At 46.4% G+C, this 120,932-nt stretch overlaps 1 protein-coding gene and 1 pseudogene across 4 annotated transcripts; both read right to left on the bottom strand.

Moving 5' to 3' along the window:
• Positions 1 to 17,357: 17,357 nt before the first annotated feature.
• Positions 17,358 to 103,296, bottom strand: ANKRD33B (ankyrin repeat domain 33B). Of its 3 annotated transcripts, XM_081231734.1 has the most exons (4): positions 102,822 to 103,296; positions 58,997 to 59,126; positions 34,820 to 34,960; positions 17,358 to 18,962 (listed from the first exon to the last, which is right to left on the bottom strand). In XM_081231734.1, the coding sequence occupies exons 1-4, from the start codon at positions 103,173 to 103,175 to the stop codon at positions 18,130 to 18,132; spliced, it is 1,458 nt and encodes a 485-aa protein (XP_081087860.1). In that variant the 5' UTR covers positions 103,176 to 103,296; the 3' UTR covers positions 17,358 to 18,129. The 3 variants fall into 3 exon arrangements, with proteins under 3 accessions (XP_081087860.1, XP_081087861.1, XP_081087862.1); XM_081231735.1 differs by lacking the exons at positions 58,997 to 59,126; positions 102,822 to 103,296 and adding an exon at positions 57,977 to 58,015; XM_081231736.1 differs by lacking the exons at positions 58,997 to 59,126; positions 102,822 to 103,296 and adding an exon at positions 40,386 to 40,437.
• On the bottom strand, positions 29,470 to 33,880 carry LOC308616580 (son of sevenless homolog 2-like; annotated as a pseudogene). Its single transcript, XR_014017876.1, has 2 exons — positions 33,388 to 33,880; positions 29,470 to 33,166 (listed from the first exon to the last, which is right to left on the bottom strand). The product of XR_014017876.1 is annotated as a son of sevenless homolog 2-like (transcript).
• Positions 103,297 to 120,932: the final 17,636 nt, after the last annotated feature.

Genomic DNA, 120,932 nt, shown 5'->3' with positions numbered 1-120,932 from the left:
CACCCGATTAAAGCACATGCCAGGAGGCTGAGGGGCAGGTGCAAAGGAAACGTGGCCCTGAGATGAGCGTTTTGCACACACCAACAGGTTATGCTGACTCAAGCATGCACCAGCGCATGCCAGCCAAAACGAACCTGCTCCCGGACCTGGTCCTGGCTCTTCCACAAGCCGGGTGTGGATGCAGTGAGCCCGTGTGTGCTCAGGAGCAAGGCTGCAGGTGTGACAGGCCCACGTGATGTAGAGGGACTGCCCGACCCCAATGGGCAGAGGGCTTGGGCGCCCCGAGAAAGGGCAGGGCAGCAGGGAGGGCCTGGGCAGGGGGAGATACTGCCAGACCCAGAGGGTTTTTAATCAATGAATTCTTTTGAAACTGCCTGTTGCCTCTGCGGTCTGTGGGGTTCTTCTGTGGTCCTGCAGCTTTTTCTAACTTCACAGCTGCCATGCTGGTTAAATGCTGCCCTCTACAAACCCCAAAGTAAACTTTTCTTCCCCAAGACTTGGCATCCTGCTGCCTCTGCAGTATAAAAACAAAAACAAAACAAAAAACCAAGCATTTCATAACCCTCCCAGGAGGCGTCTACAGCCTTATGCTCCTGAAGAACAGTGAGAAGGTGAGGGGATGGTGGCAGTTAACAGGAAATGCTGGGCACTGGAAATAGCCTCAGCAGTTGTATTAGCCGGGGTTCTCCAGAGAGACAGAGCAACAGGGGATGGGTGATAGATGGATGGATAGATGGATAGATGATAGATGGACAGATAGATAGATGTATAGATAGATGGATAGATGGATAGATGATAGGTAGATAGATAGATGGATAGATGATAGGTAGATAGGTGAAGGATGGATAGATGGATAGATGATAGATGGACAGATAGATAGATGGATAGATAGATGGATAGATGGATGGATAGATGGATAGACAGATGGATAGATGATAGGTAGATAGATAGATGGATAGATGATACGTAGATAGATAGGTGATAGATGGATAGATAGATGGATAGATGATAGATGGATAATAGATAGATGGATAGATAAATGGATAGATGGATAGATAGATGGATAGATGATAGATAGATACATAGATAGATAGATGATAGATGGATAGATGGACAGATGATAGATGATAGATATAGATAGATATAAAATACTAGGTAGATGATAGATAGATGGATAGATAGAATAGATATAAAGAAACGGGTAGATGATAGATGGATAGATAGAATAGATATAAAGAAACAGGTAGATAATAGATAGATGGATAGATAGATAAAGAGATTAAAGAATTGGTTCATGTGATTATGGAGGCTCACAAGTCCAAAATCTTCAGGGTGGACCAGCGGGGAGAAGAGCCAGTGCAGCTCAAATCCAAAGACATTCTGCTGGCAGCATTCACTCTTCTCTGAGGAAGACAGTCTTGTGTTCTCTTCAGGCCTTCAAGTGATTGGATGAGGTCCACCTACATTATGGAAGGTAAACTGCTTCACTCAGAGTTCACTGATTTAAATGTGAATCTCAACCAAAAACACCCTCACAGAAACATCCAGAATAGTGTTTGACCAAATATCTAGGCATCATGGCCCAGCCAAGTTGACACATAAAATGAACCATCACAGGAGTTCACTGTAGCTCATTTTTCTTGGGATCCTTGAGCATCTTGGATCTGTTTTTACTTTGACCATGTGGAAACACCTGCACATGTTCACTACACTCTTTTTTAAAATCTTTTTAAATTTTTGGCTGTGTTGGGTCTTCGTTGCTGCACGCGGGCTTTCTCTAGTTGTGGTGAGCGGGGGCTACTCTTCATTGCAGTTCACAGGCTTCTCATTGTGGTGGCTTCTCTTGTTGCGAAGCATGGGCTCTAGGTGCACGGGCTTCAGTAGTTGTGGCGCACGGGCTCTAGAGTGCAGGCTCAGTAGTTGTGGTGCACGGGCTTGGTTGCTCTGCGGCATGTGGAATCTTCCCAGACCAGGGCTCAAACCCATGTCCCCAGCATTGGCAGGTGGGTTCTTAACCACTGCACCACCGGGGAAGTCCCCATCTTTACTACATTCTGTCTGAGCAACATTTAACTTGCTCTTCCAAACAGACATTCTAAAATTCGATTAAGGGCATTCATGACAGAGAGAAAATAATTTTTCCCTCATCCTCCCTTTTAATCCTAAATATTATTATAAGTCCAAGTGCCATGCTTTTAAAAAAAATCCAATTTGACCACTAGAAAAGACCCAACATGATCTAATATAATGAACTCATATAATCTGGAGGATTTGGGACTCTACACAGGAGCCTTGAACGAGCTTTTTGATTACATTTCAGCTTTGTCATTCTGTGCTGCTGAGGATCACCTAAAAAAGAGAGTTCAACATGTTATAACACAAGGGCTCAGCTCCTGTGCAAATTAACCAGAAAACCATTTGTGTCATTCTTTCAATAGAGATGCATTGAGAGCATATGATGTGCTTGGAGTAATAGTAAGAATCTTCATTATCTCGAGGGCAGTGATTTCCACCGGAAGGGTGGGGTGCGTGGGCAATGTTAGCCCCAGAGAACACCGGGTGATGTCTGAAGACATCTTTGATTGTCACAACTGGGGATTAGAGAGGAAGGGGATGCTAGCAGGTAGCATCTAGTGAGTGGAGGCCAGGGCTGCTCATAAAAATCCTACCATGTGCATGTTGCCCCTGCAACAAAGAAGTGTCCAGACCAAAACGTCAGCGTACCGAAGTTGAGGAACTCTATTGGTCCTGTTCTTATAGTAATGCAATTAAACAATTAATCACAAATTCCCCTCATCCTTGAATCTTGAAAAAAGTTTTACATGTGTGTCAGTGACAAGGGCACATTTCGTGGAAGCAGCTAAAGTAGCTCAAGCTTGTGTATGCTTTTCAGTCCCTGGAGCAGAAAACAACAAATTGCTATGGTGCAGGTTTGCTCCTGGATGCAATGGAAAATTCTAGATAAAGCAAGCCTTTTCCTCCAGGGAAAGCGTGCAACAGCTCTACAGCATAATGATTGTTTTCTCAGACACCGATACAAAGAGGAGCAGAGATGAGTTTCCCTGGGTGGCTTCACTCACCCAGGACAGGTGGGACAGACGCTCAGCCTTTGGCTCAGCTACTTTAATGTTCTCCAGAGAAGATCTATATAGAAACTCCACTCCAAACAATTGCAGCCTATTTTCCAAAATGGACCGAGTGTGTCTCAAGCTGATTAACCTCAGAGCTATCAGTAAGCACGGCGGAGCAGGAAGCAGAAGAGGAAAATGAGTCTCTGCAGAGCGAGCAGCTAAGCCTGACTGGGAGGAGGGGAACCTTGCGTGGGTGAAGCTTGCCTTCAGCCCGGGTCTGTGTCCTCATCCTGTGTCCCTGTCTCCTAGCATAACTCCCACTCCCACCCCTCTGCTGCCCCTCCTCAAATCCTTGTTTCTATCTCAGAAGGACTGAGGCCAGCTGTGAACTCGGGAATATGGCCATTTCTTACCCCTGGAACTTACCCATAACTCCACACTACCTAGATTGTAGACCTGGGAGGCTGACATCCCTCGGTACTGAAAATGTTCAATGACTTGGTTCTACTTTTAGCTGCACCATGTACCACTAGATTACATCACAAGGCATATAAAAAACAAATTTCATGGAACAAAAGTTTGCAAAAGTCACATGCTTTGTCACAAAATTCTCTACCTTGGGTGCCAAGGATGCTGACGCCTCTGTACGTCAGTTGGCTAGCAACTGTCAGGTTCAGTCACTTCCCAAAAGCATGATTTGTCAGGGTGCCATTACTAGTGGGGGAAGCCGTGTGGAACTACCCAAGTCATTTAGTGTAAATGAGCAGTACTGTCAGTTAGGGGAAGACTCATCTCAATCATTTCAGAACCAGAAAGGCTATTAAAGTGTTTGTGGTTCCCGGACCTTCTCAGTCTATCTGAAAACTGGAAACCAGAGTGCTGTGGGTGAACATCCATCCTCACCTAATGGAACCAGTGTGAGAAACCCACATCCTGACAAGTGCCATCTCTCAGCCAAATACACACTAGACCTAAGAAGGGAGATTTTAAGAGTAGAAAGGATCTCTGAACAAAAACAACAATAACCAAAAAAAACCCTCCAAAACCATAAACAAAACCTAAGAAACAGTGTTTGGGGTAACCATAGTGAGGTTTCCATACAGCATAATAAGGAAACCCCCTCAAATGACATATAATGTCACATCATGTGTACTTAACAGCCCTTAGCCCACCATGCCAGTTAAAATAAGTAATAAAGTCCCTCATATATTTATTGTTTGGGTTTCACAGCTAAAGCTTTTTCTGACTTAATACTAATTTTTTTCAACTTAATAGGGTAAGTCATTTAACTATCCTCATAAAGGCTCTTAACATATCAAAAGGATCTCCCAAAAAATGTTTTCCTACGAAACAATAACAAAACCAAAGATTATTAATTTGCAGGCATAAAACTGCAACATCTAAGAATGAGAACTGGCATTAGTTTGATAAACAAGTAGTTTTCAAGGACAATTAGATAACCTGAACATAAGAAGACATGATAAATGGGCATTACTAATTAACACTTTGTTTAAACTATATAAACTTAACCAGAGTGACTATTTTCATGAATCACAAAAGCATCCAAGTAGACAGATTACCCACAGGAAGAGATTCTGAGCCTAAATCACCATCATCACCACCACCATCACCATCATCCTCATCCTCATCACCTTCACTACCCCCCCCACCACCATCATCATGACCACCATCATCATCACTATCACCACCACCATCATCATCATCACCGTCATCATCATAATCCTCATCGCTTTCACCACCTCCACCGTCATCACCACCACCATCACCATCATCCTCATCCTCATCACTATCTCTACTACCACCACCACCATCATCATGACCACTGTCATCATCACTATCACCACCACCATCATCATCACCGTCATCATCATAATCCTTATCACTTTCACCACCTCCACCATCATCACCACCACCACTATCACCATCATCATGACCACCAACGTCATCATATCACCACCATCATCATCATCACCACCACTGCCATCCTCCTCACCTTATTGAGCATTTACTATGTACCAGGAACTCATAGCAACTCTACTTAGTAGACATTGTTATTATTGCTATTATACAGATGAGGAAACTAAGGCCCAGTGTGGTAAAAATAATTTATATAAGTAGTAGATGGCAAAGCTAAGATCAATCTGGCACCAACTCCTATGCTTTCCACCACCAATCTTTAAAGACCAGAACACTCCACTGTCATTTCCACACTTAATCCACGCCCCACCCATCTGATTTCCATCGCCACCCTCTGAGCACCAGGCCATCTCTGGTGTCCCCTGTCTCCTTACAGAAGAGTTCAGATGTCCCTCTGCTTACACAGTTCCCATCAACCAGCAAATGTCACCCCAGGTGACTGTAGGGCCCCCAGAGTTGGAGGAACAGTAAGGCGCTCTGGTTGTCAAACCCTGATCGGCACCTCAGAGACGTCTAGGGGTTGCTCTCAGGATGGGTAACCCTGGGAGAAATGTGAAACCCATTCCTCTTGAAGGTCTGCACTGGGCCAGATTAGGAAAGGGTAAATAGCTTGCAAGACTAGCTTTCACTTTCACTGCATGGAAATCCAGCTCTAAGTTCTCCTGCTGAGGATGGACCTCTTAGCCAGGCTTCACTTATGCTCTGGGGAGAAATCCACTATATATCCTTGGGGCTACCCTTCATCCTTCTCACCGTGGTTGGAAAGATCTTGACCCAGACAGTCTGGGACACTGTTCTGGGCACTGAGGACACCACAGCAACTAAGTCAAGCACAAGCCATAGAGTCCACTAGACCACGATTGCAGTCTGAGCTGAGATCACCTCTCCACCTGCTTGGAGACCATGTGTGGTCTGAGGCACCTCACCAGGATTGGGGCTCACACAGGGCCTGGGGCTGAAGGGCTCTGGCCTGATTCTCCCTGGGGAGGATACTAGCGTTCAGAAGGCCTTTCAAACACGCATCTCGCCTCATCGACACTGCAGGCCATATTATGCAGATCTACCTTCCATAGGGAGTCACTGGGGTTCTTGAGAGACATTCCTGATCACCTGCTGGGCATGGAGACAGAGAAGAGATGGAGAACCCTTGAGCACTGTCAATCAAGGTCGTGAGCACGGAGTCTGTGCTCAGAATGGCCCCCAGCATCCCTCTGCCCAGGACAGGCACCAGGCAGGGTGTGTAGCATTCACACAGAGAACCATTCTTCTGTAAGGAAATGACTACCCTGCCAGGATCGCAAAGAAAACATGTAGCAAAGCCAGGACCAGACCTTTGTCTGTCTGTCTCCAGAGACCCTTCCCCACACTGCTTTGAATATGCCTCCTGTCATTTGGTTTAATTAAGCAAGCCGAGCATCTTCTTCCCCGTATGCTTTTCTGGGAGGAGAGACAGGCTGAGTCTGATAAAGCAGAGTATTTTCCACATTGCTGCTTCTACCGAGCCGATTTAGCTTGTTTCCGCTGTCATTTAACGTTCTCCTAGTTAAACACCAGTGCCCTCATCAACAGGATCTAAGCAGCAATGTCCCAAGAGGCATCTGGTAGCAGAACAGCCACCATCGCCCCCCGCAGCCAGTGGGAAGCAGCTGATGGCCGGTCAGTTCCGTGACTCCCCGGCAGATGAAGTGAGGGCCGGACAGCTGCCCCAGGTGTGTTTCAAGCTTCCTCCAGCCCCTGCTCATCTCCCAGGAACAGAGCTCGGGCCCGGGAATGACCTCCAGAGACACACAGAGAGCAGCTCAGAAGGCAGCACAGCCCCAGTGGGGAGGCCCTTGATACCCTGGATGACCCATGGATGGAGGCTCATCCTCAGCCCTCAAGGCTGTTCCGGGGCAGAAACGGAGAGTGAAGGGAGGCTCTTCTCTCTCTGGTCCTGCCTCCGTGGGGTGCAGGGGCTTTGGTCTGGAGGACACTAAGTACAGTTGATGCAGGAACCAGCTGTAACCATACTTTCAGTCTCAGGATGAAAAGGTCTGGCAGGTCATGAGTGTGGCCTCTGTAAAGTTAAGGAGATTTCAGAGCTGACGGGAAGCAACTGGGTGGGTGCGGAGATGGGGCGGGGAAAGGGGCAGTGTTCAGAGCTCCACTCGCCTACTTGGGAATTCCACCCATTACGCTAAATGAAGTAAGTCAGAGAAAAACCAATACTGTATCATCTCACTTGTATGAGGACTCTAAGAAAACCAATGAAGAGCAAAAAACCCAGCTCACAGGTACAGAGAACAGCCAGGTGGTTACCAGAGGCAAGACGTGGAGCGGGCTGTGAAACAGGTGAAGGGGTCCAAAGCCACAAACTTCCCGTTATAAAATAATAAGTCATGGGGTGTAATGGACAGCATGGGGACTTAATAATCCTGTGCTGCATATTTGAAAGTTGCTAAGGAGAGTAGATCTTAAAAATTCTCATCACAAGAGAAAACATTATAACTATGTGTAGTGATGGATGTGAACTAGACATTGTGGACATTGTTTTGCAATACCTACAAACAGCAAATCATTATGTTGTACACCTGAAACCAATATAATGTTTTATGTCTATTATATCTCAATTATTAAAAAAGAAAAAAAAAGAGCTGTCTGGGCACATTAGGTCTTCAGTGCCTATTCCACACCAGATGGAAACATCCACCACCTGTGGGACTGTCTGGACAGGTGTCAGCAAGCTTTCTCTGTAAAGGTTCAGACAGTCAGTACTTGAGGCTTTGTGAGCATACAGCCTCTGTTACAGCTACTCCACTGTGCCCTGGAGAGTGAAAACCACCATAGACAGTATGTCATTGAGTGAGCAGGGCTGTGTTTCAATACAGTTGCATTGACAGAAAGCGGCAGTGGCTGGATTTGAACTGTGGGCTGTGGGCCCCTGGTCTAGAGGTGGTGGTCAAGGGCACAGCTGAAGGTCGGCAGCCTCTAGCTGGCATTTAAAGCCGTGAGCTGTAGAGATGGCCCAGGCAGGGAGGCAGAGAAGGGTCCCCAGGATGGAACCAGCTTCTAGCCTTCAGGGGTAGGGTGGGGCCTGGGTGAGGGGGAGGGATGGTAATGACATGACCCCCATGGTCAGCAAGGTGGGAGCCTGGCGGGCGTGCAGAGTTAGGGAGGGCGCACTCCCAGACTCGCAGCGTCTCTGGCTCAGTAGCTTGGCGTGGTGTTGTAGGTGGAATTGTGTGCCCCAAAAGGTTTTACTCTAAGTCCCTGTGAATGTGACCTGATTTGGAAACAGGGTCTTTGCAGATGTAATTAAGTTAAAACAAGGCCAGACTCGGTTAGGGTGGGCAGGTGCTGATCCAGTGACGGGTGGGCGCTAATCCAATGACTGGTGGCCTTATAAAAAGTGGGAAGTGTGGACACAGACACACAGAAGGAAGCCGGCCATGTGGTGACAGAGGCAGACGGAGGGAGGCTGCCACAAGCCAAGGAACGCCAAGGATTGCTGGCAACCACCAGGAGCTGGGAGAGGTGAGGAAGCACCCTCCCCTGGAGGCTTCAGAGGGGGCGTGGCCCTGCACCCTCCCCTGGAGGCTTCGGAGGGGGCGTGGCCCTGCTGACACAGCGATTTCAAAGGTCTGGCCACCGGAACTGCGAGGGAATACATGTCAGTTGCTTGAAGCCATCCAGGCAATTTGTTACAGCAGTCATACGAAACTGATACAGGTTCGGCCTGAGAAGGTGTATTTCTGAAAATTTTCCAAGTGCTGCTGATGCTGCCTGTCCCGGGAACCCAGGCCCTTCAAGCACCATTGCTTTATGCAACCGCAGAGGGCCATCTGCCAGCTCAGGGAGGACACGAGGGTTGCCCAAATCTCTCTCGAGTCACCTGGCCGGAGTCCAGGACTAGGAATGTATAGAGTTAGAGAACCACAGGCTGGGGCTCAGGACGGGCCCAGCGCCTGCACAGCAGTGGGAGGGAAGGCAGGCAGGGGTGGCTTTTTCGACCCCCAACCTATGACCTTTCACCCTACAGAGGGCATCAGGCACTTCAACCAGGGGAGGCCCATTCCAATGGAGTTTGGTCAGGAAGGACATCGAGTCTGCACCTTTCAATGATCACTCAGGTTAGAAGGTAAAAACTGGTGCCCCAACCCCCAGGGGCAGGGCGTGAAAGGGCCATGGGATGGCTAAGGGACTCCTTTGCTGGGGAACGGGGACATTCTGCAACCTTTCTCACTGTAGGGTGACAGCTTCCCCATCACAACCCATGTGCCCGAACCCTCTTGTCTCTGATGGCCCAGAGAGGGGCCTTCCTGGTCCAGCTTCTCCACTCAGCTCTTGGCCCTAATAAAGCTTCTAAGAGCTCATGAAAAATTGATGTCATGCCCTTGCAGCTACCTGACTTCTTGATTTTGTGTCATGCTTTTGAAATAGCAAGGTGGATTTGAGTTTCATTTATATACTTACAATTTCTTTTATCCAGGAAAATGTATTAACATCTTGTTAGGTTTGGGGGTTGAGAGAGAGCAGTAATGAGCTTGGGCAGGATGACCAGGCAGATGACGTCGAGTGGGCGGGGGGGCTGCCCCACACTTGTGATCGGCTGCCCCTGGCACTGGGAGCTGCGGTTGAGCTAACAATTTACCTGAGCGATCTGCACATCAAAGTTGGTTTTGCCGGCAGACTGGGGGTTTTCGGACCACCTTTCACGTCCCTGGCTGGAAACCAGCTAGGTTATCATCAAGGGAGACAGCCGGAGTGACCTGTTGCGAGCCAGTGACCACGTGAAGGGCTGCTTGCAGAAGCCCTCGAGGTCCTCAAGGGCAACGCTCTTGACCACACGACTGCCCAGTGCAGATGCACTGCTCTTGGGGCTGGGCCGCCGGACGGGAAGAGCATCCGTCCATCTGCGCTCCTCAGAGTCTCAGGGCTCTCCATGCAGGTCCAGTCGGGGGAATAAAGACCACCTCCCTCACTTTTCATGTCAATGCTCAGATTTTCTTTCTTTTTTTTTGGCCGTGCCTCTTGGACTGCAGGATCTTAGCTCCCCAACCAGGGATCGAACCTGGGCCTACTGCTGTGGAAGCGCGGAGTCCTAACCACTGGACCGACAGGGACGTCCCTAGTTCTCCGATTTTCTAATAAGGACAGCTCCTTGTATATCACCTTCACATCATTTGTCTTTCACAACAATAAATACAAATAATCTCCAATCTTGGCCTAGAACAAAACTTTATTTAAAATTTGACATCCTATGTAGGTCCTTAATAATTATGATTCTAGATGAGTAGAATTTAATGACTAAAATTATGGTTTTTAACGTGTCAGACTTCAGATTTTTCAAATGCTGAACAAAACTTCCCATATAAATAGGAGCTGTTTGTCTTCAGTCCCATCAAAAATTACTGAAAAGATGAATTGTGTATGAATGTCTTTTTAAAAAGTAGCTACAAATCATTAGATAAAACTATAGAAGAAAAACGTTGATTTGGGGTAGGAAAGGCCTTCTTAAATAAGAAATGCAAATATAAACTAAAAAGTTTGGCAAGTTTGACTAAATCAAAATTTAAGACTTTTACACACGATACCTTAAAGATAAGTGATAAAATGGGAGAAAAAAAATGCAGTATGTGTCAAAGAACTGACTCAAAATTTATAGCAAACTCCTGTAAATCAGCAAAAATGACACCAAAGGGTAATTTTTTAAAATGAGAAACAGATATATATAGCAAATTTTTAAAACAGGAAATAAAAATGGTCACTTCACCAGTAACTCAGGCAATTAAAACGAGATACAATTTCTTAACCATCAGACTGGCAAACAGCAAGTGCTGCTGCAGGGGGAAAGGGGCCTCTTTTGTCCATTGCCGACAGGTGAATATTCAGCAGGCTTTGAAAAGGGCAACACAGCAGTGACTACTGAAATAAAATTCGTCTTCCCTTCTAGCGGCAAGCCCCACTTCTACACGCTTGTCTTAGAGAAACATTCACTTGTGTATACAAATAGGTAAGTCAGATGAAGGCTCTTCATTACGTACAAGTGGTGAGAACTGAAAATACTGTCATAGTCCGTCATGAGGTCATGGTTAAATGTACCACAGTGCAGCTCTCCTGAGGAACACTACACAGCAATCAACAAGAACACTGGGTGAGACTGTATATACCACTGTACCTCACACGAAGAGGAGAAAACATTAACAATATATTTCATCACACAAAGGGAGAAAACATTAACAATATATTTCTATGTCAAACAGAGAAAAGACAAATATCATGATATCACTTATATATGGAGCCTAAAATAAATGATACAAATGAACTTATTTACAGAACAGAAATGGACCCACAGACATGGAAGACAAACATATGGTTACTAAAGGGGAAGGAGGCAGAGGGAGAAGTTAGGAGCTTGGGATTAACAGATACAAACTGCTACATATAAAACAGATGAACAACCAGGACCTACTGTAGAGCCCAGGGAACTGTACTCAGTTATCCTGTAATAACCTATAAGGGAAAAGAATCTGAAAAAGTATATGTATACATATATATACTTTATACTGAAAAAGTATATCTATATCTGAATCACTTTGCTGTACACCTGAAACTAATACAACATTGTAAATCAACTAATAAAAGATAAATGAACAAAAAAATTATATTATATTATATAATGTATATTATATTATAGATTATATAACATTATATATTATATAACATATTATATAATATATATAATAATAATAAATAAATAACAAAACTAAATTTGTTTCTATGTACACACGTAAATAAATCCACAAAAACACAGCTGAAGGATGCCTCCCTACCAGTGGGTACTTCTGAGAAGAGGTCGAATGTAAAGAGACTATTTTAACACATGCAGAGGTATTCACAGATAGCTCATGAGTTTAAAAGTCTTACTTCTGAAATGTGAAAAATAAAAGTGTGTCAGATGAAGGAAGTGCACACCTATTTCGATCAAAATAAGTAACATTAAAAACACTGGTATCATTGTATCATTTTCTAATTTACACACACTTAGGTTTATCCAAGTATCACACCGTTGTACCATAAGACTTTATTGCACAAGTGATTTTAAATTCCGTAGCCACAACTTCCCCACATTTTTACATGACCCACATCCTTTTTGCTATGTTTTAAACTTTAGATACAGAGTTTGTTAAAAGAGAAGCTAAGAGGGAAAGACACATTCTTTCTGCTGAATAATAAATCCTATTCAACTTAAAGATGATTATTAGCCTTTTGGATATCAAGAATTGAAACTGCTGGGGTCACATTTATTTGTAGGTCCCCAAATAGCCCTGAGGTCTAAATAGAAAAATATCTTTTATAAACTGTAACAAAACTCTCACCTCAAAATAAGACACTATGAAATTTACACAACTATATCCTTATTCAATATTTTTACAATATCCGGAAATCTATGGGATTTTTAGAAATGACAATGAAAATAGTTTTACATTCAGAAAACAAAGCTTATACCAACATGACATAACCTAAAACCTGGCACCTGTGCAGAGTCCATACAGTTCTTAAGTCACCCTTGTTAAAAACACACATTCTCAGACACCCAATACATGTGAGTCAGAACAAGGATTTGAATGAAGAGAATTCCAATGAGATTAGCTTTGCCTGTTTGTCTGAATGGGGTCTATTATGCAAATTCCTTAGGATGGCGGAGAGGCTCACAGGGCTGCTGGTTACATGGCCAGGTTTATAGCATCCTTTTCTGGTTTTCATCCCGTTTGACAGAGCTGTAAGGTTCCAAACCAGCTTCTAGAACTTCTGCTCAAAAACTGGTGTTAAAGTGCTTCAATGCGACCTCCCAACATTTCACAAAGCATCAAATCTACACAGGCCACTGCCGTGCCTGCAACCGCTGGCTTCATTTTGTTTCTCGTCTTCATTTTCTTCAAAAACAATATAAAGGTGTCCCATTATGATGAAATGATTCTCTCAAAAACCAAACCATGTTAGCGTTGATTAATTAGAGCACTGATGCTTGGGCAGACTTGGGAACACCTCAGTGCCTCCGCAGGGTAAGATGCTGATTCTGTGGTTAGCCTGGTGCCATGGGGTGAATGCCTGGTGGAGCTCCCCAAGCATCCCCTCTGGATTCTGCCCTTCCATGCCAAGGATGCAGCCAACAGCAGAGCGACGGCCCAGGCCCAGCTACACAGCCTCGCCCAGGAGCTCCTATATGAGCTGCCCAGGCCAACACCACCTTTCGACAAGAAGACCTGCTTTATGACACACTGGCTGTGTTCTGTGCCACAGTGGACACACTGGAGAGCTCCCAGTGGGGGTCTTGGGCTGTCCCATCCTCCGCTACATGCCATCAAATCAGGTCACACCAGACATTACCTGGGAGCCACAAGGGCAGTCCCCTTTGTGAGCACAAAACCCGGACCCTTCCTGTGTGTGTGTGTGTGTGTGTGCACGCACTCACCTCACATCACATCACATCACATCACACACCTCCACTTGCAGCTGAGGGCCATCAGAGCACTGCAGGGCTGTGCCTTTCACATGAGCCTTATTTCAGGCTGGGTCAGGGCTAAGGAGAGATTTTGCACGCAGCCCTGGCATTCAACTGAGTCCCTAAAAAATGAGCTAAATCAAACCAGGCAGCGGTGGTTTTTTGTTTTTTTCTATTTCTTTAAAAGAAAACAAAAAAACCTCCAGAGGAATTGTTTTAGCCGCTTATTTTAAATGTTAATGAAGTAACGTGTGAATTCAAGGGCACAGCATGAGTAGCTGATTCAAGAGTTACACAGACGTTTGAAACAAAGTCTAAATGCATGGAGAGGACAGCAACCAGAGTTTTCAGGAAGGGCTGTTTTGTTGTAAGTTCTCCATGGCAACAGCCCTCCCTCCCGCTGCCGTGATTATGTACCCAATGCCAGTTGTTGTCGCAAAGGGGACTCTGTTTTATAAGGATCAGTCGTGATGGGTCTTCTGCCATTCCTTCCCTAGAAGACCACTGTCCACCAGGCCCAGCTAAAAGGGACCCCCCGTGAGCCTGCTGCCAAGGAGACGGAGGACCAGACACAGACCAGGGCCCTGAGGGATCCTGCGAGCCGGGCACCCACAGCCAAATGCAGAATCCAAACAGTTACCCACGTGGAACGAAAAGGCTCGCAAGGGAATACTTGGGTAGCGCGTTAGGATTTCGCCAAATACTGTGAAAAAGAAAACGTGTCAGCACTTCATCCTAGAAAAAAGAGGGATTGTGACTAGCAGCTTACAATAGTTCCTGATAAATCTTAGCACTGCAGGGAATCCCTGCATTGTATCAGGATGGGAAATGACTGAGCACAGGTCTCCAAGTGAACCTGGGGGTAAGCACTGCAGCTGACATCCGTTGGGGCTAGAACTCATTTCGCGGAGCAAGCTCAAGTGAATGATGAAAAGACAGTCTTCCGCCTTAATGCAGCGTGGATAAGGGGGGAATACAGTGATCCTGCCAGAGGCTGCAAGAGCCAAATCGTCCCTACTTCTTAGCCTTAGCTCATTTATTGACCCCTCAGGGGTGCTTTTCTTCATCGGTACCCATGATTCTTCCCTGGACACAGCAGGCTTTGCATCCACTTCAGGACTGGGGTGTGGCCCACCTCACGGGATTGTTTCCCAGCCTCATCTCCACTCAGTGGACTTCCAGAGACCTGGTCGCCCACAGCACGGAAGGAAGCAGACAGAGGCAGCCTGGACTGGCCACCCTGCATCCACGAATCCCACTTTCCAACTGACATCACGAACTCTATCCTCCAGTGCAGGACGAGCGAGTAGCAGTGGTGCCCGAAGTTGAGATGTAATTTCCGATCCTATTTCTGAGGCATCTAGTGCCACCAGGAGCTCGTGGGGAGGTGCTGCAGAAAAAGTCACGAAGGTCCATAATGTCACGTGTTGCATTTCTCAAAGGTAGCCAAAGACATGCAAAGTCTCTGAACGCCGTGGTCATTCCAGCTTTTCCCTCCCCACTCCCAGCGGTGAGCCTGGCGCTCGGCTGACTGTAGAACACGATTCACATAAGCAGAGAGAAAACACTGTCACTGTCACACCACACACCCCTGGATCAGATGGGGAGGAAACAGTTGTAGAGGTAAACGCGATGAATGGTCCATCTGTGTTGTCACAGTCATCTCTGCGTACATAAAGGCTGAATTTTTTTTTTTAATACAAGGGTTCACATCCACAAGAGGCACCTGAGAGGCACTGAAGTGACCTCACATCCACTCCAAAGCCATTTCAGCTGCCAGAGTCCCGAGTTTCTAATAATCAAGAAATCTCAACACGAGGGGTGATTCCCAGGCATCTCCCCAGAAAACAGCAGCACTGACATTGTCTTAGGAATATTTCTTCTATCTAGTTTAATCATAACTCACTCAAATATTAAAAAGTATTAAAATATACTTCAACTTTTCCCCTAACTGTATTTATATATAAATCCCTGAGAGGGTACCTGTCAAGTTGAAATTCACTATTTACAGTTAATAGACATGAGGAGTGCGAGCGGACAGAGGACCTACGGCAGGGCAGTGCTATCACCTGCCAGGAGAGCAAACCAAGCCTCTCTCCTTAAAGAAAAAAAAAGGGGGAAGGTGCGGGGTGGAGGTGGGAGAATTGTGCCAACATTCTGCACAGAAGCAGCTGGCGGAATGTGCCGTTCATTCACACTTGGGTGTTTGGAGGGCACGACATGATAATTCCACAGGGACACTGTTGATCTCTCAGCATTGCCTTGCTTTTCCGCCCTTTTTAGATCTCAGAGTAGTGGTGCCAGGGATGATCAAGGCATTTAGCTAAATCTGGAGCAGAAAACAGGCAAAACAAAGAAAAAGCAAATAAGGAAAAAAGGAGGCAAAGGGGTCAGCAGGGAATGTATGTGGTGACAGAGCTGGTGGGGGGGGACACTGCTCATCAGTGCCCCACCCCTGACCGACACTGGAGGGGAGGGAGGAGGGCTGACCCCTTGGTGAGAAAAATGCAGCCAACCATTCAAAGCAACGAAAATACGTAAACACGAAAATGATCTCAAAGGATATGGACTGGACTGTCAGGGAAACGGCTGTTTCTCTCCACGTCGGGGACCAGCCTCCATCTCATCCAAGGGGACTTGGCCAACCTCAGCTCTTAGGTACAAAAGTGACCCAACAGCCAACTATATCAGTGATGCTCAAAGTGGGTCCAGACCTCTGTGCCATTCTTCTTGTGCCCTTCTGGGATGAGGGAGGAACTCACTAAAATCTGACTTTAAGAGCTGGATTACCGTCACGCCTGTCTCCCACCAGTCTGGGTGCAGCCTGATGGTCTGTTTATTGAGATTTGGGGGAAGGTGAGTGTGAGATGCTCAACTCTGAAGGATGGGGGAGAAGAGGGGGAGCTGGCGCTACCCCACCCACATAATGAGACAGACAGGTGCTCATTACCGCACAGCCAGGGAGCACGATTTCCCCTGCGAATCTAGAGTTATAATAAAGAGCTTCCAAACTGGTCTGTAATAGTTTAAATCTATGGCTTCTGAGCAGAATAATATTTAAATAAAGTGCTGTTGGTAGTGCATATGTGACAGAGACTCTGCAACCCAGATGGCCAGAGATTCATTAGAATTTCTCAGTGCTTTGGAGATAACTCCCTCGGAGAGCTCAGGGCCCGGGGCAAATCACATACATGCTCTGCCAAAGTCCCAACATCTTGGAAATTCTACAAAGTCGGCATAAGGGTAAACTGAAGATCAGGCGCAGTCATCAAAGAAAAAATGAAAGTAATTCCATTCCAGGGATTCCTTGGAATTGAGTCAGGAGGAGGAAGCAACCCAGCTCACTCCAGGCAAATTTGCCTAAAACACGTTTGCCTAAGTATTCAATTGTAATCCCTATTTCTCTAAAAATTTACGCCTGCCCCCATTTCAGCAGTCTGCAGAACTCTGGGTGCCTTAGGCTTTTTGCATCTTTTTTACATTTTAAGGAGAACTGAATTCAATGTATCTAAGAGCACATAACTTACTTTTGTATTTCTAGTAATAATTTATTAGATTTGCCCCTATTTTCTTAAATACTTTTTTCTTATGTCAATATCTATTTTTGAATATGTTCAAGACCTTGTATACATTTTATCTAAAATTCCTTGCTTAAAATGAGTTTAGGGCTTCCCTGGTGGCGCAGTGGTTGAGAGTCCGCCTGCCGATGCAGGGGACACGGGTTCGTGCCCCTATCCCGGAAGATCCCACATGCCGCGGAGCGGCTGGGCCCGCGAGCCATGGCCGCGGAGCCTGTGTGTCCGGAGCCTGTGCTCCGCAACGGGAGAGGCCACAGCAGTGAGAGGCCCGCGTACAGCAAAAAAAAAAAAAAAAATGAGTTTAGTTCTAGCAATAAATACGTGCTTCTCTACGCAGTCTTATTCTTTGACAACTGGGTTTTCATCATTTTTTAGCACTGGATGGACAAGTGAGCTTAAAAAGTAAGATACAAGGAAATCTGATTCCTCTGTCTTACTTGATCATTTTGCTGTAAAGTAAATGCCTCCATCAAATGGAAAGAAATATTCTGCATCACTTAATCCAATTAAGAACATGCAGTGCTCATGGGCACCCACATGAGATGGAAAGGCAAAGACCCAAACAAACAGCAAAAGGGGGGAGAATGCCATAAATTCTGTGTGAAATCATAGAGATATCACAAGTAATCATTGCTAGAAACGGTACTTTAAACAAAGGGTCTTCAGACAAATGCATTAAAAACATTCTAACTACAAAGAGCCCCATCTTTGTATGGGGCTGGTAAAGTGCTGCACATTTGATTGTGATTAAAAAGACAGAATTATACAGAAAACGCCCTTCTGATAAATTGGTCTTAAAAATTTCCTAACTGAGGTTCTAAAGATAAACTTGTAGGTAAAACGCCCACTAAGTGTACTGACTGCTAGGGGAACTGGTTTTAGGCAAATCGATTAGTGCTATGCCCAGTTCACTCTTGGGTGCAGCCTGAACAAACACAAACGTTTTCTAGGGCCAAGGAGCCTGCGGGCACGGGGACGTGGTGCGTAAAAGGCAAGGGCCAGGCGGAGGCGCTTCCTTCCCAGGGAGGAGCCCCCGCAGCCTCCCCGCCACGCCCCCTCACGTCCTTTTCCTCCAGGACGGCGCCCGCTTCTCCTTGCGCGCCCGAGCCAGCCGCTGCTTCTCCGCCTCTTCCGCCTTCCTTCTTTCCTCCTTGGCCTCCTTGTACCGCCACTTGGGGAGCTGCAGGTGGGTGCTGTCCTTGGCGCTACCCTTCGCCGCCCGCTCGGGCTGGAAGGTGGGCGCGGGCGCCTTGCTGATGCGCACCTTGGGGATGACCACGCCCGGCCGCACGCTGCTCCGCCGCAGCAGCTGCAGGGACAGGAGGCTGGCCTTCCGCGGGGCGGCTGGCAGCTGGGAAGAAGACGTGCAGCTGGCTCTGGGGGCCCCCTCTCTGGAGACCCCCGCGGCCTGGCAGGTCCAGAATCGCCGCTCGGTGCCCTCCGCTTTGTCCCTCTCTTGGGCTTGCGTGTCCGGGTGCCCCCGTGCCGCCAGGATTTCCTGCACCGCCAGCCGCCTCTTCCCCACACAGGGGGGGTTCTCGGGGCACATGGTCTGGCAGACGACGGCCACAGCGGGGCTGTAGAGGCTCGTGGTCATCCTGACCATGTGGTCCAGGACGCCCCCATCCTCCAGGCCTTGGCGCAAGCGGGAGGCCAGCATGGACCGCACAAACTCGGTGAGCCTCTGCAAGCAGTTCTTGGAGCCCGCAGTCTTCGGACCCCCCTCGGAGGCCAGCGGCAGCTCTGGCTTGTACTTTTCCCCAAACTGCTCTGGGCAGGGTCGCTCCAGCAGCCTTTGGATGGCGTGGACCGCTTCAAACCGTCCCGTGTAAGTAGCCCACTCCTGAGACGACATCCCGCGGTGAGGGTCCCTGGCGTGGACATCTGCCCCTGAAAACCGCAAAGTAGAAACAGGAATGGGTGGATGCCATAAGACCTCCCTTCCACAGGCAGAAAACGGAAAGACAGTGAAATGGATCAAAGGCGAAACTTCCAAAACCTTCTAACAGACTCTACCCTGGAGCTGGGCCACCGGGATGAACCCACACCTGACCGTCACCTCTTGCGTTTACTATTGTAACACAACCGACCTTTAAGTGCTCCACTTAATGGTCTATCTTTCCTAAATAAAACCCCCTAAACTCAGCACCTAAATCGTGGAATTTTTTTATAGAAATAAGATTTCATGGCTTTCCAGCAATGGACACACAATCAGACCACAAAGGTGCTTTGTAACACTTGGCAGATGATACTAGAATGTTCTAAAAATACTAACAGTAACTCACGGGCAAAGCATTCAGTGTCCTATTTATTTATCATCTCCCTTTTTCCTCCAAGATCTTTTGTGGGGACGATTATGGTTCTTATCTTACAGGAAACGTGTGGTCCTTCACTTTTTGTGCCGGTGGTTAGTTGGTTGTGGGTCGTGGGCTTCTCCAGGACAGAGGCAGTTTAAGCAAAAGCGTAGTCATTTTTGCTTCCTTAACACATATAGTTCTGGCTGGTAGGAGGCATGCATTTAATAAACGTTTCTTACAGAATGGATGGTGGTCCCAGTGGCTGAGGGCACTGCTGGTGACCTCGAAGCTGGTAAGAGAGAAGTGCTCAGACCTGGGTCCTGACCCTCAGCTGCCTGCACTTCCCACCACCCTGCTGGGGGGCTCTTCCTCTGTGACACTTTTCTGTGTCAACAGGGCCAGGGTCTAGTACTCAGGGACTTAATCCAACACTAATCTAGGTGCGCTGTGAAGGTGTTTTGTAGGCGCGGTTAGCATCCACAACTGGTTGACTTTAAGTCCAGATTACCACCCAAAATGTGGGTGAGCCTCGTCCAAGGTCTTAGGAGCAAAAGCTGAAGTTTCCTGGAGAAGAAAGAATTCAGCCTGAAGACTGCAGCATCCACTCCTGCCCAAGTCTCCAGCCCGCTGGCCTGTCCTACAGATTCCAGGCTTACCAACCCCCCAGATCGCGTGAGCCAATTCCCTAAAATAAATCTCTTAATATATATCTCCCATCGGTTCTGTCTTTCTGCAGGACAGAGGCTGCACCTCCTACATCCTCACGGTCTCCCTTACACTGGTCACTTCCTTAATAAGTCTCCTCCATACCAGCCACTGCCCCCTCAATATTGCAAAGTTAAACTTCAGCTCAACTTGATAAAATGTTCATAAGTTTCAGCTTGGTAGTAAAATAGAAATTAATCAGGGATTGCTGTTCAATTAATCTTGGTCCAATCCCAGCCAAACATACAGTTAAAAATCATTCAGGATTTCAAGTCCCATTAGTCATATTTCCACTGGCAAAGCAATGTGGGAACAGGGCAATTATCTAGTCTACCCAGGGACCAGGCCCGGCAGAAGCTTCTGCATTTACATCCCACAGAGACCGGGGTGTCCGACATGCGATGGCTGGTGAATACGAACGAGAGCAGCAGGGGGTCTCAGCGACTTCCCCACCCCATAGCCCTCAGTGGCCCCATGGCTGAGGCAGACCCAGCTCACCTGAGCTCGCCCGGTAATGCTCTTAATTCTGTGACACGTTAAAGAACATATCAGAAGAGTGGTAATTACTGGGAACTGGAAATCAGGATGGAACTCATTAGCTACAGTACAATTTATAAACGGACTCAAATGAAAAGGGTGCAGTAAAAATGTCATTGCAAAAAACAGATGACATATTAAACCTTAATTCGTTGCACGTTACTTAAAAAAGGAGCAAACTGAAAAATTAAAATCTTAATGAACGCTGCTTGAAAGAGACATTTTTCAAATGCTAATGGAAAACGAAAGGAACAGCTGTCAAAAGTTGAGTGCACCTCTTCCTTTTCAAAATCATCTTGGAAAATACAAACACTGTAAAGAACAGAGGCCATTCTGACTGTAATGCAGCTCAAGAATCTGCGTCATGCTATAAATGAGGGATTCACTTCCTTAAGAAAGTACTATTAAGGGTAATATTAAAGGCCTGGGCATAGTCATTAAATCATGAAAGGCAAGTACTGACGATTAGCACGTTATATCTTTCAGAGAATACGGAGCACCTCTGAAAGGCCAAAGTACCCATCGCCTGTCCAAGAGGCGATCGGCATCCTCATCCCCCACCCCATGTTGTTTCGCCCAGGGCTCCAGCCGTGTAAAGGCTGGCCTCCTGCCAATGAGTCCATTTGCTGCCACGTTGAGTGCTGTGAGCTGTCTATACAGAATCCTCTATTTTATTAAAGGCAGCAACTACTCAGTTCTAGACAATGCATCATGACTGGTCTATCTCTGAGTTTCAAAATTTGGCAATACTGACATTTGGGGCCAGATGACTATTTGTTTTGGGGACTGTAGGGCTTTTAACAGCATCCCTGTTCTCTGTGCACTAGATGCCAGTAGCACTCCACCAGTTGTGACAACCAAAAATGTCCCCTGGGGGATCACTCACATCCCCACCCCACTGAGGATTATAGTTCTAACCTCGATGACCTGCCATCTTGTTCCCCATTCTCCCAGTCTCCCTTACAGCTGGTCAGTGAGCCCCAAAGAGAAGGCTGTTGCACCCTGATCAAAGGGACTGATGAATCTGAGGCCTGGAGCTCTGGTGACCATCGTGCAATCATGAGGTGACCAGTCGACACACTGGCAGGTGGCTGGGGGGCCGTGTGGAGCTGAGTGGACAAGAGGAAGAAAACTGGGTCTGTGATGCCCTCACGAAGTCCAGGGCCATGCTCTGCATGGTGACTTCCAGTAGGTGAGACAGACAGACACTTGCTTTCTTTAAGCCACTGTCAAGTCAGGATTTCTGTTACTGGAAGCAGAAAGCATTGTAAAAGGGACTAAAGGAAAACAATCTACCTTCCGTTGCTCATTCTTAGGATACTTTCCCCCAACAGTCAAGGCCAGGTACATGGGACCAGCAGGAGGCAGGCAGAGCCCAGGGTGCGTCACTTCCTTTCCTATTTATCTATAAGCCCCCATCACCATGTTATCTATAAGCCCCCATCCCCATGTTTTCTTATCTATAAGCCCCTATCCCCATGTTTTCTTATCTATAAGCCCCCATCCCCATGTTTTCTTATCTATAAGCCCCCATCCCCATGTTATCTTATCTATAAGCCCCCATCCCCATGTTATCTACCCTTCAGAGCCCCAATCTGGTCCCCCTCCTGCCGAGAGACCCTTCTGGTCATGTTAGATAGTTAGAGGTGAGCAGGTCCCTGCCCCATCCTGGACGGGGTCATCTTTCCCTCCCCCACCTGGACACCAGTGATTAGAACATGCCCAGAGAGCCTCCCTTTTGTGGTCAAGGACCGTTAAGTCTCCAGCCTTATCAAGACCAAACAAGATAAAACCGCCAGCACAGGTTGGTGCAGGCATACCAAGACCTAAAAGGTGACTCAGAGTACCCCGGGGTTCATTACGCTGTGTTTGTAATAAATTAGCATTGCTGTTTCTGCACCCATCACCCTTCTGTGGGTTTTGCTCGGGTGCCTGTGGGTAAGCACCTGCGCAGAAGGAAGAAGTTATATAACCTAAAGCTGTCAATCAGCTCAGCGGTCAAATGATCCAGGACCTGAGGGGCTTTCCACTGCTCTGAAAAACCAACCCCAGCCCTACCACGGGGCTGCTTCCAGTTTCCAAACAACCCCGCGTCCCTTCTCTCTCTCCAGTGTACTTTTGCTTTGCTTAATAAAAAACTCTTGCTACTTAAAACTGCTCTATGTCTCTGGACTGAATTCTTTCTCTTCGAGAGGACGAGAACCAAGGGAATCGCCATTTTCCGCCGGTGACAGCCACACAAGACCACTGTGGACCAGTCTTTACAGGCCTCCTCCTGTGCTATCTGTGGCCTGTATCTTGGGCACTTGGGGTATACTCAGGATGCAGGGTCACAGGGAAGAGCCCTTGAAGGGGGTGGGGCAGGTGATCCCACCCTACCCTCAGGCATTTCAGTCTTTCAGAGGGTCTCAGCAGGGCTCAAGCCCACAGCCTGCAGGGTAGCCAGCTAACGAGCTCACACTGGTACGTTTTCCAGTCTTCCCAATCTGGCTTCCTTAAGCCTGACCGGCTTCCAAGGGTGACTTTCCAGAACAACCACTTGCCCCCTTGTCTCACGGTTGGCTCTCATGGGTGCCCAGGCTAAAACAGCGCCCTTGGTGACATGAAATGCCTGATTTTTAGCCCTTTCTCTGCCCAAGAACTTGACACTATTCCAACTTAGTCACAGAAAATGCATGTTTTCCTCTGTAAACAGAAAGAAACCTCTCTGGTGATGTCATATCCTTCGGCTTTCCAGACACACATAGTCAGGTCTTGCCTAAGACAAGGATGAGCACACGAAGTACAGCGGGAGTGCCTCTGCTCTCTGTTCATTAAACGAGCCTCCTACACGTTCCTTTCCGTCTGCTTTGCTGCCCGGAATCCCAGAGAGATTCAAGGCTTCTGTTTGCTTGTTTTTGCTACCCAAGTGCCGCAGCAATGACACCAACACCTCAGGTATGAAAGCCAGCTCTCTTAAGCCAGTCTGGAACCTGCCAACCTCCACCGGCTTCTGCTTCTCTTCAGAGACAATCAGGGCTTCCCTCATATGGCTTCTAAGAGCCATTTATTAAATACACCTGTCTCTTGGGGGCATTAATATTCCACTGAATTAACAAGGCTCTGCAGCCCTATCCCCAACCCCTGGGATCTCAACAGCAGAGCTGACGTTACTCCTTGGGACGCCAAAAACCAAAGAGCCAATATATCAGCTGTTCAGAACTTGGTTATATATATATTTTTTAATTTATTTATTTTATTTATTTATTCTTGGCTGCGTTGGGTCTTCATTGCTGCGCGCGGGCTTTCTCTAGTTGCGGCGAGTGGGGGCTACTCTTCCTTGCGGTGTGCGGGCTGCTCGTTGCAATGGCTTCTCTTGTTGCGGAGCACGGGCTCTAGGCGCGTGGGCTTCAGTAGTTGTGGCACGTGGGCTCAGTAGTTGTGGCTTGTGGGCTCTAGAGCACAGGCTCAGTAGTTGTGGCCCACAGGCTTAGTTGCTCCGCAGCATGTGGGATCCTCCAGGACCAGGGCTCGAACCCGTGTCCCCTGCATTGGCAGGTGGATTCTTAACCACTGCGCCACCAGGGAAGCCCGAGAACTTGGTTATATTTTTATCAAAAGCCTGAGTTCTGGTAATTCTGACACTATTTCGTTCGGCCCAACGAGGTAAGATAAGAGCTGATATGCACCTATAGTTTATGAACTATTGGAAAATCTAAACAGTCTAGGGGGGCACTCAATTCAATAATTCATTATTTCCAAAAGGAAATAGTTCTTATTGAATATTATGAAACTGCAACTCGGAAATTCAACCTAGGTGCAGAAAGACACTCAGGTTCAGAAGAACACGGCACTTGAAAAAATGAGAATGAGATACACAGTTTTATCCTAACTATTAACATGTAGTAATGCTCATGGCCTTTTGCTTTTAAAATGATCACAGGATGACCTGATTCTGTAAACATCAATCCAAAAGAAATACCCAGATTTTAGGATCTTTACAGCCTTAGTTTTTCTTAGTATTGATGAATTCAAACGGAAATAAGAAGACTTTAAAATACTGTTGCAAAGTGTTTAAACATTTCAACAAGTATTCTATCACTATGTACCAAACCCAGGAAAGGCATTCAATCACGTATTGTTTTTTCTTTTAAAACATACACACTCATCTGTAAGAAGAAAATGTGACCCACTATCCTGGGAAAAAGTATAAGGTAACTTAGTGGCAATAGTAAAAAATGAAAATATTCTGTAAGTTAAACAATAAAAGCCTTAGAGGGCAGCTCAAAAGCTCCCTGAAAAAGGTGTCAGATTTTCTTTTCACCTTTCCCTTCATTTCCCATTTACATTAGTTATATCAGTGGTTTTCAACAAGAGGCCACTTTCCCACTAGGGGACGTTTGGCAATGTCTAGAGATATTTTTGGTCATCAAAACTGGGGGGTGCTACAGTCATCTAGTGGGCACAGGCCAGGGATGCTGCTAAACATCCTACAACCCACAGGACAGCCCGACCACGAAGAATTATCTGGCCCCAAACATCAACAGTGCCAAGATTAAGAAACCTGAGTTACCCTCCATAAGAAAGTTTAAGTGTCTGATCACAAGGATATTTTCAAAGGGAAAAATATACCATAGTTTTTCATTCATTTAACACATAATAGTGAACACATAAAGTCACCAATAACCATGACAGCCAACAATAACGGACAGCTTCCTCCATGCCAGGCGAGCCCCCGAGAGCTGTCAAGTGTGAACTCACTCAATCCACACCATGACCTCCTGCAGTAACTACTGACATTCACTGAAATTTATAGACGAAACAGGCCCATAGCAGGAGGTGACTGGCCCTGGGTATAGAGGGGCTGAATGGTGGGGCTGGAATTTGAAACCAGGGGTCCTGATTTCCAAGTTGGTTCTATTGGCCATTCTGCTCTGACCAGGTACAGTTCAGGAACAGAGGCACTAGAGGTCTGCACTCGTGTGGATTATTCTAGACTTTGATGGGGTTGTGCTCACGTTGACAGGAACAGAAAAGGTAGGGTATATAAAACTCAATGCCAAATTTATTATCCAAATAACTAAGGGAAAAGAAAAAAACACATTAGCATTGAACACACTGCCCTTAAGCAGGCCCATCTCTCGCGAGATCTGAAAGGTTCTGTGATCTGTAAATGCCTGAAACCTCTACCAGACTCAGGGGAAAAAATGACAGCAAATTCCATGCACGGTCCAGACTGATTAGAAGGCAATTAATCTGAAAACAAGAGGGTTTGTAATTCAAATTAATTCATTGGGGAAAATGCCTGGATTGACATCGAAAGTTTTTGGTTGTAAAAGTGAATTGCTAATTTACACTCAATTATAACTAGATCCAGAAGCAGTAAAAGCAGATGAAGCTCCCCCCAAAACACAAAAGTACCCTAATCACCATTAAATTAGGAGGAACCATCCCTCCCTGATGTCATTGATAAACCTTGTGGAAACGGCTATCTCACTTTAAAAAAATGAAACTGTCACTGAGTCAAAAGCACAACCAATGAGATTAATTTTAATTAGGATATTTTTTAATTCCAAGAAGGTTTTCATCTTCGAAGCCTCTGTCTTTGCTTACTGAATTTATTTTTCTTACAGCATCCCCTAAAACACTTCAGTCAAAGCAGGAGAAAAAAACAATCCAAAGTAGGTTTGTAACAAATCCTGTAACCCCAATCTAATCACAAGGAAAAAGACAGATGGGCTCAGGTTGGGGGACCAGTGTTCATTGGCCAGTGTCAAGACCAAGTCATGGACAAGGCATGAAGACTGAGCAACTTCCGGGGACCAGAACAGACTGGGGACATGTGACAACTCAGTGTGGGAGCCTGGCTGGGATGCTGGAACAGACAGGGGCCATCTGTGGAAGAACTGGTGACATCTGGATAAAGTCTGGACTTTAGTGACTTGTATTGTGCAGTTTCTGCCTCTCGGTAAGATGCTAACATGGTCGGGGGGGGGCGGTGCTGAGTCGAGGCTCTGTGGGTGCTCTCTCTACTATCTCTGTCGCTTTTCCATACACCTAAAATTATCCCCAGATGAAGGTTTATTTACAAAAAGAAGCAAGTTGTCTAAACAGAGCCACTAGCCCAGGCTGATGCCTGGAAGAATTTTAACGTGGTCCTCAAGATACTGAGACTGGAGGGGATGCCACCTCTCTGGGAGCTCGTAGAGCCAAGCAAGACCGGCTGAACCCAGTGCCAAGAACAAAAACAAAATAAACTAAGATAATGAAATTAAATAACGGCGACAACAGCATCTCCCACTGTTTGAGATGCTCCCTCTGCGCCTGACCCTGGGTGTGTGCTTCACATACATTTTCTCATTTTATTGTCAGAATAACCCAATGAGGTTGTGCCCTAACAATGATCATTAATTCCATTTTAGAGTGAGGGGGAAAACAACTAGAGATTAGTCACAAGGAATTCAGCTCAGTAGTTCCTTAAATATGTATAGCCCCAGAGAATTTACAAAGTGATGTATTTCATCCTCAGGGAGGTGGGGAAGAAGTCATTACTCCCATTTCACAGATGAGGACAGAGAGGCTCAGAGGAGGGGCTTCCCTCAAGATGATGAGGCCAAAAGGGCAAAGGGGGGCCTGCCGTGCTGGCCCAGCCTGAGAACATTCCAGTGTGATGCCAGGTAGAAAGAAACTGCCCCACACGGAGACCAAGACCCCTAAAACCAACTCCCACTCCCGCAATGTATGATGAACCTCTCTACCCAAAACTTTAATCCCTTTCTTGTCCCACTCCTATTCTTCTCAGGATCGATGCACATCAAAGAAAAGGGGGGATTGAAACCGAGCAGGACCCTGTGAGGCCTTCCCGGGTGCAAAAGCCCATCCATGTCCCCTGTTTCTTATTTGTAGAAAAAAAGCTTTAGTCTCCTAGGCCTTCCTCAAGTTCCAAAGAGCAGACTTAAGCAGTTAATGACCAGGACAACAGAGTCACAGGACTCCTAGTTCCTCCTGAAGGGATATAGGTGACAATCTGGTGCATATCTTTGAGTTGTTCTGCAGAAACTAAGACCCCCTCCCAGCGGAGGACGGTGACTCTATACTGACCACAAGCACTAGATCCCAGACCGGCTGGAACCCTAAGGTTGATGATTGAGACTCCTGAAGCGTCACCCTGTTACCTCACCACCAGCTGATCAGAAGGTCAACAAGCTGGTCAGGCAACCTACAACCCTCTCCCCTAACACTGTCTTTAAAAACCATTGCCTAAAAGCCATCAGGAGGTTCAGGTCTTCTGAGCATAAGCTGCCAGTACTCCTTGCTTGGTGCCCTGCAAATAAACCCTAACTTTGCTGTGAACACCCACCGTCAGAGTATGGCTTTCTGCACTGCAGGAACACAAGCCCTTGCTCAGTTACAACATCATATGACCACGTGACTCCACCCACCAGCAAGCAGACACCCGGGAAGGCTCCTGGGTAGACCCTGCCATCCCTTTGCCCACCTTCAATAGGACCATCTTGCCGGTGTCAAGACCAGAGCACACGTTTGTGAAGAAAAATGCAGGCAGGAGGAGGCTAGGGGGTGAAGAAACAGGAGGGCTGGCCTACGGGGTGACCAGTGCTGTGACCTCCCACCCACCCTGAAAGCAGGAGCTTTTTTTTTTCTTTCTTTTAAAAATTAAGACTGGGGTGATTTATTAATCTTGTTAGGAACTCTGATACAAAGCACAGTAAAAGGCCACAGACCAGTAAATAAACAATGTGGCTTTTGGCTACTTTACAACTGCTTCTACAGCACTAAGAGGAAAACACGCTTTTTCATCACTTAGAATGAAGGAATACAAATGGCAAATAAATGTTTTAATCACATCTCTGATTAAAAAGTTTAATAAAGCTTTAAGTGTCTGCTGGTTTAAATATTACCAACCTAAAAAAATACTTTAAAAATTTTTAGTTATCATGAGGTTTATAGAGAAAGTTACTTGGTTTTGAAGGCAATGCAGTTGGTTCCTATGTCATAAGAAACGTATCCTCCGGCTTTATGAATTAGTAAAGTAGCAGACTGTACTACAGGCCTTGAGTCACATAAATTTATATAGGTTATTAGCATTATCTTTAAATGTACAATATAAACAAAACTGTACATGTATGGCATATCAACTTTGTTTTCCAAAACAATAGGCAACTCATTAGCTAAAGACACCATAGTCTGCAAAAACAAAAAGGCACATCTGTATAAGATATATGCCCTTTTTTCCTCTATGATTGGGTTAGGTAGTCTGTTTACACTTCGACAAAACAATAAACATAGTGCATTCTATTATTTTCGTTCTATTTTTCACTTTTGTCTTCAGCAGCAAATTCTGGCTTTAAAGACATGGCATTAAGGAGTTTAAGAACAGTGGGTGTTATTCACGATCTTCCTAAATGTAAAAACTAGACGTAAAAACTGGAAGATGGTCAAAGAGGCTTAAAAATCAGTATCACCACACACCCCCTATATGTGTATAAATTCACTGCCTTAAAAAGTCATGTTACTCAAATTTGAAAAATTCCACAAATGCACTATCCACTTTCAATGCAATCAAGGTCACTTTAAACCATATTTTAGCAGAGTCTACAGTGCAATATAAATTCTTTATACTGGCCTTTGGGCAGCACTGAGGATCCAAGACAAGGCAATGCTACTGATCACCTGAGGATAATGGTAAAGGACTTCTGTATTTTTATTTTTCCAATTTTTAAAAGCTTATTTGATCAGTAGCATTTTTGTAAGAACATTATTTTTAAAAAGTACTAAAATACTATGACTTTTTTGAATAAAATTTTAAAAAACTGTACAAATACCATTCCAGTGTCAATGACTACTACATATGGCTAGGGTCATTGAGGAGTTTCTGCATTTTCTAGCAAAGGTCTCTACAATGGGGGGTACGAAAGCTCCCGTTTGTAAGTGTTTGGTGGCAGTTTTGGTAGGTGAGGGCTTGAATTCTGCCTTGGTGGAACAGGGGGAGCTTGAGGATGAGCAAGATTATTTTGACTAGAATTGAGCACATAGCATCGACGTGGTACCCTTGGAGATGGTGTGCTAGGAGGAGTGTTTGGAGAATTTGGACATGTACTAACGTCTCTGAACCAGTCTGGGTCTCTGTGAAGATGTCCCAGTGGAGGTGGCTGAAGAATAAATGGACAGTTTATAAAGTGTTCTGGAGGCCAAAGGGGAACTGGTAGAGGGGTATCAGGAAGAGGATCTCTCAGCGGCAGCGGTGGTGGACAATGCAGAGGCCTGTCAAATGCACCAGTAGGAGCAGGAACTCTGGGTTTTACCTTTGGAGGAGGAGGCTGTCTTGGCAGAATAGCAGGGGGTCATCATCAGATTTCATAGTTCCCTTGGAATTTGAAGCATCATGATCAAATTTTTTTCGAGGAGGAATCAGTGGCTCTTCACTTAGTTTATGTAAACTACCACACGAACTAAAGAAAGACTTTGAATGAGGCAAGAAGACTGGAGCAAAGATGCTATTGCTTCCACAGGAACCGTTGAGATCCACATCTAAAAACACACTAAGGTCTGAAGAAGCAGATACTGGTGGAGCAGATGGTGTATTTGGAGAGGTTGGTGCTGACACTGTTGATTCAAGCTCTGTTTCAGCAATCCGACTAAAGCTTATTTTACATGGTTCTCTTTCTAATGGTGTTGGATGACCTCATAAAGTACCTGAGGGAGAGCCATGTCGGCCTGTATTAGGCCTTATTCCAGGAGAATTTAAAGAGAAAGTTGATTTCCTAGGAAATCGAGGTGGCTGTTTGCAGTTTCAGGGTTCAAGTTCTAGTGACTTGTTGAACAAATAATCTGTAAACTCTTTTTCAGAAGCATTTCCTGTGGGGTTAAGGTTTTCAAAGAACCTCCTCATTTCCGGTTCTATCCAGAAACAGTAAGGTTGATTCTGATATTGCTGAATTTCTCCAGTAATTTCAGCTATTTTCCTCCTCTTACTGAAATTGATTAAATCTTTCCCTTTCTTTTTTAAAAAATTATTCCCTTCTTCAGTCTTCAGAATATTTGTTAAATATATTCCAAAAAAAGGCACACAAGGTGGATTGATTAAGTTTCACTAGATATTTTTTTAATGATCTTGACTTAATTCCGTAGCTTCATCCAAAATTTTCCTTTTTCTTTCCTCAAAGGTATGATCTAGTCTATAGACTGATACTGAATTTACTGCACTGACGATCTCTAATACACCACTGAAATTAATCAAATCTTGAAAAACTTGCAGAATTTCTATAATTCTACTTAGTACTGCCACCCATTCCTCAAAATTTTCTGCTTCCACAATGCACTTTTCAAACCAGAGAGTGAGATTTGTGGTGTGGCGAATCATTTTTAATAAATTTGGAGAATTTATTTCTTTATCTTCTTTGGTCCATACACTCCCTACAAGTTCAGAAGGTTGAACTTTCCTGTAGAGATCAGATTCCAAAAGTGTCAGCTGATGTGCAGTTTCTATTGGATGAAGTGTCATGAGATCAAACGTTTCAAACTGTCCTGGTCTGCTGACATGCCATTCAATTGGTGGAGGTGGACTTTCAAAAGTAATATTATGGCTTATTCCATTTGCCTGAGCTTGTTTCTTCCTCTTGATTATCTTAGCAATTGACTCTACCCATTTCTTCATAGCTTTCCCTCTTACACTAGAAATGAAGGATTCTAGTCTTTCAAGCAACTCCAAGTCCCTTTCAAAGTCATAAAAATGGTGTTCAACCCAGTGCCGAAACACATTTAAGATCCTAAATTGTACTGGCTAGACGTATTCCTTGCGAAACACTTTAAGGTCTGCACTGACTGGCTGCTTGCCTTTCTCTACTGCCAATTTATCTGCTTCAGTAGGTTCTGGCTCTGGAATTTCAAATCGTTCAATCAGTAAGCTTAGCAATTCTTGTGGTTTACAAAATGAATGATATGTAGTAAGAAAGTGTGAACAAAACTGGGATCTGCATACATGTGACATGTTAACCTTTCAATTAATTTCACCACAGCTCCTCCTTTAATAATGGGGATTCCACTTCTACTTTGCAAGTTGTCTTCAAAAACAATGTTTTCCTCAGAGTCTTTTACCACAAAACGATACACTTCAGGACTCGGTAATCTAAGTGGTTGCTCATTTTCTTCCTTCAATAATACTGAATCTAGCATTCGATCTAGAGTACTATGATAATGAAGAGAAATAAGTGCTGCCGTCCAATTCTTTTTCTCTTCATCAGACTTAGCAGCAAATATTATGCTGTTTTCATCTTTGGATACTAATTCAAAAGCATGTTTGCACTCACAAGTATCTTCTTTATCACAGATTTGTATTTTCCTCATGACAAATTTTTCTTTTAATCTGTATTCTGTACTACTGTATCCTGGAAGGTGTGACTGGCTATGATTGGGTTTGCAGCTAATCACTAAGCCATCAAAGAGAAAAATATGCCATTCGTGTTTAGCACCAATTCTTGTCAATGGGCCTTCCATAATAAATTCATTACAACACTGTCCAATATTTTTGCCTTCCCATTCATCTATGTTTTTCTGAATTTCATTCATTTTTTTTAATAGCCAGGTGCTTGCTTCTTAATTGACGATTATAAAAAAGGGCAAACAGGATCCCCAGGTCAGCATCTAGGTGAATACTGCTTGTAAATTCAGTCCACACTACCTTGGAGATTCATGAGAGCAGTAATAGCTTGGTTCAAACATTCTCTGTCTTCATGCTCTTCACTACATGCTTTCAATTGCTTTAATAATTCAAATTAGTGCCAACAATGATATACTGGCACCAGCATAAGGCGTGGAAGGACATAACGAACTGCCTCTTTAAAACCATCAGCAGGGCCTCCCTGGTGGCGCAGTGGTTGAGAGTCCGCCTGCCGATGCAGGGGACACGGGTTCGTGCCCCGGTCTGGGAGGATCCCATATGCCGCGGAGCGGCTGGGCCCGTGAGCCATGGCCGCTGGGCCTGCGCGTCCGGAGCCTGTGCTCCGCAACGGGAGAGGCCACGGCAGTGAGAGGCCCGCATACCGCAAAAAGAAAAAAAAAAAAAAAAAAAAAACATCAGCAATGGACTGAAAGTGTAGAGCCACTGCAGGTCTGGCCATCAACTTACTGAAACGTTCATTAAATTTTGGTGAAAGAATATCCTGTGATAATGTTTCATAAGGATCAAATGCTTGTTCCTCAGCCAAATCTTCAAAACAGCTTCCAGCTAACGGATGAGGGCTGCTTTCATCAGTCATTTCAACTGTGTCTTCAATTAAACCTAAAAGTTTCACGGTCAATTCATGTACATCTAAAATGTTACTGAAAATCTTTTCAATATCAGAAGGTTTAAACAGCTTTCTGTCAGAAAGAAAAGCTTCTCAAAACACTTTTATGATCATATTTAGTTCCTGTAGATACTGTCTTTCTTCTGCAATTTCAGTTCTGACAAGGTCATAGTAGTTTAATTCACCTGAAGAACTAGGTTCATCTTCACAAAGAGAAACCAAGCCTATAGCATCCTGATCAAACATGTCCATCAAAACCTTATCTGCAGGGCTTCCCTGGTGGCGCAGTGGTTGAGAGTCCGCCTGCCGATGCAGGGAACACGGGTTCGTGCCCCAGTCCGCGAAGATCCCACATGCCGTGGAGCGGCTGGGCCCGTGAGCCATGGCCGCTGAGCCTGCGCATCCGGAGCCTGTGCTCCGCAACGGGAGAGGCCACAACAGTGAGAGGCCCGTGTACCGCAAAAAAAAAAAAAAAAAAAATTATCTGCATACATTGACACTTTAATGTCCTGTTGGGATATTTCATAATGTCGGATATTAAATACATAATTACCAGCCAATTTCAAAATATCAGCTGAGATATACTCTAGTACAGCCACAATATATAGGGACACATGGTAGTCCACTTTGTACCCTAAAACTTCCTTCAATGAAAGATGGATTTTGTCCACAGGCAGTAAGAGAGGATTCCTTCATTTTCGTTTCTCTACGGCAGACTGTGCATCAGCAACAGCCCATTTATCCACTGGATGAGGAAAGGTCTTTTGAACTCGTTCCTCCACATCTTGAACAGTCCTTGGTTGGGCCATGCATAATTTATTAAGCAGCTGAAAAATCAGCTCTTCAGCATAATAGACTCTTCATTGGCTGAGAGATTGGGATGTACTTGCTCCTGAACCTTCCGCACAGCCGAGACCAACAGTCCCCGCCATTTCGGACTGTTCTCTTCGCTGACGAACTCGTAGGGCTGCGGCGCCTGCGGCATGGCCCTGGCGGCAGCGCCTCCGCATCGGGGGCGGTCCGCGGGCCGAAAACGGCCGGGCCGGTGGCCTGACAGGCAGGGCGCGGGCCGCCTCGCCTCGCCGGCCGCCGCCGCCTCCTGCCCGGGCCGCGGCTACGGCCGAGGCGGCTCGGAGGCGGCGCCGGCGGGCGGGGGCTCCGGGGGCGGCTTCCTCGGCCCCGCGGCCTCGCCTAGTGCAGCGTCCGCAGAGGAAGCGCGGCGGCCCGTGAACCCGGACGGCCCCCGGCTGCGACCGAAGCGGCGGCCTCCTTTCCCCGCGGCGCTGGCCTGCTTCTCGGGCGGCTCCTCCTCCTCTGTCTGGGTTCGCAACCCGGCGGGGGTACAGCTGGCCTCTCCCCTGCTCGGACTCCCGCTACGGCCGGGGCAGGAAGGGAGCGGCGGCGGCGGCAGCGGCGGCGGCTTGTCTCCTCATCGCCTCATCTCCGCCCTCCCAACCGGCAACGCCGCCCTGCCCGGCCCACCCGAGTCACCTCCAGAGGGCCCTGGAGACAGGCCGGGAGCGCGCGTCGGGCGAGAGAGCCACACTGGCGTGCACAGTGCTGGCCGCCGCCGCCGCCGCCGCCCCTTCAGCAGCCGCGCACAGCGCCCCCGGGCCGCCGCCAAGCGCCAGGCCCCAGCCAGCGCGGCTCGCCCAGCCCCCCCGCCCCGCGCTCATTATCCCGTGTAGCTGGAGCAGCCCCGCACGGAGCATGCGCGCCGCGGAGCGGGCCGGAGCTTTTGTTTTTGTTTCAACTCGGATTATGACAGCCATACCTCTCAACAAAGAAACGTTACTTTGCTGCATCCACTAGGCTTGGTTTCTATGGGGGGGGGGAATTCATCCCTTCAACACATATTCTTTAAAGGAGCCAACTCAGCATTTCCCGGGACCCTGGGACTGCATGGGCACAGGTGGGGACGTACCTGCTAGCATCAGGGCTCGGATGCACTCCGTTCGGCCCTGCATGGCGGCTTTCATCAGGGCCGTGAACCCAAACACGTTCCTCCTTTCAAGGTCAAGGCCGGGGAAATAGTTCAACAAGTAGTTGGTGATGGTGGCGTGCCCTGCAAAGAGAAATACACACATGTATGGACCACACGCCACAAAGAGCGGGCATTCCAGCGGCCTTCCTACACAGAGGGAAACGTGGCATGGTCCACCGCTCTGGGGTGTGTGTGTGTGTGTGTGTGTGTGTGTGTGTGTGTGTGTGCGCGCGCCTCTCAGGCCGCAAAAAATAATTCTCAGGAGTCCAGGAAACGAGAAGACAGCGGGCCCTGCTCCGGCCATGCCGTTGCTGCTCTGGTGCATTACGCCCTCCTGCCACGCCACTTGGAAGCCCAGCTGTCCCATCAACCTGTTGAGGAGGGAATGTGGGGAGCAGGGACACTGCGGGGGTGGCGTGGGCAAACCCGAGCTGGCCTGACGCAGACGCCGGCTGGTCAGCGGGGAGGCCCTGCACGCTGTCGGCGCCCGGCAGGAGACGCCGAGGTAAAACAGAAGATGAACCTCGGAGCCATTTCCCAGAACTCCAGAGCCTCAGGGAGGAGAAAGTCTTCATCTCATCATCAGAACAACAGGATATGCCAGTGCACACTGCCACCCTATCACCGCTCAGAGGGCTGTCTCTCTCTCTCTCTCTCACACACACACACACACACACAGAGGCAGGGAACCCAGGGAGTATTGCTAACCAGACCCTTATCCATAAACCCAAGCAGGTAAAAATATTCATTTCAGAATATAGATTTCTCCCCTTTATCGTCTCGCACTTCCAAAAAAGGGCCTGATTTTCTGCTCACTCCCAGAGGGTTTTCAAAAAGCCCACGCACTCTTGGATAGCGGTGAATAAGGAGAACATCACGTAACAAGCAGTGTTCCCAGGATGCTCCTGGCTCACCCAGAGAAAGATCCTCAAACGACTCTTGTGCCACATAAAGAGGCTCTGGAGTCAAATGCCCATGCTGCCCGAAGCCCACTGACCACATTTATTAAGTCCTCGAGTGAAATGACACGCCACCCTCCCCCCCAGAAAACTCTTTAGTCCCTTAGAACAGGGTGTCAACCTTGGCACTATTGACCCCTGGGGCCGGATTATTCTTTGTTGTAAGGCTCTTCTGTGCAGTGTGGGATGGGTAGCAGCATCCCTGGGCTCCACCCACTAGACGCCAGTAGCTACCATACCCCTCCTCCCTCCCAGGTAGGACAACCAAAAATGTGTCCAGACGTTGTCAGATATCCCCTATGGGGGCAAAATCACCCCTGTTGAGGGCCACTGTCCTAGAGGCTCAGATTTCAGGACCAAGGTGGGAGATGGCTTCCTCTCCTGTTCACCTTCTCCCTGACCCCTGACCCGCCAGCCTGCCCCTTGGTTGCCATTTCCATCCTGGCCCTAATCGTGACGGCTAACACACCTCGGGAGGGTGGGCAGTCTGCAGAAGCTCTCACCTGAGCCTGGATGGAGGGCCTGGGGACCCAGCCTCCGTCCTTACACGCCGAGGACTGGCTCAGAAATCCCGCCATCATCCCCACCCCACACATGCCCCCCGGAAGCCCCACTGTCGGGGCTGCAGGTGTGACGCCTGGTGGACACTGCACTGCGACTTCTGCTGCTAACTGGGCACCACTAGCTCCTCGCAGGGAGGCCTCTGCACCACGGAGAAGCCAGGACCCCTGAGGCTCCGCCCCGGGCTGCTATCAGGAAGCGCAATTGGTGAGACTGGACACATGGCAGAGGAGGTGAGGCCTCCTCCGGAGGGCGGGCAGCCATGGGACACAAGGTGCTCCCGAGATGCAGCCCCCCTTGCCCTGCAGACTGGGAGGCCGAGGGAGCGGAGGAGGCCCCCAGCACAGCAGCGTGGAGACCCCACCCCTCGCCTGCCACAGCGACTGTCTCCTGTGTCTCCTGGGCCTCCATCCGGGTCCTGCCAGTGCTGTGCACGCCCACCAGTAACTCCTCCCACGGCGGGAGCTCCGTCACCCCATCGCACGCCGACTGAGACAGACAGAGTGCAGGCGGGGACCCAGTTACCCTCCTTGAATGGCACCCAGACACTGCAGGCTGCTGGCCAAGCAACAGTACATCCTTCTCCTCAACTTCCAAGTTAAAAACGAAACGAGCAACAGAAACTAGAGTGTGGGCTCCTCCAGAAGCAGTGTCGTCCCCTCACCATGGACCTCAGCCCACCTCCTGAACTCATGGCAAAAATTATGTAGCTTTGTGACTTTCTGAGATAAGCACTGACTAATGTGATCGCGTCAGGGGGTTAACAAGCCAGAAGCAAATGGGTGGGACCTTCCCGCTCTGTGATTCACAGGTTCCAACCAGCAGCTGACACTTTTTGAGTCATTCACACCACTTTGCTTTCTGCTCTCCTTCACAGAGCACACCCCCGCCAGGGGACGATGCTGGCTGTCAGGTGCCCAAAGCAGCTTAACTGCTCTCAACTGTTGGAGCAGGGGCGGGGGAGGGGAGTCCTTTGATCTCAGTTGGGTTTGTCGTCCAGCTAAACACTTTGCAGCACCTGTCAGTTAGATTTAGCCAGGGTCATAGCGAAACGAATTGCAATTCGTTTGGAAACGTTTCTTTAAAAACGTGAAAGAGCGTGGCCACCGTATTTTCAGCACGATGTCCTTTGCACCGATATATCCTAAACACTCTGAACAGGTGGGGAGAGAAAAAACTGACAATCCACAAAACAAACGACCCATTATACAGGTCTGTTCTGCATGTTATGTAGAGATCAGAAAAACCAACGTGCAGTCCACTCGTTCTGACTACTGACTACAGGCTCGAGCTGTCAGTGAAATCACTCTCAGCTCCCCACTGGCTTTCCCAGGATGCCAGAACAATACCTGTTATCACAAGACAACCTCGCTCAACTGAAATCAAGAATGGACCCAGTGCTGCTAAGAATGAATAGATATTAACCTGAATAGATATTAACCTTTCTTCTTTAAATCATGACAATTAACCAAAAGGAGCTTTTTTCTTTGTCTTCAGTAAGATAGATAGATAGATGATAGATAGATAGATGATAGGAAGAACACAGCCTTCCTTGCATAACAGAATGTGCCCCATATGGAAATCTAGTTTGAGCCTAGTCCAACTTTGACCGTATGGAATAGGATTTGGTTCCTGAAGTCCTCAGACTGGACTTAACGAGTGGGCTGACCACACAGAGCTAAAGAACATCCTCCACTGACCCCATGAGCCCTACCCTGCCTAAGAGAAGGGCTTAAGCGGCCCAGGGAATAAGTTAATTCTTGATGACATAGCTTCAGTGGAGTAACTAAATGGCCATGCAGACAGAGAACAGAGTACTTAAGAGAGCTGGCTCTGAGAACATTCCAATTCAAGCTCCCAGCCTGCCACTTAAAATCTGGGTGAGCCTGAGGAGGTAGGTCAACTTCGCTGAGTCTCTGTTTCCACATCTGGAAAATGGGAGATAATATCAACCTCACAATTGTGAAAATGACAGGAGATAAGGTGTTGTATAAGAAGGGCCTAACAGACAAATTTCTGGGCAGAAAAACTCCAAAAACCTTATGCATTTGCTCCACTCCCAAGGAGGTGATACATAAGCACCCACTCGTTCTCTTGTGGGCTGTGCACAGAGACTCCCCTCCAAAGAGTAGACTATGTTGGGGATGGCGGTGGAGCGGTAATCTCACAAGAGAGAAGTGTGGCCAACATGACCTCAGCCCAGTGATCAGGGTCAACGGTCATGTCCAGAGCCTGTGCCGACAAAGATTCTTTGCCTGATCAAACTTCACTCAGGCCCCTGAAACTTCTCCCCAGGCCCATCTGTGCCCTTCCTTGTAAAATCTCATTTTAGCAATAACCCTGCTAATAAGTCAGTTTAACGAGAACCACCCTCACCCCCACCGTGCTATCTGGTCATTCCTCATCGTCCACCAGCCCCCAGGGGATATCCGATCACCCTGGCCTGTCTTCAGCAAGGATCTTGTTAGGTAGGTTTGGCCGGAATCTCCCTGATGTTTCCTGTTAGTCATTTCCCGTCCCCAAACCCCGACCCCTGCTCCTTGGCTATAAACACCCACATATCCATGCTGCAATCGGAGTTGAGCCTACCCTCTCCCCTGGTGCAAAATGCCATTGTGATGGTCCTCATACCTATTGAGATGATTTTTTTTTTTTTTTTTTTTTTGCGGTACGCAGGCTTCTCACTGTTGCGGCCCCTTCCCTTTGCGGAGCACAGGCTCCGGACGTGCAGGCTCAGCGGCCGTGGCCCACGGGCCCAGCCACTACGCGGCATGTGGGATCTTCCCGGACCGGGGCACGAACCCGTGTCCCCCGCATCGGCAGGCGGACGCTCAACCACTGCGCCACCAGGGAAGCCCTTGAGATGATTTTTGAATAAAGTCTGCCTGACCATCTCTAACAGGTGTCATTGAACATTTCTTTTTCTTTAACAAACCCCTTCATATGATGTCATGCAAATGGCACTTTCCTCTGTAGTCCTCCTTTGAAAAACCCGCAACTCCACTCTAATCACGCAGAAAACACCAGACACTTGGGGCTTCCCTGGTGGCGCAGTGGTTGAGAGTCCGCCTGCCGATGCAGGGGACACGGGTTCGTGCCCTGGTCTGGGAGGATCCCACATGCCGCAGAGCAGCTAGGCCCGTGAGCCGTGGCTGCTGGGCCTGCGCATCTGGAGCCTGTGCTCCACAACGGGAGAGGCCACAACAGTGAGAGGCCCGCCTACCGCAAAACAAACAAACAAACAAACAAACAAAAAAACACTAGACACATACAAACTGAGGGACACTCTACCTGACAAGTACCTGACAAGCACTCCCCAGACTGTCAAAGTCATAAAGTCTGAGAAACTGTCACAACCAAGAGGAGCACGAGGGGACATGACAAAAAAATGTCACATGCGATCCTAGCTGGGATCTTGGAACAGAAAAAGGACATTAGGGGGAAACTGAGGAAGTCTGAATAAAAAAATGGACTTGAGTTAATAACAAAAATGCATTGAGGAGATTGGTTCAAGATGGCAGAGTACAAGGACATGCACTCACTCCCTCTTGCGAGAGCACTGGAATCACAACTGCTCAACAATCATCGACAGGGAGACACTGGAACTCACCAAAAAAGATAACCCACATCCAAAGACAAAGGAGAAGCCACAATGAGATGGCAGGAGGGGCACAATCACAATAAAATCAAATCCCGTAACCACTGGGTGGGTGACTCACAGACTGGAGAACACTTATACCACAGAAGCCCACCCACTGGAGTGAAGGTTCTGAGCCCCACAGCAGGCTTCCCAACCTGGGGGTCCAGCAACAGGAGGAGGAATACCTAGAGAATCAGACTTTGAAGGCTAGTGGGATTTGATTGCAGGACTTCGACAGGACTGGGGGAAACAGAGACTCCACTCTTGGAGGGCACACACAAAGTAGTGTGCGCATCACGATGCAGGGGAAGGAGAGTGACCCCATAGGAGACTGAACCAGACCTACCTGCTAGTGTTGGAGGGTCTCCTGAAGAGGCAAGGGGTGGCTGTGGGGACAAGGACACTGGCAGCAGAAGTTCTGGGAATTACTCCTTGGTGTGAGCTCTCCCAAAGTCCACGATTAGCCCCACCAAAGAGCCGGGTAGGCTCCAGTGCTGGGTCACCTCAGGCCAAACAACCAACAGGGAGGGAACTCAGCCCCACGAATCAGCAGACAAGCAGATTAAAGTTTTACTGAGCCCTGCCCACCAGAGCAACACTCAGCTCTACCCACCACCAGTCCCTCCCATCAGGAAGTTTGCACAAGCCTCTTAGATAGCCTCATCCACCAGAGGGCAGACAGCAGAAGCAAGACCTACAATCCTGCAGCCTGTGGAATGAAAACCACATTCACAGAAAGACAGACAAAATGAAAAGGCAGAGGGCTATGTACCAGATGAAGGAACAAGATAAAACCCCATAAAAACAGCTAAATGAAGTGGAGATAGGCAACCTTCCAGAAAAAGAAGTCAGAATAATGATAGTGAAAATGATCCAGGACCTCAGAAAAACAATGGAGACAAAGATTGAGAAGATGCAAGAAATGTTGAACAAAGATCTACAAGAATTAAAGAACAAACACCTAGAAGAATTAAAGGACAAACAAACACAGATGAACAATACAGTAACTGAAATCAAAAATACACTAGAAGGAATCAATAGCAGAATAACTGAGGCAGAAGAACGGATAAGTGACCTGGAAGACAGAATGGTGGAATTCACTGCCACAGAACAGAATAAAGAAAAAAGAATGAAAAGAAATGAAGACAGCCTAAGAGACCTCTAGGATAACATTAAACACAGCGACATTTGCATTATAGGGGTCCCAGAAGGAGAAGAGAGAGAGAAAGGCCCCAAGAAAATATTTAGAGATTATAGTCGAAAATTTCCCTAGCATGGGAAAAGAAATAGCCACTCAAGTACAGGAAGCACAGAGTCCCAGGCAGGATAAACCCAAGGAGAAACATGCCAAGACACATAGTAGCAAAATTGACAAAAATTAAAAGCAAAGAAAAATTATTAAAAGCAACAAGGGAAAAACAACAAATAACATGCAAGGGAACTCCCATAAGGTTAACAGCTGATTGATTTCTCAACAGAAACTCTACAAGCCAGAAGGGACTGGCACAATATATTTAAAGTAATGAAAGGGAAGAACCTACAACCAAGATCACTCTACCCAGCAAGGATCTCATTCAGATTTGACGGAGAAATCAAAAGCTTTACAGACAAGCAAAAGCTAAGAGAATTCAGCACCACCAAACCAGCTCTACAGCAAATGCTAAAGGAACTTCTCTAGGCAGGATACACAAGAAAAGAAAAAGACCTACAAAAACAAACCCAAAATAATTAAGAAAATGGTAATAGGAACATACATATCGATAATTACCTTAAACATGAACAGATTAAATGCTTCAACCAAAAGACACAGGCTTGCTGAATGGATACAAAAACAAGACCCATATATATGCTGTCTACAAGACACCCACTTCAAACCTAGGGACACATACAGACTGAAAGTGAGGGGATGGAAAAACATATTCCATGCAAATGGAAATCAAAAGAAAGCTGGAGCAGCAATTCGCATATCAGATAAAATGGACATTAAAATAAAGAATGTTACAAGAGACAAGGAAGGACACTACGTAATGATCAAGGGATCACTCCAAGAAGATATAACAGTAATAAATACATATGCACCCAACATAGGAGGACCTCAGTACATAAGGCAAATGCTAACAGCTATGAAGGAGGAAATGGACAGTGACACAATAGTGGGGAACTTTAATACCTCACTTGCACCAATGCACAGATCATCCAGACAGAAAATTAATAAGGAAACACAGGCTTTAAATGACACAACAGACCAGACAGATTTAATTGATATTTATAGGACATTCCATCTGAAAACAACAGATTACATTTTCTTCTCAAATGCACATGGAACATTCTCCAGAATAGATCACATCTTGGGTCACAAATCAAGCCTCAGTAAATTTAAGAAAATTGAAATCATATCAAGCATCTTTTCCGACCACAATGCTATGAGATTAGAAATCAATTACAGGGGGAAAAAAAGTAAAAAAAACCACGAACACATGGAGGCTAAACAACACATTACTAAATAACCAAGAGATCACTGAAGAAATCAAAGAGGAAAGCAAAAAATACCTAGAGACAAATGACAATGAAAACACGACAATCCAAAACCTATGGGATGCAGCAAAAGCCGTTCTAAGAAGGAAGTTTATAGCAATACAATCCTATCTGAAGAAACAAGAAAAATTTCAAATAAACAATCTAACCTTACACCTAATGGAACTAGAGAAGGTAGAACAAACAAAACCCAAAGTTAGTAGAAGGAAAGAAATCATAAAGATCAGAGCAGAAGTAAATGAAATAGAAACAAAGAAAATAGCAAAGATCAATAAAACTAAAACCTGGTTCCTTGAGAAGATAAACAAAATTGATAAACCATTAGCCACACTCATCAAGAAAAAGAGGGAGAAGACTCAAATCAATAAAATTAGAAATGAAACAGGAGAAGTTACAACAGACACCGCACAAATACAAAGCATCCTAAGAGACTACTAAAAGCAACTCTATGCCAATAAAGTGGACAACCTGGAAGAAATGGACAAATTCTTAGAAAGCTATAACCTGCCAAGACTGAACCAGGATGAAATAGAAAACATGAACAGACCAATCACAAGTAATAAGATTGAACCTGTGGTTAAAAACCTTCCAGCAAACAAAAGTCCAGGACCAGATGGCTTCGCAGGTGAATTCTATGAAACATTTAGAGAAGAGCTAACACCCATCCTTCTCAAACTCTTCCAAAAAATTGCAGAGGAAGGAACACTCCCAAACTCATTCTACAAGGCCACCATCACCCTGATACCAAAACCAGACAAAGATACTACAAAAGAAGAAAATTACAGACCAATATCACTGATGAACATAGAAGCAAAAATCCTCAACAAAATACTAGCAAGCAGAATCCAACAACACATTAAAAGGATCATACACCATGATCAAGTGGGGTTTATCCCAGGGATACAAGGATTCTTCAATAAATGCAAATCAATCAATGTGATACACCATATTAACAAATTGAAGAAGAAAACCATATGATCATCTCAGTAGATGGAGAAAAAGCTTTTGACAAAATTCAACACCCATTTATGATCAAAACTCTCCAGAAAGTGGGCATAGAGGGAACCTAACTCAGCATAATAAAGGCTATATATGACAAACCCACAGCAAACATCATTCTCAAGGGTGAAAAACTGAAAGCATTTCCTCTAAGACCAGGAACAAGACAAGGATGTCCACTATCACCACTATTATTCAACATAGTTTTGGAAGTCCTAGCCATGGCAATCAGAGAAGAAAACGAAATAAAAGGAATACAAATTGGAAAAGAAGAATTAAAGCTGTTACTGTTTGACATGGTACTATACATAGAGAATCCTAAAGATGCCACCAGAAAGCTACTAGAGCTAATCAATGAATTTGGTAAAGTTGCAGGATACAAAATTAATGCACAGAAATCTCTTGCATTCCTATACACTAACAACAAAAGATCAGAAAGAGAAATTAGGGAAAGAATCCCATTCACCATTGCAACAAAAAGAATAAAATACCTAGGAATAAACCTACCTAAGGAGGTAAAAGACCTGCTCTCAGAAAACTATAAGATAATGATGAAAGAAATCAAAGATGACACAAACAGATGGAGAGATATATCACATTCTTGGATTGGAATAATCAATATTGTGAAAATGACTATACTACCCAAAGCAATCTACAGATTCAATGCAATCACTATCAAATTACCAATGGCATTTTTCACAGAACTAGAACAAAAAATTTTACAATTTGTGTAGAAACACAAAAGACCCCGAATAGCCAAAGCAATCTTGAGAAAGAAAAACAGAGCTGGAGGAATCAGGCTCCCTGACTTCAGACTATACTACAAAGTTACAGTAATCAAGACAGTATGGTACTGGCACAAAAACAGAAATATAGATCAATGGAACAGGATAGAAAGCCCAGAGGTAAACCCACACACCTATGGTCAACTAATCTGACAAAGGAGGCAAGAATATACAATGGAGAAAAGACAGCCTCTTCAATAAGTGGTGCTGGGAAAACTGGAGAGCTACATGTAAAAGAATGAAATTAGAACACTCCCTAACACCATACAAAAAAAAAACAAACTCAAAATGGATTAGAGACCTAAATTTAAGACCAGACACTATAAAACTCTTAGAGGAAAACATAGGAGGAACACTCTTTGACATAAATCACAGCAAGATCTTTTTCGATCCACCTCCTAGAATAATGGAAATAAAAGCAAAAACAAACAAATGGGACCTAATGAAACTTAAAAGCTTTTGCACAGCAAAGGAAACTATAAACAAGATGAAAAGACAACCTTCAGAATGGGAGAAAATATTTGCAAACCAATCAATGGACAAAGGATTAATCTCCAAAAAATATAAACAGCCCATGCAACTCAATATTAAAAAAACAAACAACCCAATCCAAAAATGGGCAGAAGACCTAAATAGACATTTCTCCAAAGAAGACCTACAGATGGCCAGGAGGCACATGAAAAGCTGCTCAACATCACTAATTATTAGAAAAATGCAAATCAAAACTACAATGAGGTATCACCTCACACCAGTTAGAATGGGCATCACCAGAAAATCTACAAACAACAGATGCTGGAGAGGGTGTGGAGAAAAGGGAACCCTCTTGCACTGTTGGTGGGAATGTAAATTGATACAGCCACTATGCAGAACAGTATGGAGGTTCCTTAAAAATCTAAAAACAGAACTACCATATGACTCAGCAATCCCACTACTAGGCATAGACCCAGAGAAAACCATAATTCCAGATGACACATGCACCCCAATGTTTGTTGCAGCACTATTTACAATAGCCAGGTCATGGAAGCCACCTAAATGCCCATCAACAGACGAATGGGCAAAGAAGATGTGGTACATATATACAATGGAATATTACTCAGCCATAAAAAGGAACGAAATTGGGTCATTTGTAGAGACGTGGATGGACCTAGAGACTGTCATACAGAATGAAGTCAGAAAGAGAAAAACAAATATCGTATATTAACACATATATGTGGAATCTAGAAAAAAGGTACAGATGAACTGGTTTGCAAGGCAGAAATAGAGACACAGATGTAGAGAACAAATGTATGGACACCAAGGCGGGAAGCAGGGGTGGGGGTGGTGGTGTGATGAATTGGGAGATTGGGATTGACATGTATATGCTAATATGTATAAAACAGATAACTAATTAGAACCTGCTGTATAAAAAAATAAAATAAAATTCAAAAAAAATGCATCGACATGGGCTTATTTGCTTTGTGCAAGGTATCATCCTAGTGTAAGAGCCTAACGACAGGGGAAACCAGATGTGGGGTATACGGGAATTCTCTGCACAATCTTTACAGTTTTTCTGTAAGTCTGAACTATTCTAAAATCAAAAGTTCATCTTATGAAAGGGAGATCTAGGCTAGGGCCACTCGGTAAGACTGCAAGGTAGGGACGATGGTTCTTGACTGGCTGCCGGGTGTGGATCCCGTCCACACCGTCCACAAGCGTCACCAGTGGTGGGGGAGGTGGGGTGATCACCGAGTGGGTGTGCAATGGACAGAGGAGATGGTGGCCAGCCCCCGGGGAGAGCCGGAGGGTAGAGAGGAGTTGTTGACTCAGAGTGAAGTGAATGGACAGGTCTTGGTGATTATTGGGCTGAGCCAAGTAACAGAAAGAGAAAAGTCAAAGATGATTCCTGGTACCACCCCAGCCCCAGGGTTCTGGCTTCGCTTTGGATGGCCAATGGCATTTTCTCTGAAAGTGTACGGGGGATAGAAGTCCATGGTAGCCAAGCTGGACTATCTTTCAAGCTATCTATGTTACCAAAGAAAAGGAAAGCTCCCCTCGGTTCATTGTCATGGTTTTAAAGAAAAAAGGTTAATATTTACGTGTTCTTAGAAGCGTCATATCCACTTTTGATTTCCACTGAGCAACAATCCCCCAAACCCCAAAGGGGGAATTTTAAACTTTCCCACTCTTAAGTCACCTACCTCACAGAAAACCCCTCTCCCAGGAGATGACACACCTACTTCATAGAGGGAACGGAAACCACAAGGGAACCCCCTCAACTTTCCCCCACCACCCCCAGAACTTCCCCACATCCCTCTTAGTGGAAAGGAGGGTGTTTCTTCTCCTATTTAAAGATGCCAATCTCTCCTCCCCTTGCAGTGCTTTAAAGATTCCCCATCTACTTCTGGGGAATATATTTGTGCTACAAACTACTTCCTCTTTCTCTTCAACCCCTCCCGCCTTGCAAATTCATTCCCACCAGATTGTATTAACGGCCTAAATTCCTCACCTTGCCTTCTGCCACGTGGCTTCAAAGTTCTTCTGTCAAGAAGAACGTTGGCTCACAGGACATCTACAGGCATGATGCCCACAGAAGCTTGACACACACTCACTGATGGGACTCCTTCTACACTTGTGCCTCAGCTATCTCCCTAAGAAGAACGTGCCAGGCTGATACAATGGTCCCAGGTAGAGGATGAGAAATGCACGGAGCAGAGTGGACCCGGCTGAATGGTCCAGCTCACCCACAGACACACAGCAAAGGCAGTCTAGATCAGCTGACCCTCAGCCCATCCGCAGATGCATCAACTCTAAACATATTTTAAACTAGAGTCTGGGGGTTGTCATGCAGCAGTAAGCTGGTATACATGCTCAAGGATCTCCTATCTTAAAATATATATGACTGTCTTAGTCCATTCAAGCTGCTGTAAGAAACTGCCATTGGCTGAGTGGCTTAAACAACAAACATTTATTTCTCACAGTTCTGGAGGCTGGGAAGTTCAAGGTCAAGATGCCAGCAGATGCAGTGTCTGGTGAGAGCCCGCTTCCTGGTTCATAGGGTGTCTTCTCGCTGTGTCCTCATATGGCAGAAGGGGTGAGGGAGCTCTCTGGAGTCTCTTGTATTAAAGCACTAACTCTGTTCATGAGGGCTCCACCCTCAGGACCTAATTACCTCCCCAAAGCCCCACCTCCTATTACCATCACTTGGGGATTAGGATTCAACATATTAATTTGGAGGGAAGACATAAACATCCAGTTCATTGCCATGACCAGCAATAATCCCCATGGACCTGGCTTTGTATTCCCGCCACCCACCACCAATCATCTGACTCCTTTTCAGTCTAACTTCCAGAGACCTCTACTCTCACTCTTGCTACTTATACCCCCCACCAATTCTCCTGAAACCGTCTTCCATCATTCCCCAATGACTGTCTTGTAGCAATATCCAATGGTTACTAGTCAGTTCCCATCTTACTAGGCATCTCTGTAGCATTTACCACTTGCTGGTTCCATCCTTTTGAAACACTTTCTGCAAATGTCCTGATAGCTCACCCTTCTGCTTTTCTTCCTGTCTCTCCAGCCACTCAATTTTCTTTGTGAATTCTTCTGCTCTCTGCTTTCTGAAATGCCACTGTTCCTCAGATGTATGACTAAGCCCTCTTCTCATCCCCTACACTCTCCCTTGGTGATCCTATCCCCTCCCATGGATCAAGTTATCATCCTAAAACTTCCGGATCACTTATTGCTAGCTAATCTTTCTTTCTGAGTTTCTTACCTAAATATCTGTCTACTGGATATTTCAGCTTGGGTATCCCACCAACAAAGCAAACTCGACACATCAAACCCAAAACATGTTCCTTCCAAACCCGCTCCTCCCACCCACATTCCTTAGTCAATGATGAATACCACCAGTAACTGGCAGAGGTGCCCAAGACAGAAACCTGGGCTTTCTCTTCAGCCCTCCCCTACCCCTTCCCCATCCAAGTATCATGGAATCCTGCCAATGCCACCTCTTAAACATCTTCCAAACCTGTCCGTGTTTCTCCATCCCCACTTCTAACCTGGATGAGGGCCACCACATCCTTCCTGGGGTCCACCCCTCTCCTACCTGGACCTCCTGGTCCGATTTCTGCCCCATTCTCCACACTATCAGCAAGAAACTCTTCTGACCAACACAACTACTACTTAAAACCCTTCATGGTTTCTACTCTTTAGATGAAGTCTCAACTCTTTAACCAGCTAGCTCCTTTTTTATCTGACCCTGCTCTCTGAAGGGTAGCAGAATATGCCACCTCAAAACATGCAACTTTGACATTTATTTTGAGCTGGAGGCAACAGAGAAGAAGCAATTACAAGAAAAGTTCCCTGCCCTCCCCCATTTGCCTAAAAGCAGGACATAACTTTTCTTATTTTATTCCTTTATGTTTCCCCAGTTTTACTGAGATATAATTAACATATATCACTGTGTTAAATTAAGGTGTACAGCATAATGATTTGATTTACATATATTGTGAAACATTACCATAGTAAGTTTAGTTAACATCCATCATCTCATATAGGTACCAAAAAGGGGGGATGGTTTTTCTTCTTTGTGATGAGAACTCTTCAAAAACTGCTTTCCCTTGTCCTGTCATTTCTCCACAAACGTATTGCTCTTTATGGAAGATGACATATAAGCCAGCGTTCTAAGCCACTTCCTTGAGTCATTCATTTTTCCCTGGGTGTCCCCCATTTATACATGTGTGTTTATAGATGTCTGGTCCTCTCTTGTTAGTCTTTTATTACAGGGGTCTCAGGTGGGAACCCAGAAGGGTAGAGAGAAGGTTATTTTTCCTCCCCTATCCCCTCTTCATCCTCAGCTCTTGCACCAATGCCCTTCTCCTCAACACTTTAATCATAACTCTCTTTTTAATTCAGCCGTGTACCACACTTTCTCTAATCTGGTGGCCTTTGCACCAGGCTAGCTCCCCCCGCCCAGTATACTCTTTCTTTGCTTTCTACCCAATTACCTGATGAGCCTTCCCTTCCACTGGAAGCCCTGCCCTGGTCCCCCAAGCCTGGATTAGGCACCTGAACCATGATGCCTCATGGTCCACATCTCCATGTGGCCGTGGATTCCCACAGCCACCGCTCTTGCTCATAAGTTCAAAACTTCCAACTGACTGCAAGCTCAATCAATACTTAGTACGTAAAAAGGCGGAAGGATTCCTACTTCTCCCTTGAAAAAATTCACTTATCAAAAAGGTTGCTAATTTTCAAGCCATAACCCACATTAACTAAGATTTCATGGCCATCACAATTATTAATTCAACATGCAATTGGGTACCAATGATGGGCTAAACGTCTTGTTTATTCCTTTATTCAAGGAAAGGAAACAGACAATAAACCTGTGCAGACCTAAAAATGGAATTAGGGTTGTCTAAATATTGATTGGTCTGACACCAGGTACTCAAAATATACTTTTCCAAACCGGGCCAGTAGAGGGAACTGTTGATTGGAAATATCAGGTCCCAGCAGCACTGAGGAAGAGAACAGATTTCTCGTCCCCATCCAGAGGAGGGGAAAATGCACAAGGGGAGCAGGGGGGCGGGCAGCACAGACAGGCTTTCCTCTTGTCTGACTGAGGAGCAGGGCCAGCTGCTGCGAAGGAGGTGGCGTTGCTGTGCTCAATCAGAAAGGCTCCAAAAAACGGAGTTTATGGGAAAAGGCGAGGCGATGCTAGGAAACCTCAGAGACGTGCCAACTTCTAATGTACTTAAAACAGTAGAAACCGAGTAAAAGGAAAACATTTCAAAAATCCATAAAAATCACAAGGAAGTCAGACTAGACATCGTGATCGGCTGTAGTGATAATAAGATAAATACAATGAAGAGGCGTTGGCCTGCCTCAGGCCAAGTCATACATTCTCCTCTGAAGTGGGACACTCCCCAAATCCAGTTCACAAGTCAGAACACACACAGGCAGCCTGAGCCTGCCAGCCTGTCCTCAGCAAACAAGTGACATGAATAATGCCAGGCTGGCTCTCAGTGCCTTTCCTCCAAAATCTTAAAGATAAGTTCAAGGAATAACAAGTTCTAAGGATGCACCAGAGGTTACTTGTACTGAACCAGCTTGATATCACCAGTTCAGAAGGACCCCTGCAGTTTTCTCACTTCATCTTACTCCTGCTCTTCTGTTCAAGGGGAATAAGAAAGGGAGATAGTAAACACCTAACGCCATCCCCCCGGCGTGTAATTCATTTCTTTGGTTATATCCTACTTTATACTTTTGTTAGGGGAAGTAAGGTAGAAGTTGAAATCACTGGCTGAATGAGATTTAGGGATTATTTGAGGCTTTATTTTCATAGATATATTAGGTAAAGGCCTAATTTAGATTCAGCTGTATCTTTATTCTGCATAAGGACCTGAGGAGGCGAGACTTCGCAGGGAACACGGCCAGGCAGACCCAGGCATTCGCACCCTCATTTACACTCCCGACTCTCAGACGAGCTACACAGCTGCGATATCAAATAATAGAAACATGTGGTCGCTTTACAGTTTTCCTTAACCACACAGATTCTGCGGGGGCCAAAGTTGACTGAGGTCACTCCACCGCCCTGGCCAGCGATTTGTTCTGCCTGGGGCAGGGTGTGTGATGCAACCCTGGCAGATGTAACTGAAGCTGTGCTGGCGGCTTCTGGAGATGTTTTCCTGTCTTAGAGAACAGAACATGGACAGGGATTTGTTCCTCCTTCCTGAAGCCTCCTGTGTTGTAACGTGAAGCCACGCTGCTTGGAGCTGCCAGGCCATCTTGGGACCATGAGACAAAAGGTCAAGAGCGTTTCTGAGAAGGTCCTGATATCAGGAAGCCATGCAATGAAGCAACCCCCCAACTGTTGACTTCAAACACATCATGTTGCAAGAGAAGACTGTTTCCTCATCGTTGAAGTTTGTTTTGTTGGGTATTCAGTAGATTGCACCCAAAAGCACCATAGCAGATCCTAGGCTCCAATAGGAATCAAGGAAACACAAACAGCAAGCGAAGTCCATTTTGAGTTGACAAACTCTCGATCCTTGGGAATGTGGTGGGAAATATAAATTGGTACAGCTTTTCCTAAAGGCCACTCGGCAGGGGCAACATAAATGTGCACATTTAAAAGGTGTGCGTCCTTTGATGAAGAGGTTGGGTTCTAAGAATCTATCCGTGCATTTCTTCTCTTTCCTTCTCTGCCCTGCTCTGACCGCCACAGACCACAACTGCCAGGTTTCTTAACCCTGAAGTCTCAGTGACTGAGCAGGGGCCCGGTGGAAGGAGGGCGGGTATGAGCCCCTGTCCCCTGCCCACCTCCCTCCTCGAGGGGCTCAGGTGTCCCAGGTCCCAGCTCCTGGGGGCAGCCCGCCCGGGCTCTCTCTGTCTCCAGGGCCTGCCCCTGAGCTCTGCCGCCACCTCTACTCACAGTTCCCTTACCCATTCCTCAGCTTAGACTCTGAGCACACCTGCCGCTCCACCTGTTTCCGGCCGGGATGCTGACAGGTACGCCCTCCTCAGAGATGCGCCCCTCCTCCCCACCCCGTCAACACAAAGGGCTCCACTCCAGCGTGGTCTGAAACAGCCTCATTCAGAAACCCGTGCACACTAGACTTTAAATTTGGGAGATGGGGTTACGTGTGCCCTTGCCCGCCCTGTAGACCCAGCACTTAGCACAGCCCTTGGACATGAAGTGACTGCTGAATAAATATTTGTTTTAAAAGAGGATCTTGTATAGAATGGATGACCCATGGCTTACTGAACTGGCTCAGTTACTGGACTCGGGGGACACGGCCCCGAACACACCATCACTCGGGTGTGCTGCTGTAAGAGGCAGGGAAATCTCGTGTGCACAAGTCTACACGGAAAGATCTCCTAGATAGATGGAGTGAAAAAAATTAAAATCACAGTCTCTACAGAATTACCCCATTCACGTGAATAAAAGGTGCGTGCACACCCTTTGTGTTTAAAGGGAGAGAGAGTGAGTTCTGGAAATGTAACCAGCTGGAACGTGGTCAGTCAATGAGAGAATTGGGGAGAGTGAAAACGGACTTCTTTTTTTTATATAATAATACTTCTGTGGTGATTTTTCACTGTAAGCATGTATTACTAGACATCTTTTGGAATTAAGACATCATCAAATAAATAAAGCTGGTTATGGAATTGGATTAAAACGGGACATCATTTGATTCTATCAGCTGAAAGCCCAAACAGCCTCTCTTTGGTCAAACAGTACATGAAAGTCATGAGCAGATAGATGCTCAGTTGCTTTCCTTTATTCTCCCTTTGATTTAGTGACAGCTCTGTGTCCCTCCGACATCTCACCCGGGTCCATGAACTACCCCACCCCACCCCCAGCTCTTATACCCACTGACAGGCACCCTGGGTCACCATTTGGTATAGGAACATTTAAAGCCCCAGTTCTCAGAGTGAGGTCCTCAGACCAGCGGCATCAGCATCACCGGGGAACTCACTGAAAGGCACAGTCTCGAGCCCCACCCCAGACCTACACAATCCAGAACTCCAGAAGCGGGGCCCAGAAATCTGTGTTTTAACCAGATCTGGGTTAAAACATAGATTACCCACCTGTGGGTGACAGCGATCCCGCTTGTAACCGAGCAGGACCCTATGAGGCCTTCACAGGACAGGACCACCACCCCCCGTGTCCTCTGCCTGCCTCTTGTTGGTAGAAAAACTTTAGCCTCGTAGGCTTCCCCCAAGTTCCAAAGAACAAATTTAATCAGAGAAGTGAGAAAATGCAGAAACAAAGCAAACAGGCAAGCAAGACAAATTAATAATGGTTTAGCCATTAAACAAACTCAAGGCCCTTCAGTTCCTCCTCAAGGGCTATAGATGATAGAATCTGATCCATGTCCTTTAAGCTGTTTTGCAGATACCGAAGTCCCCCACCAGGTGGGAGAAGTTAACTGTATGCTACCCACAGGCATGTAGACCCCCAGACGGGTCGGAACCAGAAGGTTGATGATGCTGACTCCCAGTTACTTCCCACCAGCCAATCAGAAGAGCGTCCACGAGCTGATCACACACCCCACAGCCCCTTCCCTCACCCTGCCTTTAAAAACCTCTCCCTGAAGGCCTCTGGGGAGTTCGGGCCTTTTAAACACTAGCTGCCCGGACTCCTTGCTTGGTGCCTGCAATAAACACTGCCCGCTCCTCCACCACACCTGGTGTCAGGACACTGGCTTTACTGCCTGCGGGCGAGTGGACCCATGTTTGGTTCAGTAACAAGCTCAAGGCTGAGGACCAGGCTGTGTTCTAAGGTCATGGTGCTCTCAGAGAGGGAAGCAGCCCCGTGCGGTCATGACCTCCACCTGCGGCAATAAATTAGGGAAAAATCGCTTCCTTACATGGAAGCAATTAAGAGAAAGAAGGAAATGCTTTTTAATTGGACTTCTTTTAAAGTAGCACAAGAACCATACTCTCCCTCCTTCCCCTCCCCCTAAACAATTCAATCCTAAAGCTTTGGTGGGCAGAACCAGGAAGCCTCCCCCACCACCGAAGGCCTGGGTGGGTGTCCCAGGGCTCAGAGGCCCCGTGGGGGGAGCGGAGGCCACGCAGAGGTGAGAGTGGTTAAGAAACAGACACTACAGACAGAACTTGGACGAATCAGTCAATAGGCCGAGGATCATGGAAGCCAGGAAAAAGAGAAAATACGTTACAATATTTTGTTTCTATAAAAGAAGATGGAAAAGAACTTATCTACGCATCCAGTCATTAACAATGGTTACTACCTCTAGAAAGTAAAATGGGAAAGAACTAAGAGCGTGGAGCTAAGAGATCTTCACCCTTAAGTTTAATTGCTTTATGTGTTTAATTGCTTATGTGTTGTTTTTCTCCAAACATTGTGTATCGTTTTTTACAATCAGCTTATAAGAACATCAGCAAGGCTGAGTGGAGAAAGCACCCAGGACGGCCACCACGTTGCCAGCCTCCTGCACGACCCGGTCTGGGTCACCTCCCCGCCCCCCTGCCACACCCTCACCGCTGGTACCCATATACTTAAACACACCCCAGCCACGTGAGTCCTGCCAACTGCCCTCCAGTCTAACTCTGTCTGGAGGGGAGGCTCCACCGGGGACCACCAGTGCTCTTGAGGTCACAGCAGGAGGGCCATGAACACAGGAGTCTTGTCCCCTGTCCCAGTTTCCTGCCCATGACCAAAGCAATAGGGAGAAGCCTTATCGGTACTAGAAACCACAGAAGGACACCATCCACTGGCCAGAATTCCAGAAAGGAATTTCTGTCAGAGGCAGTGGAGACAGGAGCCAGCTGTAGGGAAGGATGGGGCATTACAGGGTTTTGTTTTTGTTTTTAAATTTTAATTTTATATTAGGGTATAGCTGATTAACAATGTTGTGAGAGTTTCAGGTGACTCAGCCATACATATACATGTATCCATTCTCTCCCAAACTCCCCTCCCACCCAAGCTACCACATAGCATTGAGCAGAGCTCCCTGTGCTGTACAGTAGGTCCTTGTTGGTTATCCATCTTAAATATAGCAGTGTGTACGTGTCAATCCCAAACTCCCTAACTATCCCTTCTCCCCACCCTTCCCCCCTGGTAGCTGTAAATTCGTTCTCTAAGTCTATGAGTCTGTGCATTACATGTGTTTGAGTAGACCTGGGGCAACTCCAGCGGTGCCCCAGGGAAAAAGGGGGGCTGCGGGGATGCACGGCGACCCACTGATGCCATTTCCCACGCCCAGGCACACGAGCCAAGCAGGAGACCTGAGGTGCTCCCATGCCCAGCTCCTGCGGCCAACAGAAACGACACCAGGTAGGGGTGTGTGGGGCTCAACTTGGCCGGCACAGACCGCTGCCCTACCGCATGCCTGCAGTCCAGGGACGGGAGCCGCTGCTGTGACTGCCCTCAGCCCCGCCTGGATTTCTCCCTCTGCACCCGAGGCCTCAGACCCGGAGCCTGGAAAGCACATGGAGCCCTTTCCTTCTCCCTTTGCTGGGCCTCTTTCTAACCTTGAAAGGACCTGTGTCATCCTTGACTTAAATAAACCAGTTCAGGGAAGCACAGGCTCTGCTTAAAGATAAGCATTATGGACTAACCGTTGTATTCCTCCAAGTTCCTATGTTGAAGCCCCGAGCCCCCAACGTGACTGTACTTGGAGATGGAGCCTTTGTGCGGGTAACTTAAGGTTAAATGAGGTCAAAAGAGTGGTGCCTGATCCAACAGGACTGGTGTCCTTATAAGAGGAGACACGAGAGACCTGGATCTTGCTCTCTCCACCGTACAAGGACACAGCAGGAAGATGCCACATGCATGCCAGGAACCAAATGGCCCAGCACCTTGACCTTGGACTTCCAGCCTCCAAAACTGTAAGAAATAAATTTCTGTTGTTTAAGCTCCCAATTTATGGTATTTTGGTAATAGCAGCCCAAACGGGCTAAGACGTCAGTATGCTCATGAAGAAAAAAATAAATTTAACCCAATGAATAGCATAAAAACAAACTAATGAAGAAATATGAAGCATTTCCACAGATCCTGGAGTAAAAGATAGAAAAGAAAAAAACAATGATGAGAGAAAGCTGTGACGTGAGGACCTAACTTACACCTAAGAGGGAACCCCAGAAAGCAAAAACAAAGCAAGGTAGATGCAGTGTTCAAAGAGATAACAGAAAAGTGTTGCCTAAAGTAAAAATATGCCTAATATAAGTCAAACACAGAGAGCAGGAATGGAAATATACGATAGTGACAGTTGGGGTTTCTTTTTGTGGGTGGTGGTTGGTTGGGTTCTTCTCAAGGATGGGGGGCAGGAGATCTTTATAGGCTGAGAAACAGGGTATCAACAAAGACAAAAATCAGGCTGGATTCAGACTATTCCTCTGCAACACACAAAAATTTTTTTTTAAAAGCAAAAGACAAGTTGTTATTTTCTGAGTGAAAACAAAATAAAAACATTTTCAAATAGGCAAGAATTCAGAAAGTGCCTCATGGGTATTAAACCACCACTAATATCCCTACACACATAAAGAGCTCTCGCAAATCAATAAGTAACCTTGCCTTCCTGTACTTTCTCATACTCTGAGATGAGACTCGTGCTCTCGTCCATGCCTTGGCCCTACTGCTCAGGAACGCCTGGCCAACCTTCTGTGTTCCGGCAGGGACTGGAGTCTGGCGCTCCACACTTTCCTCCTGCCATGAAGACCTCTTACTTAGATGGCTCAGCATTTCAAAGGCCTGGGGACCGAGTGGAGGCAACGTTTCTCCGACCACCACTCCTTTCATGTACACCCCTCTGAGTTGGCGTTCCGAAGGCTGAAAGCCAGCCCAGACCCACCTCTCCCCTATGGCCCACCATCACAACCACCAGGGCCTGAGCCTTCTGCCACTCGGCTGTGCTCCTTCTCTGCTCTCTGAAACAGCCTCTGTGCCCACCAGGATCATCTTGCCCCGTCACCACGCACCCAGCCTCATGCCACTCAAATGCATTCCCTTGCATTGTATCTAGACCCTAGATGACCTGGTCCCCTGCCTCCTCATGGGGCCACCCCTCCCCCATCCTAGACGCACATGGTCCTTGGCTATTCCTAAGACATGCCTGGCTCCCTATTGGTCCTGAGGCTCTGTGGTGCATTGGCTGGCATGGCCTCCCTCTGACCTCTGCAATGCCCAGCTCAATGCCCACCCCCTCCACGACCCCTGTCCCAAACCACCAGGCTAGACAGGGTGTTCTCATGCCAAGGCTCTCAGCGCACCCGTTCATCAGAGCCCCATCAGATGGCTATTTAGCTGGACAATTACTCAAGGGCAGAAGTGCCCTTCACTTCACCACCTGGTCCCTGCCCAGGTTCTTGGCCAGTGGGGGTAATGAGTGATAAGGTCATGGTCACTGACCGCCTCTCACAATATCCTTTTACTCTTTTGCTGTTCAGGACGTTGTGTACCTGGGCTTTCAAAGTCTGGAGAGCCTCTGTGGAGGGAAAGCTTCACGCCCTGACACCTGATGAGGTGGACGTGTGTGAGCACAGCCCTGACACCTGGCTAAGTTTAGGGGGTTTTCTGCCTTAGGCTTCTCGATTGAAAAGCAGGTGAGCACAGACTACTTCCCGTTATGGGGACAAAACTGCAAGATGCTGAGTCTCTGCTTCCCCTGGGCTCCGCAATCAGTCACCCACGCTGGATTAGACACAGGGGCCTATGATGCAAGACAGGACAGGGAAGTCCCCCTTGGGTGGTAGTGGCAGACATTCCCCTTCCAGAATCAACATGCTGTGTGGTTTGGGGCATTTTCTGCAGCGTCCCGGGCCTGAGTCCAGTTCTCAACAACTCTCAGCAACGGTGACCCACCTTCTTTAATAAACAAACGCCTTTTCTTCCTAACTCAGCCAGAAGTAGCTTCTCTGCTGGAAACTGAGAACCTGAGTGATGCAATAGACGTAATCTTGATGGCCAAGAATTTTGAAAGTGGTCTATTACAAACCCGGTTAGTACCACGGTTACAAAGGAAGTGCAGTTCTGAAGGGAGAAGCACAGTTTCATGTTTGTCCCCAAAATGTCCGAGTACAATTCCAGAAGGGGTGAGCTGTGCACAGGGCACTTGTCAATGCTGGCATAAAGACCCCCTCTGGAGATGAACATCCCAGGACGAAGTTCACTTACCCTTTACAAGGCGCTCTCACCACCAGCCTCACCTTGTTACACTGATACACTCTCCGCCAGAAGCCCCTGGTTTCCTTTACATCCCCAGGCCGAGTGCAAGGTTACCTCATAAACATGTCCACTTTTATACATTCACTGTCACCAGTGCCTCTTCCACTCATGAGTTCACCAGCATCTCCCGGATCCCGGGAGCACAGGGTGGGGTGCAGTGCTCTGGGGTAGGGGACGTGGAGCTGGCTTTCTGGTGCAGCTTCACGTTCAAAGACTTCGGGCAGTTTCAGAGCTAGCTCTGCGCCACACTGAGTCCTGCACTAGTGCGTAAACTGCACTTGGAACAGACAGCAGACCTGATGCCCTACGAGGTCTGTTCCTTTTGTTCTCACCTCTGTGCTCTGTCGCCTGTGCTGAGTCATGCTGGCTCGGCACCTTTTGTCAAAGAAGGTTGCCTACAGCCTGAAATATACAGGAGAGCTCATTCTCCAGACCCTGACCTTTACAGGTGTAACACCTTTCCATCCACATAGAGATAAAAAGTTGCAAAACAGAAAACAACAACTGTGTTGTTGGAGGTTTATAGGAACACTGTGACCAGACCTGCTCAGACAGCTGCAAGAACAAAAGATTCTGGCAGGAAGAAGTTTCCAACAACCAGCCACACTCCCTCCCCTTTTAGTATAAAAGAAGCCTGAATTCTTACTCGAGGTTCTTTGGGACGGGAGTCCACCTCCACCATCCTCTTGGTTTGCTGGTTTTCTGAATAAAGTCACTGTTCCTCACCCTAACACCTCACCTCTGGGTTGACCGGCCTGTCATGCAGAGGGCAGTATGAGCTTGGACTCAGCAGCACACTGTCCCAAACACACAAAGAGAATGTCACCCACCTTCAGCCCTTTCCTTGTCCCTCTTAGCAGTAAAGCACGACCTCTGATCAACGACATCCATCTGCCGTCAATCTCGGGAGCGAGGTCAAGTGCAGCCCCCAGCACCACTGCCTGGGAGGGGAGGGAAGCTGGGTCTTACCCGCCTGTGCAGCCGTGATGAGGGCCGTGTTGCCTTCGCTGTCCTGCCAGTTGACGTCCACGTGGGGGCAGTCTGCTAGGACCACCACAGTATCCACAAAGCCGTGGTAGCAGGCGACAATGAGGCCGGTCTAGAAATGAAGAGGGAAGCAGGTCAGAGAGCAAGAGCAAGCATCACCACCCCACACCAGCGTGCGTCCCCTGCCCTGCTGGGCACAACAGGCAGGAGGGAGGTGAGGACCCAGTGCCGGTTCTCAGCACCAGCTGGCCATGGTCCATTCACAGGTGTGTGCTGAGCGCTGAGAAGGGCGAGAGGTGCTGTGCTTGGAAACTTCAGGGACAAAGACCCCGCCCTCGGGGTGTTCGCATTCCATTCTAAGGGGGGGAAGAGGCATCAACTACAGACCTAAGATGTAAATGTGTTATGAAGTAGACTGGGTCAGGGCAGTTGTGAGCCCCGCGGCCACACAGCTCAGTCTGGAACAGGTGCTGGGGCGGGCTCACTGAGATGGGGCGCTGGGCACAGACCGAGGAGCTGGGGGAAGACGCCAAGGGGACCTGGAGGGGGAGGGGCGGGCAGAAGGCCACGGCTGGCTGCCCAGGGACCAGCCTGGAGGCTGGTGCCCACAGGTGGCCTCAGTGGCCAGGGCAGGACTGGAGTTTGCTCTGAGCGAGATGGGGAACATGTGGAGCGGTCCGCTGTCAACAGTCTGCATCAATTCTGGCTGCTGGGTGGAAAACAGACTCTAAGAGTGGGAGCAGGGAGACCAGGTGGGGCTGTGGTGACCCTCTTTCCTGGCACACAGCCCCTAAAACCCTCAGAGTTTGCTTTTTGGGTGCTCACGAGATGACTCTTGGTGAGGGTGGGTGCTGGGTGGCTTCAGGATGGGGGCTGGTCTCTAGGAGAGCTTATTAGAAGGTTAGATCTTTCAGCTCCACTGCCCCTCCCACCCCTACTCCTACCTCTGGGGTGGGGAGGAGAGGGTGAAAAACTGAGTCCAAGGACTAATGGCCAATGATTTAATAGCTGAGCAAATCATGCCTACTTAATGAAACCCCCATAACATCCTAAACAATGGGGTTCAGAAAGCTGCTGGGTTGGTGAACACACAGAGGTGCCAGGAGAGAGCGTGGAAGCCCCGCACCCCTCCCCCATGCCTGGTCCCGTGCCTCTCTTCCATCTGGCTGTTCCTGAGTTACAGACTTTATAATAAAGCAGCAGCAGGATGTAAAGCACTTTCCCAAGTTCCGTGAGTCGTTCTAACAAACTACTGAACCCTAGGAGGGGCTGCGGGAAACCCCAAACTTATAGCCAGTCAGGCAGAAGGTGGCCCGTGGGTCCTGCGACTGGCATCTGAGCTGGGGGCAGTCTTGGGTGACTGAGCCCTTAACCCATGGGGTCCTTGCTGACTCTAGATAGTGTCAGAATTGAATTGAATTGTTAGACACCCTGCTGGTGTCGGAGAACTGGAGAACTGGTGTGGAAAAACGACATGGATTTGGTGTCAGAGAAAACCCCAACGCTTGACATCAGGGAAAAAAAAAACACCACAGGGTGTTTTTTTCTGCAGATGCTGGACAGGTGATGACAGTGGTCATCATGCACCAGGAAGCAGGACGAGAACCCGACGTGCTGGCACCCTGACCACAGATTTCTAGCCTCCAGAACTGTGAGAAATAAATTTCTGTTGTTAAGCTACCCATTTTACGGTATTTTCTTATAGCATCCCAAGCTGATTAAGTCACCTTGTAAAAAGGATTCAGTGAGATCCTAAAATTCAACCCAGAGTAAGAATTCAAGATCCAGAGTTAATCAAGTGACTCTGAGCCCTGCCAGCTGCACCCAACAGCGCTTGGGGACGCAAACCTTAAGTTTAGGGCAATCCCACAGTGGCCCAGCTCTATTTTTACCAGATTTTTAATCAGAATGTAATTGTTCATGGAATGAGGAGAGGGCATGGGCAACCCCTCACGTTTATCTCAGTAAGGCTCCTAGTTGCCCGCCCTATATATTAAATGTCAAATATTAGAATTTTTAAAGTTTTAGAGAATACCATTCATTTTTTAACACTGACATGCATACTTCCGCAAAATGAACTCTATAATTCTGTGACTATAGTAAAGGCTATCTAATACCTTCCTGCTTGTGCATTCTTTGAAATAGGTCATTCTATCTACAGAATGAAATGTTTCACAATAATTTAATTTTAAGGTGAAACAAGCATGGAGTCAGCCCAGGCAGGCTCTACTTCTAAGCTTTCAGTGTCTCTGGTAACCAGAGGTCACTGCCACCGACACCTGCATCCTCCCAGCTAACTTGTCAGCTCACTGCTTCATAAATGGTCCAGAAAACTTGGGATTCCCCACATCGTCAATGCTGCAATCTTACTTTGAGTTTCTTTGGATGACAGTATTTCTCAAATATTCTACAATCATTTCCTGACTTACAAACGAGGCATGTTGTACAAAATATAGCCACTTCCTTTTTATATAATTCCACAAGGAGCTCATATTTACTACAGAAAAAAACTCCAGAAACATAGATTAGAAAAAAAATTTTCAGTCCAGACACACAATCACACACACACACACACACACACGCTCACACTTTAAAAAAAATTTTTAAACCAAAACACAGGATTATTTCCTATATGTTTGTCAGGAATATACAGCAACATCTACCAATAAAAGTAATTCTGTGTCAACATTTCCAGAGGCTGGGGGGTATCATACATATTGCAGAATCTTAGTTATTTAATGGATCCGTATTCTTGGACTCTGAGTTTTTTTTTACTGTTTTTCTCTATTATGAGTCAAACCTGCAATGAAAATTCCTAGAGCTGAGACTGTGTGCATATCATTTCTTATTTTCTCAGAGGACATTCTTAGAAGCTGTATTTCTGGATTAAAGGAAAGAGTTATTCTGAAAGTTTTTTAACACATATTTCAAACCCGCCCTTCAGAAACGTCTCAAAGGAAAACCATAATTCAAAAAGAGTCATGTACCAAAATGTTCATTGCAGCTCTATTTACAATAGCCCGGAGATGGAAACAACCTAAGTGTCCATCATCGGATGAATGGATAAAGAAGATGTGGCACATATATACAATGGAATATTACTCAGCCATAAAAAGAAACGAAATTGAGCTATTTGTAATGAGGTGGATAGACTTAGAGTCTGTCATACAGAGTGAAGTAAGTCAGAAAGAGAAAGACAAATACCGTATGCTAACACATATATATGGAATTTAAGAAAAAAAATGTCATGAAGAACCTAGGAGTAAGAGAGGAATAAAGACACAGACCTACTAGAGAATGGACTTGAGGATATGGGGAGGGGGAAGGGTAAGCTGTGACAAAGCGAGAGAGAGGCATGGACATATATACAGTACCAAACGTAAGGTAGATAGATAGTGGGAAGCAGCCGCATAGCACAGGGAGATCAGTTCCGTGCTTTGTGACCACCTGGAGGGGTGGGATAGGGAGGGTGGGAGGGAGGGAGACGCAAGAGGGAAGAGATATGGGAACATATGTATATGTATAACTGATTCACTTCCTTATAAAGCAGAAACTAACACACCATTGTAAAGCAATTATACTCCAATAAAGATGTAAAAAAAAAAAAGAAACATCTCAAAGGACATCTACTTTCACCAATCCTGCCAACCCAACCATTAGTTACGGATTCCAGGGAATTCTCTGGCAGTCCAGTGGTTAGGACTCTGCACTTTCACTGCTGAGGGCCCAGGTTCAATGCCTGGTCAGAGAACTAAGGTTCTGCAAGCTACGTGGTGTAGCCAAAAAAAAAAAGGATTCTGGTTGAAAGGAAGACTTCCCTTTGGCAGGTAATAAATAAAGGGATGCTCTCCAGGGCTCCTGAAGTTCCTGGTTCTTTTGGAATCAGCTTCTCCTCCACTTCTTCCTACCCCAATCAAAAGTGGGTCCGTTCTAGAACCACAGCCCCTTCCAGCCCCTAAGGTAAGCCTTCCCTAAATGTGAAGTAAGCCCCTTCTGATGGTGGCCTTGGAAATCTTAGCATAACCTTAGGTCAGAAATGAAGATTATCAGGAAAAAAAAATAGATAATGAAATTTAAGGGCTCAGGATAAAATGGTATTGAACACAGAAGGAGTAGCTCTAGTCTCCACAGAGACTTCCATTACTACTAAATATCATTACCTTTATCACCTATTTTCTGGGAATCTGTTCCAAACGGCTGACATTTCCATTTTTAAAACTAGTGTTTAGCTATAACTTAAACTCTGTTTTGGCTGGGTCATCTTGGTGCCCCCAACAGGAAGCTGGGAGGGGAGCTACAATCTTTAGCAGCCCCTGACCATGGCCTCCCAAGACCATTCAACAAAGGACCTGTCACAAAGGAAAGTACTGTCCACCACCGAATCGTCAGAAGGCCACTGGCACGTGGTTCCCTGAAGCCACAGACAGCTTATTTTTTAAATTACAAACAAAGCATTCATGAGAATAAAATATTATTATTAAGGGGAAAAAAAGTAAGCTACCTACAAGTGGAAGCCCCCATTTAGAGGTCAGCTAGAAACTCTAGTCCCTCGAAATACAGCCTTAATTTTCAAAGCCTACATACAGTGGAAAAGTCAGAGCAATGATAACAGAATAAAGTTGAGATGTTTCTGCTTAAAAATTGTAAGCATTTGTACATGAAAAACTAAAGATAAACAAACTGAAACCCCATTCCTTGTAGGAAGAAAGGATGATATAACAATAGGGTTCTAACAACATCATTTATTACATTAACAGATTAAAGGAGAGGGGGAAGAAAGAAGATCATCCTCTAAGTGTGTTAAACCTCTCAATATACACTCACACAGACACACACACTAGCAAATGCACAGAAAACATCTGGAAGGATTGCACCAAAATACTGAATTAGCATCCTCTGTAGAAGAAAGGGGAATAGAGGTCTGTTAGTTTTATGTATACCCAGATATTTGGTCAAACGTTACTCTAGGTGTTTCTGTGACACTATTTTTTGGATGATATTAACATTTATATCAGTCGATGCTGACTAAAGCAGATTACCCTCCATGACGTGGGTGGGCCTCATCCACTCAGTTGAAGGTCTGAACTGAAAAAGAATGACCCCCCCGCCCCCGCAAGCAGGAAGGAATTCTCCTGGCAGACTGCCCTTGGACTCAAGGGTCTCCAGCCTGCCAGCCACCCTGCCTGGACTTTGGACTCACCCAAGCTTCCACAATTGTGTGAACCAATTCCTTAAAATAAATGTCTCTATCCCCCCCATATACAGAGATACAGATATAAATGGACAGCTATGGATAAATCTAACTATATAGCTGTGTCTCTCTAAAAATCAATATATGTATATATGTATCTATCTAACCATGTATCTCTCTATATGTCTATAGATACACACACACCACACACACACTCTCTACTGGTTCTAGCTCTCTGGAGAACCTTGATTAATACAGGGTAGTTGGGGAAGGAACACTTCAGAGAACTAATTTCACTTTTCACTCCATTTCGGTAGCATTAGAATTCTTTACAGTACGCGGGCCTCTCACTGCTGTGGCCTCTCCCGTCGCGGAGCACAGGCTCCGGACACGCAGGCTCGGTGGCCACAGCTCATGGGCCCAGCCGCTCCGCGGCATGTGGGATCCTCCCGGACCGGGGCACGAACCCGTGTCCCCTGCATCGGCAGGCGGACTCTCAACCACTGCGCCACCAGGGAAGCCCTGTTATTGTGTTTTTAACTTGCATTCTCCTGACTGGCAGTCAGATTGCAGATCTAATCAATATGTGTATTGGCCATCCTCACTTCCTCTTCAGTGAATAATTTATGTCCTCTGCCCAGTTCCTATTGGCTTCTTTTCCTTATTGATCAGCCTGAGTTCTTTATATATTCGCAGTCAGCACTATCCAACAGAAATATAACGGGAGCCACAAATGTAAGCCACGTATTTAAAATTTTCTGGTGGCCATGTTAAGAAAAGCAAAAAGAAATGGGTGAAATTTATTTTAATAATGTAATATTTCATTTAACCCAACATGGCCAAAATATTATGATTTTAACATGTAATCGACATTAAAATTTTTCATGAGACATTAATGAAACAATAGGTCCTAAGAAGATGCCCTAAGACATGCTTAAATTGCCAGGAATAGGCTTTTGTCGCCTAGAAAGGGGCAAAGGGAACTGCTGTGGAGAGTTGTGGCCTCAATAATGTCAAGCTATAAATAATAAATGAACTCAGAGTCTAGCAGAAAAATAAATAGTTGGAAGCTCACCACCTAGTGTGTTTTGCTGTCCTGAGTAAGCCTTAGGATTCTTCCAAAATGTCGTTATGGACATTCTCCATTCTCTTTCATTTATGCTATTGTTGGCATGTAGAGGGTGCATACTCACCCAAGTATGTGCTGGGCCAGGAAGGAGCTGGTGAAGGCACACAACAAAAACTAGATACACAACAAAAACACAAGGACAATTGGTTGTGGTCATCGCTAACTGTTCCCACGTTATCTACGCCTCCCGCCACGTGGTAGAATTGCGTTTATCACTCATTTTTGACCTCCGACTGAACTCTCTGATTGGCTGGTGAAATGCAAGCAAAATGGCATGTGTCAGTTCCAGGCAGAAGTTTTAAGGGACAGTGCAGGACCTGCCACATTCCCTTTTCTTTTTCTGCCTTGACTCTCCCTGAAGCTGAGAGCCGGAATGTCTCTCTCTGAGCCTGGGTGTGTGCAGGCACGGAGCCCAGAGCCCCACCATCACCTCCAGCCAACCCGCAAGAGCGTGAATGAACAAGAAGCAGGACTTGGTTATTTTAAACGCCAGAGATTTGGGGCTGTATGTTATCACAGTAAACATACCCTATCCAAACACAACTTATTATATCATATGCATAGTAGTGTATATTTATAAATGTGTCAATAGTTACTCTTTATTTTTTCCTTGGAAAGAACTGTTTTTTAAGATTATGTCTTTGCTACTTGATTGGGCATAAAACTTACTTTACTTTATAAAAATGACAGGGATAGGAAGTTTAGGGTTATCTTTTTAATTTCTTTCTTAGCCTGAAAAATAAAAATTTGGTAACCATGTCATGCCACATATTCCAAAAACATCTTACATGAGGCCAGTCTACCAACCGGGGAACCACTGTTCCGTGGGTACCATTTAGTGCCTGAGCGTGGTGCCACCCAGGGCTTCTGAACTAAGTCCCCATGGTTGGGTTCTCCCCAGAGCCATCCCTTGTCCCTACCCCTACCCTCAGTTTCCTTGCCTCCGAGCCTCTGCAGGTCGTGCAGGCACCTCTGCCTGGGGCGCCCTTCCTCCCACCCTCCAGCCCCCATCCCCCAGCCTGCCTGGCGCACGTCCGATTCTCCTCCACATCTTGGTTCAGCCCTTTTCTACCCATCTTCTGATGCTCTCATTGGGCTGCCATGCACATTCCACTCCTCACTGGGAGGTAAGCTCCACATGGAGAAAGACCACATCCTTTTAACTTTTCCCCAGCGCCCCATGTCTGCAAGACACTCAATAAGCATTTACTGAATGAATGAAATGCCCCTGAGATGTGTCAGAACCTCCCACCTCGAGCAAGTATTCGACTTACTCTGAACTGAGGTGCTGACACACGATGACATGAGCTCCGGGCTTTTTATCTTACTTCCACCTTCAAGTAAGGAAATGACCTGAGGTCCCAAGAAAACCTCAAAGAAGACACTTGCCTTTAGTGTGGTAAGTATCGCTCTAAGCTGGTGCTTTTGATTCGGGACTGGATAATATAGGCATGAAAACAACAGCCACATTCAAAGAAAACGAAAGCGGTCGGAAGGATTCATTGTAGGGACATCAAAAGTACGTCAAGGGATCTGTACCTGCAAAAGCCTGAAAGCAACCCAAATATATTATACATGGAGATGACGGGCTAATGAAACACACACTCTATGTGGCACTATGTCACCCCCAATAGAAATGAGGCTAAAATGAATGAGCTGATGTGGAAAGATCTTCACAGGGTAGCATTAAGTAAAAATAATAATAACCACAGGTCAGAACAGTGTACATTCAGCCCTTCATATCCACGGGTTCCACATCCTTGGATTCAACCAACTGCAGATGGAAAATATTTGGGAAAAAATTCCAGAAAGTTCCAAAAGGAAAACTTGAATTGCTGTGTTCTGGCAACTATTTACATAGCATTTATGTTGAATTAGATATTATACATAATCTAGAGATGATTTAAAGTATATAGGCGGGGGACTTCCCTGGTGGGACAGTGATTAAGAATCCGCCTGCCAACGCAGGGGACACAGGTTGGAGCCCTGGTCCAGGAAGTTCCCACATGCCGTGGAGCAACTAAGCCCATGCACCACAATTACTGAGCCTGTGCTCTAGAGCCCGCGAGCCACAACTACAGAGCCCGCATACCACAACTACTGAAGCCCACGTGCCTAGAGCCCGTGCTCCACAAGAGAAGCCACCACAATGAGAAGCCCGCATGCCGCAATGAAGAGTAGCCCCCTCTTGCCGCAACTAAAGAAAGCCCGCGCTCAGCAACGATGACCCGACGCAGCCATAAGTAAATTAATTAATTAATTAATTTTTAAAAATAATAAAGTATATAGGAGGATTGTGTAGGTTCTATGCAAATACTACATGATTTCATATAAGGGACTTGAGCATCCATGGATTTTGGTATGGCGGGGCAGCCCTGGAACCAATACCCCTTGGATACCAAGGGACAACTGTGTATGATATGACCTCTTTTTGTGTGAACTTCTAAAATGTGTGCATGGCTCCTGCAATGGCACTGTTCATAAAAGATCTTTTATTTTTCTGAAAGAGGATACAAGAAATATAACTGGCCACCTTCAATCCACAAACTGTGAGACAGGAGCCTTCAAAGCTGTATTATGTATTTGGGATCTGTTTCAATGTCCTTTCAAGGCACTTACTTTTTTTCATTATATAAATAAAGTAATATTGGCAGTGAGGTTACAGGGGATATTTAATTTTTATTCATGCTTTCCTGCTTTAAATAAAGAGATGCCTAATAAACTTTTAGAAATAACAAACATTACTAAAGATAAAACATATACAATTATATCAGCAGAATTCTTTCAGCAGCAGGGCTTATCTTTAGATTAGAAGTGGATACATTCAAGGTTGTCATAATTCAAAATAATTTCCCTATGGATTAAATTGTGCATAAAATGTGAATTTTACTATCACTGGATTTATAATCTTAGATTGCTGGTGATTTCAGGAAACTACTTTGATGAACTATAGTCTCTTTTCAAACCCAGTTTTTTATACACACACACACACATATCTCCAAATACTTCTAATTCTAATTCATTTATATACTCCTAAGGCAAAGGGTATATATCTCAGAAGATTGTCTAATTTTCCCAATAATGACTGTGAGTTTCAGATAGTCCCCTTACAAGTATTCAGTGCTGGAAAACCATACCTGTTGACTAACAGCTGACCTGAAGGCAGGTCAATTGTCATCAATAATAACATGTTCCTCTCACCATTTATTTACTTAATCTTTTTGAAGTTAGCCTTGGAATTTTTACAATGGATACACAAAGCTCAACAGAGACCTTTAAAGAGAGAGAACAGTTGGAAGAGCAAAATATAGAAAACCAAATGGAGCAGAAACCGCCCTCCCCAATGAGAACGAGCTCCCACGGGGTGTGCTGCCCTAGCACCTATCCACACATCAGGGGCCTGGTCTTCCAACCCTAGTCAAGCCTTCAGCACATACAGCCCCAGCCAACATCTGACAGCAACCTCACATAGAGACCTTGGGTCAAAACTGCCCAGCCGAGCTGCCCCTGAATTCCTGAGCCTCGGGAACTGTGAGTGAAAATAAATGCTAATTGTTCTTTTAAGCCACTATATTTGGGGGTGATGCCATGCCGCATTAGATAAGTTAATACAAACACCAGCAAGTCCTAAGGATAGACTATCCAAAATCCAATCACAGTCTTCTGAAGCCCACAGGTTCTAAGACAATTTTTTTAACACCTTTATTGGAGTATACTTGCTTTACAGTGGTGTGTTAGTTTCTGCTTTATAACAAAGTGAATCAGCTATACATATACGTATGTACTCATATCTCTTCCCTCTTGCAACTCCCTCCCTATTCCACCCCTCCAGGTGGTCACAAAGCACCGATCTGATCTCCCTGTGCTATGTGGCTACTTCCCACTAGCTATCTATTTTACATTTGGTAGTGTATATATGTCCATAACACTCCCTCACTTTGTCCCAGCTTACCCTTCCCCCTCCCCATATCCTCAAGTCCATTCTCTAGTAGGTCTGTGACAATTTATGTTAATAAATTCATCCTGAGAACTGGATCCTTGGATTCAGGTTGAATATATGCTTATATAAAGAAATACATAATTAAATAAAATGTACTAGTATTTCATTAATAATCAGCCATTGAAGAGCTACTACTAGATATTATGCTAGTTACAAGAGAGATATAATTAATGCTACAAACCAGCCAAGAAAATTTTCCTTTTGGGCTTAAATCAAGACTCATTACATTCTCAGAAGACATGAGAACAATGTTATTTTTTCCTTCTTTCAAAAATGTTCTCCTTTTGAAATTTAAAACAGTTAAAGAACATGTTTTTATTATATAATCTTATATGTTATCAAACATTAGTAAAAATGAGGTATATAAAGAATTTCAGTCATGAGGAAAGGCTTAACTTAAAAAATGAAAAATATATATACTTAAATAAACTAGGCTGCAAAATTCTGCATCAACAATGCATGAAAAAAAAAAAACCTAGTAAGAAATGCACCAAGATTTCAGTAGTGATTGATTCTGGCTGATGACATATAGGTGACATCTTTTTCTTTATACTTTTCTGTAGTAAAAAGTCCCATTTTTCCTATCATGAACTTACTTCTGTTTAATAATCAGAAAATTTTAAAGTTTTAAGGAAGGAAAGTTCTGATAAAGCTTCCCAATCTCCTGCTTGCAGTAAATGGCAAGTTCATAGGCTGGGAGGAAACAGTACAAACAAGAGAAAGCTGCTGCTTAATCTCTTCCGGAAAGAACCGGGGAGGGTTTAAATAAATTGACTGTCCAGCAAGCAGTCAATAAATGAAAAACAAATTGGACCTTTCAGGATCTGTAGGTTATGATCCGCTTTATGAATTTCTTACAAAAACCCTCCATAAAGTTTCAAGAAAGAAATCCAAGTTGTCTATTACGTTGGCCTCAAAGAATTGAAACCCTTGTTGATGTTTAACTTACTCCAAGTGCTTCTCAGACAACGGTCCGTTCTACTCATGATAATAAAACTCTACAACTGTTTTTCAAGGCCATTTCTTCCTCAAATATTAGGTCTGCAATGCACAGATACTGGGTTGGGTCACATAGAAGGTGGCATCACTTAGTACAATCCAATCCAATCGATGGAAGATAAACAACCTGGGTAATTATTCCCCCAAACAATCTACCTACTGTGTTCTGACTGGTTCAGGGTCGACCCTGGCCACTCAAATTGGGGGTCGCTGGACCAGCAGTAGCAGCATCGCCTGGGAGCTTGTTAGGAATGCAGACCCTTGGGCCCCAGCCCAGACCTAGTGAATCAGAGCCTACATTTTCACAAGCCCATGGCTGGTCTATAGGACATAAAGTAGGAGGGCCCCTGGGGCACAGGCTGGGGCTCTCAGATGGACAGTGATGGTTGCTATCACTACACCGGGGAGCCTAGGGTACAGACTTCTCGGTCACATCTTCCGGGATCTCAGAAACAGAGCTCAGCTTGCTTTTCCTGTTAATTTTAATTTTGATTGGTTTTGCTTTTCATGGGGAGGTGTGTCCACTTTTTGTCATGCCCAGTCCCTGTCATACATGTATCAAATGCTCACCTGGTCCTGGCCCAGGTGCCAACAGTACCCTCTCAGATGCCCCCTGAGTGGTCCTGTCTGCCACCTGCTCCCTGATCCCTCACCCTAAGTCATACCTGGTCTCACCAGGGCGAATCGCATCCTCTTGTCTGGGCTGGGATGGAGAAGTCACAGAGAGAATGTGAGAGAGCAAGATTTTGTGGTTTGTAACTTGCCTTATAGATTGACTCTTAGCCCTACAATGTATGTCATAGAACGAACGCAATGGAAAGCAGGTTCCCAGGGGAGGGTGGTGGCACTGCTTCCGGAACTCCCTCTCCCCCAACCAGGAGCATTTGGTCCCCATCCAACAAGCTAGTACTGATGGTCTACAGGTACCTGGGCTGGGTGTTGAGAAGACAAAGATGAACTTTGGAATCAGACAGTCCTACCCCTTAGGAAATTCAGCTTGAGGAGACAGGAAAGTCAACAGTGATGACAAGCTTTGCCCCAGGGGACAGAGGACAGAGAACTGGAAACAGTTCCAGGCTGGGGGAAGGCACCCACCCAGCTGGGCCTGGTTAGCCAAACAAAGGCAGGAATCCCAGGGTGCCAGGGAGGACGGCGACGGTGGTCCAAGTGTCAGACAAGCAAAGGCTGGGAGCTAACAGCTCGTGGGGAATTGGGGAAGTTACAAGTAGATTCACCTGGCTGCCCACACAGGAGGGAAAGGTAGCTCATGAAGTCCCAAGGGTTGGCATGGGCTAAGGAGTCTGAATTGCACCTGAAGCTAATGGAGAACCACTCAAGGTCTTAAGCAAGATGTGTCATGAGCAGACTTTCCTTCTAAAATCCTGCTTCTCAGGTGAGAGGAGAGGTGGAAGGGGGAGCCTCCCCATTTTCTTCTTTCTACTTCCAAAAGAGTCATTAAATATGTGCCCCCCCACTCGCCTTTTTAAACTGATTTGGCAACTCCTTTGTGATTTAAGGTGTAATTGAAACTGACTTCTGTCTGTCTGACTCATGGCTGTCAGGGCGGACAGCTTCAACAGAACATTCTGGGCTTAGGGATGTCTGTGCTCCAGGTGTTCCTTAATGTCTTGCAACTTGATTTTCTTTTTAATGTAAAAATTTAACTTACAACCTTTCCAAATGTGAAGGTTCTTGATATCATTAGTCATCAGGGAGATGCAAGTTAAACCCACACTGAGATACATCCACCAAAATGACTAAAATTAAAAAGACTGACAATACCCAATGCTAGTGATGGTTCAGGGCTTCCCGCAGGTGGGAGTGTAAAATGGAACAACCATATTGGAAAACTGGCAGTTTCTAATAAAACGTACCACACGCCTACCTTACGATCCAGCAATTCCACTCACAGGTATATTCCCAAGACAGAAAAAGTCTATATCCACATAAAGGTGTGTACAAGAATGTTTAGGGAAGCTTTAAATTGCAAACAACCCAAATACTTGTCATCAAGAGATCGGATAAGCAAACTCTGCTATATTCAAACTTAGAAATACCACTCAGCAACCAAAAAGAACAAAATCCTGATACAGGCAACAATACAAACAGATCTCAAACTCATTACATGGAACAAAATAAGCCAGACACAAAAAAGTATATGCTATTTGATTCCATTTAATGAAATCCAATGACAGACAAAATTGATCTATGGCAATAAAAAAAAAAACAGTGAGGGGGATTACTATAGGTGAGAAATTTCTAGGGTAATGGAAACATCATATATATTGATCTGGGTGATATTTATATGTTTATATTCACCTGTCAAAATTCATTGAGCCGTACCCTTAAGAGTTATGCATTTCTCCGTGTGTAAACTGTATCTCATAAAACACAACGTAGCCAAAGATATGCAAATGGCCAAAACCACCACGAGATACCACTTTACATCCTAGAAGCCTACTAGGATGGCTACAGTTAAAAATAAAACAACAACAAACAGTAAATAACAAGTGTTATTTCTCCACAGGGAAAGCCGTGGAGAAAGTGGAACCCTTGGGCACTGCTGATAGGAATGTAAAACAGTGCAGTCACTATGGAAAGCAGTTTGGTCATTACTCAGAGAGCTAAACATAGAATTATCATATGATCCAGCAATTCCACTCCTAGGTGTACACCCAAAGGAATTTAAAGCAGGGGCTCAAACAGATATTTGTACACCTGTGTTTGTGGCAACATTATTCACAATAGCCAAAAGTCAGAAACAACCCAAGTGTCCACTAACAGATGAATGGATAAACAACATGTGGCACATCCATATAATGGACTATTATTCCTTTAAATTAAGTAATGAAATTCTGAAACATGCTACAACACAGATGAACCTTGAAGACATTATGCTAAGTGAAAGAAGCCAGATATGAAAGGACAAATATTGTATAAGTCCATTTGTGTGAAATATCTAGATTAGGCAAATTCATAAAGACAGAAAGTAGATTAGAGGCTACCAAAACTAGGGGGAGGAGGGCATGGGGAGTTCCTGCTTAATGGTTATAGAGTTTCTGCTTGGGGTGATGACCAAGCTTTGGAAATAGATAGCAGTGACGATTGCACAAGATCATGAATGTAATTCATGCCACTGAATTGTAAGCGGGTTACAATGGTTAAAACAGGGATTTTACGTTGTATATTTTACACATTATACTAGTTCATGGTGATAGAAATCTGAAGGGTGGGGCCTGGGGAGAAAGGACTAAGAGGAAATTTAACCATGGTGATACAGATGCTTTTTATCTTGAGCTGGGGGATGATTGCACAAGTGCATGAATTTGTCAAAAATCATCCAGGGGTCCATTTAGAATCTATTATGCGCTTTACTGTATGCAAATTGTACGTCACTAAACAGCTATGACCACAAAACATGGTTAAAAAGCAATAAGGCATTGGTAGCACTGGGAAGGGTGTGGCAAAGGAAAAGCAGGGCCAGAGGTGGGAAACCAATTACAAACATCCTCTCAGTCCCCCAGGTAGACATGGCTCCACTGATTAAGGTGAGGGCCTCGGGAGGCTGAGAGGGAAGCCAACCCCGAACTCATGAGGCAGAACAGACGCGTGGATGTGGGAGGGGACGAAAGGACAGGGGAATGGCTTCTGACTTGGGGCCCTAAGAAAAGGTCAGTCATATGCCAAGAAAAGAAACACTGCAAGAAAATCCAGGACTCTTGGTAAACAAATGAAGGCCCAGAAATCTGCAGCCAACTAAAAGAAGCATCACAGGGACACACAAGATACATTGAACTTGAATCAGAGGTTCCTAGTAGAAAGTATAATTTCCAAGGGTACTGGTGCCTATGAAGTCGTTTTGTTGGCGTGTTTCAATTTGTTTTTCTCTGCCCAGGAACAAGTGGCCTGACTTATGCCAAAAACAATGTGTTCCCCAGGTACATGCGAAATAGGATCACCGCAAACTCTCCCATGAGTCAGTGAACACAGTTTCTTCTATACCAAGGAACAGATCTCGGGACCCTCGTCCCTGCTCTGGCATCCTCCACCGCCTCCGTCCTTGTTCCATACCTCATACCTGCGCGTCCAGTAAGAAGGGGAAAAAATGAACAATGGGCAGATTTCCAGCGTCCTAATCATCCGGATGGTGGCAGCTCGAAAAACTGGGACAAAATATCCACTGGGGGTACAGGGATGAGCCCAGAAGGGCGGCATCGCAGGCAATGATGAAGCTCTGAGGATCCCTTTCACCTGCGGAGGGGCCCGTCAGGACGCCCCCGCCCTTGGTGCATCCTGCCTCCCAGAGCCCTCTTCTGAGACGCCTCCCTCCCCTCAGGTGTCTGAGCCATGACCTCTCTCCCTCACCTACTCACTAACCGCCTGCCCTGGGTTGAATTGTGTCCCCCCGAAAAGATATACCCAAGATATACCAAGTATATCACAGGTCCCAAGTATATCCCCTGGGACCTGTGAATGTGACCTCATTTGGAAATAGAGTCTTTGTAGATGGAATTAGATTACGAATCTTGAGATGAGATCATTCTGGAGATTTGAGACACAGACACAAAGAAGAGAGAGGCCATGTGAAGATGGCCAGAGATAGGAGTGATGCAGCTACAGGCCAAGAATGCCTGGGGCCATCAGAGGCTGGAAGAGGCGAGGAAGGATCCTCCCCTGGAGCCTTCGGAGGGAGCACAGACCTGCTGGCACCTTGATTCCGGATTTCTAGCCTTCGGATCTGGGAGAGGATGAATTTCTGTTGTTTAAAGCACCCAATTTGTGGTAAGTTGTTACGACAGCCCTAGGAAACTGACACATCGATGCTCAGCACCACAATCACCCTGCATCCTCGGAGCATCTCTTCCACCTGATCTTCCCCCTCCTCTCCCGCTCAGGATGACACCCGTGGGTCCAGCCTCATCCACCTGCAATGGCAGCAAGAAGCCCCCATCAGACCATCTGCCTCACTCTCCTCCACCCTCTACAATCCTGTGTTCTCCCAGCTCAAAAAAGTCAATTCCTGGGCTTCCCTGGTGGCGCAGTGGTTGAGAGTCCGCCTGCCAATGCAGGGGACACGGGTTCATGCCCCGGTCCGGGAAGATCCCACATGCTGCGGAGTGGCTGGGCCCGTGAGCCTGCGCGTCCGGAGACTGTGCTCCGCAACGGGAGAAGCCACAGCAGTGAGAGGCCTGCCTACCGCAAAAAAAAAAAAAGTCAATTCTTGCAAATCCCTGGTTACCCTCAGGAAGAAAAGCCCAGGTTGGCCCCTGCCCCCGTCCCCAGCCTGAACGGGCACCATGAATGTGGGAGACACCTTTGTGGTAGAGGCAAGTATTGTTTGGTGCATTTGCAAAAAATAAAATCCAACCATGCTGTGCAGTAAAATACTCAAAATGCCTGGTAATTTGCTCAGTTTTTTTATTCCTCCAGCCACTGGTAACCTCAACTTTTAATAAACGGAAAAATATGGCTGATTAGGGAAATGAACGAACGAATACTCTGTAAATAGAGTCCTGTGATATGAATGCTGTTCCTTCGAAGTCGCTGAATGCAAAGAAAACAAACCACCTGGGCCACTGGCACCATCAAAGCGCATCATCCCACATCGACAGCAGGGAGACCCCAGGCCTCGCCTGAGCTTACGGTTCTCTGGAACACGAGTTGTGAGCAGAGCCCGTCAGCTTTCAGCCCACTTACTACACCAAGTTCCTAATTCCCAAGTAAGGAGAATTTTACATTCACAAGAATTATTTATCCACGGGAAGATGGTGCCCTGGCATGGAACACACCTGTAAGTCACAGACTAATGAACAGCTAACACTGATGCTCCCCTGCCGCCTCTAATTCATTCTGGTTTCCAGTCTCTTACTTAGAGTGACATGTGCGTTGGGTCCTTCCAAAATCAGCATGTAAGTTGATCAAATGCTCCAAACACACACCCTCAACATTTTGTCGCTGTCGTTGCAACAGACTTTATTTTTTAGAGCAGTTTTAGGGAATTCCCTGGCGGTCAAATGGTTAGGACTCCATGATCTCACTGCCAAGGGACCGGGTTCCATCTCTGGTCAGGGAACTAAAATCCCACAGGCCATGCCGCACGGCCAAAGAAATAAAAATAGAGCAGTTTTAGGTTCACAGCAAAACCGGATGGAAGGTGCAAAGATTTCCCTGTCTATAATGTTTGTTTTTTGTTTGGTTGGTTTTTTAAATAAATTTATTTATTTTATTATTCATTCTTAAATGCATTGGGTCTTCACTGCTGCACGCGGGCTCCCTCCAGTTTCAGAGAGCAGGGGCTACTCTTCATTGTGGTGCGTGGGCCTCCTGTTGCGGTAGCTTCTCCTGCTGCAGAGCACGGGCTCTAGGTGCGCAGGCTCAGTAGTTGTGGCTCACGGGCCCAGCTGCGCCAAGGCATGTGGGATCCTCCCAGACCAGGGCTCGAACCCGTGTCCCCTGCATTGGCAGGCAGACTCTCAACCACTGCGCCACCAGGGAAGCCCTCCCTGGCTATAAAGTTTTGATACCTGAAATGATGTTCAGAGCAAAGGAAGTCCTATGCTACATTCAAATTTCAACAGTGCAGCTATAAAAGCTAAGACTGGCCTTTTATTTATATTATTATTATTTTTCTAAGAGCGTAACAGGTTAACACTAAAGCTTTACAAAAAAAGAAATGAAAAAGAAATATAGAGTAAATACATGCCGTAGTTTAAAATGGGTGATTGCATAGACAAGGAAAGGTGGTCTGAGCACACTCAATTCTTCAATTAACACGTGTTTCATTGTTATAATAATAATATAAAAGTTACTTGTTTCCAACTGTTAGAATCAATCAACAGATAAAATCGAGGTGTACATAGCTTAATTACAGATTAAAGGAAAAAAATGTTATTAATCTCGTCAGTAGAAAGATAAGGAGGGCACAACAAGAGGTGATGGGAACAGAGGAGGTAGGGAAAGGCCAGGAATGTCCTTCCCTAAAGGAGAAATCCGGAAACACTGACTAGAGCTGATGGAAGGGAAATCAAGGGTGAAATAAAATACATGTGTAGGTGCCTGCCGATTAGCTTTTGTGATGTGTAATGTAAGTGCCTGACATTAAGCTTTTGATTGCTGAGGCATCCACTTCAAAGGCACCCATCTCCACTAGCTATCTACCTTACGTTTGGTAGTGTATATATGTCCATGCCTCTCTCTCACTTTATCACAGCGGGAAGCAGCCACATAGCACAGGGAGATCAGATCGGTGCTTTGTGACCACCTAGAGGGGTGGGATAGGGAGGGTTGGAGGGAGGGAGATGCAAGAGGGAAGGGATATGGGAACATATATATATGTATAACTGATTCACTTTGTCATAAAGCAGAAACTAACACACCATTGTGAAGCAATTATACTCCAATAAAGTTGTAAAAAAACAATAAATAAAATAAAGGCAACTCCAATCTACCTCTTAAAAAAAAAAAAAAGATACCCATCTCGAACAAACACATCGCCAGCTATTAGACTACAAAGAGGCAGGTGGCCCCGCACATAATGTTCCTCTTTTTAGAAACCTCCAGGTGATCTAGATAGCTGTGGACAGACAGCTTCCCTTCCTGCCCTTTAGCTCCCACTTTTTTGTTTTAAATTCACCCATAAAGAGTGAACCCTAGGCCCTCACCAGGCAGAACCCCAGGTGTTCGTTTTCCCTCTCTCTCTCTCCGCCCCCCGGAAGACCCTCACCCCCTCTACTGTGTGGTCCCAAGCATGCCATGTGCCCTATAGGTCCTGGAAGTAATAAAACTTGTTCTTTCCAAGTTTGCTGCTGGTTGTGGCTGACGTGTGTGTCTTGCAGTCCTATTAAGAACCACAAGGGCTGGTCCAGGCATGACCCTGGCTCTGGTGGGGAAATGTCTGTGGAGGATGCCACAGGTAGAGTGGGCCCAGGCGAGTGCCCCAGGTGGGCCTAGCCTACAGCAACACTGTCAATAGGCTGAGAACACACAAAACAACAAGGCATTAGAACCATAGATATGAAGAATTCTGGGTGGGTGGGTCTGATTAGAGAGAGGGGGAGGTAGGAGTGCAGTTCAGCAAAAACTCCATCTGTCACTGCAGGGAGTCAGTAGTATTCTCCCAAATGGATAAGTCAATATGCCCATTATGAGCAAGCTGTACATCAGCAGGGAGTGGCTGCCAAAAGAAATGGAAGTGGGGATGGTTATCAGTTCTGGGAAGCAGACAGGAGAGGGAACGGTCTGGGGTGAGTAGCTGCGGCTGTTCATACAAGCCCATCTGTAAGAGCCTCTTTTCTACCATGTATGTGCATGACTTTAACTGAAAAGGAGGAAGATGTTCAAAGGTACAAACGTCCGGTTATGAAATAAATGAGCTGCGAGGATGTAATGTACAGCACGGTTACTATAGTTAACAATACTGTATTTTATATTTGAAAGTTGCTAAGAGAGAAGATCTTAAACATTATCATCAGAAGGAAAAAAAATGTGCTAATGTGTGGTGATGGATGTTAACTGGACTTGTTGTGGTGGTCATTTCACAAGACAGTCGGCCCTTGGTATCCCCAGGGAATCGGTTCCAAGACACCCACGGATACTAAAATCAGCAGACTCTCAAGTCCCTTATATAAAATGGCATGGTATTTGCACATAACCCACACACGTTGTCCTATATACTTTAAATCATCTCTAGATTCCTTATAATATCTAATACAACGTAAATGCTATGTTAATAGCTATAAATACAATGTAAATGCTATGGAAATAGCTATAAATACAGTGTAAATGCTATGGAAATAGTTGCCAGCTGGCAACAAGTTCAAGTTTTGCTTTTGGGAACTTTCTGGAATTTTTTTTCCAAATATTTTTGATCTATGGATGCAGATCTGCAGGTGCTGAACCCGTGGATACAGAAGGGTGACTGTATATACAAATATTTAATCATTATCTTGTACACCTGAAACTAATAAAATATGTCAATTATACCTCAGTTTTTTAAAAATGGGAAGAGGAGAGCAAAATACTAAGAAGGATAAAAAAGTATATTAAATGGGAAAAAATTAAGCAAATGGCCCAAAATAAGACCCTTGTCATTAAAGGTCAAGGTGTGTTTAAGGAAGAAACTGGAAAACGGATGGGTTACTTAACCAACCTTGTTGAAAAGTTGACAATTATGCAGGAAAAATACACACACACACACATTCCATGTATCAAAATACAGATCAAAGAAAATTAAGAGCAAAAATAAATATATACATACATATTTACATCCTAAAACAGTTAACTGATCATGAGACAAGGAAGGGTTTCAATAGTGTAATAACAATGAATAAAATAACAAATAAAAATTTCACTGTACATGAAAACATAATTTCTATTTATATAAAAAATCATAAGAAAAATTAAAAGGAAATTTAAAAGCAGCAACCAAAATTAATGACATATACAGGATCATTTAAGTAATCACAGAAATATATTAAATATCAGCATAAATATACTAAGAGTACAATATTTTAAATGGATAAATAACAGAAAAGTCACTAGTAAACAAATTAAAATAGTAATGAGACACCACATACTTAACAAAAAAGATTGTATTTCAGATATTCACAGAAGATGGATTACTCAGTTAACGGTGTTGGACAAATGCTCTAGCCATTTGGGAAACAATAAGGTTGGATCTTTACCTCACGTGTTATGCCAAAATGAATAATTAAATAACATACAACCATAAAAATGCTGCAAGAAAATTTAGATAACTATTAAATTTGCTTTAAAAAAGCATTTCGAAGCATGATGGCAAAGCCAGAAACCATAAAGAAAAAGACAGATAAATCTGACTAAACAAAAATCTATTCCTTCTCAGCAAAATAGTATAAAGAAAGTAAAATGGGAAATGATAAGAACTTCCACGTTCAGCCATGAAAAAACAGCTTTGATTGATCCATTCTCCCACTGAGAACAGTGAGTAAGACTGAACCATTTGTTTTTAAAACTATTTGGAGGCATCAGACTTCCCAGACAACCAGGACTTGAGTGCCCAATGTCCAAGAAAGAAGGTGAACGCCCTGAGATAAGCTTCCACTCTCATCTCTTTTCCCATCATGGTATTTGCTGATTCATAAAGGCTGAGACTGAGAAACCAAGCAGAGAGCAGCATCAATGATCAGAGGCCTCAGGCAGAGTCTATCACAGTCTCAAGGGTTAAGGAGACAGCATGGGAGTTCATGCCCTGCCAAGGATGACAGGCCTGTTGAACACCCGTTCTCTGTGGGAAGCCCAAAGGGCTAGGCCCACAAGTAAGGCAAGCCAGAGACAGGACAGGCCTTACAAAGATCTATGTAGTCTACTATCATCTGCCCCACTCTGGCTGCCAAAAGCAAATTAAATCTTCTCTGGCGAAAGGTAACACTATCTAGAACTACTTCAATTTTTCATATACAGTGTCTATCATTAAAAAGAAAAACAAATTATCAGAGATATCAGGAGAAAAGACCAAGAGAAAAACAGACAATAGAAAACATCTCCAAGAGACACAGATACTGAAGGTATGAGACTATAATTCACATGTAATGACAAAAGGAGAATTTTAGCAGAGAACTGAAATCTAAAGAAGAATCAAATAAAAGTTTTAGAAATAAAGTATATAATAACTAAAACTAAGAATTTTAAAAGGAATTAAGAAGCAGATTAAGCTAACGAGAGAATTAGTAAACTGAAAGATGAGTTAACCAAAAATGCCCAGACAGGGAAAAAAAGGATGGAAAAGATAGGGGGAAAAAAAACCCGTAAGAGATACATGGAGCATGGTTAGAAAGGTCTAATGTATGGGAATGTGGTGTCATAGAATGGGGGGGGGGGCAGAAAGAATGAGACAAAACAATATTTGACAACATTATAGCAAAGAATCTTCCCAAACTGACAAAAGATATCAAGCCAAAAATTCAAGAAATTCTACAAACCCCAAATAAGATTTAAAAAATACATGCCAACTGGAAAAACAATGTGGAACATGTGCTAGACAAAGAATAATATCTTAAGCATATTTTTTTAAGTTCTTAGAACTCAGGAAGAAAAGACAGATTAACCCCCCCCCATATAAAGAGAGCAAGGGATATGAAGAAGTAAATCAAAGAAAGAAGAAAGCTAAACGGCTAGTAAACATGTTATAGGAAATATGTTTTAACCTCACTAGTCATCAAAGACACACATGTTAAAGTGAGTTATCATTTTTTGACCATGAGTTAGAAAAGATTAAAAAGAGTTAAAATAACTAGCTTTGGCAAAGTGGAAGGAAAGGCACTCTCTTATCTTGCTGGTGGTGAGCACAAGCAGGTTCACTCTTCCTAAAGGGCAATTTGTTACCATGTATTATAGTCAGTCAGGATAAGCAGGTCATGTGGCAGTAACAAGCAACCCCCAAATTTCAATGGCTTATGACAGAAGTCTACTTTCCCCACATGACATGTCCACTATAAGTGGGCTGCAGCTCTTTCCCATGTTGTTTTCCCTCTACCTGGAATATCACGAGTTTCATCATTGAGGGAAAAGAGGGTATGGCAGATCATATGCTGGGTCTTAAAAATCATGAGCAAAGTTACTCAAGTCACTTCTCACACTGAATCTGCCAGAGCAAGAGGCCCAGCCAAACATGACGCTACAGAGAGAGAAGTCTACTGCTCCAGGGAGAGGCAGAAGTCTTTGTGAAAATAATAGGACCCACCACATGGATCCACACTCAAGACCCAACAATTCCTTAAAAATAATTAGATCAATGTGCAAAGGTATATGCAAATTGCTGTAGTGCTCATAAATGACAAACTCGAAATAACCTCAGTGTCCATCAGGAAGTCAAAAGTTCAAAAAATGAAAATATCCAAAATGCAGAATGTATTGCAGTAATTAAAAATAATGATGTGTATGTGCAGAAATGGAAACATTGCCTCAATAAGTTGCTAAGGAAAAAAGTAGATTACATGTAGCATAAGAAATGACTCAACTTTTATCGAAAAAATTTAATTATCTCTAGATCAGTGATTTTCATATTTGGCATTTTACCTATCTATGTTATCTGAATATTTAAAATAAGCATGTATGAACTTTAATGTTGCAAAGACCAATAAGCCATTTCAACATTTTTAATAATTAATGTGCTTGCTACATGATGAGGATACAGCAAAACAGGCAGTTTTATTGCCTGCTGGTGGAAGGAGAAATTAGTACAATCTTCCTAGAAAGTAAAATGGCCTTTAAAAGGCTCATACTCGGGCTTCCCTGGTGGCGCAGTGGTTGAGAGTCCGCCTGCCGATGCAGGGGACACGGGTTCGTGCCCCTATCCCGGAAGATCCCACATGCCGCGCAGCGGCTGGGCCCGCGAGCCATGGCCGCGGAGCCTGTGTGTCCGGAGCCTGTGCTCCGCAGCGGGAGAGGCCACAGCAGTGAGAGGCCCGCGTACAGCAAAAAAAAAAAAAAAAAAAAAAAAAAAAAAGGCTCATACTCGTAAAGCTAATAATATACGTTCTAAGAATTGATCTGAAAAGGAATGCTCCAAGTGCCAGCAAAAGATATACTAAGACAGCCATTCATCAGAGCATTATTCACAGAGCAAAATCTCAGAAGCAACCAAAATGCCCAAAAATGATTAACTAAACTATGATGTGTACAGAAATGGGTTTTGAAAAAATCAAGATTCTAAAGCACTTTTAATATAGAAATGAGCTCAGAGTATGCTTATAAGTGAAAAAAGCAGGATCCAAAATTATATTTATAAGATAAACTTTAGAGACAGATAAAGAGATGAACAGATCATATCAAATGTTAACTTCATTATCTCCAGGTACTGGTTACTTGTTTTTATTGTCTCCTTTGTACTTTTTTTTTCCATTTTCCATACCTAAATATTTCTATTGGAAGCAGAAATATCTAATAAATATTACTGTTAAATGTCAGAGTAAAGGAGCAAGGATCAGAGGGTGGTGTGATCATTCATTCACAGCAAAAAATCAAGCTCTAACCAGAAGAGTTTCACAAATCACTAACATCAGAAATGTCTGCCCAATGAAACCTTCATGTACCCCAACTTCATTGCCCCTTGAAATTCAGCAAGCAAAAGAGTCTCCCAACCTCTTAGCCAAGAACATACTGCTGTTGAGAGCCAGAAAACACATGATAATGACCAGAGAAATGTAAATGTAGTGGAAAAGGCTCACATTTGCACTTGAAAAATCTTTTTCCGTTTGAATCAGCTCTGACTACAGGAGACCAACAGTAATTTCCTCAATTACGCATTAAGAGAGCACAGACACACACGCACACAAAAGAGAGCACACCAAAAAATTAAGCATGAAAAGACCAGACAAGAACCATTATGTTGGTCTAATGTTGTAATGAACTAGATGGAAAATAGAGATAAGAAAACATTATACACATATGTAAACACACAAACACAGTGAATTACAGGAACCCATACACATGGTGTTTTCACAGTGTATCAGATTCAAACAATGACTTCCACCCAGGTAAAGACCCTCTGGCTCTTTCTCCTTCCTGTAGAGTTGCATGATTTCCTATTATCACATAACGGAAAAAAGAAATACAGCCGACCCTCTAACACCATGGGTCTGAACTGTACAGGTCCACTTACACATGTACTTTTTTCAATAAATATAGTATGTATTTTCATTTTACAGATCTTGAAATCAACTAAGTGTGAGGGAAAGTTTCTGTCCGATTAGAGATCACAACATATGAAAGCAAAACAACTAGGGTTTGAGTCCAGACTGTCCAAACTGTTTCCGCTTCCTGCCCCTGGGTGAGTCACTTATCAATTCCTTTGTTTTTCAGGCAGAGATGGCAGTTGTGTGGGTTTTCCACTGCACAGGAGGGTGGAGCCGCTAATCCCCCATTGTTCAACGGTCAGCTGTACTACTCAGCGTGGCACTGAGCTCATGGAGAAACTCTCAAGACCATGTTGCCGTTTGTCGGCTCCTTGCGGACGGGGCCCCAGGACTTGTAGCTCTCTGGGCCTCCAGGCTCCTGCCCAGGGCCTGGCATGCAGAAGGCATCATCCCTGGGCACTGAGAAGGCATCAGGGAAGACCTGGAAAGGGTGGAGGATGGATGGGTGCCTCCATGCAGGTGAGGAAGGAGGTGGGAGGGGCCTAGCAGATGAGCAGATCATATCAAATGTTAACTTCATTATCTCCAGGTACTGGTCATTTGTTTTTATTTTCTCCTTTGTACTTTTTTTTTTTCCATTTTCCACACCTAAATATTTCTATTGGAAGCAGAAAGAAATATCTAATAAATATTACTGTTAAATATCAGAGTAAAGGAGCAAGGGTCAGAGGGTGGTGTGATCATTCAGAGGTGCCGTCCTGAATCTCTGACCCCAGAACCTCGCATCTCTCTGTTTGATGCATGCCCCATGTGGTGTTCTCAAACCGGGGTGGAAACCCGACATACCTCACGGCCCAACACCTCCTCTTCCGACTGGGCACCCAGCACACCTCTCAGACAGACAGGCCTCTGGGAAGCCAGGCCAGAGACCAACAGGGGAAGCCACAAGCCCCCAGGAAGTGTTTTTTAGTTTTAGGGGTTTTTCTCGGGGTTTCCTTTTGTAAGAGGGAAGCCTCGTGCTCCACAGACTCACATAATCACATTCTTACATTTCCTGTTCAAGAAATGATCCCCCAGGGCTTCCCTGGTGGCGCAGTGGTTGAGAGTCCGCCTGCCGATGCAGGGGACACGGGTTCGTGCCCCAGTCCGCGCAACGGGAGAGGCCACAACAGTGAGAGGTCCGGCATACCGGAAAAAAAAAAAAAAAGAAAGAAAGAAATGATCCCCCAGACTTGAAGTCAGATCTAAAAAGCCAAAGCTTGGGACTTTGCTGGCAGTCCAGTGGTTAAGACACTGCACTTCCACTGTAAGGAACACAGGTTCAATCCCTGGTCTGGGAACTAAGATCCTGCATGCTGCGCGGCACGGCCAAAAAATATAAATAAATAAACAAACAAACAAATAATAAAAAGCGAAGCTTAAGGACACCGGATGACAAGCCCAAAAACAGATCTGTCCATCTAAGGACAGTGTTTGGGGAGCTCAGTTTCAAATGCCATGTGCATCCGTGAAATAGTTGATGATCTAATTATATGAATATTGAAAAGGCATCAGTCCAGTTAGCTATGAGGCAAGAGGCAAGCTCACCACACAGTCCTAAAAAACCTCTGGCCTGGAACACTGTCCTCCTGAAAGAGCACCAAATCTCAGTGAGACATTACTAAAACGTTCACGTCTGAGTGGAAGTGGGTCTTTTTTCTTCTGCTCTAACTAGTTGCCCAAGTCTGTCTCTGAGTAGTATCACTAGACCACTGCTCCTGCCGGCTCCCCCACTTCATTCTACACTAGTCCCTCTGGCCTCCTGGCTGCTCCAGAACATTCCACCTCACAGCCTTTGTTCTTGCTGCTCCATCTGCCTGGACCAATCTTCCTCTACAACCATGCAGGGAGACTCTCCCCTCCACAGTGTCTTTACTCGAAGGTTCTCTCCTCAGGGAGAATTTCAGCATCCACCCAACACTGCATAACCCGTGCCCTGCCTGGTCTACCTCTCCTCCTCCCCAAAAGCACGTGAGTCCCATTTGAATGGGAATTTCCCCCTTTGCTCAGAGCTCTCTTCCCTAGAACAGTGCCTGGTGCAGGGTACACACTTTTTTGTGATATTTCTTTTTAAAGGAGGAACTGCTGCACAGTGTTTGATAGTTTTCCTGGTAGAATGCACCGCACACCATCTTGCTAGGCATGAAATGGTCATCTCTGGCTCCTCATAAGCTTCATGATCAATTAAATGTCCACTGAGCATGTGGTGGCCGCCTCCCAGGTCCTCCTGGGTCTGGATAAAGATGGAGTGATCATCGTGAAAGGCAGACTCAATGAAATCTGGAGTGGATGTGTCATGCCTCCTGGGGCTAATCTCCTCGTATTACATTTTTAAAAGCACAACTTGTCCAATTATGAGTATTTTTCAAAAGGAAAAAACGGTCAAATGTTAAGATTCTAACCAGAAATACTCCAAATAAGAAACTGAGGAGTGTTGACAAGTGCTGGAAATTCTAATCATAGGTTTCTCTCATTTTGTGGACTCGGAGGAGCTGGTGGATATAATTTTCCCGCTAAAGCCATGTAAATTCTTTCACTTGAAACAACACCTGACCAAACTTTCACTGAGAAGAGGGAGGAGAGAGCAACCAGGCTTGACAAATACTCTAGATTCTTCTACAAACTCGGGAATTTCTCCATGTAAAAGGCACTCTTGTCCACAACTCAAACAGTTTTGCTGCCTTTATTCTCTCTTTCAGTAATTTTCAAGCAGGGAGTGGTTTTGCTACCCCCACCCACTCAGGGACATTTGGCAATGTCTGGGGACATTTTTGGTTGTCACACTGGGGCAGGGCGGGTGTGCTACTGGCATGTAGTGGGTGGAGGCCAGGGCAGCTGCTCAACATCCTACAATGCATGGGACAGCTCCCACAACAAAGAATTATTCAGCCCCAAATGTCAGCAGTGCCAAGGTTGAGAAGTCTCAACACAATAAAGGCCAGTTATAGCAAGCCCACCGCTAACATCATAATCAATGGGGTAAAACTGAAAGTCTTTCCTCTAACTTCTGATACAAGGCAAGGATGACCACTCTCACATCTATTCAACACAGTACTGGAAGTACTAGCCAGAGCTATCAGACAAGAAAAAGAAATAAAAGGCATCCAAATAAGAAAGGAAGAAGTTAAATTACCTGTTTGCAAATGGTATGATGCTATATAGAGAAAACCCTAAAGACACCACCAAAAAAAAACTGTTAGAATAAACAAGTCCAGTAAAGTTGCAGGATACAAAATCTACACGCAAAAATCAATTGCATTTCTTTACACCAACCAAGATCTATCCAAAAAAGGACATCAAGAAAACAACCCCATTTACAATGGCATCAAAAAGAATACCTAGGAATAAATTTAACCAAGGGGGTGAAGATCTTTACACTGAAAACTATAAAACATTGGTGAAAGAAATTGAAGAAGACACAAATAAATGGAAAGATATAGAAGAATTAATATTATTAAAATGTCCATGCTATCCAAAGAGGTATACAGATTCAACACAATCCCCATCAAAATTCTAATGGCATTTTTCACAGAAATAGGAAAAAGAATCCTAAAATCCATATGGAACCACAAAAGACCCCAACTAGCCAAAGCAATCTTGAGAAAGAAGAACAAAGTTGAAAGCATCACACTTCCTGATTTCAAATTATATTACAAAGCTATAGTAACCAAAACAGTATAGTATTGGGACAAAAACAGACACATAGATGAATGGAACAGAAGACAGAGCCCAGAAATAAACCCAACCATGTATGGTCAACTAATTTTAGACAAAGACACCAAGAACACACAATGGAAAAAGGATAATCTCTTCAGTAAATGGTGTTGGAAAAACTGTATCCATTTGCAAAAGAATGAAATTGGACCCTTATCTTACACCAACCAAAAAAATCGACTCAAAATGATTAATGGCTTAAATGTAAGACCTGAAACTATCTTTTTAAGTATTTTCAAATCAAGGTTATATAACTGGCAGCAAGACACAGTAGCCCAATTTTATCCAATAAGCAGATACAAATCACCTACTATGTGCAACAAACTCTGTTTGACTGAAGAGAACACAAGCTGAATGAATGATGCTGAGGACTTTCCCTCATGGAGTTCATCAAGCTCAGAGACAGCAATTATCAACCAACAGTTATAAAACAAAGCAGAAAGAAAGGAGTTTCATAAACAAATTGCAAATTGTGATGAGATTCCAAAGTCAGAGAGAAACCATCCAGCAAGGGGCACGGGAGTTCACGGGGAAGGTGACACTGCCTTGCAGTAGAGAGAAGGGAACGATGTGTGTCCCAGGGAGAATAAGGATCTACCATGGCTGTGGGGACAGAAAGTCACCCGCTTCTGTGACACAAAAGGAAACCGTGGAAAATCAGGCAGGCATTTGAAACACTATTGTCAGGGGCCTTCAAGGAAGGGCTTCTGAAGAGGATGCTGTTGTAACACGAGCCATACAAATGAAAATAAAACCAGTAGTCGCAGAACAGACCAGAAAGTGGTGAGATGCAGTGGGGAGACTGGAGAGGAAGTCCCACATTTGTTAAAGTGAGATGTCTCAAAGCCTCAAGTTAGAGAGGAGGTGAGACTCCAGTGAAAAGTGGGGACCATCACTGGAAACTGTGCAGTGCTTAGAACACGACTGGAAATGGGAGCAGGGCAAGGCTGGGTCACCTCCAGGGTTGCAAATAGGAGCAACCAGCAACATGGGGCAATCAGAGTCAGCTACGTAATTTGTAGCCCCAGTGCAAAGTGAAAACAAGGGACCCCAGGTTCAAAATCAGTAAGAATTTCAAGACAGCAACAGCAGAGCAGCACACCAAACACAGGCCCTCTCAAACACAGGGCGCTGGAGCTGCACAGGTTACATCCCCACAAAGTCTTGGCGACAGAAATGGTGCCTAAAAGTTGGGGCTGGGGCATTGGGATGAGTTCACAGAAAAGTACAAGATGCTGGGAGGTTGGCGGGAGAAACCCTGCAGTTGATCTTGAATGCAAGTGTGGCTCTTGGGAGAGCAGTCGAGGGCTGAGAGCTGGCATCAGCTGTACAAGCCCGGGGGGCTCTGCCAAGCAGGTGAGATTCCCAAGGAATATGCAAGTCAGCGTTCTGCAGACACAGAGCCAACAGCGGATACAGACACTTAAGGAACTGGCTCACACGATGGTGGGGTTGGCAGGCTAGAAACTCAGGCAGAAGCTGATGCCGCTGTCTGGAGGCAGAATTCCTTCTTCCCAAGAAACCTGCTTTTGCTCTTAAGGCCTTCAACTGATTGGATGAGGCCCACCCAGACTGTCTGTGGTCATCTTAAGTTCAAGTCAACTGATTATGGCTGTTAACCACATGCACAGAATACTTTCATGGCACTAGTCTGGTTGAATAACTAGGTGTTATAGCTTAACCAAGCTGACACTTAAAAATAACCACCACAGGGAGTAAAGAGAGAAGCGGGTTAAGAGAGCCTCAGGGCAAAGAAGTGGCAACTAGAAGGCCCAGGGGAAACCGGAAGTGGGCAATGTGTGGAAGACCTAAGGAGTCCCAGCAAGTGGCTTCTGGAGGCGTGATCCCAGCTGCGGGGAACGGATGCTTTCACCCCCAGTCAGGCCACGGTCAAGAGCATGCAGACAACAGTGCCCAAAATGCTGGGGGGCAGGGGAGGCAGGCAGCCCTGCCATGGCCATGAGCAGTTGCAGGGGGTGGGTTGGGAGGGAAGAAATCAGAGCTCAAGAGGGTGAGGCTGGGACCCAGGAAGGGACGCTTGCACAACACCCAACAATGAAGCTGAAGACTGAGCTTCAGGGGCTGCCAGAGGAGGTGTCAGAACAGAGCAAGCTGGGGCAGGAGAGCCCCCCCAGCCCCCGGGTCCAGGCTGGGCACCGGGCAGGCACCCGCCAGCCCCGCACACCCTTGGCCTTGGGAAGCACAGGACTTCAGGAGCCTGCAGGCAAGTGAGGCTTGGGCTTGTTTGATGTGGAGTTTGTGCGTGTGTGTTCTTTTTTATGACACAAGAGATCCGAAAATGTAAGAAGGGAAAGAGATGGAAGAGGCCATGAGAGGCGGCGGTGGACAGTGGCCGGGTTGGGGGCAAGTGGGGACCAAGCCCACTGGGGGAGGGGTTTGCACTCAGAGGGGCAGGGATGGCGGTGACAGTCAATCCACGGCCTTCACTGGGCACTTCCCAAGTCCCCTGCCCCGGAAACCCCATCAAGGGCAAAGCCAGGCTGGCCCTCCATCCTCTCATCAAACTAGATAGACAGCCAGGCCGTGCCCAGGTGGAGAGAGAGCCTCCTAGGCAGCGCTGGCAGACACATTAAACAGAAGATGGAAACGCAGTCGACCAGTGGTACCCAAAGTGCACATCAGAATCCCCTGGGAGGTTGCTGAACAGAGTGCTGACGCCACCCCAGTTCCTGAGTCACGAGGCCCCAGCTGCTACCGACACTGCTGAACGGAGGCCACACTGAGGACCTCAGCGACAGGTCAGCAAGCCCAAGTAGAGGTGAACAAAAGGACAGCTCGGCCCAAGGCTCACCGTGAAATGGTTCAAGTTTGGGGCTTTGCATACTTTGTAAAAAACGTAATTTTTTATCATACACCGTAATTTATAGGAAACTTACAGTTAAGACCCTGAAGGCAGAACCCACACACGTCACCCTGTCTGGCAGGCACCTCTTGTGGTGAAGTGCGTTGTATTCCTTTGCTGAGAAAACTGTCAAGATACGTTGGCATATAGTTCATCTTTCATAAAAACCCTTTTATAAGTAATGTAAACAAAGAAAGGAGCTAGTGGTTGCTTAGGGCTGGAGGGAATTTGGAATAGAGGAGTGACTGCCGAAGGGTACAAGGTTTCTTTTTGAAGTGATGAAAATGTCCTAAAATGGACTGCAGTGATACCTGCCCGTATCTGTGAATATACTAAAAAAAATCACTGCATTGTACGGTTTTAAATGGGTGAATTGTAGAGTATGTGAATTATATATCAATACTGCTTTTTTAAAAAACAATCCATTTTCTTCACTTTCCTTTTTAGATTACTTCCTTTTATTTTGCATTTTGGGGATTTCCCATCACTTAGAACTTCAAAGGCTCTGTTTTCTTTGAGAATTTTTTTTTCTATTTCTAAGCATCTTGTGACTACTTAATTTTCAATGATTTCATTTTATTCATCTGAACTCTTGTTTTAAATCACAGAATAGCAGGATTCCCTATTTTTAGATATGGAGATTCTCTATATGTAAACCCATCCAATTTTCCACATGGAGACTCTGGAATTTTCCGAACAAAAGTCATACACATAGCAAATTTTGAAAAATTATGTACCTCTTCTGCAAGTGGAAAGACACTTTAAATGCTTTTTTTTTTTTTTTTACTGATTCCTTCAGTATTTGATGTGTTTTGCTATTGACTGAATGTTTGTGTCCCCCCAAAATTCATATGCTGAAATCCTAACCCCCAGATGTGATGGTCCTAGGAGATGGGGCCTTTGGGAGGTGATTAGGTCATGAGGGTGGATGACTGTCCCTCCAGAGACCCCACAGACCTCCTTCCCCTGCTCTGTCCGGTGAGGACACAGAGAGAAGATGGCCGTCTACGAACCAGGAATCGGGCCCTCACCAGACACTGAATCCGCAGGGCCCTGATCTTTGACTTCGGCCTCCAGAACTGTGAGAAATACATGTCTGATTTTCATAAGCCCCCTTGTCTGTGGTATTCTGTGACAGCAGCCCAAATGGACTAAAACCTGTTTTAATGCTCAACATTCAGGAATATCCACTTCTTTGAAGAACAAGTCTTTTTTCTTCTTTCTTTGACTTTTTTCTAAAGTATGCATGCTATTGATAAGGAAAGACAGACTCCACGCATTTGCTAAAACACTTATGCTGAAATCAAGCCATTTGCAGATTGATAGATGGAACTTGCCAGATGCAGACAGAATGTTGATGAGTTTTCAGTTATTTTCAAGGGCCCCTCAACTATTTAAAAAAAACAATGTAACTGTATCTTAAGTATTCTTGGACCCAATGGTATTATTAGCAGAATCACTGTAAGTCACTGCCTTTCACAAATGAAATGAGTTAACTCTATACACTTGTACCTCATTCTAAACAAACCCAAAGGATTTAGATTTGCTTACACCAAACTTTTTATTTATTTATTTATTTTTTTTTTGCGGTACGCGGGCCTCTCACTGCTGTGGCCTCGCCCATTGCGGAGCACAGGCTCCGGACACACAGGCTCAGCGGCCATGGCTCATGGGCCTCATGTGGGATCTTCCCAGACTGGGGCACGAACCCGTGTCCCCTGCATCGGCAGGCAGACTCTCAACCACTGCGCCACCAGGGAAGCCCTACACCAAACATTTTTAAATAATTATTTCTATTAAAAACAAATTCACCAGACATTCCCTGGTGCATTTTAAGTAGCTGAATTTCTTAGAAAAATGTATTTATTCTACTTTTCATGTATGGCAGTGGAGACTTAACCCTGCTCCAGGCCCTCCCGCCATGGCCCCCCCGCCATGGGCCCCCCCACCATGGGCCCCCCCGATCAAGGGTTGTGCTGTCTCCCAAAAGCCTCCCAAGATAATGTCCCCATTGGGAGACAGCTCTGTCCTGTGATCAAAGAACCCAGTCTAAGCGACTGCATTTAGGCAAAAGCTTCCCTCCCAGTGGGCGTGCCCCAGATACCATAACTTAATGCAGCAGCTTTCCTCCAAAGTAGGGTTTGCAGATTCCGCTAAAGGAGGAATTCTGCAGTCGATGGGCCTTTCAGCTTCTCTGAGGTGACACTGTGTGTGGCCCCAACACGGGAGTGGCTTTCCTAGGTAGGGTGACCAACCACCCCAGCTAGCCAGGGGCACAGGGGTTTCCCAGGATGTGGGACTTTCTGTGCCAACATGAGAAAATCCTGGGCAAGTTGATCAGAGCAAGTTGATCCCTCTGTAGGGCCAGTGGATGCCTCCCACCAGCCACAGCACATGGAGGGTGAGCCTGCGGGCCTCAAAAGAGGAGGTCCTGTAGGTGACAAGACACACCTGAGTCACTCTCTCCCCTGCTTCGCAGTGTCTCCTGTGTCCCTTTTCACTGCGGATGAACTGGATCCCCAAAGAACTGGAGCATCTGAAGCATGACGGTCAGCAGGGAGAAGCGTCGCCAGGTGACACAAGGACTCCTCACCCCCAGCTGGCCATCGGGCCATCCCGGCGCCACTGTACATGGAATTCATTTCCTAGAAACCCACCCATTTCCTATGACCAAGGAAAGAAGGCCTGACTCACAGCTCCGCAAAACCTTCCCGGCAGCTGTGTCACCACTGCTATTTTTAGCGCACGACTACTGTGTTTCCAAATACAAGAGCTGGAAGGTCTAGAAGGCAGCGATGCAGCCTGGCCCTCCTGATCGGAGTGGTCAGGGCCAGCCCCTTGGGGATGCCTGGCTTGACAAAGTGGAGGAGAAGCAGAAATGGAAGGACACTTTGGGGACCCACAGCAGCTGCTTGCTCACGGCAGGACATCACGACGGAATCAGGCCCTGCAAGTCCCGGGATGCACGAGGGCTCCCATCAGGGGCTCTGCCCTAACTTGAACTCACGGGAAATGCTGAAGAAAGGAAAAGGGCTCGTGACCGTCCCTGGCACAATGGTTATCTCTGCCGTCCTTGGGGTGTTCTCCTTCCTCATTGGTCATCAGTCTGGAGCCCGCTCATTCTCCTCCAAGCCTCTGCCTCCACCCACCCGTAATCAAAGGTGCTCCCCAGATGTGCCCAGATGTGGCCCCAGCCCCTGCCCTGCCCCTCCTCCCCCCACCGCCCTGCTTCACCTGCACCCATGGCTCCAATTGCCACTTTCCTTGCGGTATGAACACGTAACAGGAGATCGACCCTCTTAACTAATGCCTACATTTACAAAAGGGTCCTTACCCAGCGGACACACCATTTGCTCGACCGCTCCTCTTTGGTTAGACGTTTAATTTGCTCCCATCTCTTCCCTTGGCTGAAATTGAAACAGCAGGACTGGAAACCCATCTTGAGGTTAACTCACCCATAGAAACAACAGCCGCACTCACTAGGCGCCTATGATGTGGTACCCACTGTACGTGTAAGTCACTTTTTTAGGCCCTAGAACCTCTGTGAGGTGTTGTCCGCCTCATAAAAAGCATCCCCGTTTTCTAGATGGGGATCTAGAGGAAACTGAGGATAGAAAGATCATGTGACTTGTCCAGGATCATGTGACCAACCTAAGCCTGCTATCTTTGGCCACCACACTTGTTTTCTACTCTCAGAATAAAGTTCTAGAGCTCTTCCAACAAGCGTACATACCCATCACCAAGACCAGCTTAAAGTGAGTGTCGGTTCTGGTTCTGTATGTCTAGGGAGGGCCTGGGATCCTGCATTTGGGAAAAACGCCCCGAGGAAGCCATGCTGCGAACTCGTTTTACCACACTCGAGTAGCAGTGGTTCAAACACCCAATATTCCCAGTCGGTCACACTTCCTCTGTACTAACCAGCTCTGATCCTACTTTAGTTTCCAAAATCCAGTCTATTCATACGATAGGGCTGCAGATTAAAGGTAATGCATGCCCTCCTTCATTTTTACTAAACTTTTGATTTTGAAATAGTGATAGACAGGCAGGAAGTTGCCCCCTTGGGCATTCTTCCCCAATACCTACATCTTGCATAACTGCAGTACAAGAACATCATGAAATGGCCATGGCTGCAATCCACAGAGCTTGTTCAGGTGTCCCCAGTCACGTGTGTGTGTGTTGGGGGTGGGGGGTTCTCTGCCACTTTAACCCTCGTGCAGCTCCCCATAACCACCACCAACACAATCTAGAAGCAGGCCTGTCCCAGTTAGAGTAGCACCCACTCCTCTCCCCAAAGCTTTACCTCAGCAACCTCTCATCCGTTCTCCATTCCTCCAACTGCATTACGTTGCGAAGGTTACATAAATGGAACCCTACAGCATATAATCCTTAGAGATGGACTTTTTTTCACTCAGCCTAATTTCTCCATCTTCCTTTACTTTTAAACTGACTTCACGTGTCTTCCCTTATTCCGGAAAATGTGCTACTGTGAATTTAACACCCTTTACTGGGCAGGCACTGCCCCTGAGCAGGGCTCGTGCCTCTTCGGCAGCCTCATCTCCACACCCCGCTCCACTGGATGTCCCTCACCAGGGGTGGCCTCTAACCCAAGAGTCAGTTAAATTTCAGAAACAGAAGCCAGAGGGAAATGCTTGGTTCTCCGCCGTATCACATGCCTACTTTGGATGTGAACTTCCTGGGAGCTGACGTAGATGTGCCTTTGTAAGCATACGTTGCTCTTCCGTTACTTTGAAATTGCTCTCAAATCCCACCACTCCAATCCAACTTTGCCACCAAGCCAACTGTCACTCGGGATTTCACGTCTACCTGAATTTCTGTGTCTCTGACTTAGAAGAAATAAATAAGTAAATGCCACCTTCAACTGTCTTTCAAATTCAGGAACACCATTGAAAACAGTCTCTATTCTTTTTGTACACAGACACTGAGTGACAGCAAGGATTCTTAACTTCCTACTTCATCATAAAATCTGACCTCATAAGAACACACACACACACACACACACACACACACAGAGCCATATATACACCTTCATTCGACCAGCTGTCTAAAAGAATTACTTCCCAACCATCTGGAATGAAGCATATTTCCTTTGTTCACATATTTTAACAACTTCTCTACATCCTTCTTATTTCCTTTAATTAAAGGGAATTACATATTGTTTTACATATGGAACTGTTTTGAGTTAATTTGGAGAAATCATAAAATGTCACATGGTTATGATTTAGAATTACTGGCCCAATAGGCTGTAAAGCCAGTCTCAAGAAATTTCAAAATATCATGCAGACCATAGTCTCTGAATCAGGTTTTTAAAATTATTTTAGGGACCTCCCTGGTGGCGCAGTGGTTAAGAATCTGTCTGCCATTGCAGGCGACACGGGTTCGATCCCTGGTCCAGGAAGATCCCACATGCCACGGAGCAACTAAGCCCGTGCGCCACAGCTACTGAACCTGCGCTCTAGGGCCCAAGAACCAAAACTACTGAGCCCGCGCACCACAACTACTGAAGCCAGCATGCCTAGAGCCCGTGCTCCACAACAAGAGAAGCCACCACGATGAGAAGCCCGCACACCACAACAAAGAGTAGCTCCCGCTTGCCACAACTAAAGAAAGCCCGCGTACAGCAACAAAGACCCAACACAGCCAAAATAAATAAATATTTTAATAAAGCTTAACAATATGTATTTAAAAACTTTAAACACCATTCTAAATAACTTCTAGGTCAGAAAAAGAGGAAATCATAACATAAATGAGAACACAACAATAATAAAATATTACATATCAAAACTTGTGGGGAAAAAAACAAAAGTGATACTTTGAAAGTTATAATGCAGAAGAAACCTGAAGGAAGGAATAAAAAGAAAAGCAGAAATTGATGAAATAGTGAGGGAGGAAACAGATCCAGAACAAAAGTTGATTCTCTGAAAAGACTAATAAAATATTTTTGATAATATGTCACAAAAGAGAAACAGCATAAATTCAAAAATGTTGAAAAACAGGATATAATAATGTTATAGCAGAGATTAAAAAGAGAACTCTGTAAAAACTTCATACTATTAACCTTTAAAACTTAGGGGAAAAAAAATGGAACAGTTTCCTAGAAAAATAGAGGTTACCATAGTGGATTCAGGAAGAAAGAGAAAATCTGAACAATCCTATAACCATTAGTTACTGACCTAAAGGTCTGATTGGAGGAATTGAATTTTAGTAACTTACAATGAACTAAATAACATTTAAAGCTTTTCCTATACTGTAGCCATATCTACTAGAAGTTGTCATTCAAAATAGCTTTGAATAACAGCTCACATATTATATTGATATGAATGTTAAATGAATAAATGAGATTCCAAAAGAGTCCCTAAGCTCTCTTATTGTTTTAGATTTTTATAATACCTGCATTAGTCTTCCTTCACAAGCATAGGGTGGAAAAGAAATCAAATGTTCAAAATCACCCAAACCACCCCACAGAATTTCTAGGTAGCCCATTCTTCAGGGGCAGCCAGGAGGCAAAGGGGGGGAGGTTCAGAAGCCCCTTGGAAAGGCCCATGGCGGGGGTCAAAAGGAGGATCATGAAGAGCTTCCGGGTCATTCTAGAACCCAGATCTCCTGATACATCTAGCTGCCCTCTTCTCTGAGCCCCACTTTCTTCTACTACAAAATGATGGGGACCACTAGCCTCTAAAATCCATTCCAGCTTCAAAACCCCCTGACAATGGTCCTCCTAGGTTTCTGAAATCTTCCTACACACACAAACACCCCCAAAGTGGCATTAAATCCTATAATCCTTTCCATCAAAATTAAAACTGGCCTTCAGGGGCTGACACTTGTTGATGCTGAATGATTAGGACATGGGAGGGTCTTGATACCCTCTTCTTGGGCACCTATCTGAAATGTTTTTCAATAAAAATAAATTTTAGATAAACAGAAATGCTTAGGGTTAGTGACTAGCATTCATTACAAACAAGAGCAAATTCACACTTAGAGGGTAAATCTGGACTTGGCTTTGTTAACTTCCTTCAGCAGAACTGAAGCTGAACCTTATTCGCTCTGCTTGCTTCCTGGGAGCCCTGGCCCTGCCATGAAGAACAAGCCTGGGCCAGCCTGCTGGAGAACAAGAAATCACATGGAGCAGAGACCAGCCACCCCAGCCAAGACCTTCCCAGTCCTGCCATCTGCAGCCAACCCCAGCTAAAAGCAAATCCAGCTGAGACTGGCTGAGCTGGGCCACCCTAAGCAAAATGTGACTGGTGTATACACCCATGAGGTTTCACAGTTATTTGTTATGCAGCATTGCTGTGGCCATAGGTAACTGATACACTTACATGAAGAACACAATGGGGCAATATATAATACTACAGTGATGCATAAGTATCATTACGCATTGGTCCAAACCCACAGAATGTCCAACACCAAAGGTGAACCCTAATGTAAACTGTGGACTTTGGCTGATTAGGATGTGTCAGTGTAGGTTCATCAGTTATAACAAATGTACCACTCTGATGGGGGATGTTGACAATGGGGGCACGGGGCAGAATGTGCCTGGGGGGTTGGGTAGGGGGTATATGGGAAATCTCTATGCCCTCCCCTCAATTTTGCTGTGAACCTAAAACTGCTCTTTAAAAAACTGTGTCCTTTTTTTAAAAAAAATGAAAAAAACAAAACAAATGAGCCTCTCAACTGCTTCTGGGCCCAGAGCGGCCCCCATCTTGGTCAGTGGAGAAAGGAAGAGGCCAACACCTGTCAGCCTGCCCGTCCCAAGCCCAGGCTTTCCCAGGCTCACTTCAGCTTCTCTGGTCTGGCCCCCTGGGCTCCCAGTCTAATCTGCTCCTTCTCCCTTCTCACCCCCTTTCCCACACTTCAAAATGTGCACATAACACACTAACATATTGATATATCCCCAAACAGCAAAGCCAGGCTCCTGCTCTGCTGGATGACCCTCGACAGACATGTGGAGGCCTGAGGCCAGAATTCACTTTCAGTACCAACCAGCCAGTTCTAAGCGCATGCAGGCCCATGAATACTGAGGCCTGGTAAATGCAGAAGGGGGTGTGAGTTCAAACTTGATTCTCATTTTAGGGAAAGGTGATTCCAAAGTTTATAAATCTTACTATGGTATTCAAAAACCCAACAAAAACAGAAACAAAACATTTCTCACGTATATGTCAAGATAAAGGTCCCCATCACTGTTACAAATCTATGAAACATTTAAGCCCCCCAGGAGCAAAGGGAGACACCCCCATACTGGGTCTGCAGTGTGGACCTTCCTGAGCAAATGAGAGCAAATGGCTGGAGAGGCCTTCGAAAAACTTCAGCAAGAGGCCCTGGAATTTAAACATGCATGAGAAGAATTATATCAAGAAAGGAGTGGGAATTCCCTGGCGGTCCAGTGGTTAGGACTCCGTGCTTCCACTGCCGGGGGCCAATGTTCAATCCCTGGTCAGGGAAACTAAAATCCTGCAAGCTGCGGGGCATGGCCAAAAACAAATAAATAAAAATAAATAAAAAGTAAAAGAAAGGAGTACAATATTTCAAATTTAGCATAATTGGGCCTAATTTGGTTCAAGAGCTGTCTGACATTCAAACTGCCGCTCTGTAACAGTGAACACAGCACAAACACTTCCTTTGGTTTCAGTACTGTCTGCAGGGCTGTCAGGGCTGTAAGGCTGAACCTTGAGAGAGAAGTGAAGAATTAAGAAGGAGAAGTGTGGTAGCTTTCATTGTCCCAGCGTCAGTGGGAACAAAACACGCATAAATGTACGGGACAGCAGAGCACACTTTGAATGTTGCTGAATAATTGTTTGACAGATATTTATAGGTTGCATATTCAATTACACCATCCTTTTAGAGCAATAACTATTTTAGAAGACTGTGCTGAGCCACACCCGAAATTCTATGAACCTCAGGAGCCAGGAAAGAACATGCCTTAAAACAAACATGATCCTTAGTAACTCCAACCAAATGAAACCTCCGTCAGCTCAGGAAAACTCTCTTCTTAACTGACCAGAGATCAACAGCTCAACAAAAACAACCCCCCCCAAAAAAAACCTTTAGAGACATTTTTCTTTTGCGAAGCTGCTGCAGGCAGCACCTGTAATTCTATAGTTAATGCAATTAGCCCGCTCCTCCAGTAAAAGCTCTTGGGCTCTCTGTAAGCTTTTTTACTGCTACTAATCATAGACCAGTCCCAAAGGGCTCCTGCCTCAGGGCCTTTGCACATGCTGTGCCCTCTGTCTGGAGTGCTCTTCCCGAGTTATCTTCTCTACATCCTTACTTGAATGTCACATGTCCTCTCAGATGACCACCCTACCTATATACAATTTCAGCCCTTAGTCTCTGAACACCTGGATTGCCCTCCCCAGCTCCCAGTGCCACTCCACTGGCTTAGCTAGGCATGGGAGGAAAGGTCTCCCTGAGAAGATGCCCTTAAGACCAGAACCTGAAGGCAGTGAGTGAATAAGTTGAATGGCCATCTGGGGAGGCACACCACAGCCCTAAGGCCGGACCCTGGCACGCTGAAACCACATTGTTTCCCGATTTCCTGTTTCTTAGCCGGCTGCTCCAGGCCAGCCTCTCATCAGCTAGCCCTGGGAGGCCTCTCCGGCTTTAGCACCCACATCGTCCCGCACTGCGACCAACCACACGGCACTTGCCACCACCCGCTTCGTTCCATCTGTCTGGCTAGAATGTCTTCCCACCACCATCTCCAAAAGGCTCCCCTTGCTGGGCTTCCAGAATTGTCCTCAGCTCCCTGCTTCCAAGACATTTGCTCTGCATTTTTATAGGGCCCCTTTCGCATCCTGCCTTTGGCTATAAGCACTGAGTACTATTACTCTCTAAGCACTGGGTACTATTACTCTGAGTTCTTCCTCAACTAAAAGGCAGAGACTGTTTGATTCACCTTGGAGTCTCCTGCAGTGCCAAACCGTGCTTTGTACACAGTAGGTCTGCAATAACCACTCAACGGTGACTCATTTTCCCATTCGCTACAGGGTCATGTTTTGGACCTTGAGACACTTTATTCTTTCGAAGTGTTTCAGAATAGACAGAGGCTGTTTGATAATAGCATCAAGAAGACACTGGGAAGAACAGAAGCTCTCGCCTCACCCCTTCAAAGCCCAGAACCCAGGACGCTCTCCTTCTGATCAGAAGATAAAAGAACCGGGGGTCTTGCTGTTGGTGGGCCGAGTGCCATTTCTCCATCCTGATTTGGTGGGGAGCAGAGAGGAGACTCAAAGCAGAAAAACAAAGGGAGGCTCTTTAATCAAGGGCAAAAGCAGAGAGAAAAAGAGCTTTGCCTGGCCGAAGGAAAAAAGATAAAAAGCTGGAGGACGGCTCTTCCGAGCAAGGAGAAGGTAGGTGAGTGAAAAGCAGGACAAGACAGTAAACACGGCCATGTCAGAGTGCTGTGTGTTAGGGCGTCTCATGCTCACAACCCCGGGAGGTTGGAGCTGCTGTCAGGCCTACATCACAACGGGTAAACTGAGGCAGAGGGGTGCTCAGAGGATGGAGCCAGCCTCCTCTGACTCTGCACTGAGGGAGGGGCTTTGAAAATGGCCCAGAAACTCAGTCCGTCAGACCCAAGCCCCTTGGGGACGGTTTACGCTGTTCTCAGTGGTCTCCAGTGAAGCTGTTTTCCAATTTTTATTTTTTGGCCCCAAAGGAAACAACAAAGCCCAGCCCAGTGGAGCCTCAGAGTGGGGGCTGGTGAGCCAGGCCCACCCCTGCCCACTGGAGAACCCAGGCTGCCCGAAACCCGGGAGAGACCTACCCTACCTGTGTTTTTCCTGATGCTTATCGGGCTTCCTTTAAAGCAGCCCTGGTTACCTGCTTCAGGAAAGTGAGGTCTCACATAAGCATCTGTTTGTGAAAAGTCACCTTAGTAAAAGTGAAAGCAGAGCCTGCAGAAACAGCACCCATTGCCTGGCCACCAGAGGGAGGGCTGAGATGCAGTCATTGCCGGGTGTCCCAGCGCCACCAGGGTGATCTGCCCACGAGGACCAGGTTAGCTCCCCCAGCCCTAGGGGCCTCAGGGCCGGCACCACCTGACACATTACACCAAGTGTAGAACCTTCCCCAAGTTCAAATGCTGTGTCAAGTTAGGCCATACGTGTAGCAGCAGAAAATGACCCTCCCCCGGGCTCCTGTCTGCCTAAGGGCTCCTGTCTGCCTAAGCCGGGCCCAGACCACAGTCAGGGGCGAACCAGCCGGCCCCCTGAGATAAACCAAAGGTACAGGGTCGCACCAGTTCCCAAGGAAATGCACCTCTTTCTTATCAGGCGTGGGCTCCCGAGCAAAAGCACTTTCCCTCCCGATTTGTGTGCCAGGCTGAGGCTGCGGAACCCCCGGGGACCGGGGAATGTGACAATCAGGTGAGATCTCTGCCACTATGCACACAGCACAGACCACGGGTACTTGGTCACCGTGGTCACCCTGCGGTTTTTCCCTCCAGCTGCTTTGGTGGGTTGTGTTCTGAGAGCCAGCTCCTCTCAAGCCAACTTTTTCTAAGTGTTTCTCATCGTCTCTGGGTCTCGCCCTGACTGATGCGTACCCCGTGCCTCTCCCGACCTCCACGCCCGCCTGCCTTACCTGCTGGGCGTGCGCCCCTCCGCGGCCGTCCCCGGGGCCTGGCTCTCCGCGGTGACCGTGCAGACAGCCAAGTCGGACATCACGCTGGCAGGTCACCGCGTGGGTCACCAGGAGCGGCCGGGCGTGGGAGGGGGGAGGGGTACGGGTAAGCAGGGGGTCCCAGAGGAAACTCCGAACCCGGGGCGGGAACAAGCCGATCCGCGCTCGGGCGTGGAAGGGAAAGTGCAGAGGGCAGCGCGCGGGCCGAGAACTGGGGGCAAGTGGGGCTCTGGGCAGAAGAGCTCTCCCCGGCAGGCGAGCAAGGGTGACGGTCAGAGGGGACCGAGGGTGAAGGGAACCGGCGAGGGGCTTCCAACCCGGATCCCGGCGCGGGCCCCAGGCGGGAGTAAGAGGACTCCGGGGGCGGGAAACGAGGGGGCTGCGGCGAGCACGCGGGACTAGCGGCGGCCCCCGCGGCGCTGTGACCTCGGGCAGATCAATCGTGCAGCCCCACCCCAGCCCGGGATGGGCAGGCCACCCAGGGCTCCACACGTGCCCCACGCCCATAGAGCGAGGAAAAGGGTTCACCGCGGGCGCTGAACAGAGTCAGGATCCGGGTGGCGAGGGCCAATAGGAGGAACGCGGAGGGCACCCGAAACCTGTGGGGACGCCCGCTTACCCGGCCGTTGCGGTCGGTCTCCTGCACCTCCTCGGCGCTGGGCCCCCGCCGCACCAGCGCCCTCAGCAGCCCCACATCGTTGGCGCAGGCGGCGCGCAGGAGGGTCGCCGCCTCCGGGACGGCCTCCGGGACGCTCTCCGCGCTCACGGAGCTGTACTCCTCCTCGCCTCCAAAAGGGTAGAAGGAGTCGTCCGAGGCGATGCTGCGGGTGTCGGGCAGACTCGAGAAGTCCTCGTACTCCTCGAAGTCAGCTGGGTCCTCCCCGGCCTGCGCGTCCCGGGGTGGGGACGGCGACTGAGGGGACACGCGGCGCGCCCCACCGCCCTCCGGCCCGGGCCCGGCCAGCAGCACCATGCTGGCGGCCGGGGCGCGGGCCGGGGGCCGGGGAGCTGGCCGGGAGCCGGGGACGCGGGGCGCGCACCGAGGTCACCGCCTCTTGTCTCTTGCGGCCCCAGAAAAGCAAGGCTCTGCGCGCCCCAGCTCGGCGGAAACGCGTGCCCGGCGGCTGCGCTCCAGGACTCCAGTCGCTGGAGGCTGGAGAAAGCCCCTAGGGGGTGGGCGGAGCCGCGGGGGCTTTCTGAGCGCGGCCGGCTGGCGGGGGGGGCGGAGGGGCGGGGACCCGGCGGGGGGCGGGCGGGGCGGCCCCGGCGGAGGAGGCGCGCGCCCCGTGTCCCGCGCCCGCAGGCCCGATCCTGGCAAAAGTTAAGAGCGAAGCAGCGGCTTCTCGGCCCCGCGGGGACAGCACACCCGGCTGCTTTGACGGGGAGCGGAGAAATGCACGCGCGGGAGCACCAGAAGCAATAACTACAGAACCCGAACGCCCTTGTGGCGGGCGGCCCCGCCCCTCCACTCCGGCGGCCCCGGGGATGAGGGCGAAGGTAGGAGTCGGAGGACGCCGCGGGCTGAGCCTGCTCTGACGTCGGGAACGCCCAGATCCCCGAGGCCCGGAGCCGCCCAGGGCGTCAGGCCTCCGGGCTGCGGTGGGGGAAGTTTCTCAGCGTCCGAGGCATGGAGCCCGTTTTTGCATCTTCCCAGGAGTCTGGGCTCCGGGGCCAACTTCACTCCCGGCTTCAGACCCGGGCATCCCCGGGGCGCACTGGGCACGGAGAACAAGTGGATGCGTGGGAGGTGGTGTCCACCCTGGTGCCCCTCTGAACTGGGAGCTCCGTGCTGCCACGGGGTTGTCCCAACCCGGGGCGGGGCGTGAGGCGCGGGGGGAGGATTCGCGGAGTCCCCAGGTCACTCAGAACCCGGACCAGCTGTGGCTTTCAGGTTACTCCTAAAAAGAGCGTCCCTGGGCAGGTGTCCAGGATCCTCAGGGGGTAACATTTGGGTGCGAAAGGGCGGCTCCAGGCCAGAAGGGTTCCCTCCTCCTTCACCCCTGGCCAATGTCACCGTGCCCTGGATCTGCGGAGTCGAGACGGATTAACTGCGTGAAGCCGAGACGGGGCGCTGACTCCGTGGCTGGCCGCCAAACCCAGAGAGCAGGCCCGCAGGCGACGGCCGTGATCCCATCCCCGGACTCTCCCTGGCCGGCGCTTGGCCTCTCCCCGTCGGTCCCGGTGCAGGGGTTGAGGATTAGCTGCGCGGAGCCCCTGACCTCCTGGAGGAGGATGCACCGTGGGCCAAATCCTCGTGGAAAAGGCTTTGCGTGGAGGCGCGGTGTGAGGGCGCGCCGAGCCTGGGTTTGAAGGTGTTGCATCTTTGACAGAAAGCATCGCAGATCCAGGGGCGGATGCGGAGACCACAAGGCGAACACCACCTCTTTCTCTCTGTCCCCTCTCCCTCCCTTCCTTCTTTTCTTTTCACCGCTCTTGACAGCGTGCCTGCCAGGTGCCAGCGCGTGAGAGGCCCTCGGGGTGCAAAGGTGAACCAAACCGGGCCGCCGCAGGCACTCACTGGGCACAAACTAGAAGACCCCAGGCCCCGGGCGGGCAAGCTGAGGGCCACAGTGGGGAACGCGGTCAGAAATCCCCGGGATGGGCGGTGGAGGCCAGAGTGAGGTTTGAACTGGAGTGAGGTTTGAACTGCCCGTCGAAGGCCGCTTGATCTTGAGCCCCTGGTGTTACCCTGCGCTGGGCCGGAACTGCGGTGGTGATCACGCCGGCCTCCGGTGTCCTCCGAGGCCGGCTAACGTGGCTTCCTGAGGCAGGGAGGGCCGCGGCCGGAGGACAGCGACTTCTGGTGAAGACAGTTGGACGCCTGAGCGAGCCCTGAGCCAGAAGTGAACTTGCGTGCACTGGCCTCCTTCTGTAGTCCGGGGCTTTCTCTCCGAAGCCCAAAATACCCCAGATCGTTGTTTGCTTTTTACCTTTTTCTGTAACTAGCCGTATTTACGTACATTCCCACTCGGAATTTCCCCCTTTCAAAGTTGATGGCTGTTTTGGTGTTTCCAGAGGCCTGTTAAATGAAGTCAGGGGATTTACAAATTGAAGTGACCAACACCCCCTCACCCCCAAGGCAGGTTGGGTTTGCTGGCCCTCCTCTCCCCCCAGCCAGTGCAGGGTACCATGTGGTATTAAAGAAAGAACCCTAGTGGCCTGTGACAGGGTCCTGGTGGAGTTGAGGCAGTGGCCTTCCTGGCTGCAGTCCTGGAGTGGAGGACCGGGCACCCTCTTCTGGAGTGGGCAGCCCCTAGGTCCTCATCCCTGGTCACTTAGCAACAAAATTCAAGCTCTATCTTTAGAGTTCACCACTTCCTCCTTTCCTTCCTCAGAAATTTGGGCGCAAATAGCACTAAATGGTTTAGCCTTTAAAGGTAAACTTCTGAAACAGCCTGCTCCAAACAAGGACTCGTCATTTGTGAGTGATTGGACTCCAAATCTAAACTGATTATTTTCTCTTTCAAAAATGCACCCCTTGGGGCTTCCCTGGTGGCGCAGTGGTTGAGAATCCGCCTACCAATGCAGAGGACACGGGTTCATCCCTGGTCCGGGAAGATCCCACAAGCCGCGGAGCAACTAAGCCCTTGTGCCACAGCTACTGAGCCTGCACTCTAGAACCTGTGAGCCACAACTACTGAGCCCGCATGCCACAACTACTGAAGCCCGCGTGTGCGCCACAATGAGAAGCCACCGCAGTGAGAAGCCCGCTCACCACAACAAAGAGAAGCCCCCGCTCGCCGCAACTAGAGAAAGCCCGTGCGCAGCAACGAAGACACAATGCAGCCAAAAATAAATAAATAAATACAATTTTTAAAAATGTACCCCTTTTACCACAAAGACAAGAGATTCTCAGTGTTGTAAAAGAACATAAAATTAGGCATTTAGATTTTTTTGTAAAGTCAACGTTGCATATTATATGTACAAAATCTATATATAAGAAGGTGAAAGTAGCTTATCAAAACTGCCAACACACTCAGGATAACTTTTTATTTTTGGAATAACTCTTAAATGAGTAACATTGTGCAAAACGGTATTTTATCCAGACCTGTTCAATTTCAATGAACTATTTTAATTTATGATTTTTAAGTGTTGTATATGTATGGCAATTAAGCAACTTATTACTTTAGTTGAATAATTTGTCTTTGAGCCATTAAAAAAAAGATTCACTACTTTAGTTATAGTTCTCAAAGAGGCCACCTAACTGTAACACCTGTAACACCAGGAAGATCTTTCAAAATTACAAGCAGTGTATTTAAAGCTTGAAAACCAAATGCACCTGTAATGGCCTCCTCCCGCAACTATGTTTAGAAGGCAAAGTGCTGGGGGGCAGGATGGGGGACCTAACGGTGGAGCAAACTCAAACCCTCCCCACTGCTCACCAAATAACACCCCACCCCCAGATCCACTGGCAGAGTGATTTTAAACACTTCACATTGTCTGGAATTTAGCACAAAAATGACTGTTAACTTTCATTATTATTAAATTTAAAGTATCCATCCGACTTATCATATAAACTGCTCTGCAGGAGCTGCTTCTCCAAATGTGTTGCCCTGTTTGCCAGAGAAGTAGCTCACGTGAGGTGAATGAGTAATGCTTTTTATTTTTTCTTTTGGAAGGCAGTGTAGCTGGGGATAAAGAGCAGATTGTGATATCAGACAGAACTGTCTTCCAATTCCGTCTCCTCCACTGCTGAGTTGCAACCATAATAGTTCTAAATTTTGACTATTACTGGGTATACCAGTGTGTATTTGACCAATCTCCTAGTCTTGATATTTAGGACATTCCCAGCATTTTCTTACTGTATCTGTAAAGAAAAAAAATGTTGCTTGCCATTCCAGTTCTACAAAAATCAAGTCATAAGCCACTGCAGTCACCCACTGACAGGGAAATTCAGGATGGGGGGGGAAAAAAGAGGAAGCATTCTGTGCTTTGGATACCTGCCCCTAGATAGTTAAAATACACATCTAAGGAAAATTTTCAATGATCCCAGATTCTTGCACCTTCCCATACAGAGAAAAGCACTAAAATCATTAATTTTAGGAGGCGTTCTTTGTGATTAGCAGTGATCTTTTGATGTTCAACTCCATTTCTTTTTCCAGCGAAAAATTCGTATATATTCAGGCTCCCCCCTTACCTCTTTCAAAGCAGTACCTTGGAGCTATCTAAGAGGCTGTTTCCCAGACTGTAGTCCTCAGTAAGGTCCCCGAATAAAACTTCACTTGCAACTTTTATGTTGTGTGTTTTTATTTCAGTCAACACATCCAAATGCATCCTTACCTGGTATTTTCTTGAGAGAACCTCCCACATCAGGTGGCTTGAACATCTTAAACTTCAATATTTTCTTAACTGCTGTGTTCAAAATGGTAACCCAAAGTCTAGACTACTGGGGAAAAAATTCAAGAAATGTATAAAAACTGTTCTCAAGGAAAGAGACATGACTCAAGGGAGAGCCATACCATGATCTTAGATGGGAAATCTCAAATGAAAAGAAAATTGTTACTGAACAAAGTTCGTGTGCCCAGCACAGAGTGGGGCCAAGTACACCGAAATGTCAGAGTTTGGAGCAGAGAGAGGTTTATGGCAGGGCCAAGCAAGGAGAATGGGTGGCACGTGCTCCAAAAACCTGAACTGCCTGATGGTTTTGGAGGAAAAGTTTTTATAGGCAAAACTTGGGGTGAGGGCTGAAGGGTATGTGACTTTCTCTGATCAGCTGGTGGTGAGGTAACAGAGCAATTATCCAGGAATCTTGTGCTCAGCCTGAAGTTGCCATCCTGCGCCTGGGTGAGGGCCTTGTTCTGCAGAAGAACTCAGAGGTGTTGTTACATACATTCCTTGAGGAGTTCCTAGGACCCTGCTCCAAAGCTGCACTGTTGTTTCTTGACGGCTCCCCCTTGTCTCTGCATCCCCTCCCTTCCCTAATTAGCAACTGTCCGAACCCGCCCTTTGGGACTCAGGGAAGGTCAGGGAGGCTGAATGAAGCCTATTTCCTACAAACAAGAAATGGGGGACACAGAAAAGGATTTGTGCCTGGGAGCCTCACAGGGTCCTGCTTGGTTTCAGGACCTGCTTGTCTCCTACTGTTCTAGAAACGACCAAATTCCAGTGGAAATTCATGGGCTGGGGGTGGTGCAGACACAACAAAATTAAAGCAGATCTCATGAGATAATACACATCTAATAATTTCCTTTGTTGTTGTTTAAGCTTCCAGAGCTGGTTTCCATAACAACAACTAAAAGCACTTTAATTCTGAAAAAATAAATTAATAAAGCCTATTTAGAAACAAAAACAGGGGCGAGAGATAAACGAGGAGTTTGGGACTGACATATACACACTACTATATATAAAGTAGCTAACCAACAAGGACCTACTGTATAGCACAGGGAACTCTGCTCAATATTTTGTAATAACCTATGAGGGAAAAGAATCTGAAAAAAGAATAGATATATATATATATATGTATGTATAACTGAATCACTTTGCTGTACACCTGAAACGAACACAATACTGTAAATCAACTGTACTTCAATTAAAAAAAATAAAAATAAAACAACAAAAAACGCCAAATGGGGCAAAAAATTAACTGTAGGAAAAACATTCATTGTGCCACCTGTTACAAGTGGTTGATGGCTGGACTATAGGGAGATTGCCTGCAAATCAAGAAGAAAGCACTGGGCATATCTAACCATTCTGTTAACCCCGTTGTCCTCTGGTGAGTGGCAATATAGCTTGCCAAAATGAAAAAGGCTGTTTCTTGCTTTGGGTGGTGATGCTGAAAGCTGGGCCTCTGTGCAGCGGTGCCGAATCAAATCTCAGAGACAGAATTTTGGGTGAAGTAGAAAAGAATAGCTTTGCCACGCAAAGGAGGACACAGCAGGCTCCTGCCCCGAAAAAACTATGTGTCCCAAACCAGAAGGATTTGATGAGGAGTTTTATAGCAAAGGTTCAAGGGTGGGGTTGCTGATAAGGTTAAGGTGTGTGCAGGGCCTGCACTCCTCTAATTACCTGGTCTCAGGTAATCTTCTTGATGAGCTTCTCTGGTTCTTTTAATGTAGCCTCAGTGGGTTTCTTGGCTGCTCTTCCCTTGATTAGCACCTGTTGAGTCTGCCCTTTGGAACTCACGGAAGGTCACGGAGGTTGGGGTCCGTTTCCTATAAATGAGAAACGGGACAGAAAGACTTCCGTACGCAGGAACCCCACAGGGTCCTGCTCGGTTTCAGTGGCTGTGGACAAGGGCACCCCAGGCAGGCTTGGGGTCTGGACTGAGTGACGGCTGCAGTTAAAAGCAAAGAAAACTAGCTCAGTGCCTGGGGTTGGTGTCAAGGAAGAAGATGGGGTCTTGGGGAGACCCTAAGCTTGAAGGCTGAGACACTCTACTTTCTTGCTCTCACCTTCCTCTCATAAATCATCTTCAAGGATGGACTTCAGAGAAGCTCATCACCTCCTGAAGTTGGCAGCAGGCTCCTCCAGCTCTCCCCCTGCCCACGTGAGAAATAGAAGTGCCTGGGGGATGGGAGTTTTCTTAGTCACTCTTTTTTAAAAAAACAATTTAAGCAAACCAAACTTTTTTGGTTGGGAATTTTTGCAAATTTCCTTGAGTCTTTTGTAGAAAAGAGAAGTAAATTAAGAGCGTCCTGAAGTCCATCTACAGAATGGCTGGGCCAGATTACCCTTCTGACCTACTTAGAAATACAAGAAAAATTCTCCTGTGTATTTCTGGGTCTCCCTGTTAAAGAGATTAGCTGCCCTTTGGTGCTAACTCGATTCAGTGGACAGCTACGAGATCCCTTCCATTGTAATCTGGATTGGAGTAACCATTTAAGAACTTCATTTTCTTTTAGGGAGGATTTCTGCCTTTGTGGTTAAATATTTGGAAGAAGTATATGCATGTGTGCACCTAACTGCCAGTTCTTCTGCCTTTTTCCTGCTTTTCATGGGAATTAGCGATAAAAGAGTATCACTAGGGAAGCCATGTTTACTCCAAGGACAAAAGGCCTTGGATCCTCATCTGAATAAAAGTGGTTGGATTTTTAAGGTCAATTTAGGAAGTCATATGTGATGTGAAAAGCTATTAAAGGACCTACTGAACAGAAGGTTTCTCCACAACCCACCCTGGCCTCCCACCCTGGTACAGGGCAAACACTCTTTTTCCCCATCACTGCCCCTTTGTTCATGCACCTATAATAGTTCCTATTACCCTGTTTTCCAACAAATTTTTGCAAAACTATTTTCCTTCTCATAAACTGAGAATTCACTAAATTCAAGGACCAGGTCTTATTGGGTTTTGGGTTTTTTTTTTTAATTGAGGTATAGTTGATTTGCAGTGTTGTGTTAATTTCTACTGTACTACAAAGTGATTCAGTTATACATATATATATATATACATTATTTTTCATATTATTTTCCATTATGGTTTATCACAGGATATTGAATATAGCTCCCTGTGCTATACAGTAGGACCTTGTTCTTTATTATTAGTTTATTTAATCTCCAGCATCTAAGAGGGTGTCTCACCATCTTGATTGATGCTCAGTAGATCCCTATTAAATGAAAGAGAAGATATGGCATCCTAAACCAGGCCCCAGCTGTCTGTCAGGACCTTCTGAGTTTTGACAAGATCAAGCACAAATCAGGAAACTGAATTTTCTTTAGCCACTTGCACGTCTAAGTCTTTGGATCTTCAGGAATTAAAAACAAACAAAAGAAAAGAAAAAAAAACCCACATTATCAAAGGTAGGAAGACATAGGACCCTGGGGATGTCTGCATTCTGTACCAGCTTCTGACCATCAACGGTTCCCTATAAAGCCGGATTAATATCTTGCCATGTGTAACCACCAATCAGACAGCTGGGGGCACACACTAAGGAGACTCGAGTCTCACCCCGTGCGGGTGGTCCTGCTTCTAGAGGGGCATCTTGTGAAACAGGACGGATGGGGCAACACACACGGCTCTGAGCCTGGACCCACGTGTCCTTAGGGCAGGCCTTCAGGCCCCCTCACTCTCCCTAACTGAGCATAAATTCAGTAATCAAAGCAAAGTCTAAATCAGAATTTTAAAATTACTATGATGAATCATTCAGTTTGGCTTACACCTATTCTTGGCCTAATTCTCTTGGCTGGATTTCATGCCAAAATGTTCTCAGGGGGTCAAAGCTAAGGGCAGAGAGAATTTGGGCTGAACATGCCATGCATGAGGAGAGAATCACTGGGCAAATATTTTAAAAATGAAGTAAAAATTAATTCCCTGCCATATTAGTTTACTAGTACTGTTGTAACAAAACATCACAAAGTGGGTGGCTTAAACACTAGGAATGTGTACTCTCACAATTCAGGAGGCTACAGGTCTGAGATCAAGGTGTCAGCAGGGTTAGTTTCTTTTGGGGCTGTGAGAAAGATTCTGGTCCATGCTCTTTCCCCTGTCTTCTGTTGATTTGCTGGACATCTTTGGCTTTCTTTGGCTTGTAGAAGCATCACCCCATCTCTACCTCCATCTGTGTGTGTCTCTGTATCCAAATCTCCTCTTTTTTTTAGGACAGCAGTCATACTGGATTAGGGCCCACCCTAATGACCTCATCTTAACTAATTACATCTGCCACAACAATATTTTTAAGTAAGGTCACATTCTGAGGTTCTGGGGGATTAGGACTTCAACATATGAATTTTAGGGGTACACATTTCAATCCATAACCCCTGCTCTTGGAGGGCTTCCATTCTATTGGGGATACAAATACATGAAATGCACTGCATGTGAAATAGTATTACATGCCAAGAAACAAAGATAAAGCAGGGAAAGAGAATGGGAAGGATCCTGAGGTTAGAGTTTTAGTTGAGGGGGCTAGAGAAGGTCCCGCTGAGGAAGGGGCTTTGGAACTAAGACTTAAAGGAAGTGGGGGAGTGAGCCATGCAGGTGGTGGGGTCCCCATGCATCCCTGTCTCCTGTCTGCATGTCCTTCCCCTCGGGGAGGGCCCTGTAATCCCTGTCCTACCTGCTCCAGGAGCTTCGAGCCTCGTCCTCTCCCCGCCCGAATCCTGGCTCCAGCAATTCGGGCTCCCCAGGGTGCTGGACCCGCCATCCTATCCTTCCTTCAGTCCCCACGGTGGCCTCAGATCTTCCCCGACTTCCCCCAAGCCTAAGCCACGACCCTCCTCCAAATCTTTCACCTCCTGCTCTACAGAGAAACGGGAGCAATCTCTTCCAGACGGAGCGCCCCAGACCCCCCCTCTCCCAGCTGAGATTTATCTGCATCCCTGACCTTGGTCACTTCTCAGTTTCCAGTGGAAAAGACCTCTCCCCTACAGCTAAACCTGGAGCCTTCCTCCCTGGGGATTCTGGATACTACCACCACCCACCCCCGACGGTCTTCATGTCATCCTGTGGCAACTGTCCTCTGCAATCCACAACCCCGCTCAGCTCTGCATCTTAAACCAGACTCTGCTTCTTCCCCCAACCCTTCTCCACCCCCCTCAGTCCCACCTGCCTCACCGTCCCAGCCAAGCCTTCTGCAAGAAAGATCTCCTTCAACAAGCTCCACTTTCCATCTTTTATTTACTCATTAAAATATATATATATATGTTTCTTTGCAAATTGCAAAAGTAGTATGTGCTTTCTGGAAACACTGCACGCCTCCAGCCCCAACACTCTGGGTGTATAAAGTAAAGACAATGTCTCCCGTCCCTGTTACTATTTGAATCACTGTCATGTGCTTCTGCCCTTCCTCTCCTTCTCTAAGGGTCCTGCAGGGGCTTCTTTTCTTTTAAATTCAATGGACATTCCCAGCCTCACCCAAATCTGACATCAGCACGAGCCCCATACTCTGCCTGAACAGTGACCATCTACAGCAGACACAGACGCTGTCGCTTGGACGCACTCTGGCTGCTCGCATGGTAGTCACCCAGATCTCCAGTCCAAAGCTAGGAAGTGAGAAGCCTCCCCTGCACCATATTCCTTCCTGAGGCTCCGGGAATGGGAAGGAGGTGGGAGTTTTGCCCATGTGGGACTGCAGAGGGGCAAGGCTCAAGGGGTGTGAACCAGATTGTGAATTTCAAGGACAGAGACCAGTCCAGCTGTATCCTAAAGCAGCACGTGGCCCAGACGATGCTCAGGAAACGTTCCTGACTGAGTAAATAAAAGAGATGGCTGAGCAATCCCAGCTTTCTCGAGATCCTAAACCTAAAGCAACTCACTCACCCTGCCCAACCTGCAGTATCCTACCCAACCTGGAAGACATTAGCTCATCAATTCCAAAGACAAACAACCCGGGGACAAAGACTGTGGGGTCTACACCCGCCCCTTACAACATTAACTGTGGTGGAGCCGACAGTTATGACTTTTTTTTGGCACATTTTTACACTTGACTACGATTGCCTCTGGTCTCACGGCATAGATTGTCTCAAGAATTCACCAGAACATTTTGGCATTTTATTCTTGGACCAGAAATATCCCCAGTTTACGATGATAAAAATCCCCAAATTCTGTTCTTCCCTCTCCTAATCTGCAGTTATTCAGTCACCTGGTTTCCTGGAGGAAGCAGATGCACAATCCGCATCTCAATTTGCACATTGGACCACAGATTCCTCCACAGAATCCTCCCTGCTGGTGACTCACGCCCACATTCCCAGCAGGAGCAGTTGGCTTCTGAGTCCCCCTTACCAGACTGCAAGGATGCTTTAGGGATCAGCTCCCCTTTGAGACCTGGTTTCTGGTTTCTTCTCTGTTAGCACAGACCTCTCTCTTCCCCTCCCACCCCTCACAAACATTCTCCTTGACAGAATTTCTTAAGTTAGCATTGATGGAATGGGTGGAACAGAAAACATCTCAGCACGGTCCTGCTCTGCAAGCTTGCAATTGCTCTGGACGATGAGATGCCTGTACCTGCCCATGTGCTCACGACATATGCAGCTAGGGTCCCCTGACAGCTACCAACCGCTGGGGCTGTAGCTGACTCAGATTGGAAGGGCTGAACAATGTCACGAAGAGAGCAGGACCTTAATAAAGTTCTCAAATTTATTATTGTTTTGGCAGGGGGAGGTACCAAATAACTTTATTTGAAGGAATGGTATAAGAAAGGAACTTAAGAAGATTGTTTTGGTGCAAATTCTAGAAAAGGTAAAGGTAACCCCAGCATGAATGCACTTCCTTGGTGACCAGGACATCACCCCCGTGGCTATGGAAGCCAGCCTGAGGCTTAGCTCTTATCGTCACTGTCTCCCAGGATGCGCTTGTCAAAGTGGCAGTCTGCCGGCCAGAGTTGGGACCCCCATCTTGCACAAGTTGGTTATGTGGTCGCCCAGTTCTTTGATGGATTTCACCTGCTCATTCAGGTCATGGGTCTCAATGAAGTCACCCAAATGGGGGTCATTTTGTCAGTGGCCAGTTTGTGCAGTTCTGGTAATAACAGATTCATGTTTTTTTCCAAGTAAAATGCACACTCTGGCAGATTCAGCCTGTTCTCCCAGGTGTCACAGCCCAGTTACTTGATCTCCTCAAGGAAGATTCAGCCACCTCGTTGGTTCTGCAACTTCATCAGTTTCACACTCTCCTCATGAGATCAGCGAAGAAAAGACTTTGCAAAGTTCTTCAAAGCAACATCATCGGGTCAAGGTCGTCAAGGCACAGATAGGTCGAGGCACAGAGCTCCAGGTTGATCTGGAGGTTGATGGCTACCCGGAGTCCTGCTGGCTTTGCCGGGGGGATGCAGGTGTCCTGGAGGTGGCAGCGAGGCCTGGGGGGTCTGAGGGCCCGGGGAGCAGGTGGTGGAGATCTGGCTCTGAGGGGCCGGCTGGGGTTGGGGAGGAGGGCCAGATGCTCCAAGCACTACTGAAGAAGGACACCATGGCAAATCTCGCGCAGACCGTCTTGGATTCCGATAGTGGGGCCCAGTGGATACTTGTCTGGAGGGAAGCAGCCCGACCAGAGTCTTTGTGACCCCAACCCGAGGTAGAGTAGACAGACAGTGGCTGCCTTGCCAGTTGATTGAATGTGCAGGCATTAGACCCGGAATAATGTAAAAAAGTCAATACTTCATCTCACTTCAACCTCAGTGGAGCCTTACCGTGTGTGTGTCTGGGTGCTGGGTGTGCTAAAGGGAACCTGGCTCCTTTTTGTCTTGTAGGCTGACAGGCTCCAGTTGTCCCCGCACTCCCTGCCCCAAACCCTCCAGTCTCAACCAGAAGAGCTTTGGCGCTGAACTGGCGGTAACACACGCACCGTAAAGGACAGATCACAGCGGTTTTGACTTCATGCTTCTCTTGCTCTCTGTTGTGGATGATTTGTCACTGCTCATCATGTCAACCTCCACTCTCTCTTTGAGCCCCAGTTCTTGGACCCAGATTGCCCTTCACTAGATTGTCAGAGGAATGAAACCAAATTGCTCTCCATCTGGAGAATCTCAGATATTCTAGCCTTTGAAGATGTCTGAACTATATCAGTCTATTTTTTAATTTATTTTTATTTTTAGTTTTGGCTGCACCGTGCAGCTTGTGGGATCTTAGTTCCCCAACCAGAGATTGAACCCATGCCCCCTGCAGTGAAAGCGCGGAGTCCTAACCACAGGATCACCAGGGAAGTTCCCAGTCTATTTTTAAAAATGTTTTCCCTGGGGCTTCCCTGGTGGCTCAGTGGTTGAAAGTCCGCCTGCCGATGCAGGGGACACGGGTTTGTGCCCCGGTCTGGGAAGATTCCACATGCCGTGGAGCGGCTGGGCCTGTGAGCCATGGCCGCTGAGCCTGCGCGTCCGGAGCCTGTGCTCTGCAACGGGAGAGGCCACAACAGTGAGAGGCCCGCGTACCGCAAAAAAAAAAAAAAAAAAATGTTTTCCCTAAAATCTCCCAAATTTCTCGAACTGAACTTTGTTTCTGTTTGCCCCACACCAGCCCCCCTCGGGCTCTTTGCTCTGGGCATCCTCTCGGTGCCCCTGCCCTACCTCCTGTCTTTATGTCTCTGACTCTCCAGACTTCAGGTGTGCTCACTGGGACACTGTTGATGAAGCATCCACTGAATCCCAGCACATGACCTGGGATCCCTCTTGGCAGCAGGAAATCGGGCTGTACCCACACAACAGAAAATCAGAACGTGTCCCTCGCCGCAGCCAACATGTGCTCGGGTCTCAGAGCTCTCAGATGAAGCGGGATCGCCCCCTTGCAAACACTTCTAGTAACATTTACTTCCACGGGTTCTGCCGTGGGGTCATCTGTGAACACTTGCCCCTCAGCAGAAGCAGACACTGGAGAGCAGAGTTAAAATGTTGTGTAAATGACCCTTGACACTGAGATGGTAGAACTCTACACATCGAGCGGAATTCATTTGCTGCGAATCTGGGAGAGACTGCCTCTGTTTTGTTCTAGCTGCGGACCCTCTGGCAGCATCACTTCCCACCCCGCCCCTAACCCCACTCTTGGTGCCTCACTTGACCTTGTTGCTAGGCCTTGCCACATCCCAGAACCCGCCAACCACTTCTTCGATCACTCAGCACCACACCCTCATTCCTGCTCTTTCTTCTTTCCCTGTGGCAGGTTAATTCTACAAGGTCTCACCTCAATTCTTCTCCTATCAGACTCTGCCTCCAGAACTTACCCTTGACCTTCCACCACCCACGACAAGAGAACCCCTTCCCTGGGGTCATGCCTACCACCCCCCTGCTGGAACATCACCGAGGCTGTTGAGTACCGCACCCATCAGGGGTCCTGACAACGTGGGTGTGGTCTGCACACTGAGTGGGGGCCAGTCTTCGAGCCCCTCAACAATTCTGTGTGCATTCTTGGTTCTTGCCACTCTAGACACTCACCACTTTCTCCCCGGCTTGGTCTTACCAGGCACCCTGACTCTCCAGCATCAGTGGTCCACAAAGCTCTTCACTCCATGCCCATCTTCCCCGGACAATCGCACCTTCTCCCTGGCTTTCCCCCATACACAGGGCTCCTGAGGTAAGCTTTACGAACACACAGAGCCTGATGTACTCTGGGTACCACCTCCTGGAGGTCCCTTAGGCGCCTTAGGGCTCTTCCTGGGCCAGACTGAACTCACACTCTTCTCCCACAAATTGGCTCTCCTTCTGACATTCTTATGTTTAATGACACCACCACCTGCCCAGAAACCCAAGCCAGAGCCTCAATCCTCCTCCTGACTTCCAGACCTCTCCTAGCGTTGCTTGTGCTCCCCACCCCTCTCTCTGTGTCCCCTGCCACATCAGATGTCTCCTCAGGATGCCTGTCTGGGGTTTTAGGTCCATATCCCCAGCCTGGTACTGTCCATTGCACATGCGGGCATATGGCATGGTTGTTACTTTGAGATTTGGCACATCAGTGTTCAAAATCCTACTTAGCGGGCTTCCCTGGTGGCGCAGTGGTTGAGAATCCGCCTGCCAATGCAGGGGACACGGGTTCGAGCCCTGGTCTGGGAGGATCCCACATGCCGCGGAGCAACTGGGCCCGTGAGCCACAACTACTGAGCCTGCGCATCTGGAGCCTGTGCTCCGCAGCAACAAAGACCACGATAGTGAGAGGCCCGCGCACCGCGATGAAGAGTGGCCCCCGCTCGCCGCACCTAGAGAAAGCCCTCGCACAGAAACACAGCAAAAATAAATAAATAAATAAATAAATTTATTAAAAAAAAAAAAAAATCCTACTTAGCATCAACCCTGTGACTCAGTAATTCCACTCCTGGTTACGTACCCAGCACAAATGTGTACATATTTCCAATAAGACAAGGACTGGGCTCTTCAAGGTAGCTTCCTTCATCATGGGAAAGAGGAGGAAGGAGGAGAAGGAGGCGAGAAACAAAACAACAAGAATTAGAAGAAAACAAATGTTCACCACCAGGAGACTGGATACACTTGTTGTGGTGTATTCATACAATGGAACACTATACTGCAGTGAACATGGATGAACTCTGCTGCTCTCAGCAACGTGGGTGAATATCACCGACATGATGTTGGCCAAAAGAAGGCAAACACAAAAAAAGAGCACATGCCATATGATTCCATTTATAGAAAGCTTAAAATCAGGCAAAACTAATCTCTGTTGTATGAAATGTGGATAGTGTTTACCTTTGGGGAGGAGGAGGGGTAGTGGCTGGGAAGGGTACAGAGAGGTAATTGGGGCCCTTGGAATGTCATGTCCTATTTGTGATCCTGAGAGGTGGCTGAACAGATGGGTTCACTTTGAGATAATTCATCAATCTATACACTTAGGGTTTTTCCTAAGTGCTATACCTCAATAAATTTTCTAAAAGCTCAGCTCTTTTTGGCTTGGGCAAGTTATTTAAACGCTGTAGGGCTAAATATCCCTCTGTACAGGTAGTAACACCTCCCTTACAAAGTTGTAAGAGGAGGTTGAGAAAAGCAATACATGGGAAAGGTTTAACATGGAAAGTTCAATTGAATGAGCACTGCATTAATATTAGCTAATATTCTTATTATTAGCACTCAGTAAAGGTTTGTGAAAGGAAGGATAAACCCAGAGCCCCAGCTCTCTCCCCACCCCAGAAATTCCTTTTATCCCTGTAGCTGGAGGCTGTGTCCCTACAGAAGGCCTCCTAGGAACCCTCTGGGGTAGAGCCCAGAGCCCCCCGCTGAGAATGGAATTCCTGCTTCCACCCCACTCTGTGGTGTGAGGAGGGGCACTCCCAGCTCCAGATCTTCTGGGGATCTGGAATTCAGGACTGTTTCTAGTACTACTCATGGTTCAGGCATTTCTCTTTGGCTTGGAAGCTTAACCATTACTCATATCATTGTTTACCCCCAACTCCCCATGGCAGATCAGCGATGGGGGGATGCTCACTCTGTGTGTCCCTTGGACCTACTGCTGCTTGTTTTAACCCCAAACTAACACTGAGGGTGAAGAATGTGCCCAGTAGGTACCAATCCCCAACAAGCCCACTAGAAACAAACACTGTTCTTCAAGATCAGCCTTGTTAGGGGGATATTATTAACACCTGACCTAAGGCGGCAATGAGCTTCCCTTGGCAACTAGGATAGTCTTTCAGCTACTGTTTAACCACTTTATGCTTCAGTTTCTCTGTCTGTAAAGATGGGAATAGTAATAGCACCCTCCTCCTAGTTTTGTTGATGAGGAGTAAATGAGCTAATTTATGTAAAATGCTTAAAACAGTACCTGGCACATAATAAGCTTTACATATGTTAGGACTGGGATTACTGTTGTTGTTCTTTAGAACACAAGCACACGGTTCCTCCAGTTTAATGGTCCTGAAGGGAGAGCTGGGGTCTTCCTCTGCTCCAAATACCTCCAGTTATACCAGATTCCAGAAGAAGGAATTGGAGAAGCAGAGTGGAGCTCACCGAGGGTACCAGCCACCTGAGACCCAGGTATAACTAGGGAAGATTGAAAATGGAAGCAGTGAAAGATGGTAAACAGATTAGGCAGGGATGTCATTGTCATACTCTCCAAACCTCCAGTGCCATCAGGTGCCACAAAATCGAGGTGGACCCACCTTGGGCCATCTCTGTTACTGAGTCCAAGCTTGTACTGCTTGCTGCACAACAGGCCAGTAAACAAGTCACTGAGGCAAGGCATAGTGACTTTATTAGGAAAGCTAGGAAACCAAGAAGATGGTGGACTTATGTCCTAAAGAACCATCTTCCCTGAGTTAGTATAAAAGAATTCAGGCTTCTTTTATACTAAAAGGGGAGGGAACAAAGTCAAACATTTCCTGGTTCTGGTCAGCCTCCAGAGGGGATGTGTTCATTTCTTCCTTCCTGCAGTCATTCACAGGTGGGCCTGGTCATGTGGTTTCCTGTGAGCTAAACAAAGGTATTTTAGCTTAACACTCATTACCTGGGAGGCAGGGTTCCCAGAGATAGGCCATTATGTATAACTTAAGTTTACAGGTAATATCCCTGTAGTGATTAATTTGTAATAGAATACAAAGGTTCTTCCTAGGAATTCCTTGGTGGTCCAGCGGTTAGGACTCTGTGCTTTCACTGCCGAAGGCATGGGTTCAATCCTCGGTTGGGGAACTAAGATCCCACAAGCTGTGTGGAGCAGCCAAAAAACGCCCAAATCCAAAGGTTCTTCCCTATTACATCTCCAGGGAGCCCGTGACCACCACCCAACATCCCAGCACCTGCGGCAGTGTCACCTTCTTTAAGCAGTTCCCTCTTTAACACAACCCTAGCTGCCCTTCCACAGCTGTGCAGTGGGACACAGTCACCTCCAGTCTGCCTGCCTTCTCTCTTTGTGGCCCAGGACAGGAGCACAGAAATAACATGGAGAAGCTTCCAGAACCTTACAGACTTCTGCAACCACAGGCCTGATCTGGATTTACCAGCTTCCTTCAACCGTGAAACCCAGAAGGCCCACTGAATTCTTACTCCTGGCTTTTAGTGGGGCACGTTGGTCTCCTAGAACCTTCCTCCACACCCCTGCCAATCCCTTCCTGGGGCAGACCTCATCTTTCCCGCCAGAGGGGCTGCTTCTCAACCCTGAAGATGGAAAAGCCACCCAAGGTACAACCACAGATATTCCCCAGTCTCTAGTGAGTATTTACATCTTTGTAACCTTCCAGACTCCAAATCTACCTCTCTGGCTCCAACCATAAATATATTTAGACCAAATCACCTCCCAAAGAGGTAAACAGAAAAATGTATAAATAAGAACAATTCTAAACAAACTGCCCGTTTCCCCCAAAATAACAATTTAAAAATAAAAATAAACGTATCTGAAAACTTCCTCAATTTATAACAGACGATTTGCTAGCTATCTACTCATTGCTATG

Source organism: Mesoplodon bidens, assembly GCF_964165515.1.
Source record: "Mesoplodon bidens genome assembly, chromosome: 4".
Lineage (NCBI taxonomy): Eukaryota > Metazoa > Chordata > Mammalia > Artiodactyla > Ziphiidae > Mesoplodon > Mesoplodon bidens.
The sequence above is the reverse complement of the archived record's forward strand: the minus strand, read 5'-3'. Positions and strand labels throughout refer to the sequence as shown.

Excerpts from the sequence above, each read along its gene's own strand:
- ANKRD33B (XM_081231734.1), bottom strand. The coding sequence starts at position 103,175 with ATGGTGCTGCTGGCCGGGCCCGGGCCGGAGGGCGGTGGGGCGCGCCGC. Across the intron at positions 59,127-102,821 it reads AGACCGACCGCAACGGCCGG|ACCGGCCTCATTGTCGCCTG; the intron begins GTAAGCGGGCGT and ends CTTCATTTCTAG. Across the intron at positions 18,963-34,819 it reads CCGAGCCCTGATGCTAGCAG|GGGCAGATGTCCACGCCAGG; the intron begins GTACGTCCCCAC and ends TGCGGTTTTCAG.